Below are 133,387 nucleotides of genomic sequence, written 5' to 3' on the forward strand. Positions count from 1 at the left end.
GATTACAGCCTATTCTGTACACGTGAACCAACAACTGTGTTATACGTGAGTACTATCCGAATGCAACACACTTGGCCATGCTAGTGAGCCAAGGATATGCTGTGTGGATGGGAGTACAACGAAGATACCTTTCTTACCTGCAGGGGGGCTGGTTTTTTGAATGACGGGCTTCAGGAGTTTTCAGCAGCCGCTGTCCTCATCTCCTCATCCCAGACCGACTCGTGTCTGATCTTGTCTAGGTTGCTATAGTTACTGTCACATGGCATGAGGGGCTGCACCTGATCCAGAAGCTGCTGAAAGAAGAAGCAGTCCCATTCCTTCAGCGAACAATGGTGAGATAATCAATCTTCTCCAGTTCAAACGCTGACTGCAAGTCTTTGATTTCAGTCTCAGCAGCTTGCAGCTGGATCACCAAAAGTAAAGGGTTAATTGTGTGGGGGAACTTGGAGGAGTTCTAGTAGAAGGAAGAGGAGGGTGAATCCATTAGCGTTTCACCTTCAGCTCCCAGTCTCTCCCAGGCCAGGAGTCTTGCCCTTCCCAGAGCCCTAATTCCCTCTGCCCCAAATAGAGCCTGGAGCAGAGGGACTAGGGCAGGGCCCTGCATGAGAACTCACACCCCCTAGCAGCTCCAGGATAAGAAGAACGAACCAAGGCCAGGCACAGTCAGGCTGGAGCAGCTGTGGAACAGTTGCCTACAGACCCAGGGAGCACCACTTAGCCAGGAGAAGAAGAACTTGCCAAATGATCATCTGATTGCCAGCTCTGACTGCATCCCAGCCCAGAGCCCCTAGATCCCACAGCCTTGCCAGAGCCAGCCCTGCCTACACTCAGGGTCAAAGGTCACTTGGGTCAAATCCTGGGAGGTGGCTGGCATATCATAGCAGGGCGGTGCTGGTCTTTAGAGCCCTGGCTCTCTTCTGGGTGACTCTGGAGTGGATGCAGAAGCCGATGTGCTGTGAGAGGAGGAGGCAGGCCATGGTGAAAGGGAAGGCCCACATGCTGTACAAATGAGACCTCCAGCAGCTGAAGACTTTGTGCTTGGTGGAATTGGCCGACTCACTGATCTCAGAGCTTTAGAAGGGATTTGCTGCACCCAGGACACTGCTTGTGACTTGCCAGTCACAGTAGATTGGGACAATATTTGGTCTTGGGGCTGGTCCCATCCTCTCTGCTCCCCTGACTCATGAACAGCTCATCAGGCAGAAGTCAGACCCCTGCCACCCTCCCTGTTCTGAAGCCCTCAGAGGGACAGAGTAAGTGGTGGTGAGGACAATCCTCCCAGGGTCTCAATGTCCCTGGGAGAGAAAGGCCAATTCCCCGAGGATCTTCCTGTATCTCAGGGTCTTCTTAGGGAGAAGCCAGTGACTCTTCTCTCAGGACCATCCCCTGAGTCTCACTAGGGTTGAGGCTCTTGCTCCCCAAGCCAGCCTGGTATACTGTGAATGGCTACACCAAATCCAGCCAAAAGGAGGCACTGCAGAGCCAGGCTTGAAGGCACAGCTCCTTCCCGCTATTCCCAGAAGGAGGACAGCATTGCATGGCAGAGTGTCCTGGCCAAGGTGGCCCCATGGAATTCCAGCTAGGGGGACACAATGGAAACATGGATCTTCCAGTCTCTCCTTTGCAGCCCCGAACGGGGTTAGCAGAATTCCCTGGCCCATCCCCACCATGATCATCTCTAAGATGTGCTGGAGCTACTCTGTGTTGTGGGACGCTGCCAGCAGGCTCCTCAGCATTATATCCATGTTCTCCGCCAAGGCCTTGTGCAGTGCCTGCAAAGGGGGGAGAGAGATGTGGGTCAGGGTCATGGAACCCAGGGTACACTTGCCACAGGATGGGTACAAGGGTTCTAGAGGGAGCCCTGGGGAGACCCTACACTCAGCCTGGCTTCCCCGATCCCAATCCCTCACTGCACAGTTCACAAGTGTTCATGGCAGGATGACAGCTGGCTCCTCAATCCTGGTTCTTAGTAATTCTCTTCCCCGGGCATGGCACACAGAAGGACGTGGCACAGCCAAGCTGCCATGGATGGGAGCTAGGTTTGCGGACAGACTCCAGGCTCCAAAGCACAAAACATGGTAGGAAGGAAAGGATTCCTGATGGAGGGTAAAGGAATCTCCCATGGAGGAAGGGCCCCCCCAGCCCTCTGTTACCCCCCAGCCTCTTCCCATCTCTTCCCTCCCCCAATTCAGCAGTTCCAGCGAATTGAGGGAGCATGGACCAGAGGTCACTCCTGCCCCTGACATGGAGGAGTAGGGTAAGGATCTACCTGGATGTGGGGGTCCTTGTCCATGGTCATGGTGACATACTGTGCTTGGTGGCCTGCAGGAGGTGAGACTCCATCTCTGGATCCTGGGCTGGCTGCAGTTTGCTGGTAGGAGAGAGGAGCTGGTATTAGACTTTCCAGGGAAGAGCTGGGACTGGCACTAACATGGGGCATGAAACTGTGAGGATCTAGGCACTGGTTGGCAAGAATGGAAACTGGGGCATCAAGCACGGGTGTGACCTGGCTGGGGTCAGTGAAATTCCCAGTCTAGCCAGGAGAGAGTGACTGTCCCCTCCACATACACTCGCCACCAGAGGGAACTGCCACAGCTGGGAGGTGACCTGGGAGGTGCAGTGACTCCTGGCTCTGGGTGTGAGCTGCACTGGGGTGGGGGGAGCTGGGTGGGAGGTCCTGGTATCTGAGGTTGCACATGGCCACCATGGAGCTGGAGAGGATGGAGCTGGACACAGAGTCCAAGGGCAGCACCTCAATCAGCTCCTGTGAGACCCAAAGCATCGTGTGAGATTCAGGCCCCACTGACCCCCAGGCACTCCCCAGAGAGGAGGGTGCCAGCACCCCAACACAGCCAGCAGGATCCCCCCAGCACAGCTGGGCCCTGTCCTCCCAATTCCCTCCCTCCTGTCAAACTTACCTTCTCCCAACCTCCCCACCTTCTCCTTCAGCTGTCCGCCAGCCCCATGATTCCCCACCTGCCCCTAGTGATTATGCCCCAAATTTCCCTTCGCTGATGCCCAGTCCTCAGCCAGGCAGTCCCTGCCCTCTTCTGCCCCCTCTAGCCCCACCAATCTGCCCTACGGCCCACGGAAGACTCCTTCTCATTCCATGTCTCCTGCCTTCCCGCCAGGTGCCCGGAGCAGTGTTTCACTCACCGCAATCCTCTCTGCCAGGGCGGCTTTGGAGCTGGGCAGCTCCAGGTTGTCCTGCCCCCTCTTCTGTGTGGTGAAGCACGTGAGGGGGTTGGCTCCCATAACCAGCTCCTCCTCCAGCACAGGCAGGGTCAGGAACCAGGACAAGGCCAGTAGGGGGAGGGGACCCCAGATTGTATGGGATGAACACATCCTTCTGGGGGTCCCAGATCCTAGGGGATAACCATTCCCATTAGGGGCTGTGGATCATCTGAGATAAGCCCCGCCGCAGTGAGCTGGGATGGGACGAGGGGGAGGAAGGACTCGGTTTCCACTCTGCTGGGCAATGTTTGTATCTTGTCTCCACCTTGGAGATGCTCCATGACGATCTTCCAACCAGCTTCTGCCGTGGTCAAATCATTGTAATCCTCTGGGGCCAGATCCTCCTCCTCCTCTGCATCCAACTCCTCCAACTGGTCTCTGGGGATCACTGCATCAGGGAGAGAAGGGAGACACTCCTGCTGCTGTGGGAAGGAAGAGAAAGGACAGGGCACGGCAGAGAGAGAAGAGTTAATGTTCCCCGCTCCCATGTATGGGCCCCATGGTAGAGAGGGCCTCACACTGCTCCTCCCTCAGACACCTCCGCCCCAGACCTCTTCCACAAAGGGCTCTGCACTCTCCTGTCCTCCCTAGGAGATGCCACCACCCACTTGCCAGCAGCCCCGCCCATGCCCTGCTGCAGAGGGCAGCTATGCAACTCCCACTGGCATCAGTAGGGTCGCATGGCTCAGGCCAGACCCCTTGGCTGGGATCCCCCAACAACTCTGACAGAGCAATAAGGCACAGGGTGTGAACAGTCTCTTACTTCTCCCCATGCCCAGGGCTCTGCTCACCTGCAGCAGCCTACAGTCAGGGAGCTGCAACTGTCCCATTGGGAGCAACCACTCTGCTGCCCTGGGGAAGCGGGGAGGTGTCCAGGGAGTGGGCAGAGTAATGCCTCCTGCTAGCCCACTGGGGCTGGGCTCCTGGGGGCTGGCCTTGAAGCAGAAGCAAACCAAGAGATGTGTTGCCCGGCTCCTGTCGTGGGCTGGGTGCTGTCTGCCAGCCAGAACTTGGGCCACCTCTATCTCTGTGTGGATGCCTCCTCCCTCCCACTTCATTCCCTGCTCCAAGAGCTGGTCTCCTGCTGCTCAGGAAGGCCGGGTATGTCCACCTCCTGAGCTGGATAGGAGCTGCTTCCCCATCGGGGGGGACGAGGGGGCCACTCTCCTCCTGGAACCACTTGCAGCTGCCTCCCTCTGGCTCCAGGGCCACCTGCAGAGCCTTCCTCCTCAGCATCCACCTTAGCACGTCCATCCTGGAACCAAGCAGGGAGCAGCTGTGAGTCTGGGACAATGCAGCCTCTTCCCAATGGGCCTGTCTGCCCTCCTGGTGGGCACTTGGACTGGGATCTGCACACATAGCAGCAGCACATAGGATAAGCTGCTCCCAAAACTCCCCCACACCATCCATGGTGCTGGGACAGCAGGGGAGTCACATCCGTTCAGAGCAGCAGGGTCAGGGACTGAGACCTGCAGTTATTCAGAACAAGCAGCTCCCTCCTCCGGCCCCAGGCCACACTCCTTCATCCCCACAAGCCTGAGAAGGAATAGAACCCAGGAGTCTGGGCTTCCCCTGGGAAATTTCCCTGGCTCAGATTCAGAAGGTCACAACCATGGGCTGTGGAGTGTCTGGGTTCCCACTGATTTCAGCCCCTCCCAGAGGCTCCCAGCCTGGGGAACAGTCTCCTACAAGGGAAGGGCTGGCCTATAGCACGGACGTTTCCAAACATACTGGAGCTGGCTCTGGAGAATACTCTGTGGGAATGTGCTGCCCACGCCCCCAGCGAAGGGCTCCAGGGGGCTGTGCTTGCAAACCACTCTCTTATTGGGGGATGCCCCTCCCATTTCTGCCCCTCCCTGGTCAGAAAGGGGAAGTGATTAAGGAAACAAGAGCTGGTGCTAGGCCTAAGCAGACTAAGCAATTGCTTAGGGCCCCAAGCAGCTCAAGGGGCCCCCCTATTTGATTTTTATTATAAGAATTTGCCTGTTTTAGTAGGGGGGGGGGAACATTCCTGCTTAGGGCCCACAATGGGCTAGCACCGGCTCTGAAGGACAGGCTGAATGGCACTCACTTGCTGCAGGAGATGGAGTGCTGGGGGCGGATGTTCTGATGCACTCTCTGCCCCTCTCCCTTCTCCTCGCTCTCCAACCCCAGTGCGGGCTGGAGGGGGCGCTGCCATGGGGCGTTACACTCCCTGGCCAGCAGGGTGGGGTGCAGACACTGGGCAGATGACAATGTCAGTGAACACAGATCAGGGCTTATTGCCATGGGACAGGTAAATTCAGGCCAGCAGCACAGTGCCAGAATGCTGACCCCATGTATGTGGAGGCAGGAGGAGTGACACCCCCCCCATCTCATGAACCTCAGCACTTTACACACATTCCTGAAGCCTCCCAACCTCTGGGCTGTAGGGAATGGGGACCCAGGCCCTCTGATAGGAAATTGTGGTCTGGGCCGGAGATGTCACTGGCTCAGGGTCACCAGTGAGAGTGCCAGGGATGGAACCAGAAGTCCTACTTTCCAGGTCCCTGCACTAACCACTAACAGTACACTGCCTCCCAGACCTGGGAATTGCAACCAGGCCCTTACTCCCTCTCCTCCTGTCTTAGAGAGGCGGTGAGATCTGCCGTAGTGCCTGGAGCAGGGGATTGGGGTCAGCACTCCTAGGTTCCATGACTGGTTTCATTATTGACTTGTGGGCTCTTGGGCAACTCATTCCCCATCACTGTGGCTCAGCAGCCACCTGTAAAATGGGATCTGATACTTACCTGCTCTTGTATGAGGCTGAGATTCACCCAGGAGAAAGTGCTCTTGGTGCCACACCCAAAGACATGGTTTTATTGGCTTTGGATGGCTACCAGCAGGAAACCAGTCAGGACTCTTGCCCCAGAGAACAGCCATCCACTGTCCTTCTGAGCTCAGGGCATTTAACTGATCTGATCCAGGCTGGAATAGCAGGGGCTGCTTCAGATCTACAGCTATATTGGCTGAGTGGAAATAGGAGTTGGGCTGGAGACTTGCACTTTTGCTCCCTTCACGCTGTGCCTGGCTCAGGCAAGATCTGTTGCCTTTGTGCAGGGAAAACTGTTGTACCTGATGTGACCAGTGCCCACTTGGTCTGCAGCCAGAGAATTGCTGTTGTAAACCTGATAAAACAGTGAAGAGAAGAGCAGCAGCTCAGCTGACTTGACAATAAAGTTCAGGTTGAGTGGCAGTATCCCATGCAACTGACAAAGGCTGAGGGCTAGAGACTGTGTTTCTGCCCCTGCCACCACCTGCCAGCTTGGCCTAGGGTGTGTACAGGATACTGCTGCTAAACTAATATTTGAGTGTTCATTCCCATAGACACCGACTCCGTGGGTGCTCCGGGGCTGGAGCACCCACAGGAAAAAAAATAGTGGGTGCTCAGCACCCGCCAGCACAGTTGTTTGGCAGCTTGGGGAGGAGTTTGGGGAGGGCAGACAGCAGCAAGCGGGTGGGGACTTCGGGGAGGGGGCAGAGCAGAAGCGGGAAGAGGCAGAGCAAGGGTGGGACCTCGGGGGATGGGGTGGAGTGGGGGCAGGAAGAAGCAGAGCGAGAGCAGGGCCTTGGGGGAGGAGCAGAGAAAGGGCTGGGCCTCGGAGGAGGGGCAAAGTGGAGGTGGGGCCCTCGGCCAAGCAGGGGTGGAGCACCCCCAGGGAAAAATAAAATAAAAGTCAGCGCCTATGTTAATTTGTCTAAGCCGCTCCTCTCCTTCTCTCCCTTATTTTATCAGTTTCAGATCACAGCTTGCCCATGGTAACACTGCAAATGTGCTAGCAGAGACTTGCAGGCAGCATATTGCTTCCTGGGGGAAGCTGGTTGGAAGGACTCTAAATGGGGGAATGTCAGAGAAGCCATGAGGCCCAAGAAGCCATGTTGCAGGCAGCCACAATAAAGCTGGAGTTTGTTAGTTATCCTGGTGTCAGAGGGACATGGTATATGGCAGATGATCCAGCCACAGCAAAGCTTTACACTGGGTGGCAGTCGTAATAAAATCCTGGACAGCAGGACAGACCATTCAGAGCTGCACTGCACAGAGCAGAATACTTCTGCGAGCACATGTTTTGTTTCACAAGACAAGGCTGTGGTAACAGAAGATAGAGGGGCTGAAGCCTCCAGGCACATTAATCCTGCAAGCTAAGACTTTAATTCAGGCATGGAAGAGCTGGAAAGAGGAATTTTACCTCAATGCTACCTAACTGGAGAAAGCTGGAGAGAGATAAGTGAGACTCTGTGCATGGAAATTCTCCAAGCTCAATGCACCTTAGAAACAGTAATGGCCTGTTTTGATACTCCTGTAACTCCAGGAAGAATGAAAGAAGGGAAAGATGTAATTTCTTTACTTGGGATCAAGCAGCTGCAGAGGGTGTAGACAAGTACAGCACCAACTGAAAAGTGCTAGCAGCCAGCTGCAGTTTTGGAAATGTTAAAATTCAATTATAAGAGACTAGATAGCATGCACGATATGAGAATCACGGGTATAAGAACAGGTTTCAGAGTAACAGCCGTGTTAGTCTGTATTCGCAAAAAGAAAAGGAGTACTTGTGGCACCTTAGAGACTAACCAATTTATTTGAGCATGAGCTTTCGTGAGCTACAGCTCACTTCATCGGATGCATACCGTGGAAACTGCAGAAGACATTATATACACACAGAGACCATGAAACAATACCTCCTCCCACCCCACTGTCCTGCTGGTAATAGCTTATCTAAAGTGATCATCAAGTTGGGCCATTTCCAGCACAAATCCAGGTTTTCTCACCCTCCGCCCCCACCCCACAAACTCACTCTCCTGCTGGTAATAGCCTATCCAAAGTGACCACTCTCTTCACAATGTGTATGATAATCAAGGTGGGCCATTTCCTGCACAAATCCAGGTTCTCTCACCCCCTCACCCCTCTCCAAAAACCACACACACAAACTCACTCTCCTGCTGGTAATAGCTTATCCAAAGTGACCACTCTCCCTACAATGTGCATGATAATCAAGGTGGGCCATTTCCATCACAAATCCAGGTTTTCTCACCCCCCCCACCCCACCCTCATACACACAAGCTATTACCAGCAGGAGAGTGAGTTTGTGTGTGTATGGGGGTGGGGGGGTGAGAAAACCTGGATTTGTGCTGGAAATGGCCCACCTTGATTATCATGCACATTGTAGGGAGAGTGGTCACTTTGGATAAGCTATTACCAGCAGGAGAGTGAGTTTGTGTGTGTGGTTTTTGGAGGGGGGTGAGGGAGTGAGAGAACCTGGATTTGTGCAGGAAATAGCCCACCTTGATTATCATACACATTGTGAAGAGAGTGGTCACTTTGGATGAGCTATTACCAGCAGGAGAGTGAGTTTGTGGGGGCGGGGGGAAACCTGGATTTGTGCTGGAAATGGCCCAACTTGATGATCACTTTAGATAAGCTATTACCAGCAGGACAGTGGGGTGGGAGGAGGTATTGTTTCATGGTCTCTGTGTGTATATAATGTCTTCTGCAGTTTCCATGGTATACATCCGATGAAGTGAGCTGTAGCTCACGAAAGCTTATGCTCAAATAAATTGGTTAGTCTCTAAGGTGCCACAAGTACTCCTTTTCTTTTTGGGTATAAGAACAGTTGCTGATGGAAGCTGACTTAACTTTGAGGAAAACCTTGGTGATAAGCAGGGCAGCAGAGCTATCCAAAGAGAAGATTAGAACCCTTGTAGGGCAGTCAGCAGAAACTACCCATGCAATATATAAGAAAGGGAAAACAAAACCAGATACATCAGCAGCAGATGACAACAGTATAGACACATGCAAATAATGTAAGAGAAAACATGTAAAACAGAAAGAGAAGTGTCTGGCTTATGGGGGAAAAATGCCATATCTGTGCCAATTTGAATCATTTTGCAGCCAACTGTTTGTGCAGAGAGAAGAAAAACAAACCCAAGGTACACACAGTAACTGAAAAGAGCAGCAGTGAGTATGAGAACAATTATGTGGGTGACCAAACTGCTAGTAAACACAGTGCAAAAAGACTGTAGGAAGCACCAGAAACTGTGGTCACAGACTATGAGACAGCAGTACCTCTTCTGGGAATCTAGGCCACCCAAGCCATGAACTTGATAAAAGCACATTTCCAGAACTAATGAAAGTGGATAGTAGAGTGACTGAAGATACCTTGGATGGCATTACCTGGGTCCAGAAGATGATACAGAGGAAGTATAGAGAGACGTGTTTCAGGGTGATGGGTGGATAGACAGTGATTATAAAATATAGATTGACACCAGTGTGAAGTCAGTTAAATTGCCATAAAGAAAAGTACCCGTTGCATTACTACAGGCACTAAATGATGAACAGTGGAACCCACAGAATCATGGAAGTATATAGTCTGTAGAGAAGAGAACCAACTGGATAAGAAGACGTGTAGTGGTAAGAAAGCCACCTGGAAAAGTAAGAATATTTATAGATCCAAAGCCTTTAAACAAAGCTTTAGAATGGAACCATTTCCCTCTGCTTACAACTGTGAACATATTACCAGATCTGTCTAAAGTGAGACTTTTTTCAATATGTGATGTAAAAAATGGATTCTGGAACATTAAACTGGATGAAGAATCCACTTACATGACAACCTTTGCAACTCCATTTGGGATGTACTGATGCTTAAGGATGGCAATGGGAATCAGTCTGGTACCAGAGGTATTCCAGAGCAGATCAACCCAAGCATTGAAGGGCCTAATGGGACTCTGGACAATAGCAGACAATGTGCTGACAGTGGGAGAGGGTGACGATCCAGAACAAGCATAACAAGATAATGACAACAAATTATGATGATTTTTACAGAGAAGCAGAGAAACATTAAATTGAACTTAGGGAAGTTCCGGTTGAGAGTAACCAAGTTGCCATACTTCGGACATTTGTTGACCACCAAAAGCCTGAAAGTAGACCCAGGAAAAGTGAGGGCAATTAGAGAAATGCCAAAACCCAGGGATGTTAAAGGAGTCCAGAGATTTCTGGGAATGGTCAGTTATTTAGCTACATTTTGCAACCATCTCTCTGAGAGATTCATGATCCTGAAATAGCTGACACATCAAGACTCCTTATGGGAGTGGACAGACCAACATGAGCAAACATTCTGGAAAGTAAAAGAGATATTGGAAAGGCTCCCATTCTGAAATATTACAACCCAAGGGAACCCCTGCAGCTGCAATGTGGTGCATCCAAGATGGGTCTAGGGGAAAACCTGTTGCATCTGCAAGGAGAACATTGTCCATGCTGGAGAAGAGATCTGCTCAAATGTAAAAAGAATAGTTAGCAATACTCTTGGACTGGAAAAATATCACCAATCCCTTTACGGGACATACAATCTGACCATAAATTTCTCAAAAGCATTTGGAGAAAGCCATTATGCAGTGCACAGAAGTGTTTACAGCAGATTATAATGTCTGCAGAGGTATAGCATACACATCAAGTATTGCCCAGGTAGATAGTTGGTATTGGCAGACACATGGAGTCAGGCATATCTGTCAGAAGCCAGGAGGAGGGATCCGTAGAGGCCGAGATGGACAGAATACAGATGAACTTTTATCTGTTTGGGAAGAAAGACTGAGAGAGATACAGAAAGGTTCAGAGCGAGACAGAATGTTGCAGACCCTGAAATTCCCCTTCCCGCCCCCACCATTAATTGAATAACCCAGCTAACTGTGGGCCAGTTATCTTGACATCGGGCCTGAGCAAAACAGTGGAAGAGCAGACATGGGATTCAACTGATAAAGAATGAAAGGATGGGAACTAATACCAGTCAACAAGGCTTTATGGGGAAAAAGCCTTGTCAAACAACCTTCTCTTCATGTTATTTGCCATTTTGGAGTCTGAATGGCACCCCCATCCCCTGGAAGCTCAGCTGCTCTCCAGCCCAGAGGCTAATCCCTCCCCTACTTCCAAGATGCAGGCCATCTCACCGGTACAGCCCCCTCTCCCACTACAATAGGTTGCTACAGCTCTAGGCTGCCCTCCCCTCCCTGGCCTGTGGTTGAGGAACCCAACCCTTGGGAGTTCCCTAGGCCAAGGCCCTGTGGACGGTAGGATGAGTCACCACATGCAGCATCCACTCTGAAAGGAATTCTAAAAGAGTAATACTGTTGAGTGAGATTTTAGTTCATGAGCACAATATACTGCTAATAGCAGGATGGCCTCCTGGCAGAAGCAGAGAATCTTGCAAGACATCTCCAGTGCACCACAGCATTGCACTGTGCAAAGATGTGTTACTGCACATAGTCCTTCACCCAAGCTGTGGCTCAAGCCTTCTCCCTTTTGCCTGCTGCTTGGAGTGGCCTCTCCCCCAGGGGTCTGGGTCCTGGATTCTTTCTCTTGGAATCTCATGTCTCCAGCCAAGGAGGACCTCTGCTAGTACCTGGGATACAAGGGGTGCTGTCCCTTGGGAGATGTTTACTACAAAATAGTTTGCTAGGAGTGTAGTACAGTACCCAAGGGATAGCATCACTATCACAATCCCCAAAGTAGCAATACAAAAAGGAGGGGAGATTTATTAAGTACAGGGAACAAAGGATAGAGACTCTGGGAAGACCAGGAAAAATTATAACACTAAACCATCAACCTTACCTTAAATCCTCCTTCTCCCAGCTTTTCTGAGGGGCCCAATTCCCCTAGCTTCCTCCCAGCCCCTGCCTAGGCAGAATGGGAATTGAGATCAGTTCTGCGTGGGGTGATGCCAGAGGTGAAAGTGGGCTGGTACGGTGTACCGGTAAGAAGTGGCTGCCGGGACAGGTCCGTACTCAGCCGATGTTAAAGCGCTACTGCCGCCCCTTTTGCCCCCACCCCACCCCCAGGCCTGCCGAGGTGGGGGAAGGGACAGCTGCTCCGGGATCTGGTGATTTAAAAGGGCCTGGGGCTTATAGCCACCGCTACCGCAGCAGTGGCCAAAGCCCCAGGCCCTTTAAATCGCCGCCGGAGCCCCGGGCGGCATGTGCCAGGCAGCGCTGAAGGGCTGGCTGGGGGAGCCTGACCCCCAGCGCCACCCCTTTCTGCCCAAGGCCCTGCCCCTTCTAGGGGCCGAGAGCCAGGACCCCATATCAGTAAGATTTTTAAGTTACTTTCACCCGTGGGTGATGCCACGCTGTACTTGTTAGCCATCTTAAAATTCACAAGCAAAACAAACAAGCATGGGGTTTCTCACAAGGTCTTCACTGTAAAAGGGTAGGATGGTGCTGAGGCTCCCTGCTCTGGAGTCCAATGGACAATTTGGCTGGCTCAGTAGCCGGACCAGAAGTCGCTCCTCTGTCTCTAGGCTGCTGGTCTGTGCTGGACTGACACACGTCAGTGACTCAGTAGCCACCAACAGGGATTGCAGTCTCCCTTGGGGAACAATGGGAAGTTGAAGGGGCACCTCCCAGGCTGCAATGCTTCTCCAAATGTAGCCAAACTCTTTGTCTCTGAGTTCTGGCTTCTGATTGGCTGTGGCAGTAGCTTCCAGCGTGTTCTGTCTCTGCCCTGCGCTCCGGGCAGGGGTGACAGAGTCTTCCTAATAGTGGGGGAGCCACGAGGCCCTGTCCCCTCCATGGCCCCGCCTGTTCCCACTGAGGCCCCACCCCCCAGAAGCTGGAGCCAGGTAGGGGAGCCCAGGCCCCTCCATCTGCCTGGGGCAGGGGGCCCCCAAGAGCAGCCACTCCAGCCCATGTCTCCACCCCCCCCCCCGGACCCGCTGCTCAGAGAGGTGGAGGGTTCATGGCTCCCCACAGCTGCCCAGGCTCCCTGGGCCACTCTTACCCCAGGCCAGGCTCCAGCTTCTGCTTCCGCCCTGGCCGGGGGGGCAGAGCCTCAGGAGTAAGAGGAGGGGCAGATCTGTGGCAAAAAGGCATTCTGGGAAGCGGCATCCTGAGCCTCTGCAGCCATTGCTGCTGTAGTCTGGGGTGAGTCCTCACCAGGCTCAGAATAACATATCAAGGACAACCAGGTCCCGAGGTGTTACATGTAGGAATGTAGGACCTAGGCAGAAACTCCAATCCAAGGGTCAGATTCTTTCCACCATTGGAAGGCGCAGGGGAGAAAGGCAATGTCTCTGAAGCTGCAGCAGCATGTGATGGCTTTGCAATGTGCTCCCCCAGAACCTTCAAGCCTCCCATCTCTGATCTGCAGCATTCAAATGGCAGAATCTGGATTAGAGCAGGGGAACATCTGTATTCCACCAAGTCCTCCCCTCAGTTCCTGAGAGTTTCCTCTGCAAAATCCAGAGTTGGCTCTGCACCACGTGCCCTTCAGCATATAGAAGGAAAGTTCCTCTATGCCATCACAACAGGAGTGTGGCTAAAGCTAGCCCTCCCCATATGACAGCTTGCCCTGGCCAGGCCATCACTGGTACAGGGGGGTGCTCGCTCCCACGGCGCTGGAGTGCTGACTGCTCCCAGCAGGGCAGGAGGGAAGTGGCCTGGGCTGTCCCTGCAGCTCTTTAATTGGAGTTGTGGCCTCCTAGCCCACAAATAGCCTAGACAAGCCAGACTTCACCCACCACCCCGAGGGGGTGCAGCGCCCTTCCACCTGCAGCACCTGCCCCTTATGCTGGCCACTGCCACCCAGCTCCCTGCACTGGGCCTCCCTGTGCCCTGCACCCCACAGCTAGAGGCTGCGACATTCCCTGGAGAAGCCCCTCACTCCGCCCCCGCCCCCACAGAGCCCGGGGGGCGGCTCCGCTCAGCCAGACCAGGGGCCTGCAGTGGTATTTCGGCAGAGAGCGGGGATGGGAATTGGGTGACGCTCCCTCGCCCGGCCTCTTGCGGCAGAGAGTTCGGGGCACCGTTGCGCGACGCTCCCTGGTCCCCTTGGTAACGGCGAACGCCGCGGCGGGGGCTGGGAGCGGAGCTCGGCGCTGCTGCCCTGCCCGGCGGCCCGGCTCTGGCCTGGTCCAGGTCGGCTCCGCCCGGCTCGCCCCCGCTGCGGGCAGTCCCGCCCCCCAGCCCGACGCCGCCGCAGCCGCCTCGCGCCCCCTAGCGGGCGGGGCCCCGGCCAGGGTGGACAGCTGCCCCCTGCCCGCCCGCTGCTTGGCGCCCTTCGAGCCGGCGTGGGGCCGGGGAGCCAGGCTCGCCCCCTCCTGCCACTGCCTCGCCTCCCTGCTCGCCCCAGCTCTCCAGCGCCATAGAAACTACCCCCCCTTCCCCACTCCTGCCGCTGCCTCACACGGTCCCTGCCAACCCTCCCCTCACCCCGTGCCAGGCTCGCCCCAGCTCTCCAGCGCCATAGAAACTGCCCCTGCCCTTGACACACTGCCTCACATAGTCCCTGCCACCCCCAGGTGTGAGTAGGGATAACACCCCCCACCGCAGTGCCAGGCTTGCCCCAGCTCTCCTATGCCATAAAAACTGCCCCTGCCCTTCCCACACTCCTGCCACTGCCTCACACAGTCCCTGCCACCCCACTGGCGTGAATTAGTGTTTTCCCCCCATGCCAGGGTCTCTCCAGCACCATACGAAGCTGCCCCTGCCCTTCTGATGCTGCCTCCCCCAGTCCCTGCCTCCCCACTGGGGTGAGCTGGGATCGTGGCCCCTGAACCAGGCTCGCTCCAACCGTCCAGCACCATTGAAAGCTCCTCTGCAGGTGGCAGAGTTGTACCATGAGTTCGGACATGGCCTCGGAGGCGGTGAAGGTCATTGTGCGCTGCCGGCCCATGAATGAGCGAGAGAAGGCGCTCAGCTGCAAGGCCGTGGTCAGCATGGACAGCACCCGGGGCCAGTGCTTTATCCAGAACCCTGGGGCCACTGATGAGCCCCCAAAGCAGTTCACCTTTGATGGGGCATATTATGAGGGCCACAACACTGAACAGATCTACAATGAAATTGCCTATCCGCTGGTGGAGGTGAGTGAGGCCAAAAGTAATCTATGAGCCACAGAGGCTCTCCATGGAGAATGGGTGACTTGGGAGATTGGCAATGGCAAGAAAGGCCTTTTCATCAATTACTGCAGAGTTTAAACTTCCTTTAAAAAATCCTACAAAGTTTTAATCTTTATGGTTATGAAGAAAACCCGCTGAATGTGACCTCATGCAGCAATGCCTCCTTGATTCATAGAGTTGAAAGCCAGAAGGGACCATTGGGGTCATCTAGTCTGACCTCCTGTATAACAAAGGCCATGAAACTTCCCCAAAATAATTTCTATAGCAGATTTTTTAGAAAAAAATTCAATCTTGAATTCAAATCTCATTCTTCTCTTCTGCAGACTAAACAATCCCAGTTCCCTCAGCCTCTCCTCATAAGTCATGTGTTCCAGACCCCTAATCATTTTTGTTGCCCTTCGCTAGACTCTCTCCAATTTTTCCACATCCTCCTTGTAGTGCGTGGCCCAAAACTGGACACAGTACTCCAGATGAGGCCTCACCAATGTCGAATAGAGGGGAACGATCACGTCCCTCGATCTGCTGGCTATGCCCCTACTTATACATCCCAAAATGCCATTGGCCTTCTTGGCAACAAGGGCACACTGTTGACTCATATCCAGCTTCTCGTCCACTGTCACCCCTAGGTCCTTTTCCGCAGAACTGCTGCCTAGCCATTTGGTCCCTAGTCTGTAGTGGTGCATTGGGTTCTTCCGTCCTAAGTGCAGGACCCTGCACTTATCCTTGTTGAACCTCATCAGATTTCTTTTGGCCCAATCCTCCAATTTGTCTAGGTCCCTCTGTATCCTATCCCTGCTCTCCAGCGTATCTACCACTCCTCCTAGTTTAGTATCATCTGCAAATTTGCTGAGAGCATGGTACTTTTACATGTATCAAACACCTACTAGCCAAAGGCCGATATGAAAGATGGAGCCTCTGAGCAGTGTCCAGTTACAACACCTGGGTAGAAAGTCCAATACTCTTCCCCCTTCCCAACAGTGGAAGAAGACGGGACAACCAGAACTTCAAATGATTGCAGGGAAACCACTACAATAAACTGAAGAACATTAGCATGGTATTTCTCCTCTGCTCACTCAAAGGCATCTCTGAAGCTGCCAAAGGAGGGAATGACCTCAATCAGCAGGGGGCTGGGAGGGCTTCACAGCAGGGGGCTGAGCAATTCACCAGGGCTTTGCCACATACCTCATTTACAGCTCTTCACAGCCTCTCTCCCTAACCATATTTCAGTCTCTTGTGAATTGGTATATGGTTCATATTTTTCAAACTCTCTGCTTTAGTTATTATTGCCATCACATCTGGGGAATCTTGCATTCAGTTTTTTTAAAAATCAGAAAATCCATCACCCAATGGGTGATTCGTAAAGTTATATCTATTTCATGTTTTGCTGAGATGGGAATGAAGGAAGGAAGGAAAGGTGACTCCCTCCTTTAGCCAGCTTTGCAAAGGATGACTTTGAGTGAGTAGATGAGAAATAACATTCTTATCATTATTCTAGGATTAAGACTTCCCTTTTAGCCACTTTATAATCAGTTGGAGTTCCATTTGTCTCTCCAGTCCTCAGAGTATCTTCTGACCTACAGCAAAAGTATCCTAATTTTCTATCCTATAATCAATTGGCCCTTCCTGTTTTGACCTTCTGTGTTCTGTCAGCCCCTGGGGTTTGAGAGAAACCAGCGCATTTATACAGGAGTGAAATGTATTTTATTTTATTCTCTTAGTCTATGGCCTGAGCTAAGAAGCTTGTCTTTTGCCCCTACTTTTCTTCCGCTTCAGGTTTTCCATTCTTTTTATTTTTTTGGGTTTTGGATGAGCTGTAAAACCAAGTCCTTGGTTTGTAGAGATTAAAGATCCCATGGGACTTTCCAGAAGAAATTCAAAATTCCCGCTCAGGTGCTTGCGTTCCATCCACCTACAGATGGCGTAGCAATTTCTTTGCTCACCCTGCAGTTTCTCTTCTTCCCCATAAAATCACTGTTAGGCATGAAAAACCTCCTAAGCTTATCTTTACCAGCTTAGGTCAAAACTTCCCCAAGGTACAAAATATTCCACCCGTCGTCCTTGGATTGGCCGCTACCACCACCAAACTAATACTGGTTACTGGGGAAGAGCTGTTTGGACGCGTCTTTCCCCCCAAAATACTTCCCAAAACCTTGCACCCCACTTCCTGGACAAGGTTTGGTAAAAAGCCTCATCAATTTGCCTAGGTGACTACAGACCCAAACCCTTGGATCTGAGAACAATGAAAAAGCATTCAGTTTTCTTACAAGAAGACTTTTAATAAAAATAGAAGTAAATAGAAATAAAGAAATCCCCCCTGTAAAATCAGGATGGTAGATACCTTACAGGGTAATTAGATTCAAAAACATAGAGAACCCCTCTAGGCAAAACCTTAAGTTACAAAAAAGATACACAGACAGAAATAGTTATTCTATTCAGCACAATTCTTTTCTCAGCCATTTAAAGAAATCATAATCTAACACATACCTAGCTAGATTACTTACTAAAGGTTCTAAGACTCCATTCCTGGTCTATCCCCGGCAGAAACCAGCATATAGACAGACACACAGACCCTTTGTTTCTCTCCCTCCTCCCAGCTTTTGAAAGTATCTTGTCTCCTCATTGGTCATTTTGGTCAGGTGCCAGCGAGGTTACCTTTAGCTTCTTAACCCTTTACAGGTGAGAGGAGCTTTCCCCTGGCCAGGAGGGATTTCAAAGGGGTTTACCCTTCCCTTTATATTTATGACAAGGTGATAGAATAGAATCTTAGTAGCTTGATTCAAAACATGTGAAGGATGAAGATAATGGCTATTATCTTTATGTTTTTCTTGAATTTCTAGGGTGTTACTGAGGGCTACAATGGCACCATTTTTGCCTATGGCCAGACTGGCAGTGGGAAGTCATTTACCATGCAGGGCATTGTGGACCCTCCTACACAGAAAGGCATAATTCCCAGAGCATTTGAACACGTTTTTGAGAGCGTACAGGTATGTAGTGAAGTGAAATGGCTGCTGTAGCAGGGACTAGGGCCCAGATCCTCAAAGGTATTTAGGTGCCTAATTCTCATTGATTTCAATGGGAGTTAGGTGCCTAAATATCTTTGAGGCTCTGGGTCGATATGTTATAAGCTATTTATTAATAGGTTTTTGTACAGTATTCACCACCATAGTATCTGAGCCCCACAACATTAATGTATTTAGCCACACAACTTTATGGCAAGGTAAGGAAGTATTATCCCCCATTTTACAGATGGGGAAACTGAGGCACAGAGCAGGGAAATGACTTCCCCAAGATCACAAAGGAAGGCTGCTGCTGAGCTGGGATAGAACTCTGATCTCTTGAGTTCCTCCTCAGTGCTTTAGCCACAAGACCATTCCTACTGATAATTTGTGGGTGGGAAGATAGCACAAGACCTCCTGTCAACTTGCCAAGAACTTCACATGATGAGTACATGAGCACTGAATGCAGTTCTGATTGGCTATGTATGATTCAGTAGCGGGCATATGAATAGGCCAACAGAGTCCCTGAGATTTGGGGCTTAGGTACTGTTTACAGCTCTACCACATTTACTGTGTGACTTTTGGCAAATTAGTGTTTCTCTCTCGGCCTCAGTTTCCGTATCAGTAAAACTAGGATAATGCCTAAATCTTAGGAAGTTGTGAGGCTTAAGTTATTAATGTTTATAAAGTGCTATGAAGCCCTCTGCTGAAAGGTGCTAGAGAAGGGTAAGATACTTTTACTCCAAGCTGAATATTAAAAGGTCTTAACGCACATTACTTAATACAGTGGTTTATATTCATCTCGATGCTGGGTATTTACCAGTGTAAACCAGCCCACCACACTAGGTCTACACTTCTCAGTGTCTGTGTATTGTACAGCAGTATGTACAATCTGAAAGGTCCCGTATAATGTGAACTAAATAGTTAATCTGCAGACTAAGTATTTTCAAATATGTCAAGGAGGGTCAGGCACCCAACTGTCACTGACAGTCAATTGGCGTTTAGGTGTCTAACTCCCTTAGGCACTTTTGAAAAACTTCCCCTAAAATCCAATCTCTTGGTTTTGTACAGTGTGCTGAAAACACCAAGTTCTTGGTGAGAGTCTCTTACCTGGAGATCTACAATGAAGACATAAGAGATTTGCTGGGAGCCGACACCAAGCAAAAGTTGGAGGTGAGGAGATCATAAAGTCATTATTGCTGAATGAGGATATGCTTGAATTTGCTCTGACTGCTGTTATCACGCGTGCCTAATAGAAATGGGAGAACCCAGCAGAAAGTTTTTGCAGAAACTGAAACATGAAGCATTTGGGATGTGACAAAAATTGTTCTTATTATGTTTAGTGAGTTTTATCTACAGTCTGGTCCCATTCCCCCAAATCTCATACTTTCCTTTGTTGTTTGAGACCCAGGTTTGAATACATTATTGTACATGAAAGTAGTGTGCTTCAAATCAATGCTGAAAGTTATCATCAATGTGTGTTTACCCTGATGAAAGGTTAGACTTAGCTGCTCTCCACAGTTGATTTCAAAGTTCCTCATTCTTGATGGTGGCTGTTAGAATATGCAACTCAGAGACCAAACTTACTTCTGTTGTTTTATGTATGTATTTGAATTTAACTGAACATGCACAAAAGAATGCCTATGACTGGTTCATAGAATCTCAGGGTTGGAAGGGAGAGCATCTAGTCCAACCCTCTGCTCAAAGCAGGACCAGTCCCCAATTTTTGCCCCAGATCCCTACGTTCCCCCCCCCGCCCCAGCACCTTTGGTATCAATTTAAAATTAATTACAAAACCACCATGGTATCCCCTTTCCAACACACACACACACAAAATCTGAGCCCAGGCTCTGGAAGGGGTGTGTGCATGCACGCATGCATTTTCCTTTTCAAAGGGGATGCTTTAGGTGGAGTCCTGGCTGGTAGCCACTGGACTTGGCCAGAGCCATGGTGGAGTGGCAGCTCCTGGTCCTGGGTTTAAAAAATCGCTCTGTAGAACTGACCTTATCATTATTTGTTATTCCACCAATTTTTGTGTGCAAACTTTACCAGCAGTGATTTTTTCTTCCATTTCATTGATAAAGATATTGACTAGCGTTGGACCAAGAACAGATCTCTGTGTGAAGCCCATGAGAAAGGCTCCAATTGCATGATGAGTCCCCATTTAGAAGAACTTGCTGAGGTCTGTCAATTAGCCAGTATGTGTAAGGGCTGCAGGACTGGACCCAAGGTCCCAGCTTTGGGCCAGGAGATGGGAATCTGCCTCAACTTACAGGGAGGCATGAAAGGAGTTAGGATGCTGAAAGTGGAAGCATGGAAAGAAGGGGTCAGGAGAGAGGATACACAAGATCATAGGGAAGGGAAGGGGAAAGATGTAATGAAAGCAGAAATGTAAGGATGAGAGGGATTGTTCAAAACCCTGAAAGTGAGGCTGAATTGTTCAACGTGGAAGGAGAGGGGAGCCAGAGATGGGATTTGGAGGGGCCTGGAAGGTTATGACTAGTTAGGGACATCGGACACCTAACTGGATGGACCATTGATCTTGTCCAATGTCATGTGGCAAGTCCTATCTGACATTGGCCAGTTCCAGATGCTTCAGAGGAAGGTGCAAGAAGTCCTCAATGGACCATTATGGAATAGCCTGCCCATAGGGGAAGTTTCTTCCTGATGCCCATAAGTTAGTATCTGGTTTATGTACTGAAGCAGGAGGGTTTCTGTCCCTTATCCATTTTTAATCTGATCTAATAGGACTGTGGATGATCTCATTATCTCTAAGAATGGCTGATCCTTTATTGACAGGATACTGCAGAGGTACAACTCCCCATTGGAATGCCTGGGAAAGGCAGAAAGTTTCAAAGATATAGTATGGTAAAATTAATACAATTAATAATTCTATTGATTGTTGTTTTACAATCAAAGAATTTGCCTTACAATAGCTTTGCAAATCTCTGCCCTTCCCATGCATTCTTGTGGGGAGCTGCATGTCTTCTCTTCTAATTTACATGCCAGCAAGATTGTCAGTATAAGGAAAACCAAGGTACTAGTGCAATCTGCTGCACAGAAATGTTGAAACAGTGACAGAACTTTAGCATGTGCCTGGCCCTGCAGAGGTGAAGTCCCTGATGGGTCCCCATTTCCTCGCTCTGCAGAGAGCGTGTGTGTGTTTTGAGGGTTCACTATTTTAGAAAGAGCCTCCTGAACATTCCTGCTTTTTGTTCCACATCATGGACACTGGTTCCACATCATGGACACTGGTTTCCATGATGACTGCAGTTGGCACAGGCACGGCAGCACTTGGGCAGAACTGTTTCCATGGTAACTCAGTCACCACTAGCGACAGCTGCTGGCTGTAGCTGCTTCTACAGAGTAATTAAGCGAGTCAGTGTCCTGTGGAGACACAAAGTCTAGGCAGATCTTTTGCCCCCTGCAGCCCTACATGTTCCTCTTCTGCAATCCCATTAGTATTATTAATTGTATTTGTTTGCTTTTAATGTCGGTGACTCCTGGCCATCCCTGCACACTAGGGACTCACAGTCACTTGCCATTAAATAAAGCCCTGCAGAGAACGGGCCTCACTGAGCTCTGCTAAGAAGACATCACACTCAGTTGAAGCGAGTGAAATGTCCTTTTTCCACCCTAGTGGCTAAGTACTGCTTCCTCTCATGTAAGGCAGTGCCATTCCTTCAGTTGATCAGAGATGGACATTGGAGAAGTCTTCGCCAGGGACTAGGCCTCCACAGCACTCCTAACTTGAACCGTCCCGGTCACCTGCTTATCATATGTCTCAGTTAAAAGCTATAGTATAGATTGACCTAACCCTGATCCTGTAACTGGATTAACCCGGGGCAGCCCAAGGCTTTAGCTTGGTTAGGGAACATGACTAAGGTCCTATCTGCACTACAACTTTTAACTCTCTCATAACCTGATTCTGTTCTATTCTAGATAGGTTCTTGTAGTGCATTTATCAGAGTAGTGTCAGAGTGCTTTCCAGCAGTGCATTAAGCAAGGTGATTAACATCTGTCACATGTTTGAAATCACATCAGGACAACCATGTTGTAGCTTGGTCCCCCTGACTCAGTTATTTTGTGGTGTGGATAGGGTCCTAGTTGTCAACACAAATGATGTTGGCCATAACTGTTTGCAAATGATTTCAAATACATTTTAAAGTCCCAATGAGGATGGAGCCTAAGTGGTGTTTGTGATCCTGGTGGGCTATCCTGATCACTTTTTCCTGTGATGGTTTTGATGGATCACTCAAGGCTATAAAAGAAAAACCATGTACTTTATTAACATCTTTTATTAAAAGTCCCCTCTGTGGGAATTTGAATTACTGGGAGGAGTCTATTAGAGATTTAATGTGTGGTGATATCTTTCTCCAGAACAGGACTTTGGAGTCACCAAAGAAAAAACTGACCCCGAGATTTTATACTTGTCCTGAGCATGATGGGCAGGACTTTGAGAGTTTAGCCAGTACCATGGAGATGCCCATGTGGTGCAGAGGGGATCAGTAAAGCACCTAATATCAGTATCCCTCACTACTGCGGCTCAGGGCTTGTCTACACTTCCACTTACGTCAATGTAAGTTATGTCGCTTAGGGGTGTGAACCCCCTTCTCCCCCCTGAGCAACGTAAGTTACATTGACTTAAATTTGTATGTACACTGCGCTATGTCACCGTGAGACGCTCTCCCACCGACATAGCTTCTGCCTCTCGTTGAGATGGAGTAATTACGTCGATGGGAAACTACTCTCCTGTCAACATAATGCATCTTTACCAGATGTGCTACATTGCACCGCTGCAGCACGGTAGTGAAGACAAACCCTCGATGTAGTAAACTCCCTATAACCAGAGACACAAGAGCGATTAGCTAGGGCAGATGAAAAACTTTACATATCTTTTTAATGTTTGAAGGTGAAGACGCAGCTATGGGGCAGCTCAGAGTAGGGGAGCAGGGCACCATGTGACACTGGAGATGCCTGAGCTAAGCAATAAACTCTTGACTTTAGTTTCTGTTGTATATAGAACCATGAAATGTTTTTGTACTTTTATTCATACTTCAGAAATAATTTGTTTCCTAGTTACAAACAAATACAGCTGCCTGTTGCATTACAGCTGTGTAGTGGGATGGGCCAAAGCCTGAGAACAGCCCAACTTGATGATCACTTTAGATAAGCTATTACCAGCAGGACAGTGGGGTGGGAGGGGGTATTGTTTCATGGTCTCTGTGTGTATATAATGTCTACTGCAGTTTCCACGGTATGCATCCGATGAAGTGAGCTGTAGCTCACGAAAGCTCATGCTCAAACAAATTGGTTAGTCTCTAAGGTGCCACAAGTACTCCTTTTCTTTTTGCAAAGACAGACTAACACGGCTGTTACTCTGAAACCTGAGAATAGCTGAGCACCTACTGAGCATGGTGCACCTGTGGCTCCCCTCCAAGTTGATGGGAGATGTGGGTGCTCAGCAGGTGCACAGCACCCCTCAGGAGTTGCTTCAGTGTGCTGTTCTAAAGCTGGCAATGAGATTTTTGCTGTAGTGTCCCATTATGCACATAACTGCCTTTTCTTCCTTTCACATGCAAAGCACGTGCAGCCCTCGGGGTCCTGGAAAGTTTCCAGAGTGGTCTATGGTGTTTCAGAGTCTAGTGGTCCTGCTGTAACCTGTGTTCATGGATTCATAGATTTTAAGGCCAGAAAGATTGGGCAGGAATGGTGACCCTTTGTTTGCCAGAAGCTGGGAATGAGCGACAGGGGATGGATCACTTGATAATTACCTGTTCTGTTCATTCCCTCTCGGCACCTGGCACTGGCCACTGTTGAAAGACAGGATACAGGGCTAGATGGACCTTTGGTCTGACCCAGTAGGGCCGTTCTTATGTTCTTAAGGGACCATTCTGATCATTGTGTTGTGCTCTTCCTGCTTGCAGCTGAAGGAGCACTCAGAGAAAGGGGTGTATGTGAAAGGACTCTCGCTGCACACCGTGCACAGCGTGGCCCAGTGTGAGCGCATCATGGAGACGGGTTGGAGAAACCGAGCGGTGGGCTACACCCTGATGAACAAGGATTCTTCCCGCTCCCACTCCATCTTCACCATCAACATGGAGATCTATGCTGTAGGTAGGTGCCAGATTCCTGGGTCAGGCCTTTGGGAGACTGAGCATAGAACCAGCCTGTGCAATCTGGTGGATAATCCCAGAATAAAAACTGGCTCTTGAATACAGCTGAGCAAATAATAGATTTTCTATTCTATTGCTGAACTACAATATCGGTGGGGAAAACATTGGTTTGTTTCTAAACGAAACTGAATGTTTTTTGGTTTTTCTCGCCAAAACAAAAACTGAAAACATTCCAGGTGGGTCCAAATGTTTTGAAAGTCTGTTCAAATGGACGTTTTCAAAACATTTTGTTTTGATTTTCTCTAAGATATTTTGACATTTTCAAAAATTTTGTTGTGTGTTTTTTTCCAGCCAAAACTATTTGTTAAATTGGACCAAAATTTGCAAACGGTTTCAGAGCCCTTGAAAAATACATTTTCCGGTGAATCTACAAATCTACTATTTGCTGAAAATATTTTGCCCAGTTCTGGTCTTGAATGATTTTAGGTCTAGAGTGAGAGCTGTGCCTGGGCATCAGCATTCACGGCAGTGCAGTGTGACTGAGTATTTTTTAAACGTCTTTTCCCTTGCTCACTCATGGGGTGAGGGGGACAAGTGTCCTACACATTGTTTGGGAGCGTATTTCCCTCTGTTTTTCTTTGTCTTCTAAAATCCTTATTTGATGCTGTTGAAAGGTGCCGGGCTGACAGCTCTGGTGCCTGAAGGCCACACTTGCACTTGAAATTCATAGACTGTAAGACTGGAAGGAACCATTATTATCATAGAATCAGAATCATAGAAATGTAGGGTTGGACAGGACCTCGAGAGGTCATCAAGTCCAGCTCCCTGTCCTGAGGCAAGACCAAAAAAACGTAGACCATCCCTGACAGGTGTTTGTCCAACCTGTTCTTAAAAACCTCCCTTGATGGGAATTCCACAATCTGCTTTGGAAGCCTGTTCCAGTACTTAACTATCCTTATAGTTAGAAAGTTTTTTCCTAATATCTAATCTAATCTCCCTTGCGGCAGATTAATCTGATTCTTCTTGTCCTGCCTTTACTGGACATGGAGGAGAAGTTACTTACCTTTCTGTGACTTGAGTTCTTTGAGATGGTTTGTCCTTATGGGTACTCCACTGCTGTATTCCTGCACACCTCTAACTAGTCTGACCTGCTGCTTAACAGAGGCCAGAGAACTTCATCCAGTGATTCCTGCATTGAACCTACTAAATTTTGATTGAACTACAGCATATATTTTAGACAGGTATCTAATCTCAGTTAAAGATCCCAGGGAAAGAGAATCTCTAGGTAATCTAGTCCAGTGGTGAATTACTTTCACTGTCCACAAAATGTGCATTTTATTTACAGTTTGGATTTTCACGATTTCAGCTTCTAGCCACTGGACTTTCTTTACTCAATAAAGTATGCCTAGCAACAGGGCAAGTTGCCCCCAGATATCACCATGCCAGTGTGTCTGAACCTGGACTTGGAAGGGTCACTTCTAGGAGTGAGAGTGGAGTTCAGTCTCCCATGCTCCATTCAGTCCTTGGCCTCTGCTGAGAGTGCTAAAAGTCTGGTTTTATTTCATTTATCTGTTCTCCATTCATGGGAAACTTGCACAATGTCTTCCAACTGTAATCACAGATGCTGCTGATAGTCCCTCACTTCCATGAATAGAGAATTTACTCACCAAACATTTACTAAAAATGGGGGAATGAGGAGTGACCCTCAGAATAACCCAATTAGCTGATAACATGGGTGTTAATCGTGCTTTGATTTGCTGAACTAGGTCCTGCTTCACCAGCTTCTATAATGTGGGACCCTCAAATCCTGATGTTAGCCTAAGAATCAAAAGTAAATGCTTACACTCCTCTTGTGTTCCAGGTAGGGCTTGGGTTTCAGTCTAAATTGGAATTATTTGTCTTGTTTAGAGGCTTTCAAAAAGTAGCACCACTGTTTTTGTAGCCCAAATGAGCAGGGTGAGAATGGCTGTCATTTCATTAACTTATTGGGGAAGCCCCATGCATTCCATGACAAGCTGGGCCTAAATTCTGTTTCAGTGTCTCTGGATTTTGCAGTGCTGTAGTGCAGCACACTGGAAATTCCGCATCAGTTTCATTGACATTTGAGATTGGATGTTTTTACTGGCTTTAACATGACAGTCATATTCCAAACAGTACAGTGGCCTCTGCTATTTATTTTGAAATTAAATTAAATTTGTTTTACACTTTGCTCATGTTTTCAGTTTTTATGCCTCAAGATTTGTTATTTACAATCCAGAGCTGCATAGTAGAAGACGGAGGAGGTGGCGGGGGGGTGAAACATGATGTTTTGGCAGCTCAATATTGGAGAGTCTGAGTTTGGGGCATTTGGGGAGGTGTTGGAGCAAGTTTGGGATTGTAGAATAAGCACATTAGCTGGATGTTTCTACTAAAATGACCATCAGTCAAATAGTTAACAAAGCTGACATTTTAACTGTCATCTTCAGGTTTCAGATTGGACACCCCGTTAAGATGAATGGGGAAGATCAAGCTATCTGCAGTCTTGGGAAGAAACACAGCATCACTTACTTACAGTTCATATTTTTAAGATTCCCTTCACAACCATGAGGTCTACAAAGACTTTTTAATGCACATTTAGATTCCAGAGTGCAAATATGCAGCAAATAGTAGATTCAGTGGCAAATTCTGTGGCTGCAGATTTATGAAATACACAGGTCCCTTCCCATTGGTCCTCTCTGAGCATTCAGAGGAACAGGTGTTTTCCCCCTTGATTTTGTAGGAGGAAAGAAGTTTTAGACTTGTCTCATGCTTCTGCTGCCAGAATTAGTTGATGGACTAGAAGAGAATTAGACAGTTGCAGCCTGACTTTCCAACCTGCTTGCAGGCATTTTAGCAAGCGTCTGGGGACTTATTACACCATGGAAACTAACCCAGTAGTTGTATTGATTGAAACAAACAAGCTCCTTGGGTACAATTACTGGCAGGAGCCAAAACAACTACTTAAATTTTAATTGCCAGTTGCTACTTACCTAAGCTGGAAAACCCCCACTCTTCAGAGTGTCCATTTGCCCCAGGGCTCAGAAAGGACAGTAAGAAGGGGTGGTACTATATTCAAACTCCACCCATTTTCTCCATCCACAATCCCTGAGCTGCCAGATGTTTCTGCTAGAATGATCAGTGATTAAATAGCTAGCAGTGCTTTGTCATAATCATTAGGGTTCAGTGTCAACACCCCATTGTGATGAATAGGCAGTTAACTTGGAGTTATTGTTTCTGTCTATCTCGCTGAGAACTCAGCTTTCACAGAGTGCATCAGTTTATGCTTCGTTGACATTTGGAAGGTTTTCTTCACAACCATAATGGCTAGAAAAAGTTTAGATTTTGCAGATATTGATGGGGCCATCAGAATAGTGCTCACCCTGTCGAACCCTTGATACACTCCATTGTCAGCCTCATGCTGTTCTAGAGGCTTGTGGCCAGTTTTACTCGTAAACCTGGGTTTGTGATGGCTGGGAATAGCAGGGAATGGGATGTTTGAAATGAAGAATGATCCAACACTTAGAGTGGTTCCTGGCACATGGGAGACCTGGATTCAATTGTCAGCTCCATCACAGACTCTGTATGTGACCTTTGACAGGTCACTTAGTCTCTCTGGGCCACAGCTTCCCGTCTCTACAGTGGGGATACTAGCCCTGCTCAGTTTCATGGGTGTGAAGATGAATCCATGAAAGATCGTGAGGTGCTGAGATATTGTGATAATGGGGGCCCCATTGTCTACCATCGGTAGAGTTTGCAAAGTCTGACTTTGTAGCCTACTTTTTATTCACTGGAGAATCACTTTCCTTTTATTTTATTTTCCTTAGTTCACTGAATGAGCATTTGCTACTTGTCTAGCACCTCAGATGCTGACTGGTAGACTGGGGCTTAGGGAGGGACTAGGTCAGTTGTTTTCCACCTAGTGAGCCACTTGAAAAAGGGACAAATGCATACCTTTAAAAACACCTTCCTTCTGGCTCAGAGTGCTCTGTATACCCCCGAGAGTGGGGTAATTTATGAAGGTGCTGAGAGAATGAGAGTCAAATGGTTCAATGCACCCCTAATGAATCAGAGCACCTTGGAGTTTTGGGGTGAAATTGTGGCTCCACGGAAGTCCTTGGGGCCAGGTTTTCACCCTGACATTTATCCTTCAGTCCTTAGTTAGCAGGGGTGGGCAGCATGCCTGCTCCCTGGATGGGGAAGGAGCAGCTCACATTGGAGAGAAATCCCCCTGGCCAGACTGACAGCAAAGCCAGGAACTGCTTGCCGTTTTTCTCAGTCATGAGGATAGTCCTAGAGTTTAAGGCCAGAAAGGATCACCAGATCATCTCCTCTGAACTGTATATCACAGGCCCTCAACACCACTTGGCACCAGCACACTAAACCCATCAACTGAAATTAGACCAAATTATTACAGCCACAGGAGACTGGCCTGTACTGTGCCACAGGCAGAGATTAGGAGGCACTGAGCTACACCAGTGCCTGAAGCCCTGCAATGGCAGGGAAATGATTAAGTGAGATATACCCAGATAATGCTGGCAAATGACCCGCACCCACATAATGCAAAGGAACACCTAGGTTACTGCCAGTCTCACCCGGGGGGAAATTCCCTCCCAACCCCACATATGGTGATCAGTTAGACCCTGAGCAGGTGACGAAAACTGGCCGGCCATGCACCTGAGAGAGAATGCTCGGTGCCACCTCAGAGCCTGGCCCACCCTGTCCACTGTCCCACCTCTAGCCATGGACATTTCTGAAGCTTTAGAGGAAGGAGACCCCCGTCAAAAAAAACCCAGAATACATGGACGTGGGGGGAATTCCTTCCTGAGCCCATAACACTTCGCATTATCGTGGGGTGAAGGGCAGGAAGGAAATGTTACAGAGGGGAGCGTCTCTTCCTGGTCCCTGGTAAACAAGCTCATCTCTTGGCTTTCTCATGCAGTGGTACTCAGGGGGAGAGCTGTAAATTGGTTGCTTCAGAGGCAAAGGGGCAGAATCCTTTTAGGAAGGTCAGGCTCCTCACCCAGGCTCAGGGGGCTGAGCTGAATCCCAATCTGGGGAGTTTTCTTGTTTTCTGCTTCTATTCCCCATTGTCCATTGAGGAAGAGCAGACATTGACAGTGCCCATCTCTCCTCCTGCTGAGTCATTTCACCAGCTTCTAGGCAGTAAGACCTGAACCTTGGAGAGTGTTTGCAGCCCCTCTTGGGATGCCAGGAACCCACATGGTGACGTCTTGATAGGGTTTATTTCCCTGGTGAGGGGAAACAAACTTATATCTGTGCACCACAGGCAGCCCTATGAGCATCACCATACACTGAGGTAGCTTTGATTCAGGCCTAGAGAGAAGCCGTAGGCTGGAAATTGAACTAAATATCGCTTCCAGGCTTCCTGAATCCCCCAAGCCTTTCACTGTAGTCCAATGTCAAGGTTCCTTCCCCACTCTGAACGCTAGGGTGCAGATGTGGGGACCTGCATGAAAAACCTCCTAAGCTTCTCTTTTCCAGCTTAGGTCAAAACTTCCCCAAGGTACAAAATATTCCACCCTTTGTCCTTGGATTGGCTGCTACCACCACCAAACAAATACTGGTTACTGGGGAAGAGCTGTTTGGACACATCTTTCCCCCCAAATTACTTCCCAAAACCTTGCACCCCACTTTCTGGACAAGGTTTGGTAAAAAGCCTCACCAATTTGCCTAGGTGACTACAGACCCAGACCCTTGGATCTTAAGAACAATGAACAATCCTCCCAACACTTGCACCCCCCCTTTCCAGGAAAATGTTGGATAAAAAGCCTCACCAATTTGCATAGGTGACCACAGACCCAAACCCTTGGATCTGAGAACAATGAAAAAGCATTCAGTTTTCTTACAAGAAGACTTTTAATAGAAATAGAAGTAAACAGAAATAAAGAAATCCCCCCTGTAAAATCAGGATGGTAGATACCTTACAGGGTAATTAGATTCAAAACATAGAGAACCCCTCTAGGCAAAACCTTAAGTTACAAAAAAGATACACAGACAGAAATAGTTATTCTATTCAGCACAATTCTTTTCTCAGCCATTTAAAGAAATCATAATCTAACACATACCTAGCTAGATTACTTACTAAAGGTTCTAAGACTCCATTCCTGGTCTATCCCCGGCAGAAACCAGCATATAGACAGACACACAGACCCTTTGTTTCTCTCCCTCCTCCCAGCTTTTGAAAGTATCTTGTCTCCTCATTGGTCATTTTGGTCAGGTGCCAGCGAGGTTACCTTTAGCTTCTTAACCCTTTACAGGTGAGAGGAGCTTTCCCCTGGCCAGGAGGGATTTCAAAGGGGTTTACCCGTCCCTTTATATTTATGACATGAGGGGAAACAAACTTGTATCTGTGCACCACAGGCAGCCCTATGAGCATCACCATACACTGAGGTAGCTTTGATTCAGGCCTAGAGAGAAGCCGTAGGCTGGAAATTGAACTAAATATCGCTTCCAGGCTTCCTGAATCCCCCAAGCCTTTCACTGTAGTCCAATTGAACTGATCCTCCTCTCTGGCCATTCACATCCTCTGCTGCTTGTACTGCCATGTGTTTCTTCCGGCCTTGCTGAATTCCTACCCTATGGACTCTTGACTCTCATTTCCATTCTCCCATATCTCCACCCCTTTCATTTCTCTCTCTCTGCCTGGCAGTTATAATTTAACTCCATGAAACATCATGCAGGACATAGTTTGTATGAAATAACCTATACAAGGTAAGGGTCTGATCCTGCAAGGTGCTGAGTACCCTCATCTTCCCCTGAAGCCTATGGGAGTTGAGAGTGCTCATGGGATCTGAACCTAAATCAGCTCAAGAAGTTTTGCTGGGTATTCTGGGAACCAAGGCCCTGATTCAGCAAAATAGGTAAGCACAAGATTTCAATGGGACTTACGCCTGTGTTTGAAGTTATGAATGTGTATATGTGCTCTGCTGAATTGGGGCCTATGTACATACAAAGTCTGTGGCTCAAATTGAAATGCGATGCCTAAGGGCAAGAGGCCTGGTCCTTGTCTGGTGAAGTTGCTTCTTCTTAAAAGAACCCGATCTCACATTGTTTTCTTGCAGATGAGAGAGGGCAGGAGCACCTGAGGGCTGCAAAACTCAACCTGGTGGATCTGGCTGGAAGCGAGAGGCAGTCCAAAACTGGAGCCACAGGGGAGCGTCTCAAAGAGGCCACCAAAATTAACCTCTCTCTCTCAGCTCTGGGCAATGTCATCTCAGCCCTGGTAGATGGCAGGTGCAAACACATCCCCTATCGAGACTCAAAGCTGACCCGGTTGCTGCAGGACTCCCTCGGGGGAAACACCAAGACCCTCATGGTGGCCTGCCTGTCTCCTGCTGATAACAACTACGATGAGAGCCTCAGCACTTTGCGCTACGCCAACCGGGCAAAGAACATCAAGAACAAGCCCCGTATCAATGAGGATCCCAAAGATGCCCTGCTGAGGGAGTATCAGGACGAGATCAGGAAGCTGAAGGCCGTTTTGGCTGAACAGATGAACACAAATAACTTGTCAGGTATGATGCCCTTGAACTGCTCCAGAGTTGCTTTATCACTGGCCAGAAAATTACACCTTAAATATATATAGTGCATATTGGCACTTCTCCCCAACCTCCCTCCTACCTATTGGGGAAGGCTCTCTTCAGCCCAACACCAGCAGTTTTGGCCTTCAAGTTAGGTGGGAGGGTAAGGGTTAGGATGGGAGCAGTCTGTTTTCAGATGCGGGGAGACTTTAGGGAGGGGAGTAGCCTCTATTACCCATCCTCCATACTCCTGGATAGCAGCAGCCTATCATGTAGGGGCTAAGACTCTATGGCATTCCCTAGCCAGAAGCAGCCTTCAAGAGAGCAGGCAATCTCCATGCCCCCTTTGCCTCCCTACTGTTGATCCTCCCCCGGGGCCTGAGGTTATGTTAGATGGCCACATTAAGTGGCCTCATTTCCTTTGCTATCACATGGGTACTCCTGCCTTTTCTCTCTGAGGATAAGTAAGAGAAAGAAGCTGCATAGGGGCTATGAAGCTTGAGAACCACAAGTTCACAAGATCACTGCTCCATTCAACCAGACATCTTGCCTACATCCCTGTAGCTTTAGGTTGGGGTTAAGAGGCAGCGTTCTCCAGCAGTTAGAGCAGAGGACTAGGCATCAGGACTCTTAGGTTCTGTTCTCAGCTCTGATGCTAATTCTCTATCTGACCTAGGGCAAGCTGCATAACATGTGTGTCTCAATATCCCCATCTGTAAAATGGGGGTGAGAATGATCCACCTCCCTGAGTGAATAGCTAGATGAAAACCAGGGACAGGAAGACTCCAATTAGCACTGTATTCCAAGCATCTCTCACTCTTGCATTTACTGGCATAGCCCTTTCACATCACTGCATACCTGTACTGCTTTCAGAAATGTGATCCAGTGTCCAGGGAACGATGCCTTTCTGTGTTGAAGGGTTTAGAGTGGCCTACGTTGTAAACTATTTCCCACTGCTAGTCTGGCCATAGGCAAAGATCATACCATTGTAGCCCTCAGTTACATCCTGGAAAATAATAGCAAGAACCTATCTAGACTAGACTAGACTAGAATTATCTTCAGCCTTTTACATACCTGGAACCAAGCTGTTTAAAACTCTGTCCTTCCACCCAGCAATGACCGTCTCTCAGGTGCGGCCCCAGCACAGAGCATTCTCTATCAGCATGCACTGTATCATATTAGCACAATTTAAAGTAATGTCTAGGCTGACCCATTCCTTATCATCTGTTAGCCTCTTTCTGTTGGTTAGTTGCCAAATGATCTGTGGACAATCCTCTGTTGTATGTGTGAGTAATATTTCTCCTTTCCTTAGCAGGTCAGTTACCTGCTGAGACTGCTCACCTGGAAGTGAAGCCAGCTCTCCTACCTGAACCCCAGCCAGATGTCGAGGCAGAGAAGCAGCTGATCAGAGAAGTAAGCCAGGGAGCGTGACCCCCAAGTTGTTTCCTGCTGGGGGTTGTCCACTTCTGTAATCCTCAGCACAACTGTAGCGCAAGGGGGAACTGTGTGATCTTCTTGGTACACCTCTGCCCATGCACCTCAATCTTTGGTCTTGTACTGTAGACAAAACCTGTGTTGTTGGAGACCCTGTTACAATAGCACTCTTTCCCAACATTGTTCCATTTTGCTTTGGAGATGAGATGGAACTGGGTTCCCAGCATGGGTCATTTTGCATTATAGAAGTGCCTTAGCTTTCAGCACTTCCTGCTATTCCAGTGTGGAATCTCCTGTCAGCAAGGGGTTCAGCGAATCTGATCTGACCAACTATTGGGCCAAATTCTGAGCCTCCTACTTGCTCCTTACTTAGACTAAACTCCCAATGACTTCAGTGCTGCTGGTTGCTTAGGTGATTGTTAATGAGATATAGAACCTTTTGGTTCCGTTGGTGGCTCTAATTTGGCCATATTGGGAGGGACAAAAATTTGTTCCAATCTGATAGCATTTGAGATGTGGTTAGTATGACACAAAGCTGCTTCATTTGTCCCAAAAAGTCATAATGACCAATTTCAAATACACAGAAGCTTAAATTCTAGATTTCCTATGAACCAACACTTATCTAATGTGGAAAATTCCTATTTAATTACAATTTTGGATTTGTCCAAGCTTGTCTGTGTGGGTCAAGATTCACAGAATCCACCATCAGAAAGGATCAGAAAATTCAGAGAGAGCTCAGAGGTGAAAGTGCTAGGGGGAGTGAACTCCCCTCTCATTCTTAAAGGAGATCCCTCCAAGGCAGGGTTGAGGCATGCTGGCATCCTTGTTGCATCAGCTATTCCTGTCTTGTGGAGAAATGGAGAATTGCAGCCTCCAGGGCTGTCAGCCAATCACCTTTGAGCAGCCGCTGTGTTCATTTAAAACGTAGAATGGAAAATGGCTGTGAATACAGCTCTGTATTTAGTATATTGCTAGGGAAGTGACGAGCAGCCCAGAATGGGTGGGGATTGTCAGGAGTAGACCACTGGTATGTGCCATGCCAGGCTGTCCACAGTGCCCTTGTGCCTTTCAGGAGTATGAGGCGAAGCTGGCCCAGCTGAAGGCAGATTATGAAGCCGAGCAAGAGTCCCGCGCCCGACTTCAGGAGGACATCAATACCATGCGGACTTCCTACAACCTCAAGCTGTCCACTCTGGAGGAAAACCTCAGGAAAGAAGCAGGTGGGAACGGGGAAGATCTAGAGAAGTGCTAGCTTTTGGGGGAACCATAGAGCAGGGAGGATGTAGACCTGGGGACTAGCAACTGCAGACAAAAGAACTTTTTAGCTTGGCCCACAACAGCACTTAGTTTGAATAAAAGATTTGAACTGCAGAGATGACAGGTCCCATCATACATTGCTGTACCTTAAGCCAGTTGGCTTGGCACAAGCAACACTTCTATGCACAATATGAAGGTGGTAGCTTCAAACTTCTCCATTATATGTGAATTAGGTGTGCCCCTTCAATGCCTGGTGAGTAGCCAATATGGCCTGTCGACTTGGCAAAGTTTGGGGATTCCTGAGACAATTGTGACTTGCTGCCAGCCATGCTATAGTATTATCCTTATTTGTTTTGCAGTGTTGCCTAGGAGCCAGTTGAGCTAGTTACTGAACAAACGCAGACCAGAAAGATGGTCTGTGCCCCAAAGAGCTGATAATCTATAGTAGTTCTATGACCTGTGTTGTCAAGAGTTTGGCTCAGACATTTTCTAACACAAAATGGTGATTTTTCTTTGAACGTAAACCCCCACCCTCAGAGACAGACTGAGCATTCTCATGTGAACCTCCAAAGTTTTACCATCCATTGTGAAAACTACTGTATTCATGCAGGATGCTCTCTGTGTCACTCTGATTTTCCCCAAACAGGGTGGGGTGGCAATTGGCAGCTGTTTTGCTCACAAACACGTGGTCGGTGCAAATTTTGGGTGATATTTTCATAGAGTGATGCTCTAGTGGTGCAGAGCTTGTAGCTAATAGTTCTGGGTATTTTTTCTTGTATTTTCCAGATGCTGTCCTGAGGGTTGAAACCCTCCCTGACCCTGGCCCTGTTGTCGCCATCACAGAAACAGAACAGGTGTCCACCCAGGTACCCATCAGGCTAATGCTCCTTATCAGACAAATGGAACAAATCTAGCTGCCTGTCCCCTGTGTCTGTGAGGTTCATGGATACTCATCAAAGAGCGTATTTATCTAGCTACAGTGCAGCTGCTTCTGGGGTGGAATGTGGCAGCTGTTTAAGAGTGCACAGCAACACTACTAGGAAATTAAATGAAAAAGAATCCCACAGCCAATTGAAAATGCAAGGAAAATTTAGATTTCCCAATGCCAAAACTTCACTCCAAGCAGTACCATATCCCTAAGGGTAATGTGACAATTTTGGTGGCTTGTGCTGCAGGGGGAAGCAGCAAAATGACATTCCTTACTCTTTGCTCCATGAGAGAGACAGCTTCCTGCTTCATCGTGTCTCCTAGTACACATGCTGCATCTTTTCAGAACAGCTGTCTTTAGTTGCCTTTTGCCCTCAGGACACAGCAGAGCCTCAGATAGCCCAGTACGTTGGGAGTCTGACCAGAGAGAGTCCTGGAGCAGAAGTGGGCATTGCTGCTGAGGAGCTTCCAGTGGCTGTGGACCAGCAGCAAGTGCTTGCCAGGTCAGTAACTGTGCCTCTGATCCAGCAGAATGCCTTCTGTGCATTGCATGTGACATACACGGACAGAACAACCAGACTATTGCACTGTATTATTATTATTAAGCTCGGACAGTGTGCTTACTGTGTACAAAACAGAAGATGTGTCTCTTGCCCACAAGGAAGTTCCAGTTTTGTTCAGACACAAAGAGCCAGCAGATCTGGCATTAGATGTTGCCAAAATACAGAAATTATAAGAGTGAAATACTGGGGAACAGGCCATCTGAGGAGATTGCAAATGGGACAGCAAGTGTTTTGCTTCTGGGTTACCAGATCACATGCTGCCTAACTCAGCTTTCTTGGGGCTTTTGGTAGGCCTATCTTTGAACTGATGCATTTCCATCTACTTGCTGTTGGTAAGGTTTGGAACTAAACAGACCACGGAGACAACTCCTTTATCAACCCCAGAGGGGGTTTCTCCAGGACATTGGAGCCCCGGTGGTGGGGTGAGGTGTAGAGGAATCTCGCCTTGTTGCTGCCCATGGTGTAGCTGGATAAATGAGACTTTCCTCTTTAGGGCTCTCAGTCTGCTGTGAAAAACTCACCTTGAAAAATACATTGGTTGTTGTTATTGTAAGATATTTGCCCCCAAAATGGTGAAAATGAAATCAGCTGTTCTTGCAAGAATCACATCTGAACGAGAACTGGCAAATCGGTCCCTTCTGGCTTGGATCTGCTGTGGAACGAGATTCAGAGCCTTGAACCCAAACTTGACCCTTGGAGTATGAAGAGCTTCAGATTCAAGGTTCAACTTTTGGCCCATCTTGAATCCAAACTAGTTTCCGGACGGCACAGTTGTTACTCTACCCTGGAGAGGGCCTGTCTGGAAAGTCCCTTTAACCAGAATGACAGTGCATTGAAACAGTATGGGACTTGCTGTCTGTTCCTCAGTAGTGGAGTTTCATTATATCCTGATTCACTCTTCATGGGTTCCACTGGTTTTTGAGGCAATTGTGTGCCCCTATATTAAACTCTAAAGTGTTGAATGCTGCTTCATTCTGAAAATGGCCTTGTACTGTAACTGCTTCTCCAGAAGGTTTCCCAAGGGCTTCTCTGCTGCACATTTTCCTGCTGGGCATCGCTTAGGCTCAAACAGGCTATTAAAATATACAAGGTAGTGCAATTTGTAAATTATAAGCTATTCGCCTGTTCGGCTGAGACAGCTCCAAAGAAACTATTCTGATTGATTGTGTCAAATCTCAACACTCCCTTGCAGAACTTAGTTTGCTTAACACACAAGGAAAAGAAACTCACTCCTACAATAACATTGTTAAACATCAGAGTTCTTTGCATATCAGGCAAGGCAGGGTTCCTTGGAGATGGGATTTTCAAAGCCTCTTTGGATAGACTTCACAGTTCAGGATGTCTGCAGACTTTCTACTACTGTTTAGCAAAGCAGGATTCAATTGTGCATTAAACAAAAGCTGCTGAGGGCTAAACTGTTTCATATCAAACCCAAGCAATTGAGACAGGAGGTCCAGTGGAGCAGAAAGAGCCAGTTTCCTCTTGAGGAAACCTGAGTTCTTTAGGAATGGGTTTGCATGCTCTGATAGAAGAAAAGACAGTTAAGAAGATAGTATCATCGCAGGTCATGTCTACTCTGGCATTCTCTCCTTACTGGCCCCCAGTGGCCAACATCTGATATAGCAGCATCAGTGCAAACCCCAGTGTAGAAAAAGTGAATGGCTGTAAGTACAGCTTACGCCATGTTCAACCAGGGATAAACTCCACCAGTGTGAATAGTGACTTAGAGCAGTTTACCCTCTCTACACCAGCGTAATTACATGAGGGGCTGGCAACCAATGTCTGAAATCCTCAGCATAGGCAAGGGATTGTAGAAAAAATATTAACATTCCCAAGGGGGCTATCACCTTAAATGATCTGTTGGAGGGTTGTTAGGGGAACAGGTTTTTTTCCTCCTGTGCACAAAATATTCAGTAATTCAGTGCAGGTACATATTCCCTCATGATGCACGGGCATCAATTTGTTGTGTGATTCACAGAAGGGCATTTGTCTTATCGTCATGGCAGATATTTCCCTGCCTTTCAGGAGCTTCACTATTGACCTGAGGTCAGCAAGAGACCAAGCCTTTGATGTGGCAGCCCCTGCATATGGAAATTGCTCCCTTTACTACATCTGCCTCATTCCATCCACTGAAAATAAATTACAAATGATTTTCGGATAGTCTGTATCCTAATGTCAGCCCCTGCTGTATCAGTCTTGGGGCTAAACAGCAGGTTTCAAAACAAAGATTAAGGATCAGGATGTTCATTTTAAAAAAATCTCTTTTACTTCATAAATACAGGGCCATAAATGTCAAGATTTCTAGATATACCTGATGGTGAATACATTCAGGATATGTGTAAAGATACATACACTGAGCTCATGCTTTGGTGAACATCACGACACAAAGTAAATCTTAAAACAGAGGCTCCCGATCATCACTCACCTCTTAGGTCAACAAATCTGAATACTCACTTCAACAGAAATCATTGTCTGTTTATTGTATCTTTTAAAATGTCTCCAGGAAGTTGCCATGGAAGTGTATTATTTGCATATGTGCCAGTGTTCCTTTATGCTAAAGATCTAAGAAATGTGTCCAACTCTTCTAGGCTGCACTTGCTGGAACAACAGGTGGTTGGAGGAGAACAGGCCAAAAACAAGGACCTGAAGGAAAAGCACAAATGCCGGAAAAAATATGCAGATGAACGGAAGAAGCAGCTGGTGGCAGCTCTGCAGAAAATTGATGAGGACAGCAGTGACTGGGTCCTGCTCAATGTCTATGACTCCATCCAAGAGGAAGTGCGAGCCAAGAGCAAGCTGCTGGAGAAGATGCAGAAGAAGGTAACTCCTAAGAAGCAATTAACTCTTGTATAGAGTTAAGATTTGGGGAGCATCCATGAGATTACTCTTGGAGGTGCCCCTTACTCTTATCCCCCTATCCCCTCATCCGCCTTTCCTTCTTCACCTTCATCCTTTTGTTATCGTAATGAGACACTCCAGTCAGCATCTTTCTGGAATGACTCTGGCATCTCCGTGTCTCTCAAACTGATCCTAGGTAACTGACAAGACACGTTAGACAGGGATTTTGATTATTTTAGCCCCTTGATAATCTTAAATATTAAATTATCCTCGCTCACATCAAAGCCTCACAATTTCTAAAAATAAGAATAAGATTTTTTGCTTGGGGGGAGCCCAAAATTGCCACTATTTTATTCCACCTCAACATAACACAAAATAGAAGCTGTAAATCAAATGGCCTACTTTTGATAGCTATATATGACATGCTTTGAGCCAGCCTGGATAGAACGACAGACAGAGATTCAGGAGACCTGAATTCTCTACTTGGCTCTGCTGTTGACTCATATGGGCAAGTTGTTCCCCCATCTATAACTGAGAACAAAGATTTTCACTCACCTTTGTAAAGATCTTTTGAGAGCTGCAGAGGAAAGTGCTATCCAGGAGTTAAGAGTTACTACGATTTGTACAGTTACTCACACATATCTATAACATGGGCAGAGTGGGCAGGACTTGGGATCATTGAGAATGGTCATGGTGAGTGTTTGCCCATCTCCAGCTTTGTCCTGCTTTGACCTGCAACCTGACTAATAAATTGGCTGTGTGTGCGCGTGTGTGTGAAAGAGAGAGAGAGAGCTCATTATTCTCTCTAGTGGCACAGCTTCTTACATTCTCACAGCTGAAGTGGAACCGGCACATGCTTTTGATGCTGAAGGAATTAGGTATCTGTCTTCATTTGACTGTGGTTCATTATAGCTATGAATCAGAAGACATATAAGCAGTACGAATTGCACCCAAAAATCATTGTAAATGCAAAATTGTGCCCATCAAAGTGAGGCCATTCTGAAAATCAGACCCTCTGACAACATGCAGCTTTAAAGATACAGTGCTTAACTACCAAAGGGCCTCCAAAAACATGTGTGCACGCAGGCCCGCTGACAGCAATTCCAGGCCTCAGGGCAGAACAGTTAATGGGCATGCACGCACAAGCTGCGCCTGCATGGACACGGTCCACCTGACATTTCGGCGGTGCTGCGCCTGTGCTGGCTGGTGCCCAGTGACCTGCTGGCTGCACTGCTGGTGCCCAGCGAGCTGCCGGATCCGCTGCTGGGCGCGCTCTTCCGGCACGGTCAGGGTTTCCACATGCCTGCCCGGTAGGGTTGTCAACTGTCTAATCGTGCAAACCCAAAGACCCTTGCCCCGCCCTCTGCCCCTTCCCTGAGACCATGCCCATGCCATGCCCCTTATCCAAAGCCCCGCCCCCTGCACCATCCCCCCTCCCTCCGTCGTTCACTCTCCCCTACCCTCACACAGTTCCACCAGGCTGGGGACAGCAGTTGGGGTGCTGGAGGGGGTATGGGGTGCAGGCTCTGGAAGGGAGTTTGGATGCAGGGTGCAGACTCCAGGCTGAGGCAGGAGGTTGGGGTGCAGGAGATCCGGGGGTCAGCTGCTTACCTCCGGCGGCTTCCGAAAGTGACCGGCACACCCCTCTGGCAGTGGCTTCTAGGCAGGGGGCCAAGGGGTTTTCCCGCACCGCTGCCCACAGGCACCGCCCCTGCAGCTCCCACTAGCCACAGTTCCCGGCCAATGGGACCTGCGGAGTCGGCACTCAGGGTGGGGGCAAGGCGTGAAGACCTCCTCCCCAGGGGCTGCAGGGACGTACTGGCCGTTTCTGGTAGCGGTGTGGAGGGTGGGCAGGAAGCCTGCCTCAGCCCCTCTGCACTGCCGGCAGCAGCCGGGGACCCACGGGCCCTTTTAAATCGCCTGGGCCCCTGGGCAGTTGACCCCTTTGCCTCACGCTCTTGGTGGGCCTGTGTGCACATGCAGGCCAATGTCTACACATGTAAGGCCCTGTTTTGCATATGCATTTTGGAAGCCCTGTGGGAATGTACCACTGAGTTGGAAGCTCCTAAATACGTGGAGATATCACAGGAATACAGAACTTTCAAGACTGGAACAGACCCAAGGTCCATCTAGTCCAGTAACCTGTCTACAATAGGGGCCAACACCAGATACTTCAGGGGAAGGGGCAATAAACTCTGGAGTAGACAGACGTGGAAGAATCTGACCCTAGAGGAGTTCATCCTAATCTCTAATAGTTAGTCAGAGATTTGCTTGAAACTTGAAGCCTGAGGTTTTACATCTTTTCCCATTTTTTTAGTAAATGCTAGTGTGATTCTGAATATTCTTGTTGTCCCTATAAGTTCCAGCTCCTCATAGCAAAATTCAGTGTTATTTATTCCCACAACTTCATTTGGCAGTGAGTTCCACATTCTAATTCCACATTGTGTGAAGAAGAGTTTCCTTTTACCAGTTTTGAATTTGCCACCTTTCAGTTTCATTGAATGTCCTCTTGTTATTGGGTTATGAGGCAGAGAGAATAGAAGTTCACAGTCCACTTTCTCTGAACCATTCATATACAGGGTGATCGTACCCTCTCTTTATTAGTCTCCTCTCTAAAGTAAACAGTCCAAATCTTTTCAAACTCTCCTCATATCTATCTTCCTTCTTCATATCTTCCCCCTAATCATTCTTGTTGTGCCACTCATCTAGAGTTTTCTCTGTTCTCATCACAATTAACCCTTTCCTTTTGGTGACCTAGCTGCAAGCTGCCGAGACTGAAATCAAAGACTTACAGTCAGAGTTTGAGTTAGAGAAGATCGATTATCTTGCCACCATCCGCCGGCAGGAGCGGGACTGCTTGCTCTTTCAGCAGCTTCTGGATCAGGTGCAGCCCCTCATACGGCGTGACTGTAACTATAGCAACCTAGATAAGATCAGATGTGAGTCCATCTGGGATGAGGACAGCAGCTGCTGGAAACTCCCAGAGCTTGTCATTCAAAAAACCAGCCTCCCTGCAGGTAAGAAAGGTATCTGCATTGTCCTCCATCCACGCAGCTTATCTCTGCTCACTAGCATGGCCATGTGTATCGCATATGGATAGTATTTGCTTATAAAACCTTGGTTTGGCTCACTTGTACAGAATAGACTGTTATCTTTCTGTGGGAGCCTGGATGACAATCTAGCTAAATGAGGACAAAAGCATCTCTTCCTGGAACTTCCTATTTATTTTGAACGAGATGTCACTGATTTGAGTAATAGTATGGAATCTTGTGTTAAACCACACAACAGTATAACCCGTATCTGATTAAATATCATAAGCGTCTCTGGGCCTTTAGTGGAGAGTGAACTGGTAACTGGTGCTTAACATAAAAATGTTGCCCTTCTCCCCATTCTTTTCCTTCAAGGACCTTGAAGCACTTTATGAGATTAATGAATTAGGCTTCACAAACCCTCATCAGGTAGGTATTCTTAGACTGGTTTTAAAAGGGGGGAAACTGAGGCACAGAAGGAGGACATGACTTTCCAATGTGCCATCATGAGTCTGTAGTAGAGTGTCAAGTATCAGGGGGTATCTGAAGAAGTGGTGTTTTACCCACGAAAGCTTATGCCCAAATAAATCTGTTAGTCTTTAAGGTGTCACTAGACTCTTTGTTGTTTTGGTACTAGAGTGGGTGCTGGAACCCAGGATCCCTGATCCCCAGTCCTGTGCTTTTTATTTCATTCCCTTCTGTGTATTAGCTGCCTTAGCCCAAGAGGTGAACCATTTTCCCTACAAGGTTGAAATATTCACTGCACAGACCTGCAGACCCCACATGTAGTTGCACTATGGTATGTAACCTGTCATTTAAATCAGCTTCTGTGCCCAATGACTGGAGGATAGCTAATGTGATGCCAACTTTTAAAAAAGGCTCCAGAGGCGATCCTGGAAATTACAGGCCGATAAACCTAATTTCAGTACTGGGCAAATTGGCTGAAACAATAGTAAAGAACAGAATTATCAGACACATAGATGAACGTGATCTGATGGGGAAGAGTCAACATGTTTTTTGTAAAGGGGGTCAATAAGCATGTGGACAAGGGTGATTCAGTGGATACAGTGTACTTAGATTTTCAGAAAGCCCTCTTTCTGAAAATGTAAGTACACTGGTCCCTCACCAAATAATAATAAGGTGAGTAATAAAAAATAAGGTCCCTCACCAAAGGCTCTTAAGCAATGTAAGTTGTCATGGGATAAGAGGGAAGGTCCTCTCGTGGATAGGGCCCTACCAAATTCATGGTCCATTTTGGTCAATTTCACGGTCATAGGATTTTAAAAATCATAAATTTCATTATTTCAGCTATTTAAATCTGAGATTTCACAGTGTTGTATTTGTAGGGGTCCTGACCCAAAAAGGAGTTGTGGTGGGGTCGCAAGGTTAATGTAGTGGGGATTGCGTTAGTGCTACCCTTACTTCTGTGCTTCTGCTGCTGGTGGCACTGCCTTCAGAGCTGGAGAGCAGGGGCTGCTGGCCAGAAGCCCAGCTCTGAAGGCAGAGCCACCGCCAGCAGCAGCACAGAAGTAAGGATGGCCTGATATGGTGTTCGCAAAAAGAAAAGGAGTACTTGTGGCACCTTAGAGACTAACCAATTTATTTGAGCATGAGCTTTCGTGAGCTACAGCTCACTTCATCAGATGTTTACCGTGGAAACTGCAGCAGACTTTATATACACACAGAGAATATGAAACAATACCTCCTCCCATCCCACTGTCCTGCTGGTAATAGCTTATCTAAAGTGATCAACAGGTGGGCCATTTCCAGCACAAATCCAGGTTTTCTCACCCTCCACCCCCCACACAAATTCACTCTCCTGCTGGTGCTAGCCCATCCAAAGTGACAACTCCAGCAGTCACTGCTCTCCGGCTCTCCAGCTCCGAGGGCAGCGCAGAAGTAAGGGTGGCAATACCACAACCCCTCTACAATAACATTGCGACCCCCCTGCAATTCCCTTTTGGTAAACACTGGTCTCCCCTATGAAATCTGTATAGTATAAAGTAAAAGCACACAAAAGACCAGATTTCATGGGGGGAGACCAGATTTCACGGTCTGTGATGCGTTTTTCATGGCTGTGAATTTGGTAGGACCCTACTCATGGATCAGTAACTGGTTAAAAGATAGGAAACAAAGGGTAAGAATAAATGGTTAGTTTTTAGAATGGAGACAGGTAAATAGTGGTGTCCCCCAGGGGTCTGTACTGGGATGAGTACTGTTCAACATATTCATAAATGATCTGGAAAAAGGGGAAACAGTGAGGTGGCAAAATTTGCAGATGATACAAAACTACTCAAGATAGTTAAGTCCAAAGCAGACTGCGAAGAGTTACAAAGGGATCTCACAAAACTGGGTGACTGGGCAACAAAATGGCAGATGAAATTCAATGTTGATAAATGCAAAGTAATGTACATTGGAAAACATCATCCCAACTATACATATAAAATTATGGGGTCTAAATTAGCTGTTACCACTCAAGAAACATCTTGGAGTCATTGTGGATAATTCTCTGAAAACATCCGCTCAATGTGCAGCGGCAGTCAAAAAAGCTTAACAGAATGTTGGGGATCATTAGTAAAGGGATAGATAATAGGACAGAAAATATCATATTGCTTCTGTATAAATCCATGGTACATCCACATCTTGAATATTGCTTGCAAATCTGGGTTGCCCCATCTCAAAAAAAGGTATACTGAAATTGGAAAAGGTACAGAAAAGGACAACAAAAATGATTAGGGGTATGGAATAATTTCTGTATGAGGAGAGATTAGTAAGACTGGGACTTCGCAGCTTGGAAAAGAGATGACTAAGGGGGGTATGATGGAGGTCTGTAAATCATGACTGGTGTGGAGAAAGTAAACAAGGAAGAGTTATTTACTCCTTCTCATAACACAAGAACTAGGGGTCACCAAATGAAATTAATAGGCAGCAGGTTTAAAACAAACAAAAGGAAATATTTCTTCACACAGCACACAGTCAATTTGTGGAACTCCTGGCCAGAGGCTGTTGTGAAGGCCAAGGCTGTTAACAGGGTGCAAAAAAAACCCCTAGATAAATTCATGGAGGATAGGTCCATCACTGGCTGTTGGCCAGGAAGGGCAGGGATGGTGTCCCTAGCCTGTGTTTGCCAGAAACTGGGAATGGGTGATGGGGTATGGATCACTTCATGATTACCTGTTCTATTCATTCCCTCTGGAGCACCTGGCATTGGACATTGTCGGAAGAGAGGATACTGGACTAGTTGGGTTTTTGATCTGATCCAGTATGGCCGTTCCTATGTTCTTATTGGTAGGTGCATAACATGTGCCATCTACTGGACAAAAAGTGTAGTGCGAGGGTCCTTCTAATCCCCCTATAGCTCAGTAAACAGTGATCTGGGGTGTCTGTAAGCAGCAATGGGGAACAAGGGGGAGAGTCAGGAAAATCTGAAACTGATTCAGTGCTGCTGGTCCTTTAAGTAATGCCTTTGTTCTCTCATAGCAGTTCCATCATTGCCACAGACTAAGCCAGCCAGGAAGAGCTTCTCAGGCGAGAACGGAGAGTTGATGATGGTAAGCTGCACTTCTCCTCCCGGGATCCTGAGGGAGCCTTCTGAGAAGAGTCTATGTTGCTACGCAGCTGTTCCTTCTGGAGGAAACAGGCAGAGGACTGAGTGGCTCCAGAGGAACTCATACCCAGCCATCACTGGCCATTAGAATAAGACTGGCAGGGCTCAGAGGTGTGTGTAAAGCAGAGTAAATAGTGAAGCAGTGAGCTGGCCTCACAGTCCAGTGGCCAATCAGTGGAGTGTAGGACCCTGGCCAGCAGGGGCTGGGAATGCTGGGAATCCAGCCTCTAAAGAGGAGAGATAACCCAGGCCAGAATGATTGAGGTGGAGCCTTAGAGCAATTCCAAGACTAGAAGGATAGTGCATTGGCTGTTCTCTGTGGGGAGCTGGGCTCAAGTTCTAGTTAATTGGTTGCATCAGAGTCTTACTCCTGAGGGAATTCTGCACATCTCTGGACACGCAGAATGCCTTTGTCTCACATAATTTTGTATTTTCCTGCATAAAAAACATTCTGCCCAAGAAGTGCTGCAGTTCCGCCTTTTAACCACCAGAGGCCGTTGTGGCGCCAGAATAGACGGCTGCGTTCATGCCGGCTGTTCTAGCGCCACAGCGGCCTCTGGTGGGCAAAAGGCGGAACTGCTGCACTTCTGGGGCAATATTTTTTGTATGCAGGAAAATACAAAATTCTATGCCCAGAATTCCCCCCCAGAATAGAGTTCATCACAGCACCCTGCCCGCGGAGCCAGGTTAGGACAGAGTGGAGCATACAGGGCTGCTAGAGAGTCACAGATTGGGGTTCAGAATGACTAGTGGTGGAGGACACACTGGAGAATGGGCTCAGGAGCTAATGGGGTGACAGCATTGAGCCTGGGGACAGGGACTGCAGAGAACCATGGGGATGAGGGGTGCGGGGACATGGGCAGACGTGCCTGACTGAATGGGAGAGACTTGGGGTCAGCCAGGGTCTGCATGGGGGAGGCTTCCCAACACCCTAACAATCCCACTCCCACCCCCAAAAGAAAAACCTCCCACCCACACCCAACAATCTCCAGTGTAGTGGAATTGCACCTGTATCATTACATGTTGGACTTTGCTTACAGGTATTGGAGAGGGTGGCAGGATGTAGCCCGATGCCTGTCCAGACTATGCCCAAGAACATGTATTCTGTAGTTTCAGAGGAACAGCCGTGTTAGTCTGTATTCGCAAAAAGAAAAGGAGTACTTGTGGCACCTTAGAGACTAACCAATTTATTTGAGCATGAGCTTTCGTGAGCCACAGCTCACTTCATCAGATGTAGTGTTACTGTTGTTACCCAGATTGAATCATGTGTTCAATCACTTCATATTATCTCTGAGTCTCTGGCCCTAGCTAATGGAATGGTGCTTGGCTGCTTAAGAGCTGGAGCTGAGGGGAGTACTGCTCACAGCTTTTTGTGATCCCAGCAGGAAGAAGACCGCTACAAACTGATGCTGAGCAGGAGTGACAGTGAGAATATTGCCAGTAACTATTTCCGGTCCAAGCGAGCCAGCCAGATCCTCAGTGCTGATCCTATGAAGAGTCTTGGTAAATATCCCCAAACTCTCCTTTCCTTTCCTCCGTGTGCTGGTATCTCCTCCAGTGAGGGTTCCGTTCCTGGCATGTTAGTCTAGAGGGATTTGTTGTTCCCCAGTCAAACAGCCTCTTTAATGGACCCATTCCTTTTTTGGTGGTGATAGCCATTTTCCCCTCTGACAATGGTTCCCTAGAGTTGCTCTAGCAGACCAGATGTTGATAAACCTACCTGTAGTGATTTGAATGATTTGCTTCCAGTGCTTGTAACTTGGAGGTAATTCACTTTCAGAATGTCATCCTGACCAACACTTGCTGTCTTTTGTCCCTCCATAGGGTTGCCAATCATCCTAGTTTTTGAGGAAATAAAGCAGCACGGACTGGAGGTGCAGAAGCAGCAGCCTTAGCCTGTGTGTCATTCAGTGGTGCTAGTGATTCCTTTTTAAATTTGCCATGGACTTAGTCCTTGATGACAAGTGCCCTTTATGTGTCTGACTCAATTTGTTTTAGGGATAGCTAAGCTCTGTAAATGTACAGCATGGGCCCATCTGTGCACAGAACTCCCATTGAATTCAATAGGAGTCTCTTGCTGATGAGGCCCTCTGTTTTTTGGTTTTGGTTCTTTGTTCCAAAATTAATTAAAAACAAACAATGTACTGCGCTGCAGAGCTCTGCAGTCTCTGAGCCAGCACACAGAAATAAATGCAGCTGTGGATGAACGGTCACAGAGCTTTTCATCTTCAGGTCACTGGTTCCAAAGTAGACTAGATAGGTCTAACAAAAGATAACCACCCTGTGGTAGCCTGAGTGAAACAGATTTTTGTGGGGTTTCAGTCTAATTCCTGTTGAAGAGCTGTCTGTATAACAAAACCCATCACCACAGTTGGTGCTAATTGGTATCCTTGCTAGCAGAGACTGGATGGGCTACAGACACTCCTATCTTACCTTTAGAAATGGTCTCATGAGGACAGGATTGAGGCACATTGATGAGGCAGCATGGAGAAATGTATCCAATTACTTCCTCTTCTGTGAATGAACCCTATTACTGGTAGTCTCTGAGGTGCCTGTCACGGTAGCAGCTGGGCACTTCAATTACAGAGAATAAGCAGAAAGCCAGAACAAAACAAAGATATAATCAACAATTCAACCACGCATTGTGTCATGAAAGTCATTAAACTCTGGCTGTGATGCACTTTCAAGGGGATGTGGGCATCAAATCCCAAATGTGGGGACAGTCCACTGAGAAAGCTCAGCCACCAGGCATGGGGTGTTTCACTCTCCAGATACATTGCATATTCAGATAACCAACCAATGAAATGGTCAACTCCAGTTCCTTAATATGAGTAAATTACATGCAAAAATCTGTAAATTTCCTGACTGCCTTCAATAAAATTCATGGATAAGGTTTTACTGCAGCTGGGAACTTGGAAAAGCATTGCTGAGTCTTAACAGACCAAACATGTCGGTATGTCCTGTTCCTTTACTCTGCAGCCCATCATAACTCCCCTCCTGTGCTGAATGCTCCCCTGAACAACACCACCTCCAGCATGGCACCAGTCTCTCCTTCACAGACTGTGGAGATGCCCCAGCCACGTCCTTTCCGCCTTGAGTCGCTTGACTTCACCACACCATCCTCCAAAACAAAGCGGAAGAAGGGCAAAAACAGCTTCAGCAGCGACCCCTTCTGAGTGAAGTGGCCTCAGGTGAATACGGATCCTTCTGATTGTAGTGGCCTTCATGGACTCCAGTCCCCTGTGGCCCCTGGTGGCAGTGTCTGCTCAGATTGCAGCAACCTACCTTGGCAGTTACCCTCTTAACAATGTAGCATTTGGTGGCACAATCCTCTTATCACAGCGGCTTTTGGAAGGGACAGTTTGACTTTCCTTTGAGTTTAGGGTCAGTGGAGACAAATGCTGCTTCCAGGGGTTTTAAAGTCTGTAGTGACAACTCCAGGTTCAAGCTGGGGCTGGCACATTCCTCCATGACCTGCTTCCCTGCCACATGTGTTCAGCAAGCGCTGCACATTTAGTCTTCCATTCAGGTCACTGCCGCCCCCAGCAGGTGGTGGGAAGTCAAACCTCTGTATTTGGACTAAAATCTTTAGGTGATGTGACAAAATTCCTCAAAAAAAGCCTTAAAATCACTTTCCGTATTTCCCAATGCAAGTTTCCTAGACAGCACTTACTTATTTCCTTTTGGATGTCACAGCCACAACTTGAGCTCATGTCCCATACAGACTTCTCCAGTCTTATTCCTCATTGCAATAAGACAGAGAGAGCTTCTGGCAGTATCGCTACCATATCACAGCCATTTCTGCTTTCTCTTCTCTTGAGAAAGAGTCTGAAACTGACATCATTTATGAGGCACAGACTCTGTTCTCCAAGAAAATACAGTTTACACATTTATTCCCTGAGTCCTCTAGATCAGATCAGAAACTGCAGTTCAGTGAGACAGTGGACATGATCGCTCCTGTCCTTGTGTTCAAGATGTTAGAGTTTTGTAAACTGTATGTTGACTGTTTATATTTTAGTCATTTATCTTATGTGCAGGACATCTGGTTAATGATCACAATACATTGCCTTTTAATGACAAACTCAGGCTGACTGCTGTTATATTTAGAGTTCATGTTCCTTTGCATTTTTGCCAGATGTTGCATACATTGGCCACTATCCCTCTAGCTGTAAAACACTGGGTGGGGAGTGCCTTGTCCATCAGCTTTTGCTTCATATTCTGCCGTTGATCAGCAAAAGACACTGCCAACCCTAGCTCTCCTAGACCATGAGAGGCGACCCAAATGACAGAGCACAGCTGAGGGAAGAGGAAAGGGACACATGCTGCAGTGTGGGTACGAGCAGTGCCAGTAGGAAATAAGCTCCCTGTGGTGGGCAATAGAGCACAGTTTACAGCCCTGTTCGGACAGTAACAGTGTTGCCTACTCTCATGATTTTATTGCAAATCTTGCAATATCTGGTGCTTTCCATAAAGCTCCTGGAGTCATGTGATTACATGGGACTCAGCTTTATTTTAACAAGTAAGTTTCTGACCCTCACAGTGGCAGCAGCATTGCTAACCCCAAATGTTCAAAAATCATGAGATTGGCTTTCATATCATGAGATTATGTAAAAATAATAGATTGGGTGTCCTTTTTATTGGCTTTCTGCATTTTGAACCTTTAGGGTGCACCGGGGTCACATTATGAAGCTTTCTCCACAGCCATGAGGGATAGAAACTTCCTTTTAAGAATGAAGGCTGAAATCATCACATAGCCACGTGACTCCAGGAGCTGGGGCTTTCAGGAAAACAATAATTATCATGACACTCATGACAAAATCATGAGTTGGCAACATCAACAGTAAAAACATCCCAATGGGATTCCTGAGGGGTTGGGCTGCAGCCCACAGAGACCTAAAGTGGCATGTTTAAAAATATCATGACTTTTGAATCAATGTTATGATGAGGGGTGGCTCCTGCTTGGGAGTGGATACTGCAGTAAGCCTGGGGCATGAAGGAAACCAGGCAAGGTGACCCCCTATCCCGTCCCGCAAGGCCTGAAAGGGGGAGGCGTGCTGCACCACCAAGGCGCAGGCCCAGCAGCATCCACGGAAGCGGGGTGCAGGAGCAGCCCGGGCTGGGCTGGGACCGCTACCATCCCTTTGATGGGCCGCAGGGGGCGCTGGCTCGGAGGCGGTTTTAGCGCGCATGGGCGGGGCTCAGCGAGCGCTCTGAGGAAAGGGTGCTGAGCGCGGCCCGCTGTGTGGAGTTGTCTGTCTCTGATTGGGCCCCGCTCTCGAGGAGGCGGGCCTTCAGATCTCGTCCTCGGGCCCCGCGAGGGAGGGGGCGTGTGCCGAGTTGCCGATCGCTTCCGGGTCACGGATTGAGGTGGCTTTGCGTGTCCTGCATCTACGGGCAAAGTGGGTCGGCGATTGGCCGCGTCGAGAGGATCGGTTCCGGGTGAGCTTGCCCTCCCCCATGAGGAAGATGGAGGCAGCGGCCGCTCTCCCCTCAGGGCGGTTCCTGCTGCTGCTGGTCGGGCTGGGCCTGGTCCGGGCGGACGCGGGGCCCCGCACCCTGGTGCTGCTGGAGAACATCAACCTGCGGGACACGCACTCGCTCTTCTTCCGGAGCCTGGCGGGTGAGGGCGGCGGCGGCGCGGCGCCCCGGGGGAGTCCCAGGGGAAGGCGGGATCATAGTCTGGGGTGATGGGGATGAGGGGAGCGGCCAGGCTCGGGAGGAGCCTGGGTCTGTCACGGTGCCGCCTCGCGGCCCCCCTCCGTCTCCCCATCCGGGCTGCACCTGCCAGGGGTGGCTGAGGCGATCGGAGTCCGCTGGCGGTCGGGTTAGGTTCGGGTGCCACGCTGACCCCGCCTGCCCCATACGGCGGTGGCGGTGGGGCTCGGTCACTCGGAAGTGCCGCGTGTGTCAGTCAGAGTGTGTGGGGGGATGCTGCCCTGCTCCGTACCTGGGTTGCTTGTTGTCGCTCTGCTGATGGGCGTCACGTTGGTTAGACTCATATCTCCCGGTATTAAGTAAAGGAGAACTAACAAATTTAATTGAGCTTAAGTGTGTGTGTGGGAAAATAAACATTATTCCCCCCCCGCCACTGTTCCTCACACGTTCTTGTCAACCGCTGGAAATGACCCACCTTGATTATCACTACAAAAGCTTCCCTTCTCTCACCCCCGCTTTCTCCCCCCCCCCCCCCTCCTGCTGGTAATAGCTCACCTTGCCTGATAAATCTCGTTACAGTCTGTGTGGTAACATCCATTGTTTCATGTTCTCTGTATATATAAAATCTCCCCACTGTATTTTCCGCTGCTTGCATCCGATGAAGTGAGCTGTAGCTCACGAAAGCTTATGCTCTAATAAGTTTGTTAGTCTCTAAGGTGCCACAAGTCCTCTTGTTCTTTTTGCGGATACAGACTAACACGGCTGCTACTCTGAAACCCATCTCCCAGTATTGGCTGTAGTCCCTGCTGCCCAGATCTCACTAGAGCCTTTGGTTCTTTCCTGTGTGTGTTTCCCTTTCTGGTGTTCATGTCATCCACAAGTTTTACCATTTGATTTACATCAAAGACATGCATGAAAATGCTATGGAGAATGCAGAGGTTCTTGTTTGTTTTTAATTTGGTTTATCCAAAAAATCTCTATGTTCCCTGAGCACTGTGGACTAGATTATAAGTACCAAGAAGTGTCACTGCTTGGAGGCTGACAGGAACAATTCTGCGGACAGTGCTCACTGGAGTACTGAGAAAATAAGTGTACTGTGGAAGAGTAAAATGCTTGACTTAGACGTCTATGTAGCAACTTTAAAAGTATCGAGGAGTATGGTGGCACCCTAAAGACTAACAGATTTATTTGGGCATAAGCTTTCGTGGGCAAAAAAGCCACTTCTTCAGACGCATGACACCTTAAAAAATATGGCAACCACATGGTTAGATTGTAATGGGTAATACTGAGTTAAGGGCCGTCTGACACAACTTTAATTTTAAAAGAGTGTAAGTTAAATGAGATAAAAGTACTCATGGCTATGCTCTTTGTTTTCTGGATGCAGATAGAGGCTTTGACCTCACTTTCAGGACTGCTGATGACCCTGGCCTGTCCCTCATAAAATATGGAGAATTTCTGTATGACAACTTGATTATTTTCTCCCCATCTGTAGAAGGTAAGAGATCCTTTTGCATAAAGGAAAAGACTCAGAAATTAAGTTGTATAATACTTTGAGACCCTTGGAGAAGACACACTAGATCTGTAAAGTGCCTTGCAGATATTAGCTAACCTTCTTCACAACACGCATTTGAGGCGGGTCTTTTACTATTCCAGTTTTCTAAATGGGGAGGCAAGAGACTTACCCAGCGTAAAACAATGAGTGGTGGCAAAGCGAGGCCTAGTCTTAACTCCCAGTCTCCTGCTCTAACCATGAGAATGCTTTTCTTAGGTTTGATAAAACTGATCAACGTATTCTTCTGACTTGCTTCATTTTTGACCTCGAGGTGGTCTTGGGGGCCTGTCCCTGAGATGTAGACTGACAGGTGTATTCTTCACTCATCATTAGGCAATTTGTGGCAGGAGCTGTATGCATTTTAAGCAGTTAAATGGTCATCAAGCTGCTTCTAAAAGCGGGGGAGCCTGTAGAACAAAGAATAAGCACAAAAATATAGCTGATTGCAGGTCCAAAGCAATAGCAGCCATTGTTGAGTATCTATTTTCTGTAAACACCCTTTCATTACCATTGTTTGCTGTGATAGTAACTGTCATGTCTGTTAATAATTCTCAGACCACTTTATAATCCCTGTGTTGTATCTAGAATGATGGTATTGTGATTCAGTTAAAAAAAAATTCTTCAATATGTATCTTTGGAGCAGTGCTTCCATAGATTAACAAATGCACTGTTCTAAAATTCTATAACTAAAAGATGAAATAACACTGTCATTATTTGAAATGCCTTGATTTTAAGTATAGTAGTAGTGATTTTTCTAATTCATACCAAAATGTCTGGATTCTCTCTCTACCACTATTAACAGCCTGAATCAGACTTGATGCGGGATCATTAATAGCAACCTTTTTGAAATACAGCCCTTCAAGAAAGTGAGAGATCAGGTGATATTGGTGTGATGAGAGAGCCAAAAAAGATGTTCCAAAAGGAACACTGTCACTTAGCAAGAGTGGAGAGCTAGTTGATTGTGTGTGAATGAATAGTGAACTGAATAGTATAATCTGTAGCCCCAGGTTATAGCACACTTAACTTCAGGTGAGCCTCAGAGAAAGTGTCAGGTAACTTTAATTTTGAACATTACTACTAGGACTGGGATATTGGAATCAGATCCTTAGGAGAACTAACTACAGAGCTGTGCAAGAAGAAGCTAATGCCTCATGATATGTAGGAACCCTTTTTAAACTACTTCAGAGCTAAATTTTAGAGTGTGGCATACAGTGTCTTCCTCATGTGACCTGTTCTTAACCTCTAACTTGCTCCACTTCTGACATTCTCTCGGTGTTCTGTTTTCTTTTTACAATATCTTAATTAAGGAAGTGAGAGTAAAGTTTTGGCTGTACCTCTTTCATCTTGCAGAGATGCATGTTTCTCTAAATCCTTTTGCTTTCTATTTATATATTGGTTATTGTAGCTATACTGAAGTTTAATTAAATTTGATTTTGTTAAAGAATGGAATGAGTGAGAGATTCCTCATCATTTTCCAGGAATGCTTGCACTGGAGCCAGTTGTAATTCAACTTCCACAAGAAGGAATAATTAATATTTACTCTTGTTGACAGATCTCTCAATCTCTTTCTCTCTGTCTCAATGCAGAGGTCTCTCACTAGCTTTAAAATGTAGAATTTCTACCTGCAAACAGATAAGAATTTTATCTTGGGGTGAGGTGAGGAAGAAGCAAATTAACTACATGTAATCAAAAGAAAAGTATGTCTTTAAATATGGCCAAACAAATAATAATAATAGTCAATGAATTTTGTTAAGGTTTATTTCTCTGCAACTGAGATTGAATGGCTAGTTCTATGCCTTTAAAGGCTGGATTTTATGGCTATCTTTGTCTTCCTTCTGAAGGAATTAATCCTCCCTTAATCCGCCCTTTTAATCTATGTTGGCCATAGATGTATGTGGCTTCAGGACCCTGCTTGGGCACCTCCTGTGCCTACTACGCTGACACAGCTTCTCTATTAATTGTCCTCATCACCCTTGTATTTCCCTCTCCACCTTTGCTCCGAAGCACTGGTAAAATAGTTTGCTGTCAGCTTTTTGAATCACTAATGTCTGGTGCATCTTTTCAGATTTTGGCGGAAACATCAATGTGGAGACAATTACTGCTTTCATTGATGGAGGCGGAAGTGTCCTTGTGGCTGCCAGTTCTGACATTGGTCAGTAAAACCTGCGTGTCAAAAAAAAATGGGTGCAAATGTTGGCTTTTCGTTTTATTGCTGCATATAAGAGTTTACTGGATATAGAGAGCACAAATCAGTCCTGTAGGGGAAGGTGTCTTCCTTGTCATGGGAGCTCTTAGAACTCTGGCTGCAACCTTTTTTTAAAGGGGAACTTCAAAAGCTAAAACTGTACAATACTCTGTATCTTAAAACATGCTACAAATCTTAATCTTCACAATGCTCCAAAGGAATTGGTGGTAAAGAAAAAAGGAATGTCTTAATTTCACTTTCCAAAGAAAGTTGAGTTCAGCCAAGAGTTGTGTACTGAGTGCACCCAGCAGCCTGGTTAGCAGATAAATCATTAGCGCACAAATCAGGGTTGTCCTTTGTTTTTATTTTGATTTAGTTGCTTTTGTGTCTTGTACAAACTGTAAATTGGGAATCCACTTCTCTATCCTTTAGGTGATCCTCTGCGAGAGCTAGGCAGTGAGTGTGGAATAGAGTTTGATGAGGAAAGGACAGCAGTCATTGACCATCACAACTATGATATCTCAGACCCAGGCCAGGTAAAAGTCTAGACACTGAATTCTTTGGGTATATCCAGGGCTTGAGGAAACTCGTCTTAGCTAGTACATTGCTTCCGGGAAGGAATTTTATTTTTTAGCAGTTGGCTGTAAGGGCTGGAGACAAAACTTGTCTGTCTTCTTCCTTTGCCTCTTCTTTCCCCTCCTACCCTTGCTCATTCCAAAGATTGTTTTGAGTAGCAGCTGTGAATCTTATTGAATGACATGCTGCTTTTACTATTGCTCTTCTCTTTAATATGAGATTGCAATTTATCTTGCACCTTTGACAATTTCTAACAATCCAGTCACACTGAGCAGTTAAAAACCACCATCTGGAATAGTCAGGGGTTCACTGTATTGGACCTTGAACCACTCGGGGGTAGGAGATAGGAATTCCCTTTCTAGTGAAATATGGCACTTCATAGAATCATAGAATATCAGGGTTGGAAGGGACCTCAGGAGGTCATCTAGTCCAACCTGCTGCTCAAAGCAGGACCAATCCCCAACTAAATCATCCCAGCCAGGGCTTTGTCAAGCCTGACCTTAAAAACCTCCAAGGAAGGAGATTCCACCACCTCCCTAGGTAACACATTCCAGTGCTTCACCACCCTCCTAGTGAAAAAGTTTTTCCTAATATCCAACCTAAACCTCCCTCACTGCAACTTGAGACCATTATTTCTTGTTCTATCATCTGCTACCACTGAGGACAGTCTACCACTTCCTTTTATCCATGATGGGTCAGGAGATAGAATGTCATGCTTAGTAGCCAGACATATAAAAAAGGTAAACTCTAGCTCAAGACACAGGGACAAAGAGAGATCAATATAGAAAACTCTGTAGAAGTTCTTCAAATGTATGTGATATCTTCATATTTCTGTCCTTGCATGGTCTGTCTGGTTGGACGCATGGTTCTGAAATATCTGTCTTTACAGGAGAGAAAAAGATGTCACAATGTTCATAACTCTCAAACATTATTGGAACAGAGCTTTTTCGTAAAATATGTGGGGCACACACAATCCCCGATGGATGGGGGAATCACCATTGCTTTGGGATGCCTATGTAACTTATTAGTTGTGTAGATTTTGCAAACTTTCCTTTTCTACCATACCATCTTCTGCTCACTATCAAATCAATCTTACGGAACTTATGGTAGGACTTGAAGATTCATAATTTGTAGCTAAATATGGGTTCTTCCCAGACAGTAGGTAGTTGAAGGCCTATCCAATATAATTGAAGGAATAAGTATAACAGTGGTTTTCAACCTTTTTTTAATTGCAGACCCCTAAAAAATTTCAAATGGTGGTGTGAACCCCTTTGGAAATTTTAGACATAGTCTGCAGACCCCAGGTTGAACACCCCTGTTCTATGGTAACAACAGCCTTTCGTGGACCCCTTAGACATAGTCTGAGGGTGGAAACCATGGCTCTATAGGTTCATGAGGCCTTTGATTTCACTGAGGTGCTGTTATTTAGACTCTCTTAATATGCCTAGTTCTTGAATTGGTACCTCTTCTAGTATGTTGTAATAGCTGAATACTTCCTGATTGAAACAAAAAATTCTTTCAGTGGAAGAACCTAACTAAAACTCAGTACAATAAGCACAGTAACTACCCTTCTGGATACACAACTGTCCCTTAGAGATAATTCTTCTGAGTGACTGTAAGTTACATCACCATTTAATTATGGCAGCTCCTGACAACACGCTGTAAGCTTAATGAAACTATTCCTTACTTAAGAACATCTTGTGTCCTAGAGCAAGGCCCTGCAGGCCAAGAGGAACCAAAGTGCTCTAGGATGGGCTGTGTAAGTGTCACGGACTGAGGCTTTAGGCAGCAGCTGTCCCCCAGTATCTTCTGGCACTTCGGAATGCAGATTTTTCTGTGTTGTACTTTCTTGACACGCTTTTTCCGCTATGCTGAAATCCCTTCTACAGTGTTCATATTAGCTTGTGGCAGCAATCAGAACAAATAGGAACTGATAAACACATGTTCCTGCAAGAGATCTGCATTTGTTGCCCTGGGATTTACCTTCCTTCTGATTTAAGGTTCCTAATATGCAACTCACAAGACAGAAAACCTGCTCTAAACTGTAACAAGCAGGGGCTGTTGTCTTTTCCCTGAGGGCTTCTAAGCATGTGCCTGATTTCTTCTCCTGCTCTTACCTCCTCCGTCCCCTTGCTCAGTGTTACAGTTCTTCTTCCTACCAAGAGGCCAGGTGAGACTATGCAGAGCCAATTAATGCTACTTCAAAGCTCTGGAAGGGCAGCTGTAGAACATGAGGTGCTGTGTTGTGCAGATCACTAGCCATAGAGTGGCAAGCAGACACACATTAACAAGTTGCCTGTGCATTAATTACATTGTCCAGTAGCTTGTGAAAGCTTACCATAGGTCTCTTATGTTTCCTCCCTGAAGCATACGCTCATTGTTGCAGACTCTGAAAATCTACTGAAGGCTCCCACAATTGTGGGGAAAACTCCATTAAACCCTGTTCTCTTCCGAGGAGTCGGGTAAGTGAACTACGAGGCAAGGCTGGCAAGTGGGGCTGTAACTGAGAACAAGAGGTCTCTGTTGGGATGGGTTTCTTGCCACTATCTTCCCTCCCTATAGGTTATAAGCCTAGGGCTGGGGTAGGCAGTATTATAAACAAAGCATCATAGGTTGGGTTTTGGTTTCTTCAATTGAGATGCAACAGGCATTTGGTCCTTTCACAGGATGGAAGTGGAGGGAGGGGGGCTGAGGGCAGGCAAGAACAGCGCAGACTTCTTGCTGGTTGGGTAGCCAAAGGCTATTCCTCATCTCTCAATCTAGTTATAAACTTCCTTGAAACAGAAAACTTTTAATATTTTACTTCTTGCTGCTTACTCTGTTTTGCTTTACTTGGACAATGAAAGTAATCCATTCACTTCCCTGTTCTCATGTAGTCATGTTTTTTAAACTATTTGAACTGGAATTTAGAACATAGAAGCACTTCTGTTGATGTCAAGTTTTGTAAAGGGTTGTTCTTAAAGAAGCTTCAGTTTTTGATGTGATAGCATAACTATTCACAGTTGTTTAAAGAAATGATATTTTAAAGTCAACAGCTGATATAAAATTAATTGGGCCTGATTGACTTCAGTGTGTGTTTTTGCCACTAATTTCAGGGGGAGCTGAGTCAGTCCCATGGTTCTCAACCTCTGTGAATTTCATATTTGTTAGCAGATTTTAGTGCACACGAATCTTCTTGGGCAGGTATCTCAGGTTTGACCAGCTTTCAGGTATCTTCCTGGTACTTTGATTGTCTCTCTTGCCACAGGATGGTGGCTGATCCTGATAACCCTCTGGTACTAGATATCTTGACTGGCTCCTCTACATCTTATTCCTTCTTCCCAGATAAGCCCATCACACAGGTACGCACAATTATATTTGTCCTCTTTTGCTTCTAATCCTGTGGAATTAATTACCTCTCTTTCAACAGTTTAAAAATGGATCAAGAGACTTAACTCAAGTGCTTATTATAGTCTGTGTCAAATACTTATGGGTTTTTTGAAAGCTCCCTTCCACGGTCTCTTAGTACTATATATTTTCTAATATTATCATGGAAATCTTTCTTGCAGTTTCATTGGATCCAAATAGAAAAAGCCTAACATGACTGCATTGGAAGGAATATCGGCTCTTAACTTTGATACTGTTTTGCTGTATCAAAGGGGCTGAATTCAAACTGGTGATATAGAAGCAAAAGGCTCTCAATCCCATGCTACTGTGGCAGGCAATAGAATTTGAAGCCTTTTTCCTCTAAGATGCTGGTAGAATTTGGGCTAAGTTGTTAGTAATTGAAAGCTATTGCCATCTTCCAGCGGGACTGTGACCAGTGTGAAATGAAGGGGTTCCTCTGTTTAGTTTTGAGGCTCTGTAGCTGGCAAGGGGCTAAAAAAGGTGCAGTTGGCTGATTCTGGAAGATTAGTGTCTCAGTTGTGTTGAAGCCTCCTGCTTCTCCACTTGAGTAGTGCAGCAATCCGCAAAAATGCATTGTGTGCCATGTCTTATTGACATGATGAAATGAAAATGTAGAGGAAAAATAATAGCTGGGAGCTGGCATGAGTGGGACTTAACTGACAGCAAACGTGTTCAACTTATGTCTGCTTAACATGCTCTTCCATAATGGGTATTTGAACAGGCAGATGAGTAGTTTAAACATTTCCCTTTAATTAGGTCTATGAGGTTTGACAAGAGTTCTGACAAGACAATAATAACTTGGATTGTACTTGTTTAGCCCAGCCAGACCTAGCAGCAAAGTTAAAGATCATCCAATATCATTTAATTCTCAGACATTTCCCTGCTGCTATTAACTATTTAAACCTAATGGATAATACTGCATGGCTAGTTTCTGTACTTGCCTAAAAAAGCAGCTTAAAGCCCTGATGCCTTCTTTCCATATAATATATATATAAATAAAATTAAACATGGGTTTCTGGTTACTTTTACTTGCCATGTGATCTTGAGCACATTATCTCTGTGCCTTTATTTCTCTTCATGCTGTTTGTTTGCGGTATTTGTTTAGCAAATAAGAATCCAGGCTTACTATGTGTCTTGTCTGTACAGTATCCAGCCCATTGGGGTCCTTATCTCAGTTGGGGCTTCAAGGTGCTACTATAATACAAATCATTAGTGCTGATTTAAATCTGTTCTCGTCCAATTTCAGTACCCTCATGCTGTTGGGAAGAATACCCTTTTGATTGCTGGTCTCCAGGCCAGGAACAATGCCCGTGTCATTTTCAGTGGCTCCTTGGATTTCTTCAGTGATGCTTTCTTCAACTCTGCTGTGCAGAAAGCTACACCTGGCTCTCAGAGGTGACTAGCTTAACATGGCCTTCTGTAGGTAGGGTGGGGTATTTGGGTTCTTCTGCCCAAGTGATTTGGGTACCTCTTTGATCAAGGATCCCTAGCAGGTGATGAGAACTAATTGTGTCAAAGATGACTGATGGGAATATACTGAATACTATCATAACTGTTCAGCCGTGCTACTGTAAAATCTACACTGTTTAGGTTATATTAAAGCTTAAGAAAAAGATGAAACTTCCTTTAAGTGCAGTGCAAATTGTCAAGCTGGCTAACCCATATAGCTGTCTCCTGTCCTTATAGAAACCCTGATATTAGGTGTGTAAGAAGCAGTTTCTGCATCCATTGTATTCAGAGATGCTGTGAACACAGTTCGTAATCTGGGCACAGCTCTTACTTGGAAATTTTGACATAGAATATTATACTCTGAGCATTGATATGTATCAGTTCAGTGTGCAGGTTGGAAACCTTGGCACTGAATTCCTTTCAGTGCTGATCTGTTAAAATATGTTTTGCTGTACTTTAAACAACTACCTAGAAGACCTAGCAGACAGTTGGGATTTAAAGATCAAACAGTCTTACAGGAAAACTTTCAAGTAATGTGATCGTTTAAAATGGGTGCTGACTTTCTGACCTGGCATTTAGTTCTTGGGGAAACTTCATAGTATACCTGACCAAAAAAATGCTCAGTCCTATGAATGTCCTCCAATGCAGTGTCTCCCACTGTGCTTCTGTTCTCTCACCATCTCTAGGTACTCTCAGACTGGTAACTACGAGCTGGCTGTTGCCTTGTCCCATTGGGTATTCAAGGAAGAGGGTGTGCTGCGGGTTGGAGAGGTATCTCACCATCGTGTAGGGGAGACATTACCACCTAATGCCTACACTGTCACTGACCTCGTGGTAAGACTGACTTTAGGAAAATGAGTCAAATAGACTTGTGCAGAGAGACTGTACTCTTGTTCATTGGGCTAGAAGTGTTGTGGAAGCAGATTTATCTCCTCTTTATTGGTTGGAAAGGTGATGGCTGGCACCCAGGGCTTCACCAGCCAAGGTGTGAAATTTCAGAGGGCATGAGGATATATAACCCAGTGGGGTTTTTCTTCCTCATAATTGTAGGAACTGTCCCCTTCTTGACAGTGTTTCTCCACTAATGTGAAGGCAGTCTACCTAACCTTTAGTTCCTACATGTAACTTTCACTTAATACTAAATTTCAGACTGCTCATGGCTCATACTTGAGTATCATACAATATTAAGTGGCAGCAGCAGCCAGCTCTGGAGAAGTCTATTCTGTTAGTAAACTTACTTAATGCTTAAGTTGAGGGGAGTTGGTTATCCTTGCAAATAGTTTCTTTTCAGTCATGAACCTTGTTGATAAACAGGTATCTGAGCCTGATCGAAAGCATATGCTGGAATTTTGTCTTCCCTGTTACCTCCATTTCACTCAGACTCGTGATGCCAAGCTTCATTATACAAAAAGAGTACATTGGCAAGCCTGAAATACCATGTTGCTTTAAATAGAAATTGCAGCTATATACTGGGGGACAGCTTAGTGTGCCTAGAAAGTTTTTAAGTATAGCACTCTCAAATTCAAATCAATTCTACATTGATATGCTCACTCACTGATTTGCTACTGAATATTGGCTTGATTTTCAGTGCATGGTAGCTCAACTGTATTTCCAAGCGTGGAAGCTCACATGGACTCTTACATTGGAAATAGCAGTTATTGGAAAATTCCCCATTGTCCCCCTTGATTTCATGGAAAGTGGAGTTCATAGTTTAGGACTGAGATTTCTATTGAATGGATTTCAGGTGTCACTCTTAGCTACTGATAGGGCCCTACCAAATTCAGGGTCCATTTTAGTCAATTTCGCATTTTTAGGTGTTCATGTTTTTTCAGGTGGGGGGTCCTGATCCAAAAGGGGGGGGCGTGTGCGGGGGGGGGGTCACAAAATTGCCACCCTCACTTCTCTGCTGCCTTCAGGGCTGTGCGCAGCTGCAGAGCTTCCTACAGCTGGGGGAGATAGCTGGAGCTGAGTCTGGTCCCCCCCCCCCCCCCCCCAAGAATGGCCGTTCAGGGGAAAAGGAAGTCCTGTCCCTCCCCAGCTTGAGCCCAGTGAATGGTAGGAGCCCTCAGCTGGGGTGTCCCCTGCCCCTCCCCTCCAATAACTACATTTCACAGGGGAGGTCTGCTTTCATGGTCCATGACATGTTTTTCACAGCTGTGACTTTGGTAGGGCCCTACTCATTAACAATGTGTCCTCTTCCTTTATGCCTCTGTTAATGCAGCGTGCATTTGTATGTTACAGGAGTACAGCATTGTGATTGAAAAGCTCTCTGAAGGGAGGTGGGTCCCCTTTGATGGCGATGATATTCAGCTGGAGTTTGTCCGCATTGATCCATTTGTAAGGACTTTCCTGAAGAAAAATGGTAGGGCTCCTATCAGACAATTTAATGTTTTCTGCCCTATGGCTTTGTTAACAATAACACAAGACTGGGTGTTGACTTCTTCCCCCACCACTGAAACTCACCTTGCTCGTATGTATTGACTTGGAACGCTACGGTGCTTCTGAGCAGGTAGTGTATAGAATCTCTATGGGAAGCATGCTCCACTGTTAAGAGGAAGGGTGCACTTCACACAGCTCTCCTACAGCTCCTTCTTCCAGTGGAGCAGCTTTGGGTTCCAGAGGCTAGTTTTCAATCTGGATGAAAAGCTCCACAAAGTGGGTTTGGGGGAGACAAAGGGCCATTACAAATGGAAGGAGGTGAGGAAAGAACTTCCAATGAGGGATCTTAACTCCTAATGCTCTTGTTCTATTTACTGTGTAATTTAAATGGTCCTGCCTCTCCCCTAGGTGGCAGATATAGTGTGCAGTTCAAGCTGCCGGATGTCTATGGAGTGTTTCAGTTTAAAGTGGATTATAACAGGCTGGGATACACCCACCTGTACTCCTCTACACAGGTAAATAGTTTGAATTATCTTGTCTGTGTGGTAGGAAATGTAAGAGTATTGGTTGAGATTTCAAGTCAGGATTTTAAACTTTGCAAATGTTTTGAGTGGATACCACATGGGCTATTAATCTTAATGACCATGAAGTTGCATCCAGCCTTCCTTTGTGCGTGAAATGGATTTGAAAGCTATCTTACTCTGTGACCATCTTCAGTTATATTTAGGAAGGTCTGGAAATAAGCCTCTGTAGAGAGCGTTTTACCCTCATTAAACACATTCTTGTCTCAAGGCAGTGTTGGACCCTCGCCAGCACTGCCTGCACTGACGCTTAAGGTTTGCCAACATGCTTTTACAGAAGTTGAGGATTTGGAGCTTAAAACTCTCGTTTAAAAACGAGAGATATAATTGAACCACTTCTAGGAGCTCTCATACATGTATCTTTCCAGTAAGGTAATCTGGTTCTACAGTCATCTGAGTGGGGCATTGTCAGAATGGGCATTAAGTTAAATAACACATCTAGAGCTGAGATAGTCCTGCCACACAGAGGACTAAATGACCTCATCTCCTGTGACCCTGGTCTTGTGTTCTTTTCTCTCCCAGGTGTCTGTGCGTCCCCTCCAGCACACACAGTATGAGCGTTTTATCCCCTCAGCGTATCCATATTATGCCAGTGCCTTCTCCATGATGATAGGCCTCTTCATGTTCAGCATCGTCTTCTTGCACATGAAGGAGAAGGAGAAATCTGACTGAGATATCATCTCAGCCGGAGGAAGAGCCCTCATCCAAGACATTGGCTCCATGTGGAGACTGGCAGCACTCAGGGCACAGATTATAAATGTTTGGGGACTGGAATCCTCAGCTGGTAGGAGCCAGATGAGCTATGGGGGTTTTTAAGATAAGAGTGACTAGTGGGAGAAAAATTGAAAACTTTTGTCTGAGAGGAAGCCACTGATGTCCACAAGAGATCAAAATGTTTGGCAGTGCAATGGCAATTCCAATATTGGTGTTTCATGAGGAGAAAAAAAAAAACTAAAACAATTTTATTATTTCCACCCCTTCTCAGAAAGGCTTTTGCCTCAAGATTGTTCATTTCCAGAATAAAGATTTGTTCCTCTCACCTTCTGCTGAAGTTTCTGACTTGTCATTGTGGTTAGACGTTCAGCTGCATGTGTGTGTTCTCAGTGTGTGCTGCCCCAGCTCTGCGCAGACAGCTGGCATAGCAGACCTCGAGCAAACCACCCAATGACCACAAGATCCATTAAGGTACGAAGGCACCAGGCCAGGTTTGTTGACAAAGCACCATAATAGCACCTGGCATACTCTACAGGGATACTAAGACCTGTATGCCCGTGACAATGGACGCAGCTCAGTGAATGGCAGGACCTTCCATGTTACCCCCCCCTTGGCTGGACAAAGATACTGCCTCTGATACACAGTTATACCCTGATACAAACAAGTTAATACTGCCTCTGACATAGTTACTGCCCCCAGACATGGGTAGTTATCACCCATCACCTTGTACATGTTGGCTTGATCAAAACATTTTTATTGCATACTGTCATCCTGACCTTCTCTTTTAGGAGGGGGTCAGTATGTTCCTGTTATCCTTGCGGAATATTTTTGTTCCATCCTTGATATCGGGATGTTCTGGTGCCACTTGATATCAGGATGTTTGCATAAGTACTCTGTGCCTAGCACTTCTTAGGAATGTGTATTTCTGCAATAGCCCTGTTCTTGCCAGATTGTGTGAGCAGGTCCTGCCTCATACCAGGCCTGATACAGGGGCTTATGTCTCAGGCTCTCTTCCTACTACAGTCATGTGAGGTTTCTTAGAGAGGAACACATTTTTTACATACAATAAATCTAGGGCTGGTTCTAAATTGGCCATATGAACTCTATATCAGAAGCTAAACACCTTGTGAGTGTTTGGGAAACTATTTGAGACGGGACAATGAAATAGAATCATAGAACTGAAAGGGACCTCGAGAAGTCATTTAGTTTAGTCCCCTGCAGTCGTGGCAGAGCTAAATATGATCTCTAGACTCTCCCTGACAGGTGTTTGTCTAACCTACTGTTAAAAATCTCCAGTGATGGAGACTCCACAACCTCCCTCTGCAATTTATTCCAGTGCTTAACACCCTGACCGTTAAGTTTTTCCTAATGTCAAACCTAAACCTCCCTTGCTGCAATTTAAACCCATTGCTTTTTTTCCTATCCTCAGAAGTTAAGAAAAACAATTTTTTCTCCCTCCTCCTTGTAATAATCCTTTATGTACTTGAAAACTGTTTTGATGTCTGCCCTTGGTCTTCTCTTTTCCAGATTAAATAAAACATGGATCTTGCCATATTGTAGGGAGATGGCCCTATCTCAAGAGTTAAGGTTGTAGTGAGGTTCCTGTTACAAGGCTGAGATACTAAAGGGCTCTTTAACCTAGCAAAGAAAGGTAGGAATAAGCAAGTTTACTTCTGTTTGGGGGAAGGGCTGGAAACCACAAACCAACAGACGGGGAGGCGGGCCAGGAATTGTATTTATTTTGTGTTGGGCTTTGGTTTGGTTTGTATAAGGTCACTCCTCCGGCCCAGCTTGTAAATACTGTAAAACTCAAGCCAAGCGAGGAATTAAAAACCTCTGGAGCAGGACGGGCTTGCCCCCGCTGCCCCAAGGAGAAAAATGGAGGCTGACGAGGTGCTGGACAGGCCTTGCCATGGCAGGTGAGGGGCTGGGAAGACCCCACTACTCCCACGGGCAGGGAGCAGGAGCGCTGCGCCGGGCTGGCGAGTGACAAGGGGGCCGGTGAGGGGCGTGACAGCCAGAGGGGGGCCCCCCCCCCCGGCCGGCGAGTGACAAGAGGGGCGAGACAGCCAGAGCGCCCCCACCCCCCCCGCCGGCGAGTGACAAGGGGGCCGGTGGGGGGCGAGACAGCCAGAGCTGCCCCCCGCCGGGCCGGCGAGTGACAAGGGGGCCGGTGGGGGGCGAGACAGCCAGAGGCCCCCCTGGCCGGCGAGTGACAAGGGGGCCCGGGGGGGCCAAGACAGCCAGAGCCCCCCCAGCCAGCGAGTGACAAGGGAGCCGGTGGGGGGCAAGACAGCCAGAGCCCCCCCAGCCAGCGAGTGACAAGGGAGCCGGTGGGGGGCAAGACAGCCAGAGCCCCATCCGCCAGCGAGTGACAAGGGGGCCGGTGGGTGGCGAGACAGCCAGAGCCCCCCCTACCCCTCTCCGGCGAGTGACAAGGGGGCCGGTGCGGGGCGTGTGACAGCCAGAGGCGCCCCCCCCGCCCGGCCAGCCGGCAAGTGACAAGGGGGCCGGTGCAGGGTGAGACAACCAGAGACCCCCCCCGGGCCGGCAAGTGACAAGGGGGCCGGTGCGGGGCGTGACAGCCAGAGGCCCCTCCCGCCAGTGAGTGACAAGGGGGCTGTTGGGGGGCGACACAGCCAGAGCTGCCCCTGCCCCTCTCCGGCGAGTGACAAGGGGGCCGGTGCGGGGCGAGACAGCCAGAGCCTCCCCCCCGCCCCTCTCCGGCGAATGACAAGGGGGCCGGTGTGGGGCGAGACAGCCAGAGCCTCCCCGCCCCCCCCCCGGGCCAGCGAGTGACAAGGGGGCCGGTGCGGGGCGAGACAGCCAGAGCCCCCCCTCGCCCTCCGCCGGTGAGTGACAACGGGGCTGGTGCGGGGCGAGACAGCCAGAGCCTCCCCGCCCCCCCCCCCGGGCCGGCGAGTGACAAGGGGGCCGGTGCGGGGCGAGACAGCCAGAGGGCCCCCCCCCCCCGGGCCGGCGAGTGACAAGGGGGCCGGCGAGCGGGCGGCAGCGGCTCCGCGCCCAGGGTGCGGGGTCCCGGGGGCTCCTCGGGGCGGCGCCGCGCCGGGGCACTGAGCTGACCCCGCCCGAGTCACTTCCGGCCGCGGCGCGACAGTTGCCGGCCGGGCGGGGCTTTTACGGCAGCGGGCGCGGGGCGGCGGCGCGGCTGGTGGCGGAGCCCGGCCTGGCCCGGCCATGCTGCTCACCGTGTTCTGCCTGCGCCGGGACCGCTCCGAGCTCACCTTCTCCCTGCAGGTGGACGCCGACTTCGAGCTGCAGAACTTCCGGGCGCTCTGCGAGCTGGAGTCCGGCATCCCCGCGGCCGAGAGCCAGGTGAGGAGACCCCCTCTCCGCCCAGCCTGGGGAGACCCCCCCTCATCCTCCGCGGGGTCCCCACCTTCCCCCAGCCTGGGGAGACCCCCCTCATCCCCCCCTTTTTCCACCGGGCCCCCTCATTCCCCTGCGTGGTTCCCACTCTGCTCTGTTTCCCTCCTCCCCCCAGCCTGGGGAGACCCCCTCCTCCCCCTTTCCCAGCCCCCTCATTCCCCCCCTCCCACTCCGTCCTCTTTCTCCCACTGCGTTCTCTCATCCTCCCCCCCCCCCCCATTCTCCCACTGTGCCCACTTGCCCCCTGCTGCTGGGAGACCCTACTCATCCCCCCTATCTGGGCCCCTGCTTCCCCCATCCCCCTAGCCTGGGGAGACCCCCTCTCCAGTCCCGTCCCACTCATCCCCCCAGGCTGGGGAGACTCCACAGTTATCTCCCAGCCCTGGAGAGGACTTGCAGAGAGAAACCCACACATACTGGGGAAAGTGACTGGGTCCCATCTCCTCTCCCAGCCTCTCAGGGACGGAGTGACCCGGGGAGAGCGAGACCCTGTGTCCTAGTCTCTGCCCCTCCCTGGCACCCCCGCAGCAGGGTCAGATGAGGCGCTGTGGGAGCTCGGCTCACCCCAGGATCCCCGTGGCTAAGAGCCGAAGGAGCCTCTGGGAGGGGGCTCTCCCCAGTGTTTCTGTGACAGAGAGACAGTTGTGGAATTAAGGAACCTGGAGAGTAGGTCTCTCTCCATCTCCAGTCTTTGGGGGACCTGGGGCCCCTCCCTTGAAAAGGGACAGCCATGCCTTGTTAGCCCTCCATTCTTCCACCCAACAGCTGTGGGGGACCTTAGGTTTCATCCCCTCTCTCTTAGGACTGGCATGGGATCTCATCTAGGGAGTGACCCCTTCCACTCTGGCTCATGGTAGCCAAAAGGCAGGGGACCTCATCTCCCCAAGAAGTGACTCTCCACCACATTCATAGGCTCCCTCCACCTATCTTCAGGACACATCTTCCAATCAGTGGAGCCAGAGTCTCTTTTCCACCTCACCATCCCACACCCAGAGATGCAAAGCCTGGAGACTCTCTCCCTCATAGTAGAAACTCCTCTATTCTGTTCTTGAGTGGTGTGGTCTTGGATCCACTGACAGCAACATTTACACCCTTTTCTTCCATTGGGGAAAGTCTTCAGACCCACCAAATCCACTTCATTGCGAGAACAGTCTCTCCCAGACACCAGTCTCTTCAGTGTCCCTGTCTCCCACTGCCCCATTTTAAACTTGCAAGCCAGGTGAGACTCCCCATCTAGTTTCCAAGAACCATCTGAGTCCCTGATGAGAAAGGGGAACAAGGATTTCTCTGCCCTTTAAGAGTGATGAGGACTGTGAGAGTTTTGGGGTGAAGAGGCTGGCCTCCCAGCTGCCTGCCTAGGGAAACGTCTCAGAGAAGCATATGTACTTCAGCCCACCTAAGAAATTGATTAACATCCTTTCCCTCATTCTGCTAAGGAAATGGGGTAGCATTTTAGGATGAGAATTCCCTTAGATTTCCTCTAACACTTAGTACATCAGGTTGACTTGGTCCCCGCCCCTTGTTAAGCCTGAAATACCAGTTTGGGGTGTATGAGAATGAGGTTTTCACTTTTTTCCTTTTGGGCGTGAGAGGCAGCTGAAATGAAAACTGGTGTCTAGGACTTTCATAGAGTATACCTCAATCTAGTTCAAATTTGGTAGGGCTTTGCTGACATGACAAGCTATACAAGTGTTGCGAAAACACAAGAAGAAAACAAGTGCTAGGTGTGTGTTAGAGGGAGGGATACAACCCACCCGAGATAGGGTTACACACCATTTGGCATTTGAGCTCTGATGTCCATTTGACATTTCTGTCCACATCTGATCTGCTGTCTCTCTCTTTTCTCATAACACCAAATCAGAGGCTTGACACACCTGTCAAAGCACATGGAGCATTCTGTGATTATTGCCTTTGCTTTTTTGGTCTTTTTCCAAAAATACACTTATACAGCCCAAAACTTTAATTTAAATTTTAAGTGCATATTAGAAAAGGAGTACTTGTGGCACCTTAGAGACTAACCAATTTATTTGAGCATGAGCTTTCGTGAGCCACAGCTCACTTCATCAGATGAATGACTTCATCATCTGATGAAGTGAGCTGTGGCTCACGAAAGCTCATGCTCAAATAAATTGGTTAGTCTCTAAGGTGCCACAAGTACTCCTTTTCTTTTTGCGAATACAGACTAACACGGCTGTTCCTCTGAAAAAAGTGCATATTAGTCACTTGTGTGCTTGGAGATGAAATAGGTGAAGACAACTTCAACACAACACCCTCTGGCCAGGTCAGAAAGATGGCATAGACAGTTGATCCTTTAGAAGTGTACCGTGCATGGATTGTGGTGTTCTCCATCTGCACCCTCCATGGCTTAGAAGCATAAATTGCCTCCCCATTAACACGCGGCCATTTTCCAAGGGACAGAAGCGTTTCTTGAAAGATTGGAACAATCACCCATTCTTTTGTGGGGCCCACGTTGAGACGATCGTTGCCTCCAAAACTCACAGTCTGCACTAGTTCTGAGATAATAGTTGATTCATCCATGAGCTCGTTGAGTTGCATGTTGCTTTAATAGCCCCAAGACCTTTTGTCAATAGATGTGCACATCTCCCACTTGTGCTGTGGCAGGGTGCCCGGCTTGTATTTATCGGCACAGTTATAGTATCCTCCATGATGACAGAAGCAGTTGTTGCACCAACAGTCATTTATCACAACAGCATCCTTCACAGGACTATCATTATAAAGCCAGGCAAGGAAAGAGGTAGAGTTCCAATATGTGTTTGGACCCTCCCAATCACCATCTGACCAAATCAGATCTGGTTTATACCTCAAAACAAGATCCTAAAGCTCTGGCATAGTTTTTGAAAAGATAAAATTCTGAGTCTTGATGCCATTTTTTTGATCATGTAAATACAGAGGATTAAACCACTCTGAGAAAATGGTACAGTCCATAGCGTATGTTCCTTTCTCTGAGAGCTTGTCCCAGTTCACCCATTAGGTCTCGATGGGACCCTGTATCCATAGAATTCCAGTTCCAGGACACAGGAGACCCCTAGTGTGTGAAGCCCTCATGATGCTTTGTAGTCAGCACCACATACCTGGCTGCTCGAAGATTAGTGCTGGTGAAGAGTGTTAGACTGACAGCCCTGGAGGTTGATGTCAGTTTCTCTGTGCAACAGGTTCAGTATATGGTCAGCAGTAGTATAATAAGCTTTTCCCCCACAGTGCCCAAGTTCTCTGACTCATCTCAGCCCTGGGTGAGACACCTCCACACCCAGTCCCTTGTGATTGGGTTGGGAGGTATAGTTCAGATGCCACTTTATAGAACTGGTAAGCAGCTTGGTTACGATGGATGGTTTTGTGGTGTGGCGGGGTGGATTTGATGTAAATTGAGTTGATTTAAATCATGATTTAAATCACTTGTCAGGAAGACTCGATTTAATTATGGATTTCTACATAAAAGTGCATTCTTGTTGGTTGTTATAACCTTAATACATATTCTTCACAACTCGGAGATAGATGTAGGTTTCATTTTTAGAAGGTACACACTATGTACATTTTTTAAGTGATTTATTTTTAAAACTTTTCAGATTAGGTTTACAGCTGTATCAGAAAATGAATGATTGGTTATTTCATTTACCAAAGATAATTGAAGCAGTTCACCTCCCAATGACTTCATAAATATCTATCTCCAATTCAACAGGTGAATCATTAATATTTGGAGGATTTTCTTGCCCTGATGTATTAGGAGGAGAACATCATCAGACAGACATTTAAATTGTTTTATTTAACTAAAACAACAACTTTATGTATTTTATGGATTTTTTTCTTCAACAGCAAACATATAATATTTTAATGAAACAAGCATATGAATTTTTGAATTTAAACATTCAAGATTTTTAAAATCAGGTTTGTTTTTGTTAAAATTGTTTTTTAACTAAAATAGTTAAATGAAATGTTTAAAAAAACAAAAATTAAATTGACTCTGTCAGCCAGGTCAACATGAGAAACTTAAAATATTGGCTTCTGCAGCTAACTCAGTCGTCTTCACCTTCATTTTCCTGTTTGTTTGTAATCTGGAAAAGAAAAACAAGCTTTCCTGCTTTTTCAGGTCCCAAACGATTTCTCCATTTGGAATGAATTAGTCCAAAGGAAGAAAATATTCTTTCTACATCAGCAGAAGAAGCTAAAAGAAGTTAAAAGTGAGATTATCACTTCAACAGTCTCTGAATCAAAGTGCTTAAGTGACTTCCTCCAGTTCACTGGTGTGACTTTCTTTAAAACATCAGAAAACATATATGTCTTGAATGGTTCTTATTCTCAAACTGGGTCTCTGTTACTGCCTGCTGCCATCATAGGTTTTCCCTTCTAGTGAGAATGGTCTGGTAGCTCTCAAATCAATGAAAGCTACACTCAGGAAGACCTTGAGACTTCAGGAATATGCTGCTCAAACAGTTTCACTTTTGTTTCTGCCTACTGTTCATCCCTTCTCACGTTTATCTCCAGACTTCTTCTCCTTGTCCAGATCTATTCCGCCCCCAACAATCTTCTATTCATTGAACTTTTTGAAACTTTGCACTTTTAGAGAGAGGTAAGGGATTGACTCCGTGTACACAAATTTGGAGAGGGACAATAGGGTTGAGGTCTTTTATTTCTCACCACTGTATATTTATTTATTTATTTAAAACCATTTTTGCTGTTAACAAGCAATTTATCTCTGGAGACACAAATCCACAGTTTGGGAACTGCAAAACTAAGCATCTCTGATGATATCTTCTAGACTGAGCACTGAGTAGATAGAAAGATTAACCTAAATAATCTATACAGAAGCCCCTGGAACCCCATAAATTTGGGTCCCTAATCCATGAACTATTGGAACTCATTTACAAAACTTTTCTTAAACATTACATGAATATATTGTCTCATACTATAGAATTATAATTTATAATCCCTATTCCATGATGAGATATCTTTGAGCTATAATGTAGCTTCATTAAAACTATCTTTAGATAGGTTTTTTCCTCAAAAAGCATTTTATCAAAAAAATCAGATTTAAATTAAAAAATCGGATTTTTATTTATTAATTTTTTTAATTGATTTTTATCCATTCTGGTGTGGACACATGTCCACTGAGTTCTAGACTAGGGCCTTCAGTTCATTTCCTGGAGGCCATCAAACAGCCACCAGATATATTGGCGACTAGGGCTGGTTTGTTGCAATTTTTATTTAGGGTAAAGTTTCAGGATGTTCATTGGGAAAAGGCCTGGAAATACAGTTTTAAAAGAGAGCCAATATTCCTGTCCTTTTGTTTTTCCAAATAGTCAGACCTGTGTGTGCATGCTAATGGATAGATTTAAATAATGTGGTTGCCACTATCAAGCCACAGCTGTAAACTTAATTTGCCTCCCGAGATAGTCTCGTAATTTTGGGAAAAGAAGAAATCTCCCCATTTCTGGTTGAATTAAGACTTCTCACTAAAAGCTACTAGATCGGAGCCTTCATGTTGCTTATTGTTTCTGAGCTATTGTTCTCTATTAGCTTCCTGTACAACTCAGTATTTAACTTGACTGCTCTCAAGGTTTTAGTGAAATTGGTTCAACACTTTAAGATGTGCAAAAATCCCAGGGGATCAAGTGATTAGCTCTTCAGGACCTGAACCGTATCTTTATATGCAGCCCGTGTAGTGCAATGGGATCCTGATTTGGGTATCCGAGCACTACAGAAATGTGAATAATATAATAATAATAATAATAAAGGACATCTAAAAAACAACATGAAAATATTGTGCGCAGCTCCCATGCCTGCAATAAAGGTTTAATGCTGACTTTTGATTACTTCTGAGTTTGGGTGAGTTGATGCCAGTTACTTAGTGCTGGAGAGCTCCATATCTTATCTGCTTCCCAGGGCATGCTGCACACCATCCTATTCGAAAGCCACGTAACTGCAGAATTAAATCATAGAATATCTGGGTTGGAGGGGACCTCAGGAGGTCATCTAGTCCACTGATCTAACCACCACAGTCTAAAATGAGATTAGAAAATCAAAGGCCCGTGGAGTTCCTTAGGGAAAACTCTTCATTTTTCTCACTGGGGAGCGAGAGACGATGGATCGCAAAGATTCCCATTCTTTTTATGATACTGCCAACCCATGTTTATACAGAGAATGAATATCAATACCAGATACATGTTCTTAAATGAGACTTGTTCTGGTACGATAAAATCAGAGTCCCAGGCCCCTCCTGGTCCATGTTCTTCCACCTTGCCTGCAAGGGAAGAGGAACCCATGACCAATAAATAGCAGTTAACACTGAAAGCTGTGGTTACAAAAACATGAATATCCCTTGTTCTTCCTGTTGCCAATGACCAGCATAACTTCTCTGCATGCGAGAATGTACAAATGCCTGCAACTGGAGGCTTGAATTTCTGAATCATAGAATATCAGGGTTGGAAGGGACCTCAGGAGGTCATCTAGTCCAACCCCCTGCTCAAAGCAGGACCAATCCCTAACTTTTGCCCCAGATCCCTAAATGGCCCACTCAAGGATTGAACTCTCAACCCTGGGTTTAACAGGACAGTGCTCAGACCACTGAGCTATCCCTCCCCCCTGAAGTACTGCCTGTAGTGTAAACACCTCTAGTCTTTCAGCTGTGTCCCTCCAGCTACTTGCATAATGATAACGTGACAACACTGACTCTCTTTTAAGATGATGTCTGGTTGTGTACTCTCTTGCTTGTGCTGCTCCGTCATTGGGATTTTTTCCCCTCTCAGCAAATAATTTTAAAGTTTTTATGTAATAGCTTCCACAGTTATCTAGGTCAAATAACCTGCAGTTGACTCCAAACACCATCAGAAGTGCCTCTGCTTCTCCTGTCCCTTGCTAATTCCTGCTTCCTTCCATTCTCTCCTTTATTGTCCATCATTTTCCCTTTCTGCCCACGTATTTGCTAGGCCTATATCTGTATAACATCCTTTCTAGTCAGCCCCTCTTTCTGTAGAGCATTTTGCAATCTTTCATAGGAAGAAACTATATAAATACCATTTGTATTTTACTTATTGGAAGATCAGCTTGTCTTAAGGACAAGAATCAGCTTCCAATAAGGAAGGACTGTGCTTGCTTAAACTGACAAATAGTTTTTTAACTCAGGGTCTTGTTCTTGCATTATTTTTATCATAGCTCTCTTTTTGCAATGATCAGAGGCATGTTGCTTTAAAAGCAAAATTGTCAGGCTCCTGCCCCAAGGAAGGTGCAATTCATATTAAACATTACACAGCAGGGGAATAAACCAAGGAAGTGGGGAAGGCCAATGGTTGTGATGAGAAACTGATGTTCTTATTATGTGTGTGTGCTTTATTGAACTCTGAAAATTCATTTTACTACTGTTCAGGGAAAAGTGAGGGCTGAAAGTCTTGACTAAAAAGGATGCACTGTGAGGAACGATTTAATGGAGATGGTTGATGACTTTGTGCCACACAGCAAAGTTCCCAGCCAAAGGGATGACACACACACGCTTGTGAGGAAAGGAGACACCAGGAACAGGGAGGCAAGTGGAGCAGGCAGCGAGTAGAACATGTGGAGGGGCGTGGAAGGCAAGAGAGGTGAAGGGAATAGTGAGATTTTTGTCTCCCATTCACCTTTTGATTGCTAACAAGTTTGTGATTTTTTTTTTATTTGGTCTGGCTAACAGATTGCACCTTCCGTCCCATAAAGGAATTTGGAAAGGGAGGAAAATCTGAACAAAATATGCTGCGGGAACCTGTTTTGGAGTCTTCTGGGATCATGAATATTTTATCTACTTTCCTTCTTCAGCCACTAACCCACCCCCATTTACTGACCTGCTCTTGGGTTGCACATTGTCATAACACTTCAGCTAAGGAGGTCTGGAACCCATCAGCAGTTCTCTGAGTACCAGTCACGAGTTACTTGATGTGGGTGGCCCCAGGAGCTCAGAACTCTGTTTCTCACGGTACAGTGCTGCTGAGATAACTACATCAACCTCTAGTTCTTTACATTGCTGACACTATTCTTCTCAGTATTTTTAAAGCATGCTACTTTTATGGCTAATCGATTTTCTTGATTGCAGTTACTTGGGGGGGCAAAAACTGGTTGATATCCTATTGAAAATTAGAGTAAGAGTTCTCATTCTAGATTTTGATTTACTTATGTGCTGCCTGGGGATCTCTAGTAGGAAGTGTCACTGACCTCTCTTTGTAAGACACTTTGAGATCTGACGAAAAGTGCTGTGTAAGAGCTAGGTGGTGATCTGTACCAGTGTTCGACCAAGACCGTGACTGTACCAGGCCTATCAGTTGGGTGTGGGCTTAACCTGTTATGAAGCCTGGCAGCTCCCAACCCCTAGACCTGTGGAAGGTCTGTGGCAGGCTAAAGTAGGCATAGCTGAATGGAGAGCAGTCAGTGATGGTACACAGGGGCCCAGCACAGAATGTCATCAATATGGTAGGGTAGGGAAGCATATAGTACCTTTCAGCGCCATCGACCTGCTGATGGATGAGAGACTCATTAAACAGATTGTAGTACAGGTGCGAGAACTGACCACAGGTGGTGCTCTTCTAGCATGAGACCTCAGCAGCATGAATCAGTAACTTACAAATGTTATAGTTTTGTTTGGTAGAGTTTGTAATATCTGTACTGCTTTTGTTCTTGCTTTTAAAGGAAAGGCATTCCTGCTGTATTGTCATTCAAACAGCAGAAAGCTACCTGCCTTCCTGGTCAGGCATTCTTTGCAAAATGAGAGCACATCATAATGCTGGGGGATCTTGGGCACTGCCCAGCTTCAGAGAAGCTAGTGACTTAGTACTGGGCTGTCCTATCAGCGTTTGCTTTTGTAATGTTTCATACCATGCAGAAGCAACTAAATCAAATTAGTTTATTTTGCCTGTAAAGGAGGATGGTTAAGAGTGTGTTAATTTGTTTTGCTGAGGGATATGGCGTTAATTACGGTGTGCTTAATTCATGCTTTGAGCTGTTAAGGTGGAAAGTTTAAAAATCCAATCCAAGCAAGAAGACAGGCTAAATCTGTCTTAAACTGATTAAGTTGCTTCTCCCAGAATATCCATGTGAAGAAACTGTCATTTAAGATTTACAGCTGCAGGTCAGGTTTATTCCTAGCTTGTTTTTTTCCCCTGTCAGTGGCATGACTAACTCACAGAGGTGCAGCACAGGTTGGGGTGTGTTTAGTTATGTGAGATGCTGCTTTGAAAATCAACTCATCACAAACAAAGTTTCATAATGCCAGTAAGAGTTTGTTGTACTGTTTCTTCTCTGCTGATATAACCATTAAAACATGTTGATTTACAACTAAATAGAGCCTTTACACTAGGTTTGGTACTTCTTTTTGCTATGTAGAAGGATACAACAGTATAACTATATACATTTATTTAAGCAATTATGTAGCTTAATATTTTAGATTCTTATTAATTGCACATTTTTAGTATGTTAGAAAATGGTGACTGATACTGCTTATTTACTAAATTAACCTTTTGCTCATGATTATGTCAAGCTGCATTAGGATGATAACTGGAATTTAATTAAACACACACAACAGCATGTAAAATATTTTTATTAAACAGAATAGTATATGACCTATTGTGCCATATTTATAAAGCTTGACCTCAAAATGGATGAGTTTGCTCTGATTCTTTACATAGCAAAGCAGCCTTTAACTCAGTTTTTGATAGAGGCATATGAATTCAGCATACTTTTTTAATTTAAAAGATTTAAGAGATTATAATACATTTAGGATTTAAAATATTTTGTATTGAAGTCAGATTTAATTTTAAACAGGTTTATTTTTGAAAAGAAAAACTTTTCATAGTTTAACAAAATAAGTGCTTTGGAAACACGCATCTGTTTTGGCAGCACCTACTTCATGTTTTGGACAATCCTATTTCAAATTGAGCTCCAGGTTTTTTATCTTCTGAGCCTGAAATATTCTGAGACTGCAAAGTCAGTTTTTAGAAATAGCACTATTCAAATTCTGGTACTTTAGAAGCAAATGATTTTTAAGGTAAGCTTGCAAGTCTGCAGTATAAACCAGAATACAGTACAGGAGAAACTTGGGTACTTGCAATGGTTAATCCTGATTTGCACAAAAGACCTAATGGCCTTTCCCATTGCTCAGCAAAGATTTAACAGTGAATGAGAAGGTCCTGTATTCTTCTTTGAGTAGCCTCTGTACATGGCCACTTGTGGGATCAAGATGTCTGTGCTGTGAGCATAGTTATTTGGTGTCACTGACTCCTTCCCATCCCTGAGTCTTCCAAGGGTGTAAAAGGGTGAGTGACCCCAATGAGCATGCAGCTCCTTAACTCAGATCAGATGCGTTGACTTTGGTTCGTCCCTCATTGTTTTTTCTTTCATTCTGTCCTTTGGAGCTTTTTTATGCTTAGATTTTTTTAGTTAGATTGCCCATCATTCAGCTTTGAGAGAGAGTAAATGAGGGGGTGGCAGCAACCTGTGCAGAATGGACATTACCTGGACTTGCAAAGGCGGGAGAGGCCACCTCACACCCCTGCTGACGGGGTGGCTCTTTAGGGCCAGTTGTCTAAGGGCTCGTTTATACTTAAAACGTTACAGGTAACAGGTTGTGGAAGGTGCAGGATGTACGTTACTCTGTAGAGCAGGGATCGGCAACCTTTCAGAAGTGGTGTGCCGAGTCTTCATTTATTCACTTTAATTTAAGGTTTCGTGTGCCAGTGATACATTTTAACGTTTTTAGAAGGTCTCTTTCTATAAGTCTTTAATAAATAACTAAACTATTGTTGTACGTAAATAAATAAGGTTTTTAAAATGTTTAAGAAGCTTCATTTAAAATGCAGAGCCCCCCGGACCAGTGGCCAGGACCCGGGCATTGTGAGTGCCACTGAAAATCAGCTCGTGTACTGCCTTTGGCACGCATGCCATAGGTTGCCTATCCTTGCTGTAGAGGGTACCTGAAAGAGCTTCATTTGTATGATGTGCTGCCCAATAGAACTGATGGAAGAGAAGATCCCATGTTTGGAGATGCAGCTAGAAATTATGGTTGAGTTTAGACAGAATTTCAGAAGATGATGGAGAGAGGAGGTTGAAGAGAAAACTCAATGCTTGCAGATGCCTGCTGGCCAAGAGAACTGTGAGGGTAGACCGCTGGATGAAGAAAGTGGCCCATGGAAGAATGTGACTACAAAAACAAGGCATAGGAGAAGACTAGCTAGCAAGGGAGAAGTAGAGCTGAAGGACAGGTTTTGCTCAGTTAGAAAATGAAGGGGAGAGGCAGACAGTAACAAAAGAGCAAGGAAGACGAGTAGAGTAGCTAGTCCTACAAGAGGCGATCCAGAATTCAGAGCTCCAGGACGATAGAGTATGACTTGCAGAAGATTCCAAGTGAGAACAGATGACAAGAAGACTTGCAGCCAGAAAGAACAGAAGAGGGAGGACTGGAGACTCACACCAACACCAGGAAGAAACAGTCTACACAACTGGGGACTCCCTACTAAGAAGAACAGATGGTGTGCTGTCTGCCAGGACTAAGATATGAGATGTGGACGTGAGACTGAAGAGGATCCTAAGGGGAGCAGGAAAGAAACCATTTATCGTCTTTCACATGGGAACAAATGATGCTGCTAGATTCTCACTGGGACACATCAAGGAAGACTGCACCAAGCTGGAGAAGATGCTTAAGAAATGGAGGTTTAAGTGATCTTCAGTGGGAGATCTTCAGTGTCCATAGAGGAGGAGAGCAAAGGAAAGACAAGATTATGATGATCATCAGATGGCTCAGGCAGTGGTGCTACAAGGAGAGCTTTGGGATGTTCGACCACTGGGAGCATTCACGGACAGAGAGCTGCTCTCACGAGATGGACTCCACCTGAGTAGAGAGGGTAGTAGACTTCTGGGATGGAAGCTGGCAGAGTTGATTAAATGAGCTTTAAATTAGGAATTTGGGGAAAATGTTTTGGAGGTGGTCATATAATCCCCACACCTGATTATAATATTTAGCAGGAGGGAAATCAAGTAAGCGGATAGAGAGAAGGAGAATGGACAACAAGAGGAAAGATTATTACTGTCATTGGTACTGGCACTGGCAGGTAGGCTATGCTGGCAGTAAAATGATTGTGCCTTATCAGATGAAGAACCTGGGTAAGGCCAAGTGAAACAGCTAAGATGTCTGTACTCCAATGCAAGGCTCCTTGCATTGGGGGGGAGGGATAGCTCAGTGGTTTGAGCATTGGCCTGCTAAACCCAGGGTTGTGAGTTCAATCCTTGAGGGGGCCATTTAGGGATCTGGGGCAAAAATTGGGGATTGGTCCTGCTTCAAGCAGGGGGTTGGACTAGATGACCTCCTGAGGTCCCTTCCAACCCTAACATTCTATGAGCCTGGGTTGCAAACAGGAAGAACTAGAACTACTGGTGCAGGAGGTGAAACCAGATATTATAGGGTTAATGGAAATGTGGTGGAATAGTAGTCATGACTTGAGTACAGGTTTTGAAAGGTATGTGCTGGTCAGGAAAGGCAGAAATAAAGATAAACATGGTGTAATAGCACTGTATGTTAATGATGAGGTAGACTGTAAAGAACTTGAGAGTGACGGAATGGAATGTTTGGGTCAAAATCATTTTGGAGAAAAATGGAAACAGACTCCCCTGGAACAGTGCTTGGGATCTGTTACAGACCCCCAGGATCTGATTTGGATATGGATAGACCAGTGAAAGAAATACTACTGGGAATTGTGTGATTATGGGAGACTTTAATTTCTCTGATATTAACTGGAGGACCTCATCTGGAATACTGCTTGCAATTCTGGTCTCCTGTATTTGAGAGATGAATTCAGACTGGAACAAGTGCAGAGAAGGGCTGCTAGGATGATTAGAGAAACAGAGAACTTACCTTACGAGAGGAGACTTGGAGCTTGGGTTGTTTAGCCTAACAAAATGAAGGCTCTGGAGAGAGATGGTTGCTCTCTATAAATACATCAGAGTGATAAACACTAGGGTGGGAGAGGAGTTATTTAGGGCCAATGCTGGCACAAGAACAAATGGATATCAACTGGCCTTCACCAAGTTTAGTCTTGAAATTAGATGAAGGTTTCTAACCATCAGAGGAGTGAAGTTCTAGAAGACCCTTCCAAAGGGAGTAGTTAGTGCAACCTAACTTGTTTCAAGTTTATGGAGGGGATGATACGATGAGGTTCCATACTATGACACATGACCTTTCCACGATTGCTATTAGAAAATATCTCAAACAGTCAGAGATGGCTCAGAGTCTAACTGATTATCATATTTGGGGTTGGGGAGGAATTTTCCTCCAGGTTAGATTGACAGTGACTAGAGGGTATTTTTGCCTTTCTCTGTGGCGTGAGAGAGTGTGTCACTTGCTAGGATTATCTGGGTACATCTTATTTATTCATTTCCCTACCATTGCAGGGGCCTTGGGCACTGGTGCCCCTTAGTCCCTCTTATTCTCTGCCTGTGGCACACAGTCTAGTCTCCAGTGGGCTGTAATGCTTTGGTCTAATTTCAGTTGTTGGATTTAGTGTGTGGATGGTGTTGGTTGCCTGTGATATACAGGGGGTCAGGCTGGATGATCTGTTGGTCCCTTCTGACTTTAGAATTTGTTGTGCATTGACATAAGTTAATGGTAATGTAAGTTCTGTAAAACTGGATGTTATGGAGAGTCATGGCTACATATTCAAGGCTGAAATCAGAATTCCACTGAAGACCTCATGTCCTCCTATCCTGTCCGGTATTCAACACTTCTGCCTTGAAATTCATAAAGTTATTGTGGCTGTCATTTTTATGATGGGAGATCACAATTTAGGAAGCAGGCAGACAGAGTTTTGGCTGAAGGTGATTCCAGGTTTATATGGGAATATGTAGAAATCGGGGCCTTATCCAAAGCTGCTCTAAAATCTTCCATTCTTATTCCTTAACCAGCCCTTCTCAGAAATGCTATGTACTGTGAAACCATGTTGGTTTCCTGTAAGAATAATTCTCTGTGGAGTACTGAGTACTCCTCTTGGGAACTATCTGCCTAGTGCACAGGGCACTTGATTTGCAGCAGTCTCTTGAGAACTGCACACTTACCAGTAATTCTTTTGGATTCATCTTGAAATTTATAGTGAATCAGATTTAATGTTCCTAAGTAAAATCACCATTTAGGGTCTTGCTGTCAGTCCACTTTGTGCCATGTATAAGCTTGTTTCCTGTCACGCTGTCTCTCTCCGTATATACAGATTGTCTATGCGGAGAGGCCTCTAACTGACAACCACAGATCATTGGCCTCGTATGGCTTGAAAGATGGGGATGTGGTGATTTTACGGCAAAAGGAGAATGCGGAGCCACGGCCTCCAGTCCAGTTTCCAGGTGAGAAACTCTTCAGACTAGCTCGCTGGGCTACCTGCTGTTGGCTTGCAGCCCCCCTTGCTGTACCCAGAAGATTACCTTTAAATTGTGGCTGTTTAGCCTTTTAATGCTCTGGAAGTTTTATTTATTGATGTGTGTGAAACTTAACTAATGCTGTCCTGTCAAGGATCTACTAATGTATGAAATTTAAAACGTCCCCTTTTTCAGAGAGTTAATAACTTGGTGATAGAACATTTACTTGGGGCAGAAAGTTGGTTCATTAGTAAATAAATACACCAAAACACTACTTTATATGTGTGTAACACATTTCATACAAGTGCTTGAAAAACTTCACAATAGCCATCTTCATCAGGAAAAACTGTTTTTGTTTGGGGGTGGGCTTTTTCTTTTCTTTGGTTACTTAAAGGGTTTACTTCTTGCAGTGATGCTTTAGTCCATGGGTAGGCATGATTTAGTTTGCTGTTTGGGGGTGGGAGAAAAGTGCCCAAAATAATTTGTTCATAAAAGCAGCTTCTGTGAATGCATGTGGATTTTTATAGGGCTTCCTGTTCCCTCCCATTCAGTATAATGGTGCAATAATAGGCAATCTGTGCTGCTCCGACACATTAGAGGACTGTTGTAATGTGTGCTCCGAGTACATCTCGTGACTATGCACAGAGAAGCTGAATCTTAGCAGACCAATTATGTGATGCAATATTTATTCAAAAGATTCCTCAAGCCCCATAGTATGGAATTGGAGTCCTACTTCCCCCTTATAATTCTTAGTCCTAAGAGTTCCTGTTATAATTGTATCCCTTAATAAAGGAAATGTTGACCGCAGCTTATTGCAGGGGAATGGCTGTAAAGTCCCAGCTCTGCCTCAGCTGGAAGATTGGTGGCTGCAGTGCAGGGCTTCGGTAATATTTTTTCACTACCATATCTCCTTTCATCTGAGGAATTCAGAAGTGCTTTACAGGCGCTGTTAAGCCTCACAACCCCCTTGTGAGGTAGATTGGTGGTATGCATATCTCAGAGTTGAAAAATTGTGTCGGAGGGGGTTAAGTGAGTTTCACAGGAAAATGGGCCAGATATGTGACTAGACCCATTACATAAATATGTAATGGTATTCCTAACCCACTAACCTGAATACGTTGGTGACACAGTGGAGCTCAGACATGAATTGCTGTGTAAATGAAATACTCGTGTAGCATGTTCAGCCATTCCACCGCTTCTGACTGCATTGTCCACAGCAGGTGAAATGGTCAAACTGTTACCTCATTTTCCCTTAAGGTCTGCCCAGGATAGACTTCAGCAGCATTACAGTGCCTGGGACATCGGCCCAGCTGCAGCCACAGCAGCCGCCAGCGCAGAATCCTCGCCCATCGCCCCCGGGTACACCACCGTCCCTGCAGGGCTTGGACAATCCGACGTTGTTACGGGACATGTTGCTTGCCAATCCCCACGAGCTGTCCCTGCTGAAAGAACGCAATCCGCCCCTGGCTGAGGCACTGCTCAGTGGAGACCTTGGTAAATTGGGATTTGGAGGCGACTGGTTCTTCCTTGCTTTGTCTGAGGCTGTTGCGCGGTAACTTCTGTCTGTGCCGAGTCCGAGTACAAAGTGGTCACGGGTGTTCAGTCAGTTGGATTGCTCACAATGGCTTCTTAGTGAGTTTACTGCGGACTGCACTGGAGGTGGAATTCCCCTATCCCCAGAACAGGAATAGCCCTCGCTAGCAACAGCTTTGTAAGCTTCCTCCGTGCGACTCTGCGGATGTGCCTTGTCCCCTTTCTTGGAAGGACCAAATCTGGGGGGTGAGATCAGTTTTTAGGACCGGTTCCATCCCTGGCCTCTGTACGGAGCATCCTATCAACTGTACCAATTACTGGTAACTGTATTACCATCCCTAGTTCTCTACGACCCAAACAGAAAATAGCTCATTTTAAATCCCATCCTACCTCCCTTGCAAAAGCCTGGAAGATATTAATATTTCGTCACTACAGACATGGACTTAAAAAAAACCTAAATAAGAGAGGCTTTGTATCTCAGTGGCAGACACCTAATCTGGCAGCCCTGTGGTCGCCCTGGGAACCAGTAAACAGTGTTTGTTTCACTATTCCTTTTGAAGAGTTTCCTTAAATGTCTTTTAAAAAATTGTACATTTGGCTTTTTTAGAAACAAATTGTTAAAATCCTTCTGGGTGCTATCTAAGATGGTGGTGCACTTGGCAGACTTAGTAGTATAATGCCCTCCACACTCTGCTGGTGAACACTTGGTCTTTGCTGCTCACTCCTCGTTTCATTTGAGCTTTATTTATTTTTGCAATAACATAGAGCTCATTTAGTATGAAAACAGATCATTTGCAGACATTAAAATGCATGGCTATAAACCCTTACTAGAGATCCATTTGTAGAAAACTGTCTATTAGGAGCTTGGTTACTAGTGTGAAGATTTGGGAGAGATGATGGAAGGAAAAAGCACTCTGTAGAAGAGCCTCCCCTAGTTTTTCTCCTCTTGAAAGACTGCAGGCTGGTGACTTCTCCCAGTACAGGAAGGCTGGAGGAGAGAGCTATGTGTTTGGTTTTTTTTAAAATTCTCTATACTGATTTTATATATATGAACAGTTGCAAAGAGAGAGAGAACACAGTAATGTACAATACTGCATGCCATGTTACTAAAGCATACAATCCTTTACTTTCCATAACAAGTGTCTTTTATTGGCCCTCTCTTGAGCCTCACAGTGTGTCCCCTGTATCGGAGAGCTTGTCACAGAATCACGTGAGATGTTCTTCCCTCCCATCCTAGGATGAGAGCACTGCTTCTAGAGCTCGCCGCCCTTGATGGTGCAAGGATGCTCTCAGTGGTAATGGTGCAGAGCACGAACTACAGGGTCCCAGGACTAGCTCATCTGCCACTTTCCTTGTCTAATCTGTACAGTAAACTCTCATAATTCAAAATTGGTACAGCACTGTGCATTCAGAAGGGTGGATTATCAGGTTATGCTGTCAGAATTTGCCATCAGCATTTGGGCAGATATCCAGATCTGCTCTCACAGTAGTATCCAAAATACATCAAGCTTCAATGCATATGTAATTGTGTTAGATGCATTACAATACATCAGAAGGCACCAGCTATACAGAGCATGGAGCCATGGAAATCAAAGCATCGGACTCCTTGCTGAGTAAATAAGATTTCAAGGCCACGTGTATTGGGAACCACTGCATTTTCTGAAGTGAAAGCACTAGCTACTGTTGACACAGAACTGTTTTGATTTCTGCATGCAAGTGGTGTTAAAAATTAATTTTGTTGTGTACAAACTTTGAAAAATCATGGCTAAAATTTTGGTATCTAGAAGTTGTGCACCTAATTTATTTTATTTTTTTCAAAAGTAATCACTTCTTAACTCCCATTCAGTGTAGATTTAGGCATCTAACTGTAAGAACTCAGATTTGTAAATCTTGGCCTATGTTGGTTTTGAAATAAGACTGTTGTTTGGAGCCTGCAATGTCATAGAACTTTGACTTTGCTCAGATGCAAAATTAATCTATTGCCAGTAAGTTCTGCTGCTGTCTGTTTGGTGGAACATCTGATTTTGTTGGCAACGTGGTCCAATGTACAGAGCAGCACACTGGGATTCAGAAGACCTGGGTTACATTCCTGGCTATGCCACTGACTCACTGTGACGTTGTGTAAACCAGCTGACCTTGGTGCCTCCATTTCCTCATGTAAACATGAGTATGGGTAATGACGTCCACTCCTGCAAGGCTCTTTGAGATCTGTGGGAGGAATGCTAAGCGTTAGGGTCGCTGTGACGTCCGTTTCTCCTAATTGAAAAAAGTGTTTGGCTAAAGATGGTTCTACATACGAATGCATAATTTAAACTAGAAGCTGGAATACAAATGTTGAATCTCTGACTCCTATTCTCGGTGTAATTTATTTGCGGCTTTTGGAAATGTTCTTGCATGATATCACTGGGTAGGTCTTGCTGCAGTAAAGCAATGAAAATATTCTTTAATAGCAGCTCTTTGATTTAAATGTTATGGTGTCTCTGCACATTAAATCCATTTGCAGACAATGGAAAGATAAATGTAGGGTAACTTCAGGTCATTCAGAAGCTGAGAACTCTGTTATGTCTACATAGGCTGTTGGGCATCAGGCCCAATGCGAAGTAGTTCAGTCCACGGAGATGGGAGGCAAGGGAGAAATCTCGAGTGATTACGTGATCAAGCCCGTGAGTTCTGTCTGTGCTGGCTGGTTTTTCAAGTAGCCCTGAAATAGAGCCCACTGCTGATTGCACTGGTCACTTTACTTTTCAACAGTGGCCAATATTTTTAAAAGACACTGTTTTGCTACAAGTTTAATAGCATTTCATTTGTAAGAGTAATTTCCAGTAAAGGGTGTCTGTGCATCTAACTATGGTGTTTGTATCTGTTTTTGTTACTGCAGAGAAATTTACCAGGGTGCTGGTGGAGCAGCAACAGGACCGAGCCCGCCGGGAGCAGGAGAGAATCCGTCTGTTTTCAGCGGACCCTTTTGATCTTGAGGCTCAGGCAAAGATAGAAGAGGACATAAGGTAGTAAACCCAAGTCCAAGGGAGAGCTCTGGACCCCTTTGTGGGACCCTATTCCAGTTGAAAATGCATTTTGGGGGTCTAGTTGGAATCAAGAGGGGCAGGTAGATCCAGCATTGTCTCCCGTTTGTTGACTCTGTCACTTCTTTTGGTGGTGTGGTCTCACCCCCACAGCCATCGGTCATCTCTCTCGACACGGGGACTGCACTTTCCCCAAATCCAGTCATAGTCTTTGTTCTTTTTCAGGGACCTTTCCCAATTCTGCAGTGCATCTCCATGAACTTGCCAGTAGAGAGCACTGCATAGAAACTGCTTAACCAAAATTCCATGGAGACCCTGCAAGTAGCTGCCTGGGATATATTGGATCCCCTCAAACCTGAGCACCAGGACTTGCAAACGTAGCCCCTAACCCATGTCTCCTGCAGGGCAGTATCACATGTTGTTACCAAGCAGGCTGCATCTTCTTGTTGCAGTCCATCTCTTTTTATATTTTGGGTATGTCTACGCAACAAAGAAAAACCGTGACTTGGGCTGCAGGGCTGTTTCACTGCTGTGTAGGCTTCTGGGCTTACTTCACAGGGTCCTAGAGCTCGAGCTCCAGCCCGATTCTGGACAGCTACACAACAGGCTATGCAGCCTGAGCCCCATAGTCCCTGGTCAGCAGGCACAGGCCTGCCACAGGTGTGTAGTTGCTGTGAAGACATACCCATTGAGGCTTGGTCTACACTTAAAACTTACACTGCCATAGCTCCCAGTGTAGATGCTTCTGACAGAAGAGTGCTTCTTGTCAGCATGGCTAACATTTGGGGATGTGGTGTTTCTACACCAACAGAAACTCCTCCTGTCGGTATAAGCTCTCTCTCCCCTGGGCGGCTGTAAGTTTGGTAGTGCAGACATAGCCCAACTCTCTGGTTAGTTGCGGATTTCAAGCATAATCATTGTCTGAAAAGTGATTCTGTAAAAATGGCACCATGCTGTCCCAGGTTTACTTCCCCTTTGTATCTTTTGTATGTAACTGCAGAGTCTGTAAGTCCGAACAAGGCTTCTCTCATTGCCAGTGCTACAGGCTCAGCTAGGTGCTGCCTGTGGGAGATGAGCTCTGATTCTTATGTTTCTTACATCATCGACAATAAATTCTTGAATCGGAACACAGTAAGCGGTTTTGCTGATGTATGAAGCAGAATGCCTTCATAATAGGTTCATATTGGTTGTGCAGAGTTGGCAGTGCTAACACATGCATTAGTAAAAGGGAAAATAATCATTTATTATATTGTAATGACTACTAAAGCATTTTGCACTATGTAAGTGTTAAGTATTTTTCAGTATTTCACAGTGCTGTTCAAACACTGACTAAACAGCAGAACATCCCCATGAGCTATTTAAGTTGTGTTGTTATCCCCACTTTTATAGATAAAGGGAAACTGAGGCAGAGAAAGCGAGTGATTTGCCCACAGCTAGACAGCCATTTAGTGACAGTGGGGATTAGAACCTGGGAGCTGCTAGTTCTCAGTTTTGGTCTCTGATCACCTGACTCATGCCCCTCTCAATTCGATTTTGTCCCCATGAAAAGATGGGTTGGGAGCAGATGCTGTGTGCAGCATAATAAATGCCACATTTTACCGAGCCACTTTTCTAATCTTTTTTTTTTTTTTTGAATGAGCGGGGAGGAAACCAGAGCGGTGGTTGCTGTAATCAGACTGGTACTAAATATCTGCCAGTCACACATACTACTTGCTCCTGACTGACTTAATCTTATATACTGTAAGAGAGCCCAATATGTGTTGGTTTGAGCTATATTATGAGTAAATAAAGCCAGGGCAGCCTAGTGGCTGTGCAGTATGCTGCTTTGCAGTAATCCACCTTCAGTTCCCAAGCAGCCACGTCTTAGAGCTCAGCATATTCCTCTCCAGTGTCCCCTTCTAGAAGGTGTATGGAATATCACTGACTGCCTCCAAAGGGAGTTGCAGTCAGCCCTCCTGTGGTGGAGGGAGGGTTGCTATACGGTAGGAAAAGAGCAGACATCTTCCCTCCTACTGAAAAAAAGGGAAGCTATCTCTTTAAACTAGAGACCCTTTTATACTGGTAGATGAGCTGTTTCCAGCAGGGTAGCTGCAGATACCCAACATGCTCAAGGTTATGGCAGACACGGAGCTACATTTAATTTGGCTTTATCTACCTTGCATTCCTTTTTGTAGCCTTGAATTTGTAGAGAGACTTTGCGGTGTTGTCACTGCACTCACAAGAGTTTCATGTAACTAGTCCCAACCCTGATACTTGCAAAAGGGAAGACGCTACTGAAATGTTATGGCAAGCATTTAGAAACATAACTTTTGGGGATCCTAGTTTTGTAGCAGAATGACTAATATATGCAGACTTTTGCCCCTGAGTTCTTTTTGTTAACTCTGTAATGACAGGTTTTTGTTGTAAACAGAGAGTCAGTTGCAGGTCTCTAGGTGCTAAAGTGCATCTGACCACTTTACTCCAGACTGCTGCATTGGGTCTCTTTAAGATGCTACAAGGAACATTCTTTCCTTCCTGCTTGCAAGCATCCTGATGCCTCTGGATTAAGGCAAGATCTTTTGCTAACATCTGCTAAAGTACGCCTTTCACAAGCTCTTCATGACTGGTGGTAGTGGGGACAGGGAAGATGACAAATCTGTTTGTAATCCTTGTAAAGGGGGAGGCTTTATAAATATGCTGTTTCTGCTCATGGAAGGCATGATTCCAGTTTCTGGTTTTCCTTTAATTCAGGCAACAAAATATTGAAGAGAACATGACAATAGCTATGGAAGAGGCCCCAGAGAGCTTTGGCCAGGTGGTGATGCTCTATATTAACTGCAAAGTCAATGGACATCCAGTGAAAGCCTTTGTTGACTCAGGTGATTCCCCACCACATCTCCCCATTTTAAATCCCTTTACGCTCTCCCTGCTCCCCCTTCTCCTGGCTCTTTAAAGGAAATCATGAACCCCACAATAGGTCAGTTTATAGCATTCCTTTCCCACAGTAAAGAATTGTGTTACGAAATTTAAAAGGATCTAATTAAAATCTGAATGTACTTTCTGTCATTATTCAGCCTAATTAAAAATATTTGAGATGTGTGTTGTGGTTAAAACATGACTGGGAGTCAGAATTCCTGGGTTCTAATCTTGCCTTTGCTGCTGGCCAGCTGTGTAACCTTGGACAAGTCATTCTACCTGTGTGTCTCAGTTTCCCTAGCTGTAAAACTGAGATTTCCTTTCCTTTATAACACAACACTTTTCATCTGTAGATCTCAAAGTGTAAGTATTCAGCTTTATTGTAACTTCCATAGCCATAATGACCTTCAGGTGGTGGTAGGTGGACATGTGTATACACACAGAGCCATGGTGTAATCGAATGCCTTTGTGCCATAATGTAATTCCCTGCTTGCTACTGAGTCTTAGATTAAAATCTCTGTACTAGATTTTTAAACTAGCCCTTGGTTGTTTTTAAATATTGCTAACTCCTCTTTTCTCTGGTGGTAGGTGCCCAAATGACCATTATGAGCCAAGCTTGTGCTGAAAGGTGTAACATAATGAGACTGGTGGACCGGCGCTGGGCAGGCATTGCTAAGGGTGTGGGCACGCAGAAAATCATTGGCAGAGTGCACCTAGGTAAGTAGTGATACAACGGGATAACTTTACCTGTAATGGCTGTGGCTCTGCTTGGCGCCAAAGAGTCTCTACTTTAATACTGTAAACTTTGGGAACTGCTATAGAGTGGCTTACGAGTTTATCAAGATCACATTAAGCTCACCCAGAGACACAATAACCAGGATTGCATCATGTTAAATGTTTTCATACACTTATCCTAACACTTTAATTCTGGTAGGTCTAGAGTCCCCATACAAATACAGAGGAAACCTTGATTCCTGGTGCTGATGGGTTATAAATAGCTTTATTCTTTGGTATGAGGGATCAGGATGGGGATAATGGGCAGTGTGAATTGTTTGGGGCAGAATTCCAGTGCAGCTTAGTGTATCTCATTCCGCAGTGAGGAGAGCACTTCAAGATATCTGTGTTCTTGCACAGGTTTGTCTGAAGAAAATGCCATACAAGGAAATATTATCTTCATTGTTTAAGACATTGACTATGAATTAAAGCACCAAAACAAAATTCCACACTCTGAGCAGCTGCATGCAGCCTCTTTAGCTCTAGCTTGAGGGGTTAGTTGATCAGTTCCTACTGCACTGCAGATCCAGTCAGCTTTTAAAATAATGGAGGGGGAAATATTTAGCCACTGGGGGCTAGCAAACTCCCGATAATCGCCAGGGCTGGCTTAGAGCAGACTTTTCCACAACCAAGTCTATGTACATTGTTCTCTGATTCCATAACTTCCCCACAGAGGCTTTGTATAATTTCCCTTAGATAGAGAGATACCTATAGTGGAATCCTTGTGCTGCAGTGCTTGAGCACTTCTTGAGGCTGGAGGGTGGGTAATATGGTGTTTTCTGTGTGCTTCAGCTCAGGTTCAGATTGAAGGGGATTTTCTGCCGTGTTCTTTCTCTATCCTTGAAGAACAGCCCATGGATATGCTTCTAGGACTGGATATGCTTAAGAGACATCAGGTAATTGAATCAATTGGTGCTTGTTTTGCAAACAATCCTTGGCTCTTTCGTAAGTGCTAAATGTAAGATCTTTATCATCCTTATGAATTTTTTAGGATTAAAAACTCTGAAGAGATATGCCGACATGGTTTTCCCATAGACTGGGGGGAAGCACTTATACCTTGTAGGTTGTAAGTACTTTGTATCTTGTCCCAGCCTAAATGTCTTTGCTCTGAACTCTTGGTGCCTGAAAATCCTCGGAGGTCTATACCTGAGCAATGTTTTAATAAAGACTCTGGGAAGTCCTCACTTGTAGCTGTAACCCTAGTTGGGCTGAAGAGCAGAAGGACCATAACTATTCAAGAGCTGGCTAATAGGAGCCGCTGTAAGAAGCCCCTTGACATATTGAAGGGGCAGGCTGCTGAGCTATTTCTACCCAGCACGTGTTCTTAGATCTACCAGTTGTTAGCACCTTCTTAACCCTTCTTCGTCCAGTTAATGTAACCCCTTGATGATTGGAAGTGACATTTTTCTAGTGCATTGTTAAATTAGTGACACATTAATGTATTCTGGTCCTGTGTTATGACTGACCGTTACCAAGACATCAATTGCACGTGTACTCTTTTCCCAGTGTTCCATTGATCTCAAAAAGAATGTACTAGTGATTGGCACCACTGGATCTCAGACAACTTTCCTTCCGGAAGGGGAGCTCCCAGAGTGTGCAAGACTGGCATATGGGCCAGGACGGGAGGACATGCAGCCGGAGGAGATTGCAGACCAAGAACTGGCAGAAGCTCTACAGAAATCTGCAGAGGAAGCAGGTACCACAAGGAGCCAAATCAGAGTAACAATCTGCAGAGTGCTATCAGTAACATGTCAGCTCTGTCTCCTGTCACTAGAAAGCTCCTCACTTTTCTCAACTGTTCTAGCACATCTTACTGAATGTAATGCCAGTGATGAGCAGGGGGATTTTACCCTCTCTTGCAGAGCCTCCTGATTGCTGCACTCTTTTCCTTGGGACATCTAAATCAAATCTCTCTTCGTGGACAATACAGGCCGATGGGTTGCTGTGCCATTTTAACTTGGTCTTTCTTTGTGGTTGACTAGTAGCTCTCCCATTCCTCCCTGCCACCGTAGTCCATTAATCTTGTTGTTTTTAATGTACAGCGAGGGGACAATTTCAGTTAAGTGATATTTTAGCCATTTTAATCGGGGGGTGGGGAGGAGGACTTGTGGCAGCAGCCATGAGCCATGCTCTAATCCCCACAGTCTATACAAATGCTAAAGAAAAATTGTAGTGAGCTGTTACAGAATTGTCAATTGACATTTATTTGCGCTGTAGCTACATAAATATATGAATTTTCTAAACTGTTTTTAGAAATACCTATACTGCTTCAGAAAGAACGAGGAGGACTTGCGGCACCTTAAGGCTAACAAATTTATTTGAGCATAAGCTTTCGTGAGCTAAAGCCCACTTCATCAGATGCATGCAGTGGAAAATACAGTAGGAAGATAGATAGATACAGAGGACATGAAAAAATGGGGGTTGCCATACCAACTCTTAACGAGACCAATCGATTAAGGTGGCTATTATCAGCAGGAGAAAAAAAAAGTTTGTAGTGATAATCAGGATGGCCCATTTCAAACAGCTGGCAAGAAGGTGTGACTAACAGTAAGGGGAAAATTAGCATGGGGAAATAGTTTTTAGTTAGTGTGATGACTCATCCACTCCCAATCTTTACTCAAGCCTAATTTAATGGTGTCCAGTTTGCAGATTAATTCCAGTTCTGCTGTTTCTCGTTGGAGTCTGTTTTTGAAGGTTTTTTGTTGAATAATTGCGACTTGTAGGTCTGTAATTGAGTGTCCAGGGAGGTTGAAGTGTTCTCCAACTGGTTTTTGAATGTTATAATTCGTGACGTCTGATTTGTGTCCATTTTTTCTTTGGCCAAACCAGACAGTCTCTATGTAAATGTACATGGCAGAGGGGCATTGCTGGCACATGATGGCATATATTGTGTTGGTAGACGTGCAGGTGAACGAGCCTCTGATAGTGTGGCTGATATGATTAGGTCCTATGATGGTGTCCCTTAAATAGATATGTGGACAGAGTTGGCAATGGGCTTTGTTGCAAGGATAGGTTCCTGGGTTAGTGTTTTTGTTGTATGGTGTGTGGTTGCTGGTGAGGATTTGCTTCAGGTTGCGGGGCTGTCTGTAAGTGAGGACTGGCCTGTCTCCCAAGATCAGTGAGAGTGATGGGTCATCCTTCAGCATAGGTTGTAGATCTTTGCGCTGGAGAGGTTTTAGTTGGGGGCTGAAGGTGATGGCTAGTGGCGTTCTGTTACTTTCTTTGTTGAGCCTGTCCTGTGGTAGGTGACTTCTGGGTTCTCTTCTGGCTCTGTCAATCTGTTTCTTCGCTTCACCAGGTGGGTATTGTAGTTATAAGAACGCTTGATATAGGTCTTGTAGGTGTTTGTCTCTGTCTGAGGGGTTGGAGCAAATGCGGTTGTATCTAAGAGCTTGGCTGTAGACAATGGATCATGTGCTGTGGTCTGGATGAAAGCTGGAGGCATGTAGGTAAGCATAGCAGTCAGTAGTTTCTGGTATAGGGTGGTGGTTATGTGACCATCGCTTATTAGCACTGTAATGTCCAGGAAATGGATCTCTTGTGTGGACTGGTCCAGGCTGAGGTTAATGGTGGGATGGAAATTGTTGAAATCATGGTGGAATTCCTCAAGGGCTTCCTTTCCATGGGTCCAAATGATGAGGATGTCATCAATGTAGCACAAGGAGAGTAGGGGCATTAGGGGACGAGAGCTGAGGAAGCGTTGTTCTAAGTCAGCCATAAAAATGTTGGCATACTGTGGGGCCACGCGGGTACCCATAGCAGTGATGGTATCTCGGAGCTGAAATATTACTTTACTCAGCAACTCTGAAAATCTGATTTCCTGTTTATTCAAATGAGGAGTTACTGTATCCTAACCTACATCTTCGGTGTTAAAGGTGATCTGCAAAGGGGAAAAATAATGAGCTTGTGCCCCTTCTTTTACTGCTTTACAACATAAGAGAAGCCTTAAAGTTTTCAGGTTCCGGTCCTGTCTAGGCTGGAAGGCCTTGATGACTGGAGAACTAGCGAAACGGGACTTGTCTGCACTGCAGATGCTCTATAGCGTCAAAGCTGTGATGCTACAGCTGTGTCACTATAGCGTAGATACTTGCAGTGATGAAACGAGTGTTTCTATTGCTGGATCTAATTCACCCCCTTGACACGCAGTAGCTAGGTCAATGGAATAATTCTTGTGTCAACCTAGTGGTGTCTGTACTGGGGCTTAAGTCAGCTTATAAGAATGGCCATACTGGTCAGACCAGTGGTCCATCTAGCCCAGTATCCTGTCTTCCAACAGTGGCCAATGCCAGATGCTTCAAAGGGAATGAACAGAACAAGGCAATTACCAAGTGATCCATCTCCTGTTATGTATTCCCAGCATCTGGCAGGTAGAGGGTTAGGGACACCCAGAGCATGTGTTTGTGTCCTGACCATGTTGACCAATAGCCATTGATGGACCAATCCTCCATGAAATGATCTTACTCTTTTTTTGAACCCAGTTATAGTTTTGGCCATCACAACATCTTCTGGAAACGAGTTCCACAGGTTGACTGTGCACTGTGTAAAGAAGTACTTCCTTGTGTGTGTTTTTAAACCGCTGCCTGTTAATGTCATTGGGTGACCCCTTGTTCTTGTGTTAAGTGAAATCTTTTTTCCAACCTGAACAGTCCCAGTGTTTTTCATCTCTTCTCAGATTGAAGTTGTTTCATACCCTTAATCATTTTTGTTGCCTTTCTCTGTACCTCTTTCCTTTTCTTTTTTTAAGATGGGGCAACAAGGATTGTGTGCAGTATTCAAGGTGTGGGCGTACCATGGATTTATAGAGTGGCATTATGATACTTACTGTCCTGTTATCTAGCCCTTTCTTAATGATTCCTTCATTCTGTTAAGCTTTTTTGACTGCCACCGCATACTGCCACTGAGCGGATGTTTTCAAAGAACTATCCACAATGATTCCAAGATCTTTCTTGAATAGTAACAGCTCATTTAGACCCTACAAACTGTTTCTCGTGGGGGGGGCTGGGATAGTGAGTTTCACACCCCAGAGTGATGTAGCTAGGTCAACAAACGTTTTAGGTATACATCAGGCCATGGTGATGGTCTGAAAGCAGAAGGCTGAGCAGTTAGCCAGGCTGTTTGAAACTTTGTAGTTCTGTTTTTGTTAATGCATCTTTTACTTCAAATGAGACAAGATATGAGTGAAAAAACTTTAAGGACTCAGCATTCTTGCTCCAATCAATTAAGGTGTTAATAGCTCAAAATATGTATCTCTTGGGACCTCCCAGTGGTCTGTGATCAAAATCCGGGAAGGCCAAAATTTGCACTCTTGATTCTTCAAAGGTGGTAAAGGAAAAAACCTTCCAGTCCTTTATCCATGATTACGATTGAAAAATGAATTTGTGCTTTTTTTTAAAAAAAAAAAATCCTTGTGCAGGTCAACCTTAAAGTAATGGAGATACAGTGGCATATCTGCAGCCCTGTAGCTGTGCCGCTGTCACCCCGGTAGTCCTGTAGTGCAGACGTGCCCCTAGTCTACAGACAAGTAGAGAGAGGCATAAATCATAACGCTGGATCCAGCCTTGCCATCACCAAACCCTGGCAAACTCTAGAGCCAGACTTGGTGTTGCAGGTTCATCTCATTACCTTCAACAGGAAATGTAAAATAATATTAGTAGGGCTGTCAAGCAATTTAAAAAAAATTAATCGCGATTAATTGTATGGTTAAAAAAATTAATCATGATTACACGATAATAGAATACCATTTATTTAATATTTTTTGACATTTTCTACATTTTCAAATGTATTGATTTCAGTTACAACACAGAATGCAAAGTGTACAGTGCTCACTTTATTTTTTATTGCAAATATTTGCACTGTAAAAAACAAAATAGTATTTTTCAGTTCACCTAATACGAGTACTGTAGTGCAGTCTCTTTATCATGAAAGTTGAATTTACAAATTTAGAATTATGTACAAAAAATAACTTAATTCAAAAATAAAACAATGTAAAACTTTAGAGCCCACAAGTCCACGCAGTCCTACTTCTTGTTCAGCCAATCGTTCCGACAAACAAGTTTGGTTACAATTTGCAGGAGAAAATGCTGCCTGCTTCTTGTTTACAGTGTCACCTGGAAGTGAGAACAGGTGTCCTCCTGGCACTGTTGTAGCCGGCATTGCAAGATATTTACATGCCAGATGCATTTAAGAGTCATTTGTCCCTTCATGCTTCAACTACCATTCCAGAGAACATGCGTCCATGCTGATGATGGGTTCTGCTCGATAACTATCCGAAGCAGAGCGGACCGACACATGTTCATTCTCATCATCCGAGTCATATGCCATCAGCAGAAGGTTGATTTTCTTTTTTGGTGGTTCGAGTTTTGTAGTTTCCGCATCAGAGTGTTGCTCTTTTAAGTATGCTCCACACCTTGTTCCAATCAGATTTTGGATGGCACTTCAGATTCTTAAACCTTGGATCAAGTGCTGTAGCTATTTTTAGAAATCTCCCCTTCTTTCCGTTTTGTCAAATCTGCAGTGAAAGTGTTCTTAAACGAACATGTGCTGGATCATCATCTGAGACTGCTATAACATGAAATATATGGCAGAATGCGGGTAAAACAGAAAAGGAAACCTACAATTCTGCCCCAAGGATTTCAATCAGAAATTTAATTAATGCATTATTTTTTTAATGAGCATCATCAGCATGGAAGTATGTCCTCTGGAATGGTGGCCGAAGCATGAAGGGGCATACAAATGTTTAGCATATCTGGCATGTAAATTCCTTGCAACACAGGCTACAACAGTGCCATGCGAACACCTGTTCTCACTTTCAGGTTACGTAAATAAGAAGCAGGCAGCAGTATCTCCCGTAAATGTAAACTAACTTCTTTGTCTTAGCGATTGGCTACAAGAAGTAGGACTGAGTGGACTTGTAGGCTCTAAAGATTTACACTTTGTATTCTGTGTTGCAACAGAAATCAATATATTTGAAAATGTAGAAAAACATCCAAAAATATTTAATAAATGCCAATTGATATTCTATTGTTTAACTGCAATTAATCGCAATTAATTTTTTTGAGTTAATCACATGTGTTAACTGAGATTAATCAATAGCCATAAATATTAGTTTTTCTCCCGTTAGAATATTTGAGATAGGTAAAACCAAGGTTGGTTTTCCAAAGCCTCATCAGTCAGATTGTGACTTCACAAAACCAAAGGTTTGATTTTATCTGACCCTCAAAACTGAGGACAATCAACCTGGAAAATTTGAGGTTTTAAAATTAAGGTGTTAGAGTCGAGTGCAAAAGAGTTACTATAACTTACTATCGAAAGCATTTTTTGTGCTAATATAATTAAAAATGCTCAGCTGTTCGTTCATTTGCCAACAGTCTCACCTTGGGGGTTGAGACCAAACACACAACGTTTCAGCTCTGAAGGAAGCTGAGTGATTTAACAGAGGGATTTAAAATAGAACAGATCATCTCTAGTTGTTCCATAGCACTTGTGGAACACTCTGACATATATGTATAAAATGTTACTTCAGGTTGGTTTTGTTTTGAGTGATTTTACTGAGTCTTAGACATGTGACAAACCTCACATTTTTAGGCAATTGTTAGCTACATATTGAGTTGTCAGAATATTAACTCTTGCATCATCATCCTCCTTTCCAAAATATTAGCTGCTTGCAGATGGCACCAAGAAAGCCGAGAGAGAGAAAGAGAGAGAGGATATAGTTCAGCCCTAAAAGACTCATCTTCCTGCAGGACCTCCTGTGTACTTTTATAGTGGTTTGAATTTTGACTCCTTTTTGGTTCATGATATGCCAGATATCACACTGTACATCATTAGGTCAGTAAAGTTCCCATTTGAACACACCTGAATTAGTCCTGAGCCTTATTTGACCCTTTCAGACCCACCTCGGAGAGGCTTGGAATTTGGAGTTAGATGCCAGTGTCATCCTGGTATTAGTCCTGCATAGACCATATCTATTTATTCATTACCAGATTCTCCATGTGAACTCCATTTCTGTTCAAGGATTTGTACTCTTCCAGCCATGCACAATGCTTTCTCCCCTGTTGGATTCAGATGATGCCAACTCCCTGTAATCAATGAGATTTTTAGGATATTGACAGCAAAACTACAACAAAACCTAACAATAGCAGTGGTTCTCAGACTTCTTTGCTCACGCCCCCCCTTCTTTGTGTCTGTAATCACTTATGCAAACCCCCCACCCTACCCCCAAAGTACATATATTCTGAAGGCAGAGCAGAAAGCAGCAGCAGCGGCTGCTGGCTGGGCACCAGCTCTGAAGCCAGGGCTGTGCCAGCAGCAGTGCAGAAGTGAGGCTAGAGATGTGAAAAGTGATATTTGTCAATATCACTTGTCACAGGAGACTTAGCGCCCCACTGCCACCCTTACTTCTGCGCTGCTGCTGCTGCCACCCCGGGGCTGGGAGCAGGAGTTCCCCGCCACTACCTCCTGTTGAGGTTTTGGGGGGTGGGGAGGAAGAGAGCCCAATCTTGGGTGGCATACTCCAGCTGTCAGCCCTGGGGCAGCGGTGCTCCGGCTGTCCCCTTTATCCCATCCCCCACCTCCCGGGTGTGCACGGCCCTTCTGCACGAGTCCAGCAGCCTAGGGCTGACAGCCAGAGCTCTTTTTTTAAAAAAGCACACATCTCATGCCTCCCTTGACACATTCCCGTGCCTCTCTTGGGAGACCCAGCCCATAGTTTAGGAACCACTGGTATAGAGAAGTAATCTGCCCCTTTATATAGCTGTACTTGCATCTAGAATGCCTATGTATACAGGCAGTCCCATCACGCATGTTGCCCTTACTCTTTCCAGCACAGGGAAAACCCTATCAAATATGGTGCATTTTATCTGGAGACAAGTACATTCCTATTAATTGTATTGATTTCCTTGGCGGAGTTAGAAAACAAATCCTTCTGCAGATTCTGCCATGTCTTTGGTCTTTGATAACCATGTTCAGGTGTCTGGCAGGACACCAGCTACTTCTGTTGTCTAAATGGATACAACTCCCTGATGTATCTGACTAATTAGACCCTTATTACAGATTCCCTGTCAACAAAATCGCCTTCCACTGCACCAGGGGATGACCCTGTCCCCCTTCCCCTTTCAAAGAATCAGGCTGTGCAGATGGGGGTCTGAGTGTAGTGTTAATTGGAGACACACAAATCCCAGTCTTGTTTTTCACTATCATTCTGTTGCACAGGCCTCGCTGCTCCCCCTGTGAAAGACTGTGACAATGTGGAAGGCTGAATGATTTACAGAAATGTTTTTTCTTAAAATCACAACTTGACAAAATTGTTGCCATAGTTACATTAAGACCAGATGTGCAACCAGTAGAACAGGAGTGGCCCAATGTATCCTCTTTTGAGACTCCACGTCCCAGCTTGATCTAAATGGAAAATAATGGAAACAGGTACTCGAGGAGACAAAAACAGACTTCTTACAGGACAGGCATAATAAACTTTCTGGCAAATCCCAGGTGCAAACATGAGCGTGTTCAGTCAGCAGAACACAGTCCAATTATATATTTAAAAGGAGGAAGACTTTTTGAAGATTTAAATGAAGGAAAGCAATTCAGTGTGTCTTAATTACTTCAGTTGTCCTGCTGGTCCTGCTAAAGGCCACTGAGTTTTGGAACCTGTGCACAGGGAGAGACAGATGACGACAAACCAGGCAGCGCAGCTGGAAGTTTTGGATAGCTGATTGGAAATAGGAAACTTGGACAGAGAGATCCTAATGTGATCTAGGGTAGGGACACTCACTGTCACACTGAAGGTCATGCTGGAAATTTGACAAGCGCCTGAGAGCTGATACGTTTACCCAGAATCTTAGCAAAAATAAATGAATGCAACTTGTTGGTAATACATCTTTCTTGATAAATAGAAATTGTTGTCTGAGGTTACTAATAACCAAATCCACAGCTGATGTGAGACATCCTCCCCGCTGTGCAAAGAAGGCTGCTGTTAGTCATATTTCACCCTTGGCTACATCTGTTCAGTCACTGTGGTGTTCTGAAAAAGTATTGCTGGCTCAGACTGCACACTTTTCTGGTGCCTTTCACCCAAGGATCTTAAATCTTATAACCTTCAGGCCACGCACCCATTGTGAGGCTGGTAGTATCCCCATGTGTAAAATGGGGATACAGGTACATACTGGGTAAGTGATGTACCCAGGGGCACAGAGCAAGTTACTGACAACTGGCAGCAGATTCCAGGAACTGTTGCACTGTCCCCAGCTCCAACTTCTCTGAAACGTGCCTGCTGTGTACTTTCAGCAGTGCACAGTGAGCTAGCGTGCCGTTAAACATGCCTTGTGCTGTGTATTTTTGTCGAATACATAGCTTCTCCTGCACTCCGTACTGATCAAATGACGGTACAGTAAAATCCTTAACTTGATTGAAGAGCAGTTCCTTTTTGACTCAACATGGCAAAGTGCCTAAACAGACTTATATCGGAATGGCCAGCCGAACTTCTGGAAGGCAGCGACCACAAGGAGCTCCCTTGTTCAGAACCATATATTGGAAGAAACTGGGGGAGGGGAGAGAGAGAGGTCACAGACTATAACCATGCATGTTGTGTGCTTTGAATTGCTAATACAAGTTTGGTGTGTTGTGTTTCCTAATCCAAACAGAACATCAGAAGCCTTGATGCATGTAGTGTGTGTGTACTGCAGCTGGAGTGGGCCACAGACCAGGTATTTATAGCTACCCATTTATGAGCTTTCGCTACAACTTTCACACTGCCAGCAGCAGGGCTAACCTTGCTTTAAACAGTATTGTGGAGAAACCTATGTGATGTGAAATTGACAGCTCGTTCCTTTCAGAGGATGAAAACATTCCACCTCTTTTATCTAAATATAACAAACCTGTAGTGTGTTCTTTTTCCTCATTTAAACATTTATTTAAACCATTTGTTCATGGAAAGGAGGGGCTAATAGGTGTATGAGCTTTCCTGCACTACTTTCCAAATGCACCCATTTCTTACCTAGAGCACCCATGGTGCATAAACCTGAAACTCTTGAGCAGAGATGGCTAGTCACATTGAACAGCGTGGTGACTTTGCAATGTAACAAACAAGAACTAGAAAGACACCATCACACTGATATTTATGGGTGTCCTCAGCTAAGATTCAGACACAGGTCTCCTGAGGTGAAAGGCCACTGCATGGTCATATCTGTCTTAATTTTGGATTTTTAAAGCAAGAAATTAATTTGGTGTTGACAGCAAGTCATGTTACCAATATACAACCATGGGCTTTATCTGACAACAGATATAAAGATATAAATAATATAAAGAAACCTGGTTAACTATATGGTTATGTTAAGCTACCTAACTGAAAGGCTACGACTTCAGCTTGTAATGGCTGTGTGTGCGGAGTTTAACAAACAAGCCGTGACCATCTTATAGCAATTGATTTTTATTTAAAGGCCCAGCAGTACCTAAGCACTTGCAGTAAGTTTATTATGCAAAGCTGTCTGACTAATCTGAAGTGTCTTGAGCACAATTAGATCATACACATACTACTTTATTACACCTTGAAAACTTACACTCCCTTGGGAGAACGTTGTTATTCAGCATGTTGTATTTGAATTGCATGATTAAATGCTAAATATCTTTTGTATTACTGTGTAGCCTTTCTGTACCGTTGCAAGTGTTTCTCAGAGGCCCTTTTGGGTTCTGTAATTAAAAAGCTTTACAGGTTGCTTATTTTATCACCATGAAAATAGATATTTTGAACTCATTGACTTTGCTCAGAGGTGAATTTGCAACCACCTGCCTCCTCCTATTATGGCAGACATCAGTAGCTTGGAACAGAAAATAAATGTTGAATGAAGACAGAAGCTGTCAAGTAATTTAGGTCCACAATTTTTCTACTCTAAAATTGTTATAATCTGATGGTGAATGTTTTCTGAACTCTAAATATCTTGCTTTTTATCCACCACTCTGAGAAATTAAAACAAATAATAAACAGTGGCTTTCTATTACTCTGTGGTATTTCTCTTTGCTGTTGTTCTCACATCTTTGCTGATATCCAGACAAAGGATCCTCTTGTTTCTTACAAAGCACAACAAGACTAGGGGAAGGGAGCAGGTATTACCAAATGGAAAAGGATAAACTTCTATGGAAGTTGCTTTTAAACTTCAACAAACCAATAAGTAGCTATACAAGCTAACCCCCCCAACCACACACAATACCCTGGACATTTTCCTGTTAAAGGGGCTGTATGTAATGTTTGAGGGGATGGGTGGAAGAGAAGTTGGGATCTTAACTTTTTAAATTTAGCATGTTTTTGCTCTGAAAAGTGACTCTGTATGTGGAATCATAGGATTTTCTGTTTTTTCTCAATTACTTCAGATTATACTTGCTGGCTTTACTAGTTAAAATGTCTCTTCTAATTGTGATCATAGCAAATTAGATCTGAGATCTGAAAGTCAACCTGGTTTCATCCAGTCTTTCTCATACTCACCCATAATAACGTATCTGCCCCTGTAATTTAATTACCAAATTTGCATTTATTCAAAGAGCTGTGGAAGGGCTGTTACATCTGATCTAGTCACAGTACATTCATGAGAAAGTGGCACTTCAGGTGTAGTTACCAAACTGAAATGGCATACCAAACTGATATACAAAATGTCCTTACAGCCTGTATTCTGAAATTGTTATATTACGTGAAAATGTAATAGCTCTTATAATTCTAACTACTACTTTCTCTTTCTATCCATGTATAGAGAATAGTGATAAAGAAACTACCTCACTGGAAATGCCATCTTTACCATCTTCTGATGGATTTAAAAGTCCAGTCCATTCTTCAGGACTAAGTTCCAAGATCTGTAATCCCACAAATCAATTACTTGATCGCTCCGTCTCTGCCCCTGCTTCAATTTGCTCACACAAATCTAGTCTAGCAGAGATAATTGATTCTACAGCTGTGAAGTCTTTGGAGTCACCAGCTGAATGCCAGCTAGCTCCAGACCCTCTTCTGTTACAGAATCTTTCTGATCATGCTGCTCATTCAGCACACAATGACCATGCTATCCAGACTGAAGCAGCAGCCTGTCATAGTCCAACTATACCTTCACAGAATACACTTGAAAAAACAGTGGCTGCTGACAGTCTAAAGAAATATAATGCTAAAGAACTAGCCCATGGTCTGGAATCTCCTATGGAAGTGACAAGAGAAAGCAGTTTGTCTGACACCACCAGCAAGCGTGGGCAGCAGGCGGTTCTAGATGTATCATTGCCTTCAGAACCGCTGGAACTGAACCAAATGAATGAGTTTCCTTTGGATCTTCAGACATACAAAGAACCAGTGAGTGAACGATGTTTGGATAAACAGAATGAACCAATCGAGCCAGAATATCCTTGTAATGTCAGTGGCCTTGAGTTACCTGCTGTGGGGGAGCAAGGCCTTACGAACATCCAGCCGGAATCACCCGTTGACTCTCTTGCTGAGAGAAGAGAAAGTGGCCTGGAGAAGATAGAGCTATCATGTAGAAATGACAATATCCCAATGTCCGCATGCTGTGGCTGTACACATACAGAAATCTTCATGGAAACAGATGTAGCTGAGCAGTCTGTAATCACAGGGCATAACTTGTCAAGGAAACAGAACGCTCAAGCGAAGAAGATTGGTGGATCTTGTCTGAATGTAGACTGTTCTTTGATGCAAATAGAGTCATCAAAGCATGACTCCTCCTTCTCTGTATTTTCGAGTAACCCAGTTTCCACTAGTGATTTACTGCAGCCTGAAAACAATGTTGAAATGACTGCAATATGTACTGAGTTACCTAATTTATCAGCTGAAGATAGCTCTTCCTCACCTGACATTCATCAGGTGAACGGTGATACAGCAGCATCCACTGAAGAGCCATGTTTATCTTTAACAGCAGCATTGAAGGAGCTTCATGAACTTTTGGTTATAAATAGTAAAGGAGATTCTGTCATTTTTATGTCTGAAGAAGACACTGGTCAGCCAGAAACTATTCTTGAAGAGCAAATGGAATGCAAGGAGCTTTCTGATGATGAACGTGAAAGTGTGGATCCAGAGAGTGGGGATCTAAATAGCTCCTTTCATACGGTGATGCCTGAACATGCGAACCCTGAGGGGCTAGCAGGGGCACCATCTTATGCTATGGGAATAGAAAATGCTAGCATCAAGGTTTTAACTAGCAGCCAGTCAATTGTTGAAAAAGATGCTCTAGAGATACAGAAGTCCTCGAGTAAGAGTAATTCTGTCATTCTGAGCTCAGTTGCAACATTTGATCAACTACAGAGTACTGAGCCGGCAGAAATTTTACCTGAACGTTTAGTAAATGACCAAGTTCCAGCCAGTCAGACTTTAGAGCTGAACAGATCACGTTCACCTGAGCTCACGGTGGAGGAAGATGTTCCTCAGGATGCTCAGAGCCTGTTAACAGAAGTGTCTGAAATAACTGACAGTTCCTCAAATCCTGAAGATCCAAGGCCACCCTGTGGACTTGTTGAGCCATTGCTCTGCCCTCCAGTCAGTGATCTGGAACTGCACTCCAGACTTCCTCCGCTGCCTGTTTTCCCTGCAGCCGACATTAGTCAGATTCTGTGCGCTGGCTTTACCGTGCGGGAAGCTCTTGAAGCTTTGGAGCAAGCTGGTGGAAATGCAAACCTTGCTCTTCTCTTTTTATTAGCCAAGAATATTGTAGTTCCTACATGACCATGGAAAAGATGGCCTGACTGCTCCATCGTCCTTTTAAAGAACATATCTAAATTATATAGAGTAAGCTGCAAGCCGAATGTTGTCAGATTTTTTAAAAAAAATTATTTTTAGCCAAAGTAATTTATGATCTCTTGTGTGTGTGTCATGCGTTAAATTTGGGCCTTTTAAAAGAAAAGTCTTGGCATTGTGTAAACACATTAGCTTTGAATTTTCCTTAAGATGGTGCATACTGGAATAAAATTGTTTTTATTTAATTGTATGATTTTAGAATGAGCTCCAATATTATGAATAAAAAGCAGAAGCCATTGAGAAAACCACCACCCCATTCAGGTAAAAGCAGATTGCGAAATGAACTGAATGTGCATGTACATGCATCCCCAAGGCAGTGCAGAGCATGTGCTGTTATAGGAGAGGCACACAAGCTATGAATTCAATATGGTACAAACTGAAACAAAGTTTGTCAATTAAGCTGTTTGGAATTGTACCAGTGATCACTCTACTGTGCTTTATAATCTGATATTAATCTGATGCTGATGAAGAATTGTAGCAGCTACTAGAGGTATGTCAATGCTCACAGGGTTCCGGATCCAAAAAGGTTTTGCAGGGATGTTCAAAGCTTTCACATTTTTGTGCATTGAAAGCTGATGCCTAGATTCCCAAAGTGTATTCTGCTATTGGGCCAGCGTGTTAAAGTTTACATGGTGGGGCAGGGGGAGGAGGGAGATAAAATTTGGTGCTACCAAAAATAAGCGACAAGGCAAATGATCTAAAGATATCCTGGGGTTAATCTTTTATTTCATTTCCCCTAATGAAGGATATTTGATCCCTTTATAGATTTGCCCATATCTTCCTCCACACAGAAGGGAGGGGTGGGGGGAAGCCTTCTTAAGAAGATACCTTTTAATTTGTTTTGTTAAACAATTTCTTAATTGCATCTGTTGCTATGGCTTTTCTCCTTTTGCTTCAGTCCCCTACAAAGGTATATACTGTAACTGTTAAGAGAATGGATTCTCTATGCACTGAGTAGGGATGTATAATTAAAGGATTGAAGAAATTTGCTTTGCAGTAGTTTATCTCAATGCTTGGGGGTGATCAATCACTCAGCCCTTTTTAAAATGAAAACGCAAAGGCTATGATATTCACTGCAGAAATCTTCACTGCAAAAACTCATAGTGGATCGCAGTTTAGTACCATGTGATAGGTGAAGACACTCCACGTAAAGCAACTTGAAACTAGGGCACTGATCTGGCTTCTGTATTACAACCATGGAAGCCTTTCAGGAGGTTCTCATCAAGAACTGTCTTTTTAGGACCTGCAGAGACTGTGCTCAGGAAAGCCTGATTCCAGGGAATCAGGTGCTTTCATGGGAATGAACGACTCTTTCTTCTGCTTTATGGAGGTTCATGACACTGTTGAGGAGGGGAAGAGGGAAAAGCATGATAAAATGTGATACCAAATTGTGAGTAGAAACCTTAATCCTGTCCCATTTGCAAATCTCTGAAGTGGCTTCACCTAAAATGTAATCTCTGACTTCCTGCTTGAGACAAATAAATTGAAGTCGTGAGTCCACAGTGACTGAGAATCCATTTTCTCAGCACATTATGTACGTTGGGTTTGTCTGGGGCTCTGAACTTGTCCCTGTTTTTTCTTGCTTAGAATATTTGCTTTTGTGCATTTGGGGGCTTTCAGGGGAGTGATTTATAAACCACATATATTCAGTCAGATATATAGACTTGTGGGAGTCCCTGATGGCAGTGAGGGATAACTTGATTTTTTTTTCCAGTGGGTAATGTAGTCAAGAATAGCTTTGAGGAGTCCTGTGAACACCCCATAGAGCTTTCACAAGAATTGTGACCATAGAACCTAGGAAACATCAAGTGATTTCTTTTAAACCTTGCTCAAGGCTTCTTGAGGAAATACTGGTGTTTCAGGATTTTTACCAAGCACTAAAGCCTTGATAAGAAGCAGGTGGTGGCAATAAGCACCTTATGAAGTATTCTACAGTGAGCAGTACCCGGGTGGTAAGCTGTAGTGTCTTGGGTCATTATTGTAGAATTGACTTATAAGAACCCTTTCTAAAGGGCCTTTGGAAATGAGATGTACTATCATATCCTAGAACATCTCTGGTCAAATGGAACTGCTGTAGGAATTTGAGGGGAAGTTCTATGGCCAGTGTCATACAGGAGGTCAGATCAGATGATCACAATGGTCCCTTCCGACCTTGGAATCTATGAAGCTATCCCTATTTGCCTCTGCTTCAGCTCGCTGCAAACAGTAGCTAATAGTAAAGCTCCTTTCTTTCCCATCTAGACTGTTCTCAGTCCAGACAGCCAGGCTCTGCTCCTAGGTATGCTCTTGCAGCACCATGGACTTCATTGGGAGCTTCTTGGGGAAGATGCTTAGCTGGTATAAGCTGTCATAGCTCAGTTGAAGACGCAAGCCGAGGGTCTGCCCTTAGAGCTGAACTTGCTGCCCTTGGCACACAGCTTGATTTACTGCCCACTATTTAAAACACCAGATGTTAGTCATCTGATGTTACAATACCCGTGTCCGATTTACATGTTAACTTTTTTAGAAGCAATTGCTAATAGCTAAATGATGGAATGGCTGCTTTGCACAGGCCGGGTGAAGGTTCTAGTTTTATGGCCATAGTGAGTTACAGATTGCACGTGCACAATTTATGCTAATGAAACTTTAGAGCATCAGCCAGTTTGCTTTGATAGTTTTATTTTTTCTGTCATATACCCTAGTTTTTAAATTTTTACATTTTTGAACTCTGCCCATGCTTTACAGAAAATAAACGCAAATCAGTACTGCTAAAATTTCCTGTGTCACTTTCTCTAAATGGCTGGAAACAGAGGCGTGACCCCAAAACTGTAAAATAGCTGCAAATATTACCTAAAATCCATCTAAACCTGGTGCGTTTAAGGTCTGTATTATATGGAACTGCTTTGAGTGAGCTATGCAATTGGATTAAATTAGAGAATAAACAGAACTGAATAATTTTGTCTCTTAAGGAAAAAGATTCAATAAACAAAGAATTATAAAACTTGAAAAAAGTTTGATTCTAAAACAATTTACTTGAATCTTCTTAATCCAGTAGAATGCATAGGGTTGTTTTTCCTTAGAGTGCTACCTAAGAACTGTTGTCTTCTGTTTTAATGTGTAGCACCTGTCCTTTTGCAATGCAGTACTCTACCTCTGTACAAAGTGATGTGGAATCACTATTGGATGACAGTGATAGGAGAGACTGCATATATTTTGTCTTCAGAGGAGAGATTTTGCCTCTTTCCCCTTCTTCCCCCCCGCCCTCCAAAAAAAAAAGAGGTAAGTGGCGTTCAGGCTTGATTTTTTTACAATGCAGATGACTTTCCTCCCCCAAACTCTTGAAGAGGGGATTAGAATCCACCCTGTTGAAACCAAATAGCACAAATTAAGTATTTTGTTTGAGGATTAAAGCATCATTTCTAATTAACATTGCATACATCAGACAGAACACATGACTGCAGTGTAACTGTACAGTCAACTTTATGATCAAATCTGAGTTCATCAGAAGCTAACGAAGATGGGTATGAATATACTGAGAACTAGCTGGTTCTGGGAGCTGGAGTGGAAGGCAAGATGAAAAGGAGCAATGGCAAGGCTGGAGAGCATTTTCTTTTTTGTCTGGTAATCCTTTGACTGTCTCTTAATTCTTGTCAAGAAGTGGACCCATCTTGGGCTGGTATTTTCCAAAAGTCTGTGTTCAGTGTTGTTCATTGGCCTTTATCCATTGCCAAATTGCAATTAAGCACTTGTTGATAGCTTCAGTAGAGGCACCAAAGATTGAATGGGCCTTGTAAACTACTCCCTGCATCGAAAGGGAATGTTTCCAGATTCACTGCATTTATTTAGTGCCTTAAATCAAAGGGTCTTAAAACTCTGCAAATAACTGAGTTAAATCTTGTGACACCCTGGTGAGGGAGGGAAACGTTTTCCCTATTTTACATATAAGAAAACTGGCCCAGAGAAGCTGTGTCTTACTCAAGATACCAGGAAGTCTTTGGTAGCCTTTAGCAAATCACTTAACCTCTCCATATGTAAAATGGGATGGCATTTCTCTCACTTAGCAAGGATGTTGGAAGGGTTTGTAAAGCCCGTTGGGTCTGAGGTGATGTAACTGAAGAGTATTCTTTCTAGACTAAGGTGTGCTGCATGCTGCTAGGTGTTTTACAGAACTAGGGGCTTGAGGGGACATCCAGTGGGCTTAGGATCCTCTTTCTACATCTACTTGTGACCTCCCAGCACTCAATCCCAGCATCCCTGTTGAGAGAGAGAGAGAGAAACCATGGGGTGGGGTATGCATATCTTAGCCTGGCTCCCTTTCAGATTTGGAGCCCTCTTGTTTTCTTCCCTTGCACCTGCCAATCCCTGGGATGTTCTCTTAACCTCCTCTTCACCTTGCTGGCTCCAGAACCTAAATACCATTCTCCTTAGAGGGCTGGATAAAGGTCATAACTTCAGTTTGTCTTTAAGGGAGCTAATGTGGCAGCCCCAGGACTGACACCCAATGCAGCATCTCTGTTGAGTTCAAACATTGTTCCTAAACAACAATCTGGATTAGAGCCTCTTTGTGCCCTTTGACCAGCATCAATCCTCCTCTCCCCATTCAGAGCAGTTACCCCAAGCGGGAATATTTCTCTTATCTGTTTCCCCACACCCCAAACTCTGCCAATGCCTCTCAGTCCTGACCCACAGAACCTGGGCTGCTCCAGCCTGAGGACAGCCTCTCAAGAAAAGTCTGGGTTTTACCACCTTAAGCAGACATGGGGGTGCTGTTAGGCCTTGGTACTACACAGCGCTTTGCCCAGGGTCCCTGCTCAGTACATCAACAACTGGGTAAAGTACCCAAACGATAATATGCCTTGTGCTGTAAATAGGACTGTTCCTACTCTTCCATCCCCATACTCAACTCCAAAGCAAACCCATCAACACAGTGACCCATCAGTCCTAGTACCTCCCTGTGAAATGTATAAGTGGCAGAAAATTTTTTTAATGTGGAATACAGGAACAATCAGAAGCTTCTTAATAAAAATCCCAGTTTGTGTAAGTAATCCTCTGTCAGTAACCATTGTTCCCATTGAAGGAATTCTCTCATTCCCATATTTAAAGCTGAATGCACAGTGTTCTATGAAATGGGGCAAGGGCTTACCAAGCTATCGACATCTGAATGTTTTCAGTGCCTGTCTGCAGAAGAGGATGTCTGCAGAAGAGGATGGTGCAGAAGAGGGGAGGGGGGGAATCCTGCAATGCTGCTGCCTATGCTGAACTGTCTGTGGATAGTGGAACTTTGCTCTTCAGGGCTGTCAACCAGGCACCACTTGCAAAAGTTCCCTGCTCTCCATCTCTTCCATGTCAAGCTGTTTGGTTCCTATTTGACTGATGCTTTTTAGCTTAAGGGATTTGCAAACTCACTTGAGGGAATCCGTACTCAGGAATCCTAAAGCTGGTTGCACTTGTGTCACTTCTGGGCTGAACATATGTGGTTTTTCTTGCAGCTGGGTGTTGAGGAAGGAAGATCCGTTAATCCGAGTATGGGATGTCGTTCTGCCCTCAGTAATAAGTCTTTTTTTATTTGACTTGATTTTTTTAATATTGGGGGACTGTTTCTCCAGGAAAAAATTGATGTGCAAAAAACAATTTGATATTTAAAAAGAATAAACAAGTTTTATCACAATGTTGTCTGGTCAATTTGTTTACAGCATTAATATACAAAGATCATTTTCTCTGTTTTGCGATATATTGACCTCTACTACTGGCCTCTCAGCTTCAAAATCTTATCCTTATTTCTTTCCTAAGTGAAGGTAATTTTCTTGTAATATTTCCATTTTGACAAGTAACAAACTAAACAAATTCACACTGTTGTAAAAATCCTTGCTTATGATGGGTTCAAAATAGTCATGTAGGAGGTTGGTAAATTTCTGTTTGACCTCCTCGGAGCACTACTTTAGTATGGAATCTTAACTAAGTAAAGCACGTGAGCAAGATGTTGCATTCTGATTGGCTGCAGCATGTATTCACAGAAACAAGTCAGGCCACCTATACAAATGACCTCTGAGCCAATCAGAACGCAGACATACATTTTGTCTAGATCTTTAACTTTAATCCTTTTAAAAAAAGAAAAAAAAAACTTAGATTCATGGCCAGAAATGAAAGCTCATGTTAAAGATTCTCTTCCCCTGCTCACCAAGCCCATTTAACAGAATGGGTATAAGCATTTTTTTACAGTGATGAGGTCACAACTAGGCACATTTGGGCTGTGACATCATCACAAAGGCCAAACTGGACAATTAGAATGTAGCTTTGGCTAATGGGCCAAAGTCTATTAGTTTTGAAAGGAAACACTTTTTTCCCTTCTGAAATTTGTGACAATAATGAAGACGTTTCTGATAAAGAAACTGCCCCGGAGTGCAGTGACTGGTTTCCATGTCTTGACCAAAATCAGAGTGTACTGACCCTCGAGGTATCTGGTGAGCAGACTTCTTAATTCACTACGTCTTGATCATCTCAGAAGCCGTCATTGTAAGATAAGCTTTTCTACATTAAAAACCAAAGCTGTTTAAGAGCACACAGTAACAGAATGACAAAGGAGTCCATTTGAACATTGGTTTCCTCTTCACTTGCCGTTCAGGGTTCTACACTTGAGGTGCTGAGGTATTAAACTCCTGAAATGGTGCTCGGGGCTGCTTGGGTGTTGGTATCACTGAGGAAAAACTGAACCTTGACTGTGGCCTCTGCAAGCTAGATATGGAAGAATCTTAGAGATGGAAAAGGCCTAAGAGGCCAGCAGTGAAAGAAAGTCCATACAGAACACGGTCTTGTTTTGTCCAGTGCCGTTCTAAACATAGCAAGTGATGGGACCACAATCACTTCCTGTGGGAGATGATGAAAATGGAATAAATTCCAAGGCCAGAAGGGACCGTTGTGATCTAGTCTAGGGGTTCTCAAACTGGGGGGTTGGGACCCCTTGGGGTTGTGAGGTTATTACATGGGGGGGGCGTCATGAGCTGTAGCCTCCACCCCAAACTCCGCTTTGCCTCAAGCATTTGTAAGGGTGTTTTTAATTTATAAGGGGGGGGGGTCACACTCAGAGGCTTGCTATGTTAAAGATCACAGGTTCAAAAGTCTGACCTCCTGTATAACACAGGCCACAGAACTGCCCCAAGATAATTCCTAGAGCAGATCTTTTAGAAAAACATCCAATCTTGAGTTAAAAATGGTCAGTGATGTCTTGGTAAATTGCTCCAGTGCTTAATTACTCACACCATTAAAAATCTTATTTCTAGTCCAAATTAGTGTAGCTTCTGCTTCCGGCCCTTGGATCGCATTAACCTTTCTCTGCTAGAGTTCATTATTAAATATTTGTTCTCCATGTAGGTACTTAAGCTGTAATCAAGTCATCCCTTAACCTTCTCTTTGTTAAGCTAAATAGTTTGAGCTCTATCACTATATGGCATGTTTTTTAAACCTTCAGTCATTTTTGTAGCTCTTCTCTGAACAGTCTCCAATTTGAAAAGGAGTACTTGTGGCACCTTAGAGACTAACCAATTTATTTGAGCATAAACTTTCGTGAGCAAATAAATTGGTTAGTCTCTAAGGTGCCACAGGTACTCCTTTTCTTTTTGCAAATACAGACTAACACGGCTGCTACTCTGAAACCCGTCTCCAGTTTGTCAACATCTTTCTTGAACTGTGAGTACTGGACACAGTATTCCAACAGTGGTAGCACCATTTCCAAATATAGGAGTAAAATAAGCTTTCTCCCCCTACTCAAGAGTCCACTGTTTATGCATCCCAGGATCACATTCGCTCTTTTGGCCACAGCATCACACTGGGAGCTCGTGTTCAGCTGATTACCCACCATGACCCCCAAATCTTTTTCAGAGTCACTGCTTCCCAGGATAGAGTCCCCCAACCTGTAAGTATGGCCGACATTCTTTGTTCCTAGGTGTATATATTGACATTTAGCCGTATTGAAATGCACGTTATTTGCTTGTGCCCCGTTTACCAAGTGATCAGGATCACTGTGAACCAGTGACCTGTCTTCATTATTCACCACTTCTCCAATATTTGTCATCTGCAAACTTTATTAGTGATGATTTTGTTTCCTTCCAGGTCATTGTTTAAAATGTTAAATAGCGTAGGGACAAGAACCACTCCCTGCAGGACCCTACTGGAAACACACTTTCTCAAGGACTATTCCTGGTTTACAATTACATTCTTTCTTTGTCTGGAAGTTTTTTTTCTCCAGACATCTGAGCCTTGTCTACACACAAGTTGTTCTGCTTTAATTATACCTGTATGGGAAGGGGAATACACTATACCAGTATAAGCACATTTATTCCAGTAATACTGCATCCCCTACTTAGTTATATTGGTAAAACCGATCACTAAAAATCACACCCCCAACCAACAAAGTTATACCACTATGGAAACTCTGTAGACCAGACTTCAGCCACAAGTGGATAAGTCTTGCATCTCGCACTTGTCTGCCCCTTAGTAGTTGGAGCAATGATAATGGGAAGGAAGAGGATTAAAGATGACACACAGCACCTTGGCGATGTCACTGAACTTAATCATAGAGGTTCACTTCTTACCTGCCTCATGCTCTTCATTAGTATTTTATACTTTACCCACACATGATGTAAAGTTATTCATGTTTCCTACAATCTGCTAATTCAAACATCACGTGGCTAAGGGTCTGAGAGGGCAGCTACATGGTCTAGTGGCTAAACCAGGAATGTGGGATTCAGGAAATCGTGCATTCTGATTCTGGCTCTTTCATTCTGTGGCCTTGGGTAAATCATTTAACACCCTTGCCTGTATTTCCCCATTTGTAAATTGCGGCTGAGACATCCCTCATGCAGGTAGAGAGTCTCCCATGGACAAAGCTTGTTAAGTGCTAAGTGGTGCCATGACTGTGCTAATAAAATTCATAAACTACAGCAGCTGAGGAAGCGTCTTGCATTGTTTAACTGTCGAGGAAGGCAGAGCCTGCCAAAATAGTGACTAGTTTTAAGTCACCTTCTAATTAAAAACTGCCAAAATTTTTAAAAGCTGAAGTTTGTGCCTGGCTTAAAGGCCTTGACTGGTTTCTCTGCAGTGTGGGGAGGTTCACAGGAATGCAGGTAGCTAGACACCATAGTAATTAGACACTGGACTTGCAGTCAATGTTCATGCTGATATTCACTCCCTTTTGCCACTGTCAGTAATACCCTTCTGCTCCTGGTATCGGTACCCCTACACTATTGCAGATGGGTCATGGCAGATTCTCCATCACTAACCATTGTTAAATAAAACTGGATATTTTTCTAAAAGATCTGCTCTGGGAATTATTTTGGGGAAGTTTTGTGGCCTGTGTTATACAAGAAGTCAGACCACATGATCACAACGGTTCCTTCTGGCTTTGTAATCTATGAATCTCTGTCCCAACCCCTTTTTTTAATCAAAGCAATTTAAGTCTTCAATTTGTTCTCCATAAGTCGTTCCAGGTCCTGAGCTGCTTTTGTTGCTCTTGTCTGAATTCCTTCCAGTTTGTTGACACCTTTCTTCTTATTGTGTCTGTGACAGTGTTCCATAGATGGTTGCAATTAAGCCAGAGCAGAGAACGGCTGTCGTCTACTATACACTAATATGTTTTGAATGTTGTAGAAGAAGGCGCCTGTAAGGCCTTGTCTATGCTGGCAAGTTTCTGCGCAGTAAAGCAGCTTTCTGCGGTGTAAATCCTGAGGGGAGCACCCTGATGAGAGATGTACGACTTTCTGTGCTAGGGGTACAGCGCCGCAGTGCCAGTGTGGACACCCTGGTTGATTACAGCACTGCAATTGGCCTCCAGGAGGTGTCCCACAATGCCTGTTCTCGCCTCTCTAGTCGTCGGTTTGAACTCTACTGCCCTGCCCTCAGGTGACCAACTGTCAGCCCCACCCCTTAAATTCCTTGGGAATTTTGAAAGTCCCCTTCCTATTTGCTTGGTGACGCATGCAGTGGTCTCAGTGCATCTTTCCTGGTGGCCAGGCCTGCTCCACGCACCAGGCGATCCCCCGCTTGGAGCAATACTGGGCTGCTGGACCTCGTCAGCATTTGGGGAGAGGAGGCTTTCCAGTTCCAGCTGCCCTCCAGCTGTAGGAATTATGATACCTACAGACAGATTTCACGATGCATGTCAGAAAGGGGCCGTGACCAGGACACACTGCAGTGCAGGGTCAAAGTGAAGGAGCTGCGGAACGCCTACCACAAGGTGCGGGAGGCAAACCGCCAGTTCTGCAAAGAGCTGGACGCGATACTCAATGGAGACCCAACCTCCACTGTGAAGGCCAATGTGGATACTTCGGTGGTTCATCTGCCACTCAAGAGTGGACCAAGCCAGGAGGAGGAAATCTTGGACAAGGATGTGGAGGGGGACCCAGAGGCAGAGGACAACTCAGAGGTCAGAGATGCATGCAGCCAGGAGCTCTTCTCTACCCAGGAGGAGGCTAGCCAGTCGCAGCTGTCGGAGATTGGCGAAGTGGAAACAGGAGAGGAGGCCCCTGGTAAGTGGCTTTGATTTTGGGAATCACTGAAGCGACTTGTTGGGGGCAGGAGGTTTGCGGAAAGCAGACTTGTGTCTGTATGATGCGCGTACACCATGCCTAGGCTGAGCAGCAGAACAGGGTGTTTGACTCCTTCGCTTCACAGGAACCTCCCTCAGAGATCTCCAGGAAACTCTCATGGAGATACTGGGCAATCTGCTGTTGCGGGTTCTTTGGCAGAGCTGCTTTGTTTCTTGCCCCATTAAGGGTAACTTTCCTGGGCCACTCTGCCGTCACCTGGGAGCGGGGGGGGACCATTGCTGGATACAGCCGAGCTGCATAAGTGCCAGGGTGGAAGCTGCAGTCTTGGAGAAGATCCTCCCTTGATTCCCTGCTCACCCTCAGCAGCAAGATATCTTCCATAATGAACACTGCCGGTGGAAAATGTGGGGACAGTAATGATTATAAAGCTCCCCCCCCCCCCCCCCCCAGTGCTGGCTCTCGCCAAGTGCCCAGTGTACAGTACAGTCCTGGAACACTTGATTTCTCCTGCAGTTACTCACCATTTTGGGGGTCTTGTGGCTTATGTGTGCTTGCCTGGGGTCAGCCAGTTAGTGACAGGTAAGTGAATAGTGGCTGTGTTTTAAATCACTGAATCCGTGGTCTGTGTGTTGCGAACAATACTGCTTCTGTAAAATGTTGTGTTTAAACTTCACAGATATGACCTTGGGAGCCCAGCCTCCCTCTTAATCACCGGCTGAACGGCTGCACAGAATTAGAAAGCATCCACAAAGAACTAAAGAGGACTTTCTGCAGGATGTTATGATGCACTCCACGGCTGAAAAACAAGAATTGAAGGAGTGGCGGGACAGCGACTAGAGGGACCGAAAGGAGTATGCGGTGTGCCAGAACGAAGCCACAGAGCAGCTCTTAAATGTTATGAAGCACCAAGCGGACGGATTCCAGACAGTACTAGCTCTTCAAACCGAGCAGCTCCACGCCCACCCTCCCCTGCAGCTGCTGTCACAAAACTCTTTCCCATGCGTCCCCCAGACCCCGCCAACACACTCTTATCAACCTCCTGGCTTCAGTCTGTACCCACGGCATTCCACTCCTCCCCCATCACAGTCCAGCACTGCAGACTCCCAGAATTCAGTACGCTCAAACCCATCCCTCTGCAGTTTAGCCCTGCTGAAGTACTGTACCCGCTACACTGTACTCCAAAGGAGAAGGTTGCATAGGATACCTGGACATACACAAATCTTTAATCGTCCCAGGACCCCACCTCCTCCTGGGACCCTCCCTTCCCCATCCCCCTCAGTGCTGATGTGTTTTTTTTTGTTTGTCTCTCTCCTCCAGTGGTTGTTGTTTTTTAACAAAAGAATTGTGTTGGTTTGAAAGCAAACCCTGCAGAGCAACAAACAGTTTTCTTAAACCTTCATAGTGCATCATCTGCACCAGTCCCAATCACCTCCTAGCACTACAAGCGCTGCACTCCTGTGCATAGCAACAAATATTAGTGGCTTTCAACTTCAAACTGCTGCCTCAAGGCATCTCTGATCCTTCTGGACCCATGCTGCCCCCTCTCCAATAGCCCTGGTCTCTGGCTGTTCAAATTCAGCCTCCAGGCACTGAGCCTCAGTGGTCCAGCCCTGAGTGAAGTTTTCACCCTTCCCTTCACAAATGTTACGGAGCGTACAGAACGCGGTGATAAGCACAGGAATATTGTCATTGGCCAGGTGCAGCTTCCCATATAGGCAGCGCCAGTGGGCGTTTAAACAGCCCAAAGCACACTCAACAGTCATTCTGCACTTGCTCAGCCTGTTGAACTACTCCTTGCTGCTGTCAAGGTGCCCTGTGTATGGTTTCATAAGCCACGGCATTAAGGGGTAGGCGGGGTCTCCGAGGAGCACAATGGGCATTTCAGCTTCCCCTATGGTGATCATCTGGTCCAGGAAGAAAGTCCCGACTTGCAGCTTCCTGAAAAGGCCAGTGTTCCAAAAGATATGTACGTCATACACCTTTCCGGAGCAGCCTGCATTAATGTCCATGAAATGCCCACAGTGATCCACAAGTGCCTGGAGAACCATTGAGAAATACCCCTTCTAATTAAAGTACTTGGTGGCTAGGTGGTCTGGTGCCAGAATTGGAATATGTGTGCCATCTACCGCCCCTCCACAGTAGGGAAGCCAATTTGTGCAAAGTCATCCACAAGGTCATGCACATTGCCCAGAGTCGCGGTCTTTTGGAGCAGGATGTGATTAATGGCCCTGCACGCTTCCGTCAACACAACTCCAGTGGTTGACTTTCCCATTCCAGACTGGTTAGCAACTGATCAGTAGCAGTCTGGAGTAGCCAGCTTCCACAGTGCAATCGCCACGTGTTTCTCCAGTGCCAGGGCAGCTCTCATTCTCGTGTCCTTGTGCCGCAGGGCTGGGGCGAGCTCATCACGCAGTCCCATGAATGTGGCTTTCCTCCTCCGAAAATTCTGAAGCCACTGCTCATCATCCCAGACGTGCATGACGATGTGATCCCACCACTCAGTGCTTGTTTCCCGAGCCCAAAAGAGGCGTTGCACTGTGGTCAGCACCTCCATGAATGCCACAAGCAATCTCATGTCATAGCTACGATGCGTGGCGAGATCGATGTCACACTCCTCTTGCCTTTGTAGTTCAAGGAATAACTCCACTGGCACTCGTGATGTGTTCGTGAGAGTGAGCAGCATACTGGTCAGCAGTGCGGGATCCATTCCTGCAGGCCGAAGAGGCAGGACGCGCAGTACACAAACCGTTGAAAGATGGCGCCAAATGCAGACGGAAGCACAAGGATTGCTGGGATGCGAAGCAATGCATCACGGGGCATTGGGACAGGACCCAGGATGCCCCACAACCCCCTCCACCTTCCCACAACTCTTAGTGACAGAAGAGGAAGTGATGCTCTGTGGGATAGCTGCCCAGAGTGCACTGCTCCGAATGCTGCTGCAAGTGTGAACTCGCTATTGCACAGGCAGCTGACAGTGTGAACACACAACTGTGGTTTCCCTTCAGTGCTCTGAGCGGTGCTGTAACTGCCGGCATAGACATACCCTAACTTTCGTTGGCTGTTTTGGGGGGTTTGCTGCCCTATGACATGACAAGCTCCTATTTGATTTGCCATCCGCTCTCATCTCTAGGTTACTGTTTTCCTGTTGGGCAATATAATATTTTGTATTGTAGTAGTGTGTAGCAGCCGCAGTTAGGGGCCAGGACCCCATTGTGCTAGGCACTGACAAACCCAGAACAAACACAATCCCTGACCTAAACAACTTATAGTCTGAATATAAAACAAGACAGCAGCTGGCTACAGATGGGGGAGCACAAGAAAACAATGAGACAATATCATCCCCGGAGCTGCTTTACCGAGTGACAACTGCCTCTGAATTCTAGGAGAAGGTGTCTTTCTGTAAATGTATAATTGTGTGTGTATTGTACATTGTCACTTCTTTGTATCTTAATGGTTATGGCTTACTCAGGTTGTGCCACTTCACCTGGAGACCTGCTAATGCTACATCTGCCAGTCGCATTGTAAGGGGCTTCAAGAGACGTGGATTGAAGGGGGTGACAGTCTAACTACGGTCTAGTTCCTGAGTGTATTTTTGATAGGTTGTGCAATGCATTTAGGCTGAATGCTTGTTCCCAGCCCATGTGCTTGTTCCCAGCCCATGTTACCTTGCCGATGAGGCACGCCTGTTCCTATTACTCTACATTCCTGCCCACCCACTTTTTTTTAAACTAGGTAAGAGCCATCTGCAACATGTAGCGTTGACGAGACCTCCCCTATATGCCTGCAGCCCAGGGGTGCAATGCAGGGGCCGGAGGGCCCGACCATCGATGGCAGAGGCAGCCTGTTGGTATGTGTAGGGTGCAAGGTAGGGAGTCTCCCCTGGGGTACTTGAGCCTGGCTGGAGCTGCTGTGAGGCCCACCCTCCTCCACCCAGGCAGCCAGAGACTGGGCCCCCCCCACCCTACTCCAGGAATCATGGCCTTGGGCTTAAGAGCTCCTGAGCAGCATGGGGCAGGGGTAGCTCAGCCTCCCCCTGGGGCTGTGATTCAGGGAGCTGGGCTGCTTGGGTCCTGGCGGGTCCTGCAGCAGATGCAGCCAGGCTTGCAGTCCTGGGGGAGACCCCCTGCCCTGCACCCTGGCACCCAGGCCCACTCCTCGTGTTGTGCTTGGCTGTGATGTGCCAAGGGGCCACCATTTCCAGGGATGGCAGAACCAGTCAGGATGGGGTCTAGTGCCCCCACAATGGAAATTTAGTTATGGGGGTGATCTCATTTCCACCCCAATGTGCTGTTCTCTGTGAATGGTGCACGAATGGGACAGAAGCAAAAGGAGGACCTGGAGGGGCCACAGCAACACCTGGGCCCCCAAAGGAACATGGCACTTTAGTAAAATTCTGGTTCAGTCCCTGCTGCATCCCCACCCGCATCTTTGCAGCAGCGGGCTGATCAATTTAATGGATACGCTGCCTGGGAGAAGGCGATGGGCAAAGAAGCCTCAGCTTATAACCTCTCCCTATCAACATGCCGGGGGCAAAGGAGAATGAAAGACATAAGGCAGCCTTAACGAAAGAGGTGGGGGCTAAAGTAGAAACCTAGGGAGATCAAGGGACAGATGCGAGGAGCCCAAAGGGCTGAGGGCAAAATATGAGGGAACACACTCTGGTGCTAAGGAGTATGTAGCTGGAGCAGGCTCCAGGCTTGAAGCAAATTCCTGGTTGTATACTGTCTACGTGCAGTTGGGGATCAAACTAGAAAGAATGCAAGCGGATGCATTTAGTGTTGGCCAGTGGTGCAGAACCTTCATTTGCTATGCAGTTTAATCCCAAAATACATCGTTAAACAAGACCAATGTTCTACATGTGACCTGTCAAATCCCTTGAAAGGGAATATTTCAATGTTCAACGTTCAAATTCCGATCACTGTTCTGTCATTTCCTAACTCCTCCTTCCTGAGGTCATAGGGGCTAGTGGATAGGGCACTGGACGTGGACCTAGGGCAGCTAGGTTCTAATCCTGCCTCTGTCAGTGATGTTCTATGTGCCTTGGGTAAGTCCCGTCCCCCATCTGTGCCCCAGATTCCCTTCCCACCAGTTGTCTTTCTTGGCTAGTTAGACTGGAAGTGTTTAGGGAGATACAGTGCCAAGCCCGGGGACCCTTATCTTTAGTGGGGTCTCTGGATAGAACAATAATAACATTTCTGATATTTCTACTGCAGTAGTAGTTGGGAATGAAAATGACTGTATTTTTTGGCTCCAGCCCTGTTCTACCCAGTGTGCTTATAAGCTTCTTTCCCAACACACTTGCTCCCCAAGAGGTTCTCCCACAGTCTCAGCAAAGTTGCAAAACTGGCTTGGCTAACTCTGCAATTGCATTACGCTGGTGGAGTTTACCACAAAAAGCTGGCAAGCGCTCAGTGCTCCATGCTGGAGCATCAGCCAGCTCACTGCAGAGCCCTGCCAGGGAATTATATACCAGGTTGGGGAAACAGTGCAAATTGAACACATTTTTCTTGTTACTTAATGTGGAGGTGAAACTAAAATCAGCCATCAGTCCCCACAATCGTTTGAACATTGTGTTCAGTAGCGTCAGCTCCTGGAGTTCAGAAATCCTGACTCAAAACCCCCAAAAATCGTGAGACTGGCCTGAAAATTGAGATTTTAAACCAAGAATAAATCTAGTTTGTCTTGGAGTTTATGAACTCCCCTGCCCCACTCCAATATGGGATAATTACAGCTTGAAAATCCAACCTTAAATATACACAATGTGCAAATATAGAGACACCACCTCTCCGATTCCTCTCCCTCTCCCGGCTCCCCTGGTTCAATTCCGGCAGGCCTCCAAATCCCCAAGCGGGCAGGGTCCTGCAGCTGTCCCTAGTTCCAGCTTGCAAAGGAAGAGGCTTCCCTGAGGCTCTTACACCCAGTCTTTTCATTCCTCCAGTCACTGTGTATGGGGAGGGCTGTCAGGCAGCTGCTGTCAAGGCTGGAGTGGGGCGGTTGCGCTCCAAAGCTCTGTCTGGCACAGGGGTGCCTGGCTCTGCAGACAGCAGCTACGTCTGCCCTCTGCACAGAAGCCTTTAGTGGCTGGATAGGGCAACTGCTGGTGGCTCAGGCCAAATTCCTGAGCTGCCTGTTTTATATCATGGTATTTCCCCACCCCCACCAAAAGGGGCCAAAATCATTTTAAAAGATTTTCCTGCCCTATATCAAATGAGTTTTAGTCCCTATTATTTCCCAAAACAAACTTCAATTATATTTTTCTTTATAAGAACAACTAGCACCAGCCCAGAAGTTCCTAAGCAGCCCCCTCCCTGATCTCTCGTGTGTGTCATTGCATTTTACTGTGTTTTAAGGAAATTACTTCTGGGTTTGAACAGGTCATTATTATACAAGCAGAATGGGGGAAATCGACTTGCTGCAGATTGGTAATGGGATCCCGTCATTTTTACCTCCTGGTCCATAGTTCAGAATCTACGCAGGTCTGTAAGAGCTTGGTCCCATGAGGTACTGAGTGCTTCTGACTCCCATCAGAGTAGATAAAAGTTGAGGGTGTCCAGAACCTAGCAGGATTGGACCCTAACTGACAGAAAAGTGGTTGGTTGGCTCAGGCCAATTGTTAGTGGACAAGAATCCGTGTCTCTCAAATGACTGTGACAGATGGCACCAAGTGGCTGCCCTGTTTACAGTCCTAGCAGAGAGGCTACAAGTTAAACAGACAGAACTCCTTTCTCCCTCTCAGAGGTAGCTCTAAGGTGGGTTGAGGCATGACAGCTGGGGAGGAAGCCAGCCCTGCCATTAACTTGCACCATCCCTGCTCTGAGAATAAGAGGGCATTGGTCATCTAGTAGCACGTCCTGCATAGCGCAGGCCAGAGAACCTCACCCAGTAATTTCTGCGTAAAGCCTCTAATTTCTGTTTGAGTTACAGCATATTGTTTGCAAAGACATCCTAATCTTGATTTAAAGACTGCAAGTGACAGAGAAGCCATCAGAGCTGCAGGTAGATTGTCACAATGGTTAATTACCCTCACTTCATTTATTTCTAGTCTGGATATGTCTAGCTTCAGCTTCCTACCACTGGATCTCATGCTGCCTTCTGCTAGTAAAAATGTCATCTTAGATTCATAGATCCCAAGGCCAGAAGGGACCTTTGTGATCATCTAGCCTGACCCCTTGTATAACACAGGCCAGGGAACTGCCCCAAGATAATTCCTAGAGCAGCTCTAGTTGAAAAACATCAAATCTCGAGTTAAAAATGGTCAGTGATGGAGAATCCACCACAATCTTGGGTAAATTGTTCCAGTACTTAATTATGTTCACTGTTAAAAATGTATGCCTTATTTCCAGTCTGAATTTGTATAGCTTCAACTTCTAGCCATTTGGTTGTGTTACAGCTTTCTCTGCTTGATTGAAGAGCCCATTATTAAATATTTTCCCCCATGTAGGTACTTATAGACTGAGCTGCCGTAGTTCAATATGCTAGAAGTCTCAAGCTGTGAGTACTAAAACATCCCTGGAATTTTTTAAACATTATAGATTACAATTTCCTAACTCTAAAAGTGTTTTAAACCAGGATGGGAGAATTCTAAATTAGATTTAGTCTTGACAGATAAAGAGGAATTGATCACAGAGTTAAAGATTAATGGTAGCCAAGGTACAAGTGATCATGACTTGATCACATCTGTAATGTGCAAACAGAATAAAGTCCAAACCAGTAATATGTATACTTTGTAAATATGTACTTTGTATATATGTTGTGACAAAGTTCCTCCTCTACCTTGGTGGGTCCTGCTCTTATTGGCAGATTTGCTCGCCTTGGAGCTTCACAGCAGCCCTTAGTATGGCTGTTTTCATGAACCCACAGTCCAGATCAACTCCTCCTGTGTCTGACCAGGAGTTGGGAGGTTTGGGGGGAACCCGGGCCCACCCTCTACTCCGGGTTCCAGCCCAGGGCCCTGTGGAATGCAGCTGTCTAGAGTGCCTCCTGGAACAGCTGTGTGACAGCTACAACTTCCTGGGCTACTTCCCCATGGCCTCCTCCCAACCCCTTCTTTATCTTCACCACAGGACCTTCCTCCTGGTGTCTGATAATGCTTGTACTCCTCAGTCCGCCAACAGTCCACACTCTCACTCCTAGCACCTCTTGCTCCCAGCTCCTTACACACACTGAAATGAGCTCCTTTTTAAACCCAGGTGCCCTGATTAGCCTGCCTTAATTGATTCTAGCAGCTTCTTGATTGGCTGCAGGTGTTCTAATCAGCCTGTCTGTCTTAATTGTCTCCAGAAGGTTCCTGATTGTTCTGAAACCTTCCCTGTTACCTTCCCTGGGGAAAAAGGACCTATTTAGCCTGCTCTCCTGCTGCTGCCCTCTGGCCTGGGCTTTCCTTGCTTTTGCCCCTGCTTTCGGCTTCCCCCTTGACTGGGCCAGATGCTCTCTCCCCTTTCTTTTCTTTTCTTTCTGTTGTTGTTGTGTTTTTTTCTTTCGCAGCTGTTGCTAGAGTGCCGGCCTAGCCCCCCCCCCCCCCCCCGGCCCACCCTTGGACGCTGCTGCCGCTCCAGCTGAAACCCCCGCCCTCTGAGAGAGGGGGGATCTGCCGGCCTGCTTCCCTGGGGGGTGGAGTGGAAGGACCCAGCCCCCAGACCCAGCCGCTTGCTGTTTGTCTGCGGACCTGTCTCCAGCTGAGAGAATTTCTTACCATCCGCTCCGGCATCCCTGGAATGCGAAAAAGAAAGCCCGGAACAGAGAGAGAAACAGCCGTCTATTGGAGGAACACCGCACAGGAAATCTACAAATCGCCATGGAGGGGGCCCAAGACTGAGTAACTTTCGAACTGTGCTCTCGTGTGGGGAGAGGCCTTGACTGTGTCGTGACTATGTTTGTAGGGACACAGGGGGTGTGGCACGGAGCTGCCCCCCGATCCATCTGTGTCCTCCCAACCCCCACACTACTATCCTCATCACTGCCCCCTCCATCGTCATTGCTGGCTGTTTAACATCTGCCTCTGGACTTAGCTGCTCGCCCTGATTCCACTGTGTGGGCCAGAAGCACCAGCCAACCAAACAGGACTCTCTGGACAAGCGTACGGTGGTTCATGGCCTCCCCCCCCGAACTGCCCATCCCAGGGCCTGTCCCTTTTTACCTGACCCCAACTCCTGTTAACCATCTGTCACCACTCCCGCTGGGGCATTGGCAGTGGAGGGCACCGGGGTGACCTCCGCCGCTACCATGCCCACTGCCTCCCCAGACTCTAGGGGAGCCCCCCCAGCTGGCAGGAAAGGCCAGGGCAAGAAGAAAGGGAAGGGCCCCGCTAAAACCACCAGGCCCTCCGTGGCAGGGGCTACCCCCACTGCTGCGGCCCCACCACCGACCACGGCGTCCCTCCCCGCTGCCCCCTCCATCGGCTCTGCGGGTGTCCCTCCCTCACCCCCCAGGATGTATGCCCGGGCGGCGGCAGCCCCCCCCCGCCTGCCGCTTCATCATCTCTCCCGCCTCTGCCACCATCAACACCGGCCGGGGCCCCTTCCCCACCATGACCAGGAAGCACGGTATCCAATGCCTCCTGGTGCCCGCCTTGCCCCACATGGAGACCTACGTGCGGGCGTTGGCGAGGGTCGTGGGGCCCTCGGCCATTGTGGCGGCCTCCAAAATGTATGGGAAGGTCGTCTTCTTCTTAGCATCGGAGGCTGCTGCCCAGGAGGCGGTGGAGAGGGGCCTGGCAGTGGGGGGGTGTTTGTCCCCCTAGAGCTGCTGGAGGACCTGGGCGTCCGCCTGGTCCTGACCTCTGTCCCTCCTTTTCTTCCCAATGCTGCCCTGTTACCCGCCCTTTCCACGCTGGGGAAACCTGTTTCTGTCATCAGCCCTCTCCTGTTGGGCTGCAAGGACCCCACCCTCCATCACATCTTTTCCTTCCGCCAGCAAATGCAGCTCCTACTGGCATCGGCGGCACGTGACGGAGAGGCGCTCGAGGGGTCCTTCCTAGTCCCCCACCAGGGGGCCTGTTACCGGGTGTATTTCTCCACGGGGGAAGTCCGGTGCTACCTCTGCCGGGCGTCAGGGCATGTCCGGAGGGACTGCCCCTTAGCCTGGCAAGGAGAGGCACCTGGGATCCCCGAGACCCGGCAGGACATCGGCCCCATCATTGCCGACGCCCCTGGCCGCCCGATACCCGAACCCGCCCCCTCTCCTCTTCGGACCACCACTTCTCCCACTCAGGCCCAAGGGGCACCTCCCCTACAACGCCCAGATGAGTGGGAGAGCCCCGCCCTTGCTGCTGACAATCTGGCAGGGCCTAGGGAGGAGGGTGTGGCAGAGATACCACCAGACATGGGAGAGAGCCTGCCCCAGGGAGAATCCTCCCTCCCTTATACCGCCCCCACCGTCCCAAGTCCCGGAGCCATCGCCTTTACCCCCTGACACGACCCCTGCTAACCAGCCCCCAGATGATGCCATGGAGGGCTGGGCCCTAGTCCAGGGGAAGCGAGGCAAGTGGAAGGCTCGAGCTCCACCTCATCTACCCGAGGCGGAGGCCCCCCGGAAGACCAGGAAGGGGGGCACCGATGCCGAACCTTCCGCTTTGCCCATGAGAGCGTCCCATCCACCGGTGTCAGTCGGGAAAGACGTGGTAGCACTGGAAGGCAGTGTCTCCCCTCCACGGGAGACCTTCCCCTCCGAGACCCTCGAGGAAGCCCCTTTTGTCCTGACACTACCCGAAGCCCCCATGAACCCCGAGGCAACCGTCATGGCGGGTGCCAGCGGGGAGAACCCCGGGGTGATGGAAAGTGACCTCTCCTCCACGTTCAAGGAGATCGAGGCCCTAGATCTGACCCTGGTCGCCCAGGGGAAGGACGACCTTCTGCCAGCAAACCTCGATTTGGGCAACCTCACTCCACCCCTCTTTTCCCCATGCTCCCTCCCCCTAACTGCTGCTTCTGCTCCCACCTCTGAGGAGCCCCTGGACTCCTCCATCAACCCGGCTGCTGATGGCACCATGCTGACGACCACTGAGCCTGCTCAGATGACAGCCGGCGCCACGCGGCCGGGACACGAGCCGCCAGGGGCACCCCCCGTTGGTGCGGAGCAATCGACTTCCTTCCCGGGCGGGGGCCCTACAGAAGATAATCCACCTCCTGATACTGTAGCCGCTAAATCCACCAAAGAGCCCGTGCCCAGTATCACTGAGAGCTCCCTCCCCACCCCCTTAACCCTCGAGCCTGATTGGGAGGCGCCACCATCCAGCTGCTTACCTCCCGAAACCCAGAACCTCACCTCTGCCCCTGCCTCTACCCCTATCCAGTCTACCTCCTGCGATGTTATCGCCGTCCCCGGGGCTGTCTCCTTCCCTTTTCCAACCAATGACCCCCAGGGAGTGACCTTTGCATTCTCCTGCCCCGACCCATTAGGGGCTGTTATTTTCCCTCCACCGTCCCCTATCGCCCCAGGGCTTGAGGCGGGCCTAGAAGCTCCAGCCCATCAGGCACCTTGTCGGGGGTCCGCACCCTGCTTGCCCGTTTTAGTGGGCCACGGGGCTGCACCAAGGGCCCCGCCAGGGAACAACCGGGAAACTGTAACCCCACCCCCCCATGAGCTGCGAGGAGAGCTGCGGAAGTTTTTAGAGGATGTCCGTGGCTCCCGCAACAAGGTACAGCTTGCTCTCCAGCGATGGGGGGATTTTTTTCAAATCCTCCAGGCCACAAGGGCCCTCATGGGGGAAGGTAAAAGGACGGGGAAGCAGGATGCCACGGCCTACTGGCGGGTCCGCATCTTCCGTGACCAATTACTCACCTACGGGATGGGTCAAGGACTGTTGTGCGGCCCGCTGGGGGATGCGAGCGTCCCTGCCAGTGAGGAACCCCCAGCCCTCCCCATGACACCTCTCACCATCGCAACGTTAAACACCTGGGGTTGTAGGATGGCTCTCCGCAGGTCCCAGGTGCTCTCCTTCCTTTGGGAGGGAGGGTACTCTGTGATTTTCCTGCAGAAGACCCATACGGATCCAACCGCCGAAGACAGCTGGCGGCTGGAGTGGGGGGACAGGGTCTACTTTAGCCATTCCACGGTTCGACAGGCTAGAGTGGCGACCCTGTTCTCCCCCGACCTACGGCCCGAGGTGCTAGGGGTCGCCAAGGCCGTGCCGGGTCGCCTGCTGCATCTCCGGGTCCGTATAGAGGGGCTCGTGGTTAACCTCATTAACGTCTATGCCCCGACATCTGGCCCGGAGCAGCTGCAATTCTATCAGCAGGCGTCCGCCTTCCTCGGCACCTTAGATTCGCACGAGTGTCTGGTCCTGGGAGGGGATTTTAATACCACCCTTGAGGAGCAAGACTGCTCAGAGACCGAGCAGTGCCCAGCCGCCGCGGACACCCTCCGGGAGATAGTTAAACATCACTCCCTAGTGGACATCTGGCGTGACCACTACCTGGATGACACTTCCACGTTCACCTTTGTCCGGGTGGAAGCCCATCGGTCGAGCCACTCCCGGTTGGACTGCATTTATTTATCACACTTCCATCTCTCACGAGCCCACTCCTCCAGCATTCGGCTAGCCCCATTTTCTGACCATCACCTAGCCACCATGACAGCCTCCCTCTGTGTGGAAAGGCTGGGGCCGGCCTATTGGCATTTTAACAACAGCTTGTTGGAGGATGAGGGCTTTGTGACGTCCTTCCGGGAGTTCTGGCTGGCCTGGTGAGGGCAGCGGCGTGCCTTTCCCTCGGTGCGGCGATGGTGGGACCTGGGGAAGGTGTGCGCCCGGCTTTTCTGCCGTGACTACACCCGGGGCAACAGCCGACGGAGAAATGCGGCGATAGAGCAATTGGAACGGGAGGTCTTAGAGCTGGAGAGGCATCTGGCCGCCAGCCCTGAAGACCCGCTCCTCTGCGGAGCGTGCCGGGAGAAGCGGGAGGAGCTCCAGGCCCTCAAGGACCATGGGGCCCGGGGCGCCTTTGTTCGATCCCGCATCCGCCTCCTTCGGGAGATGGATCGCAGCTCCCGCTTCTTCTGTGCCCTGGAGAAAATGAGGGGGGCCAAGAAACACATCACCTGCCTCCTGGCAGAAGACGGCACCCCCCTCACGGAACCGGTGGAGATGTGTGGGAGGGCCCGAGCCTTCTACGCAAGTCTTTTCTCCCTGGATCCGACTGACCCTAGCGCTTGCAGAGTGCTTAGGGAGGAGCTCCCTACGGTCAGCGCGAGCAACCGAGACCGGCTAGAGTTGCCTCTCACTCTGGCCGAGTTCTCGGAAGCCCTCTGTCGTATGCCCACTAATAAGTCTCCAGGCATGGACGGGCTGACCGTGGAGTTCTACCGCGTGTTTTGGGACGTCCTCGGCCCAGACTTAGTCACCGTCTGGGCCGAGTCTCTGCAGAGCGGGGTCCTCCCTCTTTCGTGCAGGCGAGCTGTGCTCGCCTTATGGCCGAAGAAGGGGGACCTCCGCGATTTACGAAATTGGTGTCCCGTCTCGCTCCTCAGCACGGACTACAAAATCCGTAGCAAGAGCAATCTCGCTGTGGCTAGGGTCTGTGCTGGCGGACGTGATCCACCCAGACCAGACCTACACCATCCTGGACCGCAGTATCTTTGATAACCTATTTATGGTTCAGGTCCTTTTGGAACTTGGGCGTAGAGACGGTCTGTTGTTCGCCCTCCTGTCCCTAGATCAGGAGAAGGCGTTCGATAGGATGGACCACGGGTACCTCCTGAGCACTCTGCAGGCATTTGGCTTCGGACCCCAGTTTGTGGGTTTTCTCCGGGTGCTGTACGCTTCCGCAGAGTGCCTGGTTAAGCTCAACTGGACCCTGACCGAACCGGTCAGCTTCAGGCGAGGAATATGGCAGGGGTGCCCCCTCTTGGGCCAGCTGTATGCTCTGGCGATCAAGCCCTTCCTCTGTCTCCTCCGCAGGAGGTTGACGGGGTTGTTGCTGTGGGAGCCGGAGTTGCAGCTGGTTCTGTTGGTGTACGCTGATGATGTGCTCCTTGTGATCCAGGACCCCAGCAACTTGGCAAGGGTGGAGGCTTGCCAGGCCATCTATTCGGCAGCCTCCTCCACCCGGGTCAACTGGGTCAAGAGCTCTGGCTTGGTGGTAGGAGGCTGGCAGCAGGCAAGCTCCCTCCCACCCGCGCTTCAGACCATCCGGTGGAGCATGGGTCCGCTGCTCTACCTCGGTGTTTACCTTTCTGCCACGTATCCCTCTCCGCCGGAAAACTGGGAAAACTTAGAGGGCGGGGTGATAGAGCGGCTCCGGAAATGGACGGGACTACTCTGATGTCTCTCCCTCCGAGGGAGAGCACTGGTGCTTAATCAACTAGTCCTGTCCACGCTCTGGTACCAGCTCAACACCCTCGTCCCAGCCCCAGGTTTCCTGACCAACCTCTGGACATCGATTCTGGGGTTCTTTTGGTCAGGAATGCACTGGGCCCCTGTAGGGGTTCTTCATCTACCCCTGAAGGAAGGAGGACAGGGCCTGAAGTGTCTGCACACTCAGATCTGCGTCTTCTGCCTCCAGGCCCTACAGAGGCTCCTCTGTGGTGCAGGCAGTTCGGCGTGGAGCACACTGGCGCACGCCATCCTGCGCTGCATCCGAGGGCTCCGATATGACCGGCAGCTCTTTTATCTCCGTCCGGGAGGTCTTCTGCGAGACCTCTCCGGGCTGCCGGTCTTCTACTAGGGCTTCCTCTGGACTTGGAAACTGTTTTTAATGACCAGGTCTGTGGCGGCTACCGAGGGGGTAGATCTCTTTGTGGAGCCCCTGCTACACAACCCCCAGCTCCATGTGCAGGTGGCGGAGTCCCGCTCGGTGCACCAGAGCTTGATCCTGGCAGAAGTCACGAGAGTCGGAGACCTCCTGGACTACGACCGGGGAGACTGGCTGGATCCCCTGACAGTTGCCCGGCGCATGGGGCTCTCCAGACCTTGCACCCCCCGGCGCGTACTTCAGGAGGTGAAGGCTGCTTTGCCGCCTGCTGCTCGAGCTTACCTCGACCGGGTCCTGCTCGAGGGCACACCCCGCCCACCCTCTACCCCAGACCCGCCGGACCTTTTAATTGGACCCCTGCCCCGCAGACCCACTCGACCCCCTCACCCCTTTACTGCGAGCCGGCTGCATGAACTGCAGCCGGTATGCTTCCAAACTGCGCCAAGGAAACATCTATACACGCTCGTGCTCTACTCCCTCCACGCCCTCACCCTAGTGTCCTGCCCCGACACAAGAGGCAAGACCTTCTGCTACCTTTGGAGGGTGAGCAGCCCCGGTGGGCCAGCCTATATTCCACCTTGGTTCCTGGGCCCGTTGGGGACATCAGTTGGCGGCTCCTTCATGGAGCTGTGAGCACGGGCATGTACTTGGCGCGGTTCACCCCCGTCCCAGATACTTGTCCCTTTTGTGGTGTGAGGGAAAACCCTGGTGCACGTATATTTGGAGTGTGCCAGGCTGCAGCCCCTGTTCCAGCTCCTCACAAATCTCCTATTACATTTTTGGTTGCATTTTTCCCCTCACCTTTTTATTTATGCACTCCCCATCCGTGGCGTCACAAAGTCGCGGGATCTCCTAGTTAACCTCCTCCTGGCCCTGGCTAAAACGGCCATCTATAAAACCAGAGAGAGGAGGTTGGCCGATGGAGTTTCCTGTGACTGTGGGGCCGTTTTCCAATCCTCGGTCCGTTCACGTAGCCGGGCGGAGTTCCTCTGGGCAGCATCCACCGACTCCCTTGATGCTTTTGAGGAGCGGTGGACGCTGTCCGAGGTTCTCTGCTCGGTATCCCCGTCCGGGTCCCTTTGTCTGACCCTTTGATTGGGGGAGAGAGTAAGGGACCCCAACCCCAGCTGCTGTGGACACCACCACCTTAGAGGGGTCCTTTCACACGTGGGTGCATGTTCCCCCCCCCCCGGACTGTCCACCCCACAGCCTGCCCCTCTTGTTGGGTGCTTTCAGAGGAGGGAATTGTTGGTGACACTCGGGCGTGGCGCCAGGTAACTCGAGGGGGTGGAAGACTGTGAGAGTCGAGGAAGCCCCCCGCTCTGGACCTGTGCAAGCTTGAACACTTCCCTCCCCTGAAGCTAATGAGAAAACAATTGTGATTGGTTGCTGTGTTACACATTGCATATGCTGCTGTTTTTACTTTGTAAGCGTGTTATGCAAATAAAAATAGCTTTTGCTTCCAAAAAAAAAAAAAATTACTCTCCTGTAGCCATCTGGCCCGACCCTGTCACAATGTATACTTTGTGCTTTCAAAAAGCTGAAAACAGATATCAGCCAAATCAGCTGGGAGGAAAAAAGTAATCAGAAAAATGTGAATGATAATTCGGAATTGTTTTTAAGAACATTTTACTAAATGCCTCAAAAGCCACAATCAAGGAAGAAGGCCTTATTGGTTTAGAGGGGAGTGAAAGCATATATAAAAAAATTAAAAAATAACAAATGGAAGAAAGGGGAAGTTGAAAGTAATAAATATATTTCAGAAGCTAGAAGTTGTAGAAAATTGATAAGGGAAGCAAAGGAACACAACGAGAAATCTATGGTCGGCACAGTTAAAGACAATAAGAAGGAGTTTTTAAAGTATATTAGGAACAAAAAAGAATCCTGGCAATGGTGTTGGTCCATTACCAGATGGAAATGGTAGATTTATCAATAACAATGCAGAAAAGGCAGAGGTGTCCAATAAATCGTAATGTTCTGTATTTTGGGAGGAAATGGATTATGTAGTCTATCATATAATGATAATAACGCTCTTTCCTTTCCACTGGTATCTCAGGAGGTTGTTAAACAGCAACCACTAAAGTTAAACATTTTAAAATCTGCAGGTCCAGATAACTTGCATCTAAGAGTTTTAAAAGAGCTGTCTGAGGCGCCCACTGAGCCATTACTGTTGATTTTAAATAAGTCTTGGAACACGGGGGAAGTTCCAGAAGACTAGATGAAAGCAAATGCTGTGTCCATATTTAAAAATGATAAATGGGATGACCCATATAGGCCTATCAGTCTGACAAGGCTCCTGCTCAAGATAATGTAGCGGCTGATATGGGACTCAATTAATAAAGAATTAGAGGAGGGTAATTAATTAATGCCCCATCAACATGGGTTTATGGAAAATAGAACCTGACAAACTAACTTGATTTTTTTATGAGATTACAAATTTGGTAACGCGTTTGCCTTGGTACTGCATGACATTTTTATTTAAAAAAACCAGAATGATATAAAATTAACATTAAATGGATTGAAAGGTAACTACGTGAAAGGTCTCAAAATGTAACTGACAATTGGGAATCATCAGCAAGCAGGTGGGTTTCTCAAAGAGTCCAGCAAGGATCTATTCTTGGCTCTATGCTATTTAACATTCAATGTCCTGGATGAAAACACAAAATCATCACTAATAAAATTTGTAGCTGACCCAAAAATTGGGGAATAGTAAATAATGAAGAGCACAGATCACTAAAACAATAATAAACTGGGTGCAAGCAAACAATATGCATTTTAATATAGCTAAATGTAAATGTATACAACTAGGGAGCAAGAATGTCAGCCACACTTACAGGATGGGGGACTCTGGGAAGCCATGATTCTGAAAGAGTTGGGGATCATGGTAGATAATCAGCTGAACATGAGCTCCCAGTGCCCAAAATAACTTCTCTACCTCTACTTCGGCTTCCCTTGTTTATATATCCAAGAGTAACCTTAGCCCTTTTCATAGAACCAACCCTTATATTCTATGATTCTATGATTCTATGAAAAGGGCTAAGGTTACTCTTGGATATATAAACAAGGGAAGCCGAAGTAGAGGTAGAGAAGTTATTTTACCTCTGCATTTGGCACTGGTGCGACCACTGCTGGAATATTGTGTCCCGTTCTGGTGTCCGCAATTCAAGGAGGATGTTGATAAATGGGAAAAGTTTCAGAGAAGAGCCACAATAATTATTAAAGGGTTAGAACATATGCCTCATAGTTAAGGCTAAGATTTTTCACGGTTCTTTTTAGTAAAAGTCACAAACAGGTCAGGCGCAATAAACAAAAATTCAGGGAGCCCGCGACTTGTCTGTTACGTTACTAAAAACGCGGCCCCCCACCGATCCCGGGACCACACCGGCCTGGGGTGCGCGGCCCCCACCAAGCCCCGGGTGCAGCGGGGACGGGTCGCACGGCCCCGGCTGCAGCCCCCGGGGGAAGCCGAAAGGCCTGCTTCTGCCCCCCAGTTGCAGGGCAGGGG

At 46.5% G+C, this 133,387-nt stretch overlaps 3 protein-coding genes and 1 pseudogene across 11 annotated transcripts; 3 read left to right on the top strand and 1 right to left on the bottom strand.

Annotated features, from left to right (window-relative positions):
• Positions 1-14,119: 14,119 nt before the first annotated feature.
• Positions 14,120-49,532, top strand: KIF17 (kinesin family member 17). 5 transcript variants are annotated; one of them, XM_048825087.2, is made up of 14 exons: positions 14,120-15,089; positions 17,963-18,109; positions 19,193-19,294; positions 24,049-24,238; positions 31,338-31,790; positions 33,109-33,209; positions 34,303-34,450; positions 35,274-35,353; positions 35,793-35,917; positions 38,566-38,797; positions 41,574-41,832; positions 45,328-45,395; positions 46,837-46,954; positions 48,431-49,532. In XM_048825087.2, exons 1-14 carry the CDS (start codon positions 14,847-14,849, stop codon positions 48,625-48,627), a joined length of 2,463 nt encoding a protein of 820 aa, XP_048681044.2. In that variant the 5' UTR covers positions 14,120-14,846; the 3' UTR covers positions 48,628-49,532. The 5 variants fall into 5 exon arrangements, with proteins under 5 accessions (XP_048681044.2, XP_048681043.2, XP_048681042.2 ...); XM_048825086.2 differs by having other exon boundaries at positions 14,121-15,089; positions 45,325-45,395; XM_048825085.2 differs by having other exon boundaries at positions 14,121-15,089; positions 46,834-46,954.
• Positions 49,533-50,865: 1,333 nt separating this feature from the next.
• Positions 50,866-64,254, top strand: DDOST (dolichyl-diphosphooligosaccharide--protein glycosyltransferase non-catalytic subunit). Its single transcript, XM_048824988.2, has 11 exons — positions 50,866-51,071; positions 52,491-52,601; positions 54,724-54,810; positions 55,276-55,379; positions 57,787-57,881; positions 58,667-58,760; positions 60,053-60,201; positions 60,942-61,089; positions 62,497-62,617; positions 63,043-63,149; positions 63,738-64,254. The coding sequence occupies exons 1-11, from the start codon at positions 50,909-50,911 to the stop codon at positions 63,885-63,887; spliced, it is 1,329 nt and encodes a 442-aa protein (XP_048680945.1). The 5' UTR covers positions 50,866-50,908; the 3' UTR covers positions 63,888-64,254.
• A 2,796-nt stretch (positions 64,255-67,050) lies between these two features.
• DDI2 (DDI proteasomal shuttling factor 2) lies at positions 67,051-110,322 on the top strand. Of its 5 annotated transcripts, XM_048824723.2 has the most exons (10): positions 67,055-67,265; positions 81,542-81,671; positions 82,941-83,177; positions 86,095-86,221; positions 88,970-89,097; positions 89,723-89,851; positions 90,701-90,804; positions 91,415-91,604; positions 100,546-100,608; positions 102,643-102,774. In XM_048824723.2, exons 1-9 carry the CDS (start codon positions 67,128-67,130, stop codon positions 100,560-100,562), a joined length of 1,200 nt encoding a protein of 399 aa, XP_048680680.1. In that variant the 5' UTR covers positions 67,055-67,127; the 3' UTR covers positions 100,563-100,608; positions 102,643-102,774. The 5 variants fall into 5 exon arrangements, with proteins under 5 accessions (XP_048680677.1, XP_048680679.1, XP_048680680.1 ...); XM_048824720.2 differs by lacking the exon at positions 100,546-100,608 and having other exon boundaries at positions 67,051-67,265; positions 102,643-110,322; XM_048824722.2 differs by lacking the exons at positions 100,546-100,608; positions 102,643-102,774 and adding an exon at positions 97,566-100,539 and having other exon boundaries at positions 67,053-67,265.
• Positions 69,415-75,804, bottom strand: LOC125624371 (tissue alpha-L-fucosidase pseudogene; annotated as a pseudogene).
• Positions 110,323-133,387: the final 23,065 nt, after the last annotated feature.

This window comes from Caretta caretta, chromosome 18, assembly GCF_965140235.1.
Source record: "Caretta caretta isolate rCarCar2 chromosome 18, rCarCar1.hap1, whole genome shotgun sequence".
Lineage (NCBI taxonomy): Eukaryota > Metazoa > Chordata > Testudines > Cheloniidae > Caretta > Caretta caretta.

Excerpts from the sequence above, each read along its gene's own strand:
- KIF17 (XM_048825083.2), top strand. The coding sequence starts at position 14,847 with ATGAGTTCGGACATGGCCTCGGAGGCGGTGAAGGTCATTGTGCGCTGC. Across the intron at positions 31,791-33,108 it reads GAACACAAATAACTTGTCAG|CAGGTCAGTTACCTGCTGAG; the intron begins GTATGATGCCCT and ends TCCTTTCCTTAG. Across the intron at positions 38,798-41,573 it reads TGGAGAAGATGCAGAAGAAG|CTGCAAGCTGCCGAGACTGA; the intron begins GTAACTCCTAAG and ends TTGGTGACCTAG.
- DDOST (XM_048824988.2), top strand. The coding sequence starts at position 50,909 with ATGAGGAAGATGGAGGCAGCGGCCGCTCTCCCCTCAGGGCGGTTCCTG. Across the intron at positions 51,072-52,490 it reads CTTCTTCCGGAGCCTGGCGG|ATAGAGGCTTTGACCTCACT; the intron begins GTGAGGGCGGCG and ends TTCTGGATGCAG. Across the intron at positions 62,618-63,042 it reads GACTTTCCTGAAGAAAAATG|GTGGCAGATATAGTGTGCAG; the intron begins GTAGGGCTCCTA and ends CCTCTCCCCTAG.
- DDI2 (XM_048824720.2), top strand. The coding sequence starts at position 67,128 with ATGCTGCTCACCGTGTTCTGCCTGCGCCGGGACCGCTCCGAGCTCACC. Across the intron at positions 89,098-89,722 it reads GAAAGCCTTTGTTGACTCAG|GTGCCCAAATGACCATTATG; the intron begins GTGATTCCCCAC and ends CTCTGGTGGTAG. Across the intron at positions 90,805-91,414 it reads ATATGCTTAAGAGACATCAG|TGTTCCATTGATCTCAAAAA; the intron begins GTAATTGAATCA and ends CTCTTTTCCCAG.